Source organism: Lepidothrix coronata, unplaced genomic scaffold, assembly GCF_001604755.1.
Source record: "Lepidothrix coronata isolate B3197 unplaced genomic scaffold, Lepidothrix_coronata-1.0 Scaffold179, whole genome shotgun sequence".
NCBI classification, from domain to species: domain Eukaryota; kingdom Metazoa; phylum Chordata; class Aves; order Passeriformes; family Pipridae; genus Lepidothrix; species Lepidothrix coronata.
The window spans coordinates 1,214,119-1,358,297 of NW_016690359.1; the positions used below are offsets into that span (position 1 = coordinate 1,214,119).

General features: G+C 46.1%; 2 protein-coding genes and 1 long non-coding RNA gene across 3 annotated transcripts; 1 reads left to right on the plus strand and 2 right to left on the minus strand.

The window, feature by feature from the left end:
* Window positions 1–44,758: 44,758 nt before the first annotated feature.
* On the minus strand, window positions 44,759–49,565 carry SOX7 (SRY-box 7). The gene is made up of 2 exons (XM_017830441.1): window positions 49,302–49,565; window positions 44,759–47,019 (listed from the first exon to the last, which is right to left on the minus strand). Exons 1-2 carry the CDS (start codon window positions 49,525–49,527, stop codon window positions 46,118–46,120), a joined length of 1,128 nt encoding a protein of 375 aa, XP_017685930.1. The 5' UTR covers window positions 49,528–49,565; the 3' UTR covers window positions 44,759–46,117.
* Window positions 47,578–50,716, plus strand: LOC108504913. The gene is made up of 3 exons (XR_001877296.1): window positions 47,578–47,672; window positions 48,598–48,672; window positions 50,408–50,716. It is a non-coding gene; the product is annotated as an uncharacterized LOC108504913 (long non-coding RNA).
* A 3,377-nt stretch (window positions 50,717–54,093) lies between these two features.
* On the minus strand, window positions 54,094–119,453 carry PINX1 (PIN2/TERF1 interacting, telomerase inhibitor 1). The gene is made up of 7 exons (XM_017830488.1): window positions 119,408–119,453; window positions 113,951–114,060; window positions 112,023–112,115; window positions 111,608–111,686; window positions 107,910–108,002; window positions 105,286–105,362; window positions 54,094–58,475 (listed from the first exon to the last, which is right to left on the minus strand). Exons 1-7 carry the CDS (start codon window positions 119,424–119,426, stop codon window positions 57,879–57,881), a joined length of 1,068 nt encoding a protein of 355 aa, XP_017685977.1. The 5' UTR covers window positions 119,427–119,453; the 3' UTR covers window positions 54,094–57,878.
* Window positions 119,454–144,179: the final 24,726 nt, after the last annotated feature.

Here is a 144,179-nt window from a genome sequence, read left to right on the forward strand (position 1 = left end):
TGCAGCAGCTGAATAAAGTTCTAGTTTCAATAGTCATTCCACTCACAAATTATTCTTTGGAGGATCAGTTTGGTGCCCACTTTCATTAATGGGAATTTTGTCATTGATTCCAGAGGTACAGCATTCAAAAATATGTAAATGTTGATTTTCTCCATATTTTAGAACAAAACCTTTATATTCTCACTGTGCAACTTTGAAGTGAAATATTGGTGCATGTTGTACTACAGCAAATTCCCTCCTGTAATAAATGGAAGTTAAACCTTGGCTAGATGGGAAAATACATTAGGCAGCATTTGGAATACTATTATTTTGACAGATCCCTGCTTTTTTTTTTTTTTCTTTTATATCCATGGACACCAAAAAGATTTCAGCATGATTTATTTTTTCCATGCACATATTTCACCAAGCAATTATTCACTTATTTATTTCCCAGTTAAAGGTCAACCCATCACTCAAACTCATCACTTCCAGGGAAAAAATATCTCATTTCTCTAGTTTTCAACAGCTTTCAGAAAGGTGGGGTTAACTTTTTCTGCACAAGTCCCACATTAAAACTTTCAGACACCAACAGCATAATTTCCAAACAAACCCATAATCCAAATTGTAGTCACTGGACAAACTGATCCACAATATGTTGATAGAAATCTGCTTCCCAAGGATTTATTCTGCATTTTTCAAAGTGTTAAATCACATTGTAAGAAGTACCAAAAAAATAAATACAGGACAAATCATGGCATACTTTCCCAATAATAATTTTCATAATGATTCCACAGGATTGGGAAGGGATCAGCAATGTAAAGGAATATTATTACTTATGCTCTGGGTGATAGAGTTGGCTACCTACTCAGGGCTAGATGGTCTATCAGATCTGCATTTATCATGTCAATAAAGAGCCTTCCACAAAAACCTTGCAGGAAATATAAACAGTTCCCACACAGAGAAGTTTAGTATAATGTATCTGAAGTGTCAGAATTGAAAAAAGGATTCTACTGTTAATCAGCCAAGGCAACAAAAATGCCCATCTCGCCCAAATACATCTTTTAATAGACAAATAAGGGGAGTCTCAATGCATAATTTCGTACTTACATTGAAACACTTCATCCTTCTTGCTCAAGGTGGTTTTTTCTTACAGAATATCCAAGAGATTAAAACCAAATCAACATAATATTAATTAAAAAAAAAAAAAAGCGACACTCCCAACCAGGCACCTACAGGATCAAACCCACTGTACAAGGCAGGGGAAAGCGTGAGCAGGTTAATTAATTACCTGCTGCCAATCAAACTGTCCTCAAAATGACTGACCACGGCTCGGAGGGTTAATCAGGACTGTGTTGCTAAGGATAGAAAGAAAAGCTACCTAAGCTTCTGGAGGAGGTTCTCAAATCCATCAGAGATTTAGGCACAGTTTGTCCAATCCTTCCCTTGCTTGTGCCCATGTAACACAGGTATAAATCTGACTTGGTGCTGCTCCTCTCAAATCATACCTGTACAAGTGGAAATGCAATCCAGGACAGAGAGGTAATATTTTCCAGGCCTACAGAGACCTGGAAAATTTTCCTGATCCAACCCACTCATCAATACTTTGGAATCATATTTATGTTTCAGGTAACTCCAGGGAAATCAAGGGAGCTACAGTAAAGATGCTGGTAGCTCTGAAGGATTTCTGTGTGTCTGGTTGATAGTCCCTTACTCAGGGCATTGATGACTGAGATTCATATAAATTTCTTTTCCAGTGAAATATTATTTTAACCAAGGAAAATCTGTGAGTCCTAACCCAAATATTTTCAAGCTCGTGGCGGATGTCAAAGTCACAGGCACAGATGGATGCTCAGCAGCTGGATCATAGAGATTTGGGCATGAAATAAGGACAGACAAGCAACTTGTGAATGACAAATAATGGGAAATGACTTGGTCTTTCATAATTCACCTGTGAGAGCCTTCCTGCTTTCTCTCACACTTCCTCTTTGCAAAGAAAAGACACACACACATACAAAAATTCTATGAGTTGGATTTAGGTACAAAATCAGAGGCAAATCTCATTTCTGTGTGGACTGGAATTGTTGAAGGTTGGATCTGATGATGTTGAAGGTTGGACCTGATGATCCTGAAGGTCTTTTCCAACCCTGATGATTCTGTGATTCCATGATTCTACTACTTACAAAGCTCTTTTGCCTGTGCACCAGTATCACTCACAGCACTAAGTATCTTCTTTTTTAGAAACCAATTACTTGCAGAGAGATCAGGGACATAGAGGGCTTTAATTGGAAGGGAAGGGATTTGAGGATCCTGAAAGAATGTGTTCAGCAAGTTTCACATTTCAGGTCTTTAATATGAATCTTCTAAATGTAAGGTCAATGTATGAGCCATTATAGTCCTCTTCATACAGCATTGCTTTTCCACCTGTGGACATCACATCTTTCAGGTCCAGAGGCTGTTCCTGTGGTATCCTTGACCTGGAAGAGCAAGGTCATCCCTCTGTAGGTTTGCATTTAGTATAAGAGATCAGCAGCTCTACAGGAACATTTGCAGGAGTCCATCCATGGGAAAGACTGAACCCCACACAGATGTCATTCTACTCCATCTGGGCTGTGCCAGGGAGCCCGGCCCTGGTTTTTCAACTTTCATTACATTTCAAATTCACACCTCAAAAAGACTAAGCTAGAGCAGGCAGGCAAGTCCTGGCTTCTAAACCCCATCAAACCTCTGCTATTGGAATTTACACAGCTCTGTGGTCCTGTGTGTGAACACTTAGCCAAAATCCCATAGAATGGTTTGGGTTGGAAGGGACCTTAAAGCTCATCTTGTTCCACCCCCTGCCATGGGCAGGGACACCTTTCATAGACCACATTGCTCCAAGCCCTGTCCAACCTGGCCTTGGACACTCCCAGATGGAGCAGCCACAGCTTCTCTGGGCAACCTGTGCCAGGGCCTCATCACCCTCACAGCTAAGAATTCCTTCCCAAAGTCCCATCTAACCCTGCCCTCTGTCAGTTTGAAGCCATTCCTCCTTGTCCTGTCGCTCCCTGCCCTTGTCCAAAGTCCCTCTCCGGCTCTCTTGGAGTCCTCTTTACCTGCAGCATTAACATCTGTTCACATCAGCCTTCACCTTCTGTCCCTCACACTTGCCTGGTTATCTTGGAAGGGTTATTTTGCAGCCCTCTGTGTGTTGGGGATGTAGAAGAATGAGAAGAATCCAGGCATCACTGTAGAAGGTGCCTGAGCCAAGGCAGGAGATCTGTCAGAGAATGTGACTCAATTAATTCAGCACCAGGTCCATAACCACTGTTAGAGAGATGAGAAGGCCTTTATGAGAAGTTTCCAGACTTGACTTAAATACTTTAAATTATCAAGAATCCACCCTGCCCAGCAGTTCATTAATCCCACTCAGTACTAAACATCTCTGCCTTTTCTCTCTCCTAAATAGTCCTGGTGTCAATGTTTGTATGGTTTTTGTTGATTAATCAGTGTGCAGATATTTACTGGAAACTTCTTTTCCCATAAAAGTAATTGCAGCTTCTATTTTTGCAAAGTCATTATTTCCAGATAGAAGAAAAATTTACAGATCACCATCAACATTTGGAAATGCAGCTGGTTGAAAAATCCAGGTGTGTCTTCCAGGGAAATCATAAACAAAATTATTTCATTTGAAATTTTTCCCAGAAAAGGTGAATGTTTCTAGCAAGGAAGATGAATCATCATTTTGCAAGATCTAATCATGTTTCTCTAAAAAAGCTCATTTTAATTTGTTCTGTGTTGTTTTCGGTGAATAAAAATAGTTTTTAAATAACAAAGCAATCATAATTAACAAGGAGTATTTATGGTCTCATCAAGTCGAAGTATTTTATGGAAACCTGGACAATTTGAGACATTTGATTCATAAAAGGAGAAAAGGATTAGACAGGAAAGTCCATTTGCCTGTGAAAATATAAAAATTCTCTGAAAAAGACCCCAACAGATAGAATTTATATTTTCTCCTTGATTTATTTGTTACTTAAAATTACTGGAAAAGGATTATCAAATGGATTTTAAGTTTTTCATTGTTTGGAAAAGCCAACACTGTCCTTTTATTCCATGTTGTTCCATGGCTGAACAAGCTTAAAACAGTACTTTTCCTCAGCCAGGTCTTTGTTGGATCTGTTTTTAAATCACCTCTAGGTAGGAACAGTGTGTTGGAGGTTGCAGGCATTGCAACCATCCCTTGATCCTCACCATTGGAACAGAAGGCAGGCTGGAGAGGCAAACCTCTGTCTCCTGGATTTGATGACATCTACAGATTATTCGATTTTCACTGACCGTTTTCTGGGAGGGTTTGGATTAATTGCATCTAAGATCATTTATTTCTTTTCCTTCTCTTCTAGGATTCAGTTGAGAATTTACTGGCTGGCTGGATGGGTAAATGCTCCATCTCTGGAAACATTCCAGGTCAGATTGGAAAGGGCTTGGAGCAACCTGGTCTAATGGAAACTGTCCCTACCCTTGGCAGGGGGTGGAACTGGATGATTTTTAAGGTCCCTTCCAAACCAAATCATCCGTGATTCTGGGATTCACCACATGGATATTTCCTCTGTTAAGCTGTGTCCATGTCCTCTTCCTCACAGCTGAGGACAGTCAGGGTCCTAAGCAAAAAGAAGCCCAGTGACAGTTTCTCTCAAGTTCTCTCTCATTTTGGTGTCCATGCCTGTGAGTTGGATGTTTCATTACTCAAAGCAACAGGACAACAGGCAGGGGGGTCTTTGCAGAGCCCCAGGGCTGGAATGGCAGGGGAAGGGCAGCACTGCCCAGAAACCCTCATTAGTGACATGGAAGGTGACAAAGGGCACCCTCAGCGAGTTCCCCAGTGACACCAAACTGCTGTGAGCAGCTGATGTGCTGGAGGGTAGGACTGGCATTTGGAAGGACCCTTCCCCGGGATAGTCTGAGGAACTTGGCTGATGTGACCCCCCGGGACAGGAAAACACCAACCTGGTGTCAGGAACACTAAGCCTCCATGCAGCAGCTCTGCAGAAGGGGATGTGGGGCTGTCAGTGGACAAGAAGTTGAACAGGACTCAAGCTGAGCCCACGTGGCAAAGAACATCACCCACCTACTGCAATGTGTTGGCAAGAGTGTCCTGAACAGGCCAAGAGAAGCTGTAACTCCCTTCTGCTTGGATCTTCTGAGAGCACATCTGGACACTGTGTCCAGCTTTGTGCTTCACAGGACAAGAAAGATACTGGAATGATGGAGTGAGTCCAGCAATTCCACCAAGGTGATGGGACAAAACAGGAGGCCAAGGTTGGGCAGAGCTGGGAACAACCTGGTCTGTGGAAAGTGTCCCTGCCCGTAGCAGGGAGTTGGAATTTTAAAGGTCCCTTCTAGGATTGAAGGAATGCATGATGTGAAGGGGGAGGATGAAAGCACCAGAACTCCTGAACCTGGAGGCCTTGGAAACATCCATATCATTATCTGTAACTACCTAGGGCATCGTGTAGGTCTGGTGTAGAGAGAGCCAGACTTCCCAGAAATGCTTAGCAGAGCACTAAGACATGGCAGATACAAGTGGCAGCATGAAAAATGCCATTTTGGTATTAGAAAAAAAAAATATTCATGATGATGATGATGGGAGACTGGGGTGTTAGAGGTGGGGGAACAGCCAACCCTGAGGATATTCAAAATTCAGCCAAAAAATCTGATCTACTGAACCTGGCTGTGAGTGTGTGGTTGGACCAGGGAATCTCAAAAGTCCCTTCCAGCCTAGTTTATTTTGTGATTTAGCAAAGGCAGCTTCTCCAAATGTTCTTGCACTCTCCTTGGCTCAGGGTCATGTAGTATTTGAGATCCAGCTTAGTGCCAGTTTAATGTGATCCATCCTTTGCAGGCATTCAAACTGTTCCATCATCAGAGATGTTTCCTGGGATCTGGTAGAATTCTCCACCTCTAATTATTTTAACCTTATTAGCTCTTCCCTTTTGTGATCACTGGATTCTCTTCTAAGAAACTTAAATATTCATTGATACATGTGAGACAGGTCTTAATAAATATTTTTTTTTCTTGTTCTGGGGTTTTGGATCATTTTTGGTGGGATTTGGAGGGGGAGTAGTTTTCTATTAGTTTGTCGTGGGTTTTTTTGAAAGAATGGACTGCTTTTTCTTTATTTGGGTCCATATCCCTTTGAAACAAGTCATTCTTCAAAGCACAGCAATCTAAGTTGCATTTCCAGGGACAGCCTCCAATCCAAAGGATTACATTGCACTTAACCTGGGTAATAAAGAAGACCAGCTTTTTGGAGGATAAGAATTAGTCTCAGGGATAAGATTCACCTACGGCAGATCTCCCTGCTATTGCAGATATATTATCTAATTAATTTTTCAGCCATCAACAACAGGTGGGAGAAAAAATCTGCAGAAATTGCTAAAAAGTGGGGGTTTTTTTCAATGTTTCTTACTTTTAAAAGCATTTATTCTGTTGACAGTGGCTCTAGAGTGGATACATAGGTATCCATGGGTTTAAATTACGAACTTGGGTCCCTTCAACATGAGATAAAACACGGTTGAGAAACATTATTACTTTTCCAAGAGTCACACTCTTGGCAAATAGCAAATAACGGGTGCATTTATGAGGCTGAAGAGCAAAGCTCATGGCATCAGCAGAAGTTCAGAGAACAGGGTCTGAGCCATGAAGATCTGGTAGCAGGATCAGGATGTCAGACCGGACAGACCTTGCTGGGATTGGGTCCTCAGCTCCACACTTTGTTCAAACACCTGAGTGATGTCATTTGCTTTCTGTTTAGAAGGACAGTTGTACATGAGTTCAACATAATAAAACAAGATGATGGACAGCACGTGGAGCATCTCTCAGGTTCTCTTAGGCTGCCCAGGGAAGTGGTGGAATCACCATCCCTTGAAATTTTCAAGGGATGTGGCACCTGGGGACATGGTTTAGTGGTTGACTTGGCAGTGCTGGGTGAATGGTTGGACTCGATGATCTCAGAGGTCTTTTCCAACCTTAACAATTCTATGATCTTTGGTGAGCAGAGACAGGGACGTGGTGATGCCTGTTTTTTATCCCTTCCCTTACACACCCTGTTGTCTCCCATCAGTCAGTTCTCAGAGTTCCTCAGTATAATTGTACTGTGACAGCTCCCCTGGGATGCTGATAAACCCACTGTGACTATAAACCATCCACTCACTGCAGGGAGCAGAGAAGCCCAAAGGCAGAGTGTTGGTTTTCATTTCCTAAAGAAAGGTAGGATTTGTCTTTCCTAAAATGAAACCGAGGGCTTGAGAAACCAGAGGCAGAGAGGCCATTTCTGCCACACGCTGTTCAACACCCAGCTGTGGTCTATTGAGGCAACAACCCTGAATCACAGAATCATTTAGGTTGGAGAAGACCTCCAAGATCATCAGGTCCAACCTGTGACCCATACCCACCTTGTCACCCAGCCCAGAGAACTGAGTGCCACGCCCAGTCATTCCTTGGACACCTCCAGGGATGAGGACTCCACCACTTCCCTGGGCAGCCCCTTCCAGTGCTTAAAAACCTTTTCCATGAAAAAATTCAACAGCCACATCTGAGTGTTTCAGACTGTGCGTAGTTGAGCTCCAGAAACAGGTCAGAAACACCCCTAGAATCTGAGGACAAAGCTGTTGTTTCTGATGGTAGCCAGGCACTTCCCAATAATATTGTTATAAAGATCCTGGATTTTAGGTGATCAGCATTGCCCTTTACTCACATTTCTGGCAATATCAGGGAAAATAACCCTGAGTTTCCTTTTGAGGTGAAGCTTGAAGTTTTATGTCCAACCTAATCTGCTTGTTTGTGCCAGGAAACTGATAAACAGATGTGCTGTTTATCTTCTCTCTGATGACCAGTGATAGAACTTGAGGGAAGGGCATGAAGTTGTGTCAGGGGAGATTTAGGTTGGGTATCAGGAAAAAGTTCTTCCCCCAGAGGGTGGTTGGGCACTCAACAGGCTCCCCAGGGCAGTGGTCACGGCCCCAAGGCTGCCAGAGCTCAAGGAGTGTTTGGACAATGCTCTCAGGGACAGGGTGGGATTCTGGAGTTGTCTGTGCAGGGCCAACTTGATGATTCTAGTGGGTGCCTTTCAACTCAGGATAGTCTGTGATTCTATGATTCTGTTTCTCACATCAGACAGGGGAGAGAGCACAGCAAGACTGGTTTGCCAAACTCAAACCTAGAACTGACACAATTGATTACACAAAAGGAACATGATGACAGGAAGAGATGTGTATCACAGGGATTAGGCCCGGGTTGAGCAGATGTTAACAATCCTTTTGTCTCTTCATGAAGACTGTCTGGTATTTCTGTGCCTTGCTTACATGATCACAGCCACACAAGGTGACTCCTCCACCTCCCACATCTCATTCCAGGGCTGTTTCTATCTCCAAGGAGGAAACTCAGACACTCAAGTAGTTGAGTTGAGATTTCCTAGGCTGGCTAACTCATATGCATCCATTGTCCTGAACAACCCAAGCTTTGCTTCCACATCTTCCTCTCTGTGAAGGGGAACAGAGAAAGAGGCTGAGCAAAGCTCAGCATCCAGGAAGACAAACCAGCTGATTAGAGTGAGCAGCTGAAGAACTAGGAATATGCACAGAAATTAGGATCTGAGGCAAGACATGCCTAAAAACTGACACCCAAAGACCAATTGCTGAGAGATGAACCAAGAAAGACACCACGAGCTTTGAAGAGGTTTCAATGGGCAGTGGATGGATCTGGATTTGGCAGCTCAGAAGAACCTCACCACAGGTTCCAGCAACTGCAGGTGTTGGAATCTTTTTTTTTTTCCCAGTTTCCATGCAAACCCTTTTTCCTCAGGACACCACCCAACTCTGCAAACTTCAGGGCATGGACCTCCCGAGCTCTGTGTGTACAACGACATTTGCGTCCTAGTTTTCCATTCATTGGAAGGCACAAGTAAATTTCCTCTACACCACCATCATTTCCCTGTTTTACAGTTGTAATAAAACATTTACTTGAGATAATTAAACCCTTGATATGCAACATTTGCTTCTTCCCGCAGTACAGATCTCATTTTTCTGATGTTGTCAACATTTCTAGGCCCCTTTATACCATTTCTCTTTCCTTTCTGATGCCCTCAGCTCCTTCCAAATGATAACCAATTTTGATTTTCATTAATATGCCTTTTACAATCTTAAAATACAGTAAATCAAAACAGATTTCTCCACACTTCAACATGTATATTCTTTCTCACTTTTTCAGTGTTTATTACTGAATCTGTGGCCAGCACTTATTCAACCAACAATGTCTCTTTTTAAAATCATTTCAAATAATTTTCCAAGCCAAATTAAGCACTGTGTCAAATCTGATAACAGTAGAAATCAAGTTTCTCTGGCATCATGTGTTTCTTCGGCCTTTTCTCTACGATTCTCGTGCTATTCAGCTGTGCACTTATTGTGCCTTAACATTTGCTCCATTGTATTAGAAGACATAATGTCTCACCTGGAGTGATTCTCTCCTTCTGGCCTTGAGTTATCAGTGATATTATCCCAGTCCTTTCTGTTTTATTCATCCCAGTTATCATCTTTGGGAAGTGATACACTTGGTTTCTCAGTTCATTCTCTAACATCCGACTTGTCAACACTATCGGCAAAGCTGATCTCTGTTCTTTCCATTTTTTTTCCAAGGATTCCTTCATTTGTTCTTTACCCATTATGTTTTTTTTTTATACTGACTTCCTTCCTCACTTTAAATCCTGTCCAAACTACTCTTATAGTTTTCTTCTTTAGGATAGGTTATCTTGGTGGGGTTTTTTTAAAGGTGTTCAATAACTCGGCCAATTTTGAATTACTGTCCTCCTTTTAAAATTATTAATAATCCTGCTTTTTCCGCTACTTTTGCTCCATCCCCAAGATTTATATCCTTCCAACTTTTACTTGTTTTTGATTTAAGTTCATGTCAGCAGAACTCTGACCTCTCATCAAGGGCAGCACTGCTAATCCTGGTACCCCGACCAAAGTCTAAATGTGGTGTTTTCTGCAATTTTCGCTTGCCTACACTTTTCACACAATGAGCTGTTCTTTCTTTTCCCCATCTATTGAATCCCGGTGCCAGACTCTTGGATCAGATGAGCCAGCAGGACTCACAGGAGCTCCCAGGATCTCTTGGGATCAGCACTTGCCGAACACCTGCTCCGTTCGGGCACTGGGCAGGAGCATAAAGGACAATGCTTTCTCTCCTCCCCCAGCTGGGGGACAGTGGTGGGTATTTCCTACACACACCCTCCTTCCCAGATGTTTTGGGGCTGTTCTGGAAGAACAAAGTGTTCTGCTGGGGTAGTACAGTCAGATGGCCCCACAACTGCTCAACCCCCAACGGGGTTAGAGGGACCATGCGCAGCCAGGGAGGAGCGACGAGGATCAGCCAGTGCCTGGATATACCATGTGACACGTCAATCCTAGCTGGGCAGGATACTTCAGGCTGGTTGTGGATGTCTGTAATGTCTCTGCTTGAGACAGTCACTCAAGCCCTCCTTCAGAGGCACCAGAAAAATAAAGCTCATTTAAAGCACATTTCATTCCAACACCCTGCCATGGGCTGGGACAGCTTCCACTAGCCCAGGTTGATCCAAGCCCCATTCAGCCTGGCCTTGGACACTTCCAGGGATCCAGGGGCAGCCACAGCTTCCCTGGGCAACCCGTGCTAGGGCCTCCCCACCCTCACAGCCAAAATTCCTTCCCAATATCCCACTAACCCTGCCCTCTGGCAGTGGGAAGCCATTTCCCCTTACCCTGTCCCTCCATCCCTTGTTCAAAGTCCCTCTCCAGCTCTTTAGGAGCCCCTTTAGGCTCTGGAAAGGGCTCTCAGGTCTCCCTGGAGCCTTGTCTTCTCCAGGTGAACACCCCCAGTTATCCCAGCCTGGCTTCAGAGCAGAGGGGCTCCAGCGCTCGAAGCATCTCCGTGGCCTCCTCTGGACTCTCTCCAACAGCTCCACATTCTTAAACCTTAACTAGATGTCTCAAATGAACTCTATCTTAAAACTATTATTTCTTTTCTACTATCTTTTCCACGACCTATCAAGGTGATGAACACAGACAGTGACAATAAGGCTGATTCATCAGCTGTGTCTCATTCCCTGTGACCTGGCTCTAAATTACCAAAAATGAAGACTTCAAGGGGAATCTCCTTGCTGACCTTTCAAATAAAATTTTTAAAAACGTTTTTTAAAAACTTGTGTGGAAAAAAGTGCCGAAAATGAATATCTGAAATACGGAAAAGAGGGAAAACAAACAAACAAACAAAAACAAAACCAAAGTCAAAAAGAAAAAAAATAAAGGCACTGCATTTCTTCCTGGGCTGACCCTTCAAATAGCATTCCTTTGATAGTTTTGAGAGAGAGAAAGTAAAAAAAATTTAAATTAAATGAAAAATTTTGCTTCACCTTAACTACTCTTTCCAAGGCAGCTGAAAGAATTTGTGGAGTAAAAAAAAAAAAAAAAAAAGATATTTCATATTGAGACACTCAAAACTTCATGCACAGAATGGTTGATTTCCTTTAAAAGATTCCACATTTGAACTTGACATTTAAAAAACCCAACCAGATTAAAAAAGCCACCTCCTGCCCCTCCTCTACGTGAGCTGCAGTTGAGATCCAGCTCTCCTCCACAGCAATGGACACCACATTTTTTAGACTCATTTTGCTTTGCTGCCTTCTCCCCACACCTGATCTGAGTGTCCTGGTACTTCTTCCTCATCCTCGTCCTCTCTCCTGGTGACATCATTCTCTACACTCATGGTAGCAGCTGTTACTCTCCATTGCTGGGTGTCTCCTGTCCTTCCTGAGCTCTTTCCCAGCAGTTCTGACAACAGAATCACAGAATAGTTGGGGTTGGAAAGGACCTCTGACCATCATCCAGTCCAACCTCTCCGCCAGGGCAGGGTGACCTGGAACAGGTGACACAGGAAAGCATCCAGGTGGGTTTGGAATGTCCCCAGAGAGGGAGACTCCACGAAATCCCTGAGCAGCCTTTTCTCATGGCTAAAAGAACACCTCCTTATCTCCCACCACAAACTCCTCCTCTTGCTGTGAATGACCCACACTCACATGACACTCAAACTCACCAGCCTACATGTCCTTCACACCAAACACCCACATCTGGATTGCTGCCAGATCTTACAGATTCTTGACTGCAATTGCTCCAAACTCTCCTGCCATCCCTTCCTGCTAAAACACTTGTTTCTGTGTTAGCTTATCTCAGCCTTTATAAACTTTACCAGCTTTCACAATATTAGGCAAGGACTATTCAAAATCCTGTCTGTAAAATTCTTCGCTTCTGCAGTCACAGAATCACAGGATCATTTAGGTTGGAAAAGACCTCCAAGGTCATCAGGTCAAACCTGTGACCAATCCCCACCTTGTCACACAGCCCAGAGCATTGAGTGCCACATCCAGTCATTCCTTGGACACTTCCAGGGATGGGGACCCCACCACCCCCCTGGGCAGCACCTTCCAATACTTCACCTGCTTTTTTCCATGTTTTCACATTTGCCTTTACCAACCTCAACAGATCTGAAGATCTCTTTTCTTGCTCCTGCCTCTCCTGAAGATTAAAGGTTGGCCAGTCCAGCTAACACCTCTCAATCCATGGAGCAAAAAGTGTTTATATACTCTGGGAACAGGCAACAAGTGAAAGTTTAGGGAGAGATTCAGTCCTACTTGCTGCCTTCCCCGGTTTCACACCCACCCTAAAAACACCAGTTTCTGAAGCATGTAGGAGTTAATTCAAAGCTTATACAACACCACAGGGATCACTCGGCTCTTCACTACCACCACTTCCCAGCTTACATCTGATCCTGACCTGGATTCAACCGTGAACACTGTTCCATTTTGTCCTGTCTCTCACTCAAAGGCAGATGTGATAAGAAATAGTGAGATTATTTATTAAGGAGCTTTGCATGCCTTTGAGGAAGCTTAAAGTGATAGTGTGTTGAAATGGGTAAGTGAATCCCCAACAAAACTGGAATAGGTCTGGAAAAGTACTGCAAAATACACCTGGAATTATCTGCACTGATTTTTTTTTCCATGGATTGGCCAAGTGCCACATTTTTCTGACTTCAGTGTTCACTTTGCCTGAACTTTAATGGCAAGGGCATGTGCCAAACGTGCTTGTGGGCTTGCTGAGGTGTTCGTGGAGGACAAGTCAGAACTCCCTCCCTGAGAGGCCTCGTGGCCAGATCTCAGTGACATGAGGTTGGCTTGTGCAGCCAAGAAATGAGGATGACACCAGGTGACTAAGCCTGGTCAGCTAATGCAGAAAGAATGCAAAATGCAAAAAAACCCTGTGAGCAGTTTGTATGGGACAGTTCCAAATAAACTTTGAGGCAGCTCTGAATGTTCCCACAAGTAGGACCAAAACATTCCACCAAACTGGTGGAATTTATTGAGCCAAGTTACTCAGTGGCTCTCAGTTACAGCCTGTGTTTAGGATAGATCTCATTCTTAAGTGTACTTTTAGTACCAGAGGTTAAAGTAAATATGTTTCTTTCTAGTAAGTCTAGATCAAATATTCTACATTTATAATCACAGAAGCATTTACGTTGGAAAAGCCCTCTAAGATCACTGAGTCCAACCACCCCCCAGCACTGCCAAGGCCAGAACTCACTCATGTCCCCAAGTGCCACATCTACATGGCTTTTAAATCCCTCCTGGGATGGGGACTCCACCACTGCCCTGGGCAGCTGTGCCAGGGATAGAGAACCCTTTGAGGGAAGAAATAATTCACAACATCCAATCTAAACCTACTTGTTCCTCAGGAGAAGAGACCAACCTTCACATGGCTTCCCCCTCCTGTCAGGGAGTTGCAGAGAGTGAGAAGGTCCCCCCTGAGCCTCCTTTTCTCCAGGCTGAGCCCCCCCAGCTCCCTCAGCCACTCCTGGTGTTCCAGACCCTTCATCAACTTAGAACTCTGCAGGTTACTTTTATTACCTGCCAGAGCTCCATTGCTTTCTGGGCTCTGGGACTTTCTCTGCTCTTCTGCCACTCCCAGTGCTACCCAGTAGAGAAGCTGGAGGTTAACTGGCCCCTGTAGACATGATTCCATAAGGCATCAGAGCTCCACTGACAGCACCCGGCTAAAAGGTCTAAAAAATACATTTTTTTAAGGAGTTGAACTGGCATGACGTGGCTCTGGGACCTGCACCAGGTGTGTTGATCAAGCAGATATGATTTCTACAGATTTATTGCTCCTTTGGGTTCCAACAGTGCTGTGAGGCTGCTGTGAGGTGGCTGATGGTAAATGCACAGGTTGGGACATGGACAGCACCAGCCCAGACCTGCTGGCAGGAGCAGCCTCGCCCACCACCATGCTGGGATCAGGCAGGTGAGCACAGAGAGGTCACCTCTGCTCTCTGGGGGCTGTAATGTGAGCCAGTCTCTCTTAGCTGGGGAACATCCAGGTCAAAGAAACATAGAGTGGTTTTGGTTGGAAGTGACCTAAAAGATCATCTCAATCCACTCCCTGCCATGGGCAGGGACACCTTCACTAGCTTGAGTTGCTCCAAGGCCCATCCAACCCAGCCTTGGACACTTCCAGGGATGGGGCAGCCACAGCTTCTCTGGGCAACCTGTGCCAGTTCTTGACCATCACAGTTGAGAATTTATTCCTCATCTCCAGTCTAAATGTACCGTTCCTTATCTTAAAGCCATTCCCCCTTGTCCTGTCCCTCCAGGCCCTTGTCCAAAGTCCCTCTCTGCAGCTCTCTTGGAGCCCTTCTAGGCACTGAAAGGGGCCCTATGGTCTCCCCAAAGCCTTCACTTCTCCAGGCTATCCAAGCTATCCATTTTCCAGGCTATCCAAGCCTGTCTCCTTCAAAGCACCTTTTGGATGCTGAGTCCCAGCACATGACACAGAGAGTGGGTTCAGAGGAGGCAGCTTGGGGAGCCTTCAGAGCTTAGACTCTCTCCACCCCACAGTTGTGGAGGCACAAACCTAAGTGATAGTCACAGAATTACAGAATGGTTTGGGTTGGAAGGGACCTTAAAGACCATCCAGTTCCAACCCCTTGCCATGGGCAGGGACACCTTCCACCATCGCAGATTGCTCCAAACCCCATCCAACCTGGCCTTGAACACTTCCAGGGATGGGGCAGCCACAACTTCCCCAGTTTCCAGAGCATAAGAAAGAAGAGACAGACAAATCCCAAAAGGAAAACTGAGGTTCTGACAGATCAAGCGAGTTGCCTGGTACCGCTTATTTGGTCATTGGGACAGAGCCTTTGTCTCCTTGGTCCTGACACTGTGATTTACACTTGTTTATTAAAATAAAGAGAAAGGGACAAAGGCAAAGTCTGACACAAGTGCATTGTTTCTGGGTGAGCTGCTCCCAAACAGGCACGGGAGGATTTGCCATCTCCAGAGCCTACCTCTCCTGCTAAGCCCTTAAGTACAGGCAGGATCTTTCTCACGCAATCCAGGGCACCAACGTCAGCGGAAACACCCAAAAAAGTAAGGCAACAAACTCAACTCCCATGGCCTGCAGGAGGAGGGAGGCTGAGGGTAACTTTGGACAACCACAGGCCTGCAGGATGCCGACGATTCTGAGAGGTTTTGGAGACAAGGAGCAGGATGATTGAGCGGTTGGTGAGATGAAGGAGGGAGAAAACAAAATATTGAAAGCACTAAATACACATTGCTTGGCCAACCAATGCCCCAGGGAAAATAAAAGAGCTGGCAGGCAGGAGGGAGCCAAGAGCCAAGGAAAAAGTAGGATCTCCATTGTTAAGAACTCTCAGCCCTTGCAAATGAACAATGAGCAATGACTGTGTTCCACGAGCCAGGAGACAAATCAGGCTGAGGAGAAGCTGACGAGTGTGGGCACTATACAAAGAGATGAAATCCAGTCCTTTCTGAAATATTTCTGGCACCAGCTGCACCTGGGTCTTGATTTTTTCCTGTGTTTTTCATTCTCTACGTGATCAGAAATCTTAAGGTGCTAATTCTTCTTCTCAAGCGTGCAGAGGAACAGCTTAATGTAGAGCAAGGGGATAAAAATAGATGTGATGGGATAAAACTGATGAAAGGACAAGGGAGGTCATTTAGATTGGAATAATCTTCAAGTGAAGTAGCAAAGCCCCCTCCCACAGGTTACTTAAAACTAGGCTGGGTGGGAAAAAAAAAGGTTGTTTTTCTTTCTTTCTTTTTTTTTTTTTTTCTTTAAGAAAAAGTAGACTTTGGGGTAAAAGGATTGCACTGAGAAATGAAGAGATTAAGAGATCCACTGTTTATCTCTCCAAATGATTTTTAATATATTAAAGCCACCTAAGCCTTATAAATGTCATTTTACACTTAAACGTGCAGTTTGTCCCTCTTCTACATTAATGGGCAAAAATTAACAGTGACAATTGAGAGCAATAAAACTCATCTATTGGCCAATTATTCATGTTTCTCCAAAGCACAGTAAGAATACAGCCATGATTACGTGGAAATGAATTAAAAGAGATGAGAAAGAGACTTACTGGAGCTCCAAAGGAGAGCCAAGGGAGATCCAGTGAAGCAGGAGTAAAAAAAAACCCCACAAGTAAAAAACCAGCAAGGGATGGAAACATTATCTTGTGCCCTTGGTTGCTCTAAGGAGCAATTTGGGGGAGCAGAAGATAAATACCAATCAATCACCATCACAACCAGTAATTCATAGTGATTACAGACAGGCCAAGAACTTCCTGTATTTCAGATGTTCAAAAGCAAATACAAATCTTGATCCAAACCCTAGAAGAAGAGTCACAGGGATGCAGAAATTCCCAGATCAGGAGTATGGCCACCAGACAATATTTTTCCATACTAGACAGAAGGATAAGTGGGTTTTTAGCAGAGGCAACTGTATATTCCAGGCTCCTCTCTTCAAAGGCTCGGTGGGATGCTGCCCTGTGACCTCCTGGTGAATTTATATCAGTACTCCCTTTTCCTCCTGTATTAATTCAATTCCTACAGACATTTGGTCCTGACATGAGTTTCTTAACACGATGTATAAAGACCATAAATGAAAGAACAGGAGCTAGAGGATGAAATTCAATTCTATGTTGTATTCAAGGAGTCACATTTGATGATCTAAATGACCCTTATGTTATCAACTCTCTCTTCAGCCCAAGAAATGAATTCATTTTTTTATAGTAATTCACTGAAGAACTGTCACGGGTTAATGACCTGAGGGTTGTGCTGCCCAAAAAATACAATCTCCCTCTTCCAGCTTGTGCTTAGAGAGACTGAGGGGCTGCCAACAGAAGAAAAAGAAAGAGGAGGCGGGGGGGAGAGGCCTTGTGGTTATTCAGATCTTACAGAAAAAAATCGGAGCAGAAACACTGGGTTAGACTCCAGTTGGGATTGTGGTGACAGTCACAACTCTCCCATCAGGGACCAGTGTTGGAGCAAGCCTGAGACCAGCCTGGCTCCCTGCCTGCTTAAAACAGACAGGAGTCCCCTCTCCCTGCACAGGAACACATATCTGCTTATGGGATTGACCCACTCAATCTCCTGCTGGCCCTAAATAGAGCAGAGAATTTAAGTGGCCGCAGTAAGTTATATGAGGAAAGCTGGAATCCAGCTCTGCTCAGAAAGGAAACCTGTTTGCTTGGAAAATGCCTCAGTAGGGATGGACCCAGAGCCCACTGCAAAGCCTCCCAGGAAAACACAACCACAGCCCTTGGAAACCTTCCAGGGATAACATCTGCATTGCTCAACAGAGCAAAGTAGAGCCACCAGCTATGGCTTGTTCCCATCAGCAACCTTCCCCTACAAGCATAACTCCTATTTATCACAGGTACCTTTTTCTCCCACATGACCATTAACACCTCAATTTCTTAGTAAGAAATGAAGAAAAAAGGATGACAGAGCTACTGAAAAAACACAAGCAATGATTAGACTTCCTCCACACTCCAGTACCTCCCTTGTTACTCCTTTTCCCAGTATTGATTTAAAAAGTTTATAGAGGGACAGAGAGAAGCAGATTTCACTCACCACAGCAAAGGTAATCCAGGTACATCGCTTTGCCCAGGTCAATAATCCATCCCAGCTCAGGCCTTCCTTGAGCACTGACAGTGGAGATCAAAAGCCAAAAGCAGAGAAATATCCCTGGTTTATGTTCCTCACCCTACGAGGGAAGGATGGAACACTTCTGCTCACTCTCTGCTACACAGGGAGATGGGCCCCCACCTCCCTTCCTAAAACTTTACATCTCTCCCCTTCTTGCAGCTTTCCCCTCTGTAAGGTGCTCCCATGCTCCAACACTTCTCCAGGAAACAAAGCAAACAGGCTCCTCTGCCAAGGGGAGCTGCTTGGAACGGGATTAGGATGAGCAGAAAGGAGCTTAGAGCCGGGCAGCATCTGTGGTGACGATGATTAACTAATGAGGTTTTAAAGATTTTTTTTTTCCTCTTGTTCATCCTGCAGGTGTGATGATGGAGAATTTTGCATCAGTGTTTGCATCGTGGTCTCTGCTGCTTTCCCAGCCTGATCCAGTGCCTCCTGCTCCTCCTCTGTACATGTATTCCAGCCAGGAATGTATTCCACCAGGAACTGGAGCAAAGGAAGAAAGCTGGCTCCTGGTGGCAAAGGCTTTCTTGCTTTGTCTGATCACAAAGCCCATGTTTTAAGTCTTCAGCCCCTGCTATGCAGTAATTAAATTAGACTAAATGATTGAAAAACCTCCTCCAACCTGAAACAAAACCCCCTCATGGATAGCAAAAAGAAAAACTCAGAACCCTGAACAAAGTTTCACATATTCCATCAGAGGATCTTAAAGTGTACCTAGAAATTATAAGGAGTGATAAAAATCACAACCCCAGAGAGGTGAGGGGAAATGTTATTCCTCCTTTATTGGTTGGACAAGAGGCATCTTCAAATTCTGGTATTTTTTCCACAGTCAAACCAGGTACAGACCCCAAATGTCCTAATGCTGAGATCAACACCCTCACCCCAGATCAGGCCTCCTTGCCAAAAGACTCTCATGTTTTCTGATAGAAAAATGCTGCCAGACCTGCAAAATGTCCGTCCTCTGCAGTCCCTGTCAATGAGCATTCACCACCAAACTTTCAAGCTTAGGCTCCATCCCCATTTCCTCAGCCAGGCTTCCTTTGGGTTACACCAAGAACATGTGGGGATGAAGGTGCCTGGCCGATTGTCATCCCAAACTTGTGCTGGGGCACGGCATGGGTGGAAATATCTGACCAAATGTCGGGGTCTACACTACAGACCCTGTGTCAGCAGCCTACACTCCCTGCTCAGCATGTTCCTTGGGACACAGATCCTCACATCCTGTCGCTGACATCAGAAACAGGTCAGCTGATTCAACCTCAAAAGTGCCTTAGGCTCTCCAGGGAACAAGTGAAGTGTGAGATGTTAGCTCAGATGCTGACCTCAACCTCACAGACATCTGGAATTACACGAGAGGGTTGCCCACTCCTGTCACATATTGCGCATGAAGATAAGCGCTTCCAAAATCCTTCTGTATCCTAAAGTGAAAACTAACAGAATAACTATCATAGAATCCGAGAATGGTGTGGCTTGGAAGGGACCTTAAAGACCATCTTGTTCCAACCCCTTGCCATGGGGTAGACTAGACCAGGTCTCAGCCATCTAATAATTGCTACTATTACTTCGGTGTTGATGAGGAATCCTAATTGCAAATATGGCTTCTGTTATGTTTTGCCAACAAAAACTTTGGTGATGCCCACATTTTTCTCCTCAGTTAACAAGGTCAGATTCCTTCCCATCTCACCTTGGATGCAGATCAGCTTCAGCCCAGCAGAGTGAGAGGCAGCAAATCTCCAAGAGGGGTTCCATGCTCTGGGACAACTGAGCCTAAAGACACTCTGTGGAGACCTGGGAAATAACTTAGGTTTGTGCTGAAATTGTACTGCCCCCCTTGGAAGTACTTTTATTTTCTTTTAGGGAGGGAAAAAAATAGGAAATAAATTGGCAAATTTTGGAATCTCACCTGGGGGAAGACAAGCACCTCTGGGATCTTTGCTTTAGAATGAGCTGAACCATTTTCCAGGCTCTGATGACTGTGCCTCATCCAAGAGGAACAATATCATGTGCAAAACACAGTAGAGACATAAACAGTTTCATTTATTTGAGTTGCATCCTATCAGCCCACACGAGCTGTGGCCTTAAATAAGAACTCACAGAAATTATTACTTACTTTCAGGTGCTTCTGTGTCTTCTACATGAAGGAAAACAGGGACAGACCTCAATCAGCTCTGAAATATCCCTAAAGTAACTATTGCCCCATTGAGGACAGACCTGGGGCTGTTTGCAGTGTATTATTGAATGGTTATAACTGGAGAAAAATTTAATTCTGCGTGATTTGCCCAAAATAACACTCCAAAAGACAAGGCCACATGAAGAGTGCTGTAAAAAGATTTTTCCCTTTGTGGGTTGCCCTCCTTCCTCACCCCGTCCCATCCGAGACTTAAATCACGTCAGCAACCGAAAACGGGTCTGAGAATTCCCCATTCCAAGTGTGAGAATTCCCACACGTTTCAGGCTGTAACTTCAAGCAGGTGTCATGTTAAATCTCCCAAGGGATTGTTTGCTGTTTATCATCAGAACGGGGGAATCTCTCCAGCTTTACCTCATGCAGTGGCCTCAGCACTTAAAGCTGCACATGATCAGCTTGACCTCATGCTGCCGTTGTTGACTGGGGGTTTTTTTCCAAGAGAAGATTACACAGAGTTGCTCAGAGTGGGATTTCCAGCATTTTTCTCCTCCGAGGTAGTCTTAATAATTAATTGTTTATTATAATTAATAGCATTTTGGCAGCCTCCCTGGCCTATTTTACCTGTAAATCTCTGTGCAACTTCAAGGCATTAATGAAAATAAACTCACCTGCAAAGGTGACAGAGGATTTTTTGTTTTTATTAAGTGTTAAAGGAGAGTGACGGGGGGAAAAGGCATTTTGGAAAACGTGTCAGGCTTGGAAAAACTCCTGCTGGGAACATTATTCAGATTCAAGGCTGAAACCTAGTTAAATCTACAGGGGAGAGAACACACCTAGAGTGGAAAACTATTAACTCAGACTCAGGCCTTTTTAATAAATTAAAGCTGTAGGTCCTCACTCCACATCACAGAGGCTGTTCTGACTCTGTTTCATTCCCAAATAAAGAGTTCCATAAGGTCTTCAGCCCAAAAGCAGCAATGATCATCTGCATGGACAGTGAGAGAGAGGCAGATGGAACAGCACATTGAAGGTGACACTGCAGCAGCTCATGCAACAAACCCAGGGTCCCCTTTCCTAATCCCCTCCTCCATTAATAAACACCTATTGCCTCTCAGCGAGAAATTCAGCGGAAGACAGGAGAAATTTGCTGACTGACAGACAGGGAGAACCTTGGAGTATTATTAACACCTGTTTCTAGTCCATTATTTAAAGATTTTATGCTTAACAGCTGAAATTGCCAGGGGTGTCAGGTCTCACTCAGAAAATCTGAGTACAGCACAACTGGGGTTACTGTGGGCAAATCACTTACTCTCTCTTCACAAAGGAATAGAAGGGCAGCACCTCATTTCCAGGAGGTGCTTGGCCTCCCCCTATGTTTTCCCCTCCTGAATAGGAAGTTTTCTCTGTATAGAGATATTTTACATATAGTGAAAGGATCTCAACCCTGACCTCCCAGAGGTATTCAAGAGCTATTCATCAAGAGGTAATTGTGCTGCCCAAGAGAACAGAATGAGCATAGACCTCCCTGTCTCAGTTATCAGTTTCTCTCTCCCAAAATAATTCCCAGAACTAATGGTGCTCATCAACCCCAGTGTGTTTGGTGATATGTCAATACTGTACAATTTTAGCCAGACTGTACTTAAGGATGGTTTGCTCTGATGAGTCCAACAGTGGATGACCAACTTCTAGGACGACTATGAAGCCTGGGTGTTGTCAAGACTATCCTGAGCTGGGTGAAGACATCCCTACTCATTGCAGGGGTTGGTCTAGATGACCTTTAAAGGTCCCTTCCAACCCAAATCATTCCATGATCCTATAACCCAAATCATTCCATGATCCTATTCTATATATTCTCTATATAAGACTATATAAGGAGAGTCTAAAAACTTAGGAAATACAGGTGCAGGCAGATGTCTGTCCTAGGTACAGCACTGAGACTGAATTTATTTCTTGGCCAAATCTCCCTTCCTCACTGAACACACATCCCTCTTCAGCATTGCAGGATCACTTGAGAAAGCTCTCCATTTGCTCTGGAGTTTTGTAAAAACAGAAACACCTGAAAACCAAACAAGCCCGGAAACCCTGTCCTGTCCTGAAATTCAGCTGTAAAAATAAATGCATTAAAATTTAAGGATCAGTGAAAAAAGGGTGGTTGGGCACAGGCTCCCCAGGGAAGTGGTCACAGCCTCAGGGCTGCCAGAGCTCAAGGAGTGTTTGGACAATGCTCTCTGGCACATGGTGGGATTGTTGGGGTGTTCTGGGCAGGGCCAGGGGTTGGACTGGATGATCCTTGTGAGTCCCTTCCAACCCTAGGTGTTCTATGATTCTATGAAAATGAAGTTACTCAGTTGGCCTCTGCTCATTTTCCTACAATGGCTCTGGGTTCCCACTGCTGGGGGTGGTGGAGGAGTTTAGTGTTCAGCACCTGAAGGGACTGTCACTTTATCAATGCAGGACAGGGAGAGAAAAAAAAATTAAACTGTTAAAAAGGCAGAGGTGAAGTCAAGCACATTGCATTAAGTTTATTACGATGGTGTTGCTACTCCTAAGGTGGGAAACACCTTTCTGAAGTCAGGTCACAGGCAGTGGCTACGCTGCCCAACAGCACCAGAAAGACCAGACCCATCAAGGTGGAGAGTGGTGAGGCCAAAACCACAGGTCTCAAAACACCAACTGCTTTGGGGGTGTCTGACTGACAGGATGGTGAGATCCCCTTCCTTTGGTCTGTTACAGAGGTCAGAGGTGGCTGTGGGAGGCTCGAGCATCTCCCCAGACCTCACCTTCTGCCTCGGCCCCTCTTTAAGACCAACCCTGTGACCACAGCGGGAGGTCTGAGCAGGACCCTCCAGCAGCAGCAGCAGCTCTTCTGGGTGAACCAAAAGGAGAGTTGGAGCTCTGCCAGGCTTTGCTGTGCTTATCTCAGCTGGAAAGCAGCCTCTGACGTACCTTCAGAGGTTCATCTCGTGGTGCTGAGACACGACCAGCAGATGCACAGGGTGATAGCCAACCCCCCTGCCCTCACCACGCTCTCTGGGAGGTGGGCTCTGAGATTAGGATCTCATGTTGCTGTTGGGAGGCAGCTGAAGTACCACAAGCCTTGCTGGGCTGAAGGGAAGCTCTCTGGCCTTACAACAGTTGCACCTGCCGTGGTCAGGGTTTTCAGGACTGGGTTTTTTCACCTCTCGAGGATGCAGAAAGCAATGGGTGTGGTGCAGAACAAAAGTATAAGAGATGAGAGACCTTTTGGACTAATCCCCTTGTACCCAAAATCAGAGAGAACGAAATGCCTTAGATGCCAAGGCATTATTGTATTAGCACTAAGAGCATTAGGGACTTGATTAGTTCTGCAACCTCACCACCCACCACGTCACCGTGGCTTTAAAGGGCTCCATCCTGGCCAGGTCCTGGTGCCTTCCAGCAGTCATTTCTCACCTTGTAGAATCATAGAATCATGGAATGGTTTTGTTTGGAAGGGACCTTACAGATCATCTAGTTCCAAATCCCTGCCAGAGGCAGGGACACCTGCCACTAGCCCAGGTTGCTCCAAGCCCTGTGCAACCTGGCCTTGGACACTTGCAGGGATGGGGCAGCCACAGCTTCTCCTGGCAACCTGTGCCAGGACCTCCCCACCCTCCCAGGGAAGAATTTCTTCCCAATATCCCATCTCTCCCTGCCCTCTGGCAGTGGGAAGCCATTCCCCCTTGTCTTGTCCCTCCATCCCTTGTCCCAAGTCCTTCTCCATCTTTCCTGTAGGCTCCCTTCAAGTACTGGAAGGCCTCCATTAGGTCACCCCTAACCTGCAGATATACTAAAGTACAGCCCTGTGCCAGGAACAGGCTTGATGTCCCCTGTTCTCCTCAGGTGATACAATCTCTCAGCAGGAAACAGCTGCTTTGCAAGCAGTTTTTGGCTGATTCCTGTAGTCATACCACGATACTTCTACTCTTGAGATCTTGCCTTTAGCCCAGAAGTAGTTTCTGCAAAGCAGAGCTTTCCATGGCTAGTTTTTTTCCACATGTTCAGCTGCACTGGCTTGAATTCACTCAGCCAAGCTGAAGGTATTTGCAGAGTAAATGCAGATCTTCCTTAGGAAAGATATTTGCTGGGAAGAATTCAGGCCATGCAGACGGGGAGAAACTGAGGGGAAAACATCCCCTGTGGAAATCTCTGTATTCTTAGGAGTGATGAATCTTCCCTAAATCTGAACCTGAAGAGTTGACCCATCATATCAGCACCCCAGGAAATCTCTCCCCTTCATCCCAGGAGCTGTTTGTTACTTTGAACACTTTAAACTCCAAAACATGGTGAGGGAATTGATGAGGCTGAGTAGGACACCAAAACCTCCAGTGCTCTCCTGGCTGTGCCACATCCTCTGCAACTGGGAGATGGACTTTTATTCCACCTCACCTGGTTGGCAGCTATGGTTAAATCAGAGGATGTAGGAACTGAACATACCAGGCAGCCTTTGGGTGGTTGCTGGAGCATGTCCTGTCACACGAAAGGGATTGTCACACAAAAGACCACAGGAGCAGCTGTCCTGATGAACACAGGGGCTGGGAAGGGAGAGGCACAGAAAGGTAGGTGATAAGCTCAGACTTCAGACAAAACCACCACAGGTTGTTTGGTTTAGAGAGGAGGGGTGATGATAACCAGGATTTGCTCACTCCAACACTTTCATGCATCACTTTTTGGGAAGCAATGCAGGACTGGAAGGTGCTTTACCAGGAAACCAGTGCTTCTAGTGATTTTCTGGTCCTGAGGACAATTGTCAGGAAATGTCCACAGTATTAAAGTTCCTCCACAACAAGGTCAGTGCTTCCTAATTGTGTGTGGGACGAGGGATGGCCTTTGGTACCTGTTATCCCCCAGTCTGGGCCAGAATGGGACCGTGCTCTCTGTGTAACAGAGTGTACAGACCAGTTACCCCAGTGCCCGTGTCCCACTGCTCATTAATTTGTTCTTCTCAGCATAATCACTTTGTTGGATCCAGAGAGAAGAAAAAGCTGAAGACTTAAAGGGTGGAGAGGGCTGAACCTTGAGGAAGAGGAAATCTGGCTATGGCCAGGATCTCAAGTGCCAGAGGGGATGTGAATCAGGGCAGAGACGCTTCCCCAGGGAAATGACACTGCCTGTAAACTGGAGGTTCCTTGCCTACCCACCACCCAAGTTTGGTCTTCTCGGAAAAACTCTCAGGGGATGAGATTTAATCACAATTCTGAGACTTGGGACACTCGACGCCTCCAGGGAAAGTGGTCTGGATTTTTCCTGGCCTTGCTGAAAAGGGAAACGCCCCAAAATTCCCCAGCATTGCAGTGTGCACCATGTGTCCTTTCGGGATTCAAAATCCACCCTCTCAACTATTTCACTGAACTTCTGCTCTTCTCAGGCCCTCTTTCCTCTTTTTCTTGCATCCATTTTGCTTTCACCTTCAGGGATGAGTTTAATTTCTTTCTCCCTGGGAGCAGCCAACAGTGGGATCCAACAGTTTTCTAATGGGGCACCAGATCTTGGCTCTGGCTTCCCAAAAGCCTCTTGCAGAGCCTAAAGACCCCTCACAACCACAAAAGTAGCTATTGTAGAGGGATGGGGTGCCAGGTCTTCTGGGATATCCCAGGATGGAAGCCCTGCAAACAAATTTGAGATCTTTAGTGCTGTGCCCACCTGGATGACCTGGAAAACAGTGGTGAGGAAGATGGAGAAGTCTCTCGAGGAAATGGAGGACTGAGCTTGTGTGGTCCAGAATGAGCTGTTTGGCCACTGTGTCTCCCAAGGTGGGGAGAAGCAGGGAGAGGAGACCAACATCCCAAGACCAACAGGAGAAAAAATAACCCAGATGGTGAACTTTTGATGCACAGTTTTCATCTGAGCACTCATCTGAGATGTTACACCTACAGCATGATGGCTAATGGAGCACATCCAGACTGTGGGATGGCCTCAGCTCAGATCCCTTTTGGGCCCAGCACCAGCAGTCTCCTCTAGCCCATCATGAGCCCCAGACTTGGGCTCCCTACAACAGCATCATCTGATCTCTGCAGCCTTGTCATCCCCAGGTTCATCCCACATATACTTAAGACCTTCCCAAGGGCTCTAAGTAAGGCCTTTCACAACCTCTGGGTCTTCCCTGCCTATATATAAGCAAATTCATTTAATTAAAAATTATACATCACATTGTCCTCTCTGCATCTCCTCCAACAGTTGTTTCTTCACCTCATGAAAATCGAGCCACCATAAAAAAAAAATCTGAATTTTAAAAATTAAGTTTCCTCATCGTGATAGAAACTGACAATCAAAACAATTTGAGCAGTACATAGATATTTGTATGTAATTATCTTCTTGTCTTTGTAATAAATATGATCAGAGAAAACAAAGATTCAAAGTCTGGCATTTCTAGGTGGTTTCTGAGCAGCTGGTACTGAGAATTTGGAAGCCGAGCAAAGATGCTTTAAGTTGATAAACCAGAAAAATCTGGGTCCTACTTCTTCCAGAGCAAGGTAACTGTCCCAAAGAGATGAGGTTTAACTTGCATATTTTGAAACTTGCCATTCTTTCATTTGGAGTTTCATCTTACTCTGCTTGTTTAGACTGAAATTAATCTACTTCAACTGAGATCAAGCCCTTGTGCACAGAAAGGGAATGAGTCTGTACTTACCTGTCAACCTGACACAACCAATTACACAGGTGCATGCAAAATAAAGGAAAGGATGCCTCCAGAGGGGGTTTATGTTAAGAGTGTGGGATGGTTGGCTCAAAATCCAGGCCATGTTAGGTGGATGTCCATGGCAGGGGGGTTGGACTAGATGGTCTTCAAGGTTCCTTCCAACCCATACCATTCTGTGTTGTTTTAGAGAGGGAGTTCAATTTAAATCATGTGTAAACACAGTCAGAAGAGTCCATGGTGTACTGAGAGTTGCCCCAGGCTGGGAGAAGCCCAGGAGGGAAGGGTTTGTTGGAGCTGTGGTTGCTGGGGACACCGGGAGCAGTCATGCTCTGCTGTGTTCTGGGAGCGCAGCCTGGCAGAACGAGTCTGGTGGGGTTGCTGGTGTGACTGGTATGAAATCATGCCCTCACCCTGCCTCCCAGTGAGCTGCTGAAGAGCTTCCCTGTTTTGTAACAGAGATGACAACATCCTTCTGTCCCCTGCCAAGCAGGGATCCGAGTGCTGCAGGTAAACATACCTGTGGTCCCGAGGCCGGCAGGGAGGAGGGATCTGCCCACAGCTCCTGCTGACGTGGGGCGAGGTGCTGCTCACCTCTGTGGACCCGTGGTTTGCTGTAAGTGGCTCTACTGAACACATACACACTCAAGACATGGAGGTGTGTGAGGGTTTGCTCCTGTGTAAGCCTGGCCCAAAGGGAGACTGTTTAGCTCCGGCAACACGGCTTAGACCTCAGGTCCTGGGTTCTGCCCAGACCTTTCCCTTGTGCTGCCTTTGTCCCAGCCTTTCCAAGGTATATTTACACCACATCAGAAGCAAAAAGTTTAATAAAAAACCTGAGACTTTGGTTCTTTGTATGGCAGCAAAAAAATACTAGTACTGATTTTACTTGGATCTCATATTGCTTTGGGCTTATATATGTTCTTGGGCATCAGGTCTAGATAGAGATTCCTCACCGAAGTGGTATTAATCTAATCAGATTAAACTTGAGGGAGCTACTATGGCTTTACACCATTGGAATGAATTCAAAATTCAACCCCTCACTTGACTCTGATTATTCTATTCATGCTGGGCATGAAAATCTGGGCAGGAGTGAGAAATTGGCTCTACTGAACGGAGTTTGCAGAAACCTGGCTATGCCACTGCTGGAAACACCAATGCAGATGGATTCCTCCCAGTGAACAAGGGGAGCCTTTACATTTTTCCTCTTCTCCATTTGTTAAGCCTCCCCCTGCTGCAGTAGACATGTCAGCTCCTTGTCCAGCTCTGAGTCTTCACTGAAGTGACCCCAATTCTTTAATGAGAAGATTCTTAATGGAGCATTTCCCACCCACTTCCAGCAGTGGAGTCCCCTGAGGATCGTCAGGAACACACTGGTAAACATAAGGAATGAATCAAAGTGTGTCTGAGCCTGTGTATGGATAACCAGAGCACTCCCCTGAGCCACTGGGAACTTTGGCTGCTGCAAAAACCAGTGTCAAATCCCTGGCACGGTTTCAGCATGACCTTGCACCACTCTCAGGAACAAATCCCAGGTGTGGATCGGGAGCCAGCACAGGTCCACCCTATTTCGAAGGCTGAATTTGACACTACGGACACGTCCCAACCTCATCAGGTGAATGAAGTCGCAGAGAACGGACAAGGAAATGTTTAATTTATAGATATAGCAATAAACTTCTTTCATGTTGCCTCTGCTGGTTGTGGCTTTGTTGAATAATAATATCTTAGATACAGACAGACATGAGTACCTCGAGGGCTTCACCCTGCAAGATCCCCAATTTGCATTGTGTTAGTGGTTTCAGAGCAGGTAAAACCCATTCAGTCGTTCGGTACTTTGAAGTATCTGCATTGTTATGGCCATTTATAAACATCATCTTCAGTTGGTTTCTTTCTCTCCTGCACTTGCTGCCAAGGCATAAATCAGAGTTAATACTTCCCTTGTTTGCCTACGAGATAACTGTGGCTTCACACTGCTGGGTGTGCCCCTTTGTGTACCCAGCAGAGCTCTCCAGGGTGATGGGCAGCCTCCTCTGCCTGGGGAGCTTGGTGGGAACTTCCTTAAAGCTTCCCTTACCTCCAGTGTTGCCTCCAGAACACCTGAAGCTCGAGGCTTGTCCAGGTTCCTCACAGAATCAGGAAGTGAGGCAGTTCAGGAGGGACCTCAGGAGGTCTCTGATCCACCCTCCCCATTCAAAGTTAGATCCAAGTTCAAAGTTATGTTGCTCTGGGTCATACTCAGCAATGTTTTGAGTATCTCCAAGGAAAGACCCCAACGTCTCTGGGTACCCTCTCCAGATTTTTATTCTCTTTATGGTGGATTTCCCCTGTCCCCGGTCCCCTGATGTCTGACTGGGATTTCTATTCTTCCAATTAAAGTCAATTGTCTCTTTATCTTTCACTTGGAGCACCCAGGGAGATTCTGACTCCACCTTCTCTATACCCTCCCATTAGCCGAAGGCAGCAATAAGATACCCCTTAGGCATCCCAGATCCCTCACCCTCTGCTTCTAAATCCTGTCCTTTATCTCCCCAAACACATTGGTGACTTTCTGCCCGACTGTCTCCAGTTTGTCAACCTTCTCCTTGTGGAAAAGCTCAAAACTGAGAAGCCCCAAACCAGATACAGTATTCTGGATGTGTCTCACATGTAGCAAAGCCTTCCACAAAAAGAAAGAAAAGTTTTTTATTACACTATTGCACTGTTCCATTACACTCTATTGCACTTCAGAAGGTGTAATAAGGATTCTTCTCCTCTTGGAGTATTTTACATCCATCTCCTTGGGATTTTGAAATTCTTTCTTATTTCAATTGATGCATGTAAGGCAGGAATCAGATCTAAGATAAGAGGGAGGCGAGGATGATCCTTTTCTCCTTCATGTTTTCATGGAGAATGAGAAGAACAAAGCAAGTGATGAGAGAAGCCAGCAGCAAAGCCCCATCAACCCAGTTCAGCAGGAGATGTCCACAAAACAGCTGGGTGAAAAAACATCTCCTGCACTGGATGGAAAGGGAAGAGGGAATGGTATTACAGCACCAGGATATTTTGCACGATATGCTTTTGGCTTCACATCTCACTCAGCTTTTGGAGGTGGGAGATAAAGGTTTGTGCTGATGATGGAGTAAACTTGTGCCCACCGGGATTTTTAGGATACCTCTGAAACAAAGTTAAGATGCCACTGATTTATAACTTGAGACAACTGGTGCTTGTATCTAAAAAAGTGCTTGGATCCTCTACCCCATCAAACCATCAGACTGAAGGTGCAGAGAAGAGCTGAAGAGAATGTCCCAGACTGGATCAGCCCCTGCACAGGGAAACCAGAGAGATTAGATATTTTGGTGCTTACAAAGCTGTTTAATCATGAGATAACACACAGCCTATTCACACAAATTAGGGTGGGTCCCGTTTGCATAATGTTGATTTCAGAGTCGAATTAATCTCACAGACAACTTGTTTCTGCTGCAGGTTTTATCCATTCAGCACATTCGATATGGGATCAGGTCTCAGGCTGATGAAACTGTCACAGGGTGAATTCTGAGAGGGAAGAAAGAGGAAAAGGGAAGAACAACCAGAAAGGTAGATGTGCTTTACTGTCATAATTGCTCCTTGATTGCTGGGTTAAGGTAGAATTTAACCAAGGCTTTATAACTTTAAGGGGATCTTTGCTTCTTGATGACCTTCCTAATCAGATGATGCTTAATAATCATTCATCCCTTATTTGTTTTGCAAATAATACCACCTCAGTCATGGATCAAACATCCCCCCCCAACCTTCCTGTGCTTCTTGCCCCCCTGATCTCACAATCCATACAAAAATGTGTCCATTCAGTACTTTCCCAACACTACACTGGAGCAGGGCACCGATTTTCAAGCATTCCCTTTGAAATAAAAATCTATTCAGGACATCCACTGCTTCTTGACAAATTAATTAAATTTTAATTAAACATCACTAAGAAGCTAAATTTCCCTTTGCAGTCAGCTGGGTCAGGAAGGGCCATGGGGCATTCTGACAGAGTTTCAGCTTTTCTCAGCTTTCCAAGGGGAGGGATCTGTGCTGATTCATTCACAATCAGCCCACTGAATAATTCATGACATGCTAATGACAGTCCAAAGTCCTGAGAAGGAGGCAGAATGTACTTCTAAAACTCCTTGCTTCTTGAGAGGAGGTGGGGAGAGGGGAATAATAAAAAAAAAAAATCATTCAGTTTAGGAAGACAGGATGGAAATCATGGAAAACACAGCCTTGAGGACTTTGTGATTTCCTGACAAATATCTGGAGGCACTTTTTTTTTTTGGATGTTTCAGAAAGTGCCTTCTGGGCTCTCACTCTGTTACTACATTTTCTCCCATCTCTCCCTGTGGCAGAAGTCCTAATACTTGAAAATAAATCCTGAGGCAGCTTTTGCTGTCACACATTCCCCCAAAAACACAGGGACCAGTCAGGGATGCAATTGGAGATGCGGGTTACTGAGAGAGAGAGAGAGCAGAACCTCTGAGGGATCAGGAGCGAGGAAAATTGGGGTTGGAGGGTTCTGACAGGACTTGTTCTTATATTACCTTTACAAGCCTAGAAATTGTCCCTGATCAGAAAGGTTTTTTAACAGAAACCCTGAGGTTAGTGGCTGTAGCCACAGTGTATGGCTTTGGAATTTTAAGCCATCCTAAATTATTTCATATTCAGAGAGCAGGAAGGCTCCTCCTGCCCTGTCCCAGTGCAGGACATCTCCAGTGAGGAGACGGAGGAGCAGTTAGGTGAAGCACAAGAAGCACTGAGCTTTCCAGTAGCCAATGTCTGAACTGGGATGAAAAAGCAAATGACTGAGTAGTGGAAACACAGTTTTCTGGTTCCTTCCCTAATCTGTATTGTCTGAATACAGATCCTTCCTGATCTTTCAGTCTGAAAGAAAAGGCAGAATGAATTGTCTCTGGGATGGAGCTCATTGAGCTGTGTCTAGTTCTGGGGTCTTCAGCACAGGAAAGACATGGAGCTGCTGGAGCGAGTCCAGAGGAGACCACGGAGATGCTCCCAGGGCTGGAGCCCCTCTGCTCTGGAGCCAGGCTGGGAGAGCTGGGGGTGTTCACCTGGAGAAGAGAAGGTTCCAGGGAGACCTGAGAGCCCCTTCCAGTGCCTAAAGGGGCTCCAGGAGAGCTGGAGAGGGACTTTGAACAAGGGATGGAGGGACAGGATAAGGGGAAATGGCTTCCCACTGCCAGAGGACAGGGTTAGACGGGATATTGGGAAGGAATTGTTGGCTGTGGGGGTGGTGAGGCCCTGGCACAGGTTGCCCAGAGAAGCTGTGGCTGCCCCTGGATCCCTGGGAGTGTCGAAGGCCAAGTTGGACAGGGCTTGGAGCCACCTGGGCTAGTGGAAGGTGTCCCTGCCCATGGCAGGGGGTGGGGAGAGATGATCTTTACTGTCCGTTCCAACCCAAACCATGCTGGGATTCCGTGATTCTGTGATAGGGCCTCACTCCAACCACATCCTGCTTTCATTGAGTGCAGTTGTTAACTCGGTATTTCAGCTTCCTGGATCCCCTCTTTTTGAAGGGCTTGGGGTGAAGGACTTTTGAGAACAGTCTGATGGGGAGTGGCTGAGGGAGCTGGGGGGGACTCAGCCTGGAGAAAAGGAGGCTCAGGGGGAACCTTCTCACTTTCCACAACTCCCTGAGAGGAGAGTGGAGCCAGGTGGGGGTCAATCTCTGCTCCCAGGGAACAAGGGACAGGACGAGAGGAAACAGCCCCAAGTTGCACCAGGGGAGATTTGGTTGGATATTGGGAAAAATGTCTTCACAGAAAGGGTTGTCCAGCCCTGGCTCAGGCTGTCATGCTCTTCATGTGTTGTTGGGATTCACTGAACTGTAGAAAACACTCTAGAGCCAGCTAAACCCAAACTCACTGTTCTTTCTTCCCTTTATACCTTCTGGAGAATGCAATTCAAGAATGGAAATACAATTCCAGAATGGAGTAGAAATGAAAGAAAACTCTTACAAAGGACAAGTTCTCTTATTTTAAAATGCAGGAATAAATTACTCTGACCACATCTGGAGGTTCTCAGTCCTCCTCTTTGTCTAGAAGAAACTTAAATTAACTCAGTCTTGGATTTTTAGGCTATGCTTCTTCCAGAAAACTATGGAATTCCAAGGTACCAGTGTTAGGGCATTGTTGTCCACTCTGACAGACAGAAAAAGGCACTGGAATGGGTTTTTCTTGGCCAACCAGCACTGACCCGGGTGATCCCTGTGCACATTTTGAGAGTTTGCACTGATTAGGGTGATTCCCAATAAGCACTGTAGGTGTACCATGCTAAAAAGATTAATATTATGGTTATTTGGGCAGGGAATGAGCATAGTAATATCATAGAATCATGGAATCATAGACTCATAGAATCATAGAATGCTTTGGGTTGGAAGGGCCTTATAGATCATGCAATTGCCACTCCCCTGCTATGGACAGGGATATACGAGAATATTTAGATAACTAATGGAGATAAAACTCAGAGTGCTTTAATTTAGTTGGATAAACAGCACCCTACATTTTATTGTGTGATCACAGAATCCATAGAATATGAAGGCTGGAAAAGACCTCTAAGATCGAGTCCAACCATGATCCTAAGATGGATGCTGAGGTTTATCCTACCATTTTCACTACAAGGGCATTCACCACTGCTGTGCATAAATTAGAAGCAGTGAGTGGATCTCTGGCCTTCAAACACTCATGAATAATATCACTCCTTGTCTACTGAGGAATGTGTGCAAAGCTGCAGGATTTGAGGACTTACATATTGCCAGTTTTTCCCTGTATAATTGCACAAAGGCTGCAAACTCCACTTTCACGTATGAACCTATAATTGCAAAAGGCTGGAGAGTGGTAGTCAGGCACTTTGCACAATAATAACCTGTTCCTCTTCATCTCACAGGATCCCTGAAAGATTTTTCATGCCTAGGCAGGACGAGGCGTACACAGTCAGCTCCTGGTCTCACCCCCTATCCCCATTCCCAAGCCATGACTCATTTTTGGACATCCAGCCTGAAGAAAGTCCGGGAGATGTGGCTCCAAGTGAAATCAGTGGGCATCAAGCTCCACATCCTCATGTAATTAAGCTCTGCCAGATATTCCCCATCAAAAAGTCATCAAGGGAATGTTGTGCTTAATCACCACATCAGTTTATCCAACACTGTTTCTCCTCAGTTCCCCAACGGGCTTGGCTGTGCTTTTGCCATGTGTTTGCATGGATCTTCCCTGCTAGCCAGATAATTCCATGCTAACAGGTTTGTGTCCCAAGGCTCAGCCTATTGCTACAGGCACTTCTCCCTGAAGACACCAAGCTCTCTCCAACTCATTAATGTCACCTTGGAGGAAACTAAAACCAGCGTGTGATCACCAGCTCTTTAGGAATTTGCGGAGAATAAGGATATTTCCAGATCCCGTAAGAGAGGAATTATCATCCTGGTACTGCTGACAGGTTACACAGAGCTCACTGAGGCGAAGGGACGCCCACACCTGATTTTTAGGAATATTCCCTAATTCTGTAGATGTCATTTTGCAGCTTGGCTGAAAGGGACAGGTAAAACCAGCATCTGAATTGTTCTCTCAGTTTATGTTTTCATCATTCTTTCCTCAACAAAACATTGCCTTTCTGAAAACAAATAATTTCTTATAAAAATCCTAATTCTTTAGAGGGAAAATTTGCTTTCTTTGTTTAGGTTTATCTTTGTTTAACTGAGAATAGTAATCTATCAATCTTAAATATTTTACTTTTAGTCAATAAATATTAAATATTTATTTGTATTTAGATTAATAAATTTACTTCCATTTACTTACATTAATAAATATTAAATATTTTACTTATAGTCAATTAAAGGCATTCACCTGAATATATTTAATGTTGAAGTCGAGGGGGTTTAAATTACAAAATCACAGAATCATTTGGGTTGAAAAGGATCTTCAAAGATCATCCAGTCCAACCACTAAAATTAGTAGGTTTTCAAACTGTTAGAATTTGATGATGATGCTGAAGCTTAACTTGACTAAGAAGGTGTTAACAGAAAAGGAAATGGAATAAATACAAAGTACAGCAAACGGAAAGAAAGAAATACAGAACATGAAAAAAAATCTTGAATCTCCTATTTTCTATGGATATTTTGGGGGAATCTGGGTATTGCTATGAAAAACACTATTTAAAAAAGAATATGTGTTGTTGTCATTTAAATAAATCAAACAATCTCACTCTTACTGGTCAGTCCTCACTTTTATTTTTCCTTCATTGAATGAAGGGCCATTAAAGAGGAGAGAAAGTTAAAAAGTTGCATAAAATGCCTTTTCTTTTTAAGGGAAACGAAGCTAAACCCAGAGTTCTCTTTGAGTTAATTTTTTTTTTCCCTTAGAAGGATGTTTTCTGCAAGGAAATCATCAATGGAAAATGTTTGACCAGCTGTACTCTTATCTTTCCATCTGGAAACACAGGCAATACATGGAAATCCCCACCTCACTCGAAGTTTCAAGGGGGTGACTGGTTTTTGTGCTCGTGCTTCTTTCGATATGAGTAAGTGCTTCAGCATTTGCTTTTGTTTGCCATCCATCCACTCCAAGTCCAAGGAAAAATACAGGGAAGTTTCACCTTGTGCCATTCCAGGGCACGATCACGGCACAGGGACCTGCGGAGTCGGTGCCGGGTCAGTTTTGTGCAGTGCCCTGAGCAAGGCTTTGGTCTTGGCTCCTTCTGGAGTCTTCAGGGAATTTTAATCTGGAGATTGACTTCCAGCTTGCAGGAAATAACAGAGACAACCTGGATATATCTCAGTATGGGCTGGACATGGGTCATTTGCACTGTTGGCTTGGATTTGGCTCGAGTTTGCTGGCGTGAACCCAAATGATCCCCAGTCGCGGGTCAGGAGTCAGCAGAGTCCACGGGCCACACTTGGTGGGTTGTTTAGATGCAACCCCCTTGTTCTGGAGAGAGTTTAAGTGGATGGACTTTACCAGACCAAGCCCACAGAGATGGGCACAGGTTCTGGTTCATCTAAGAAGCTGTGTCTGTCCCATCCCTGAAAGTGTTCAAGGCCAGGAAGGATGGGGCTTGGAGCAACCTGGGATAGTGGAAGGTGTCCCTGCCCATGGCAGGGGGTTGGAATTGAATGATCTTTAAGGTACTTTCCAACCCAAACCATTCTATGATTCCATGATTCTAAGACTTGTCTTTGATATAAAGAGATCTAATTTTGTCTGCCATCCAGTCCTATCGAGTTTGGAATTCCTTTGTCCCTCTGTTTTGTTTTTTTTTTTTTTTTGCCAAGCTTTGAATGTGGGAACTGATCTATCACTGTTTCTCCTGTCTGTGTTTTACAAGGTGACTGTAGATCAAAATCCTGCTAGTCTTCCAGGAGAACAGCAGAGAGAGTTAAAGTTGTTCAGCCTGGAAAAGAGAAGGGTCTGGAGAGTCTCATTCCAGGAGAACAGCAGGGATAGTTAAGCTTGTTCAGCCTGGGGAACAGAAGGCACTGGAGAGTCTTATTCCAGGAGAGCAACGCTGTTAGCAGGAGTGGTGGGTGCAGAAAGGCTGTAAAATTTGGCTTTTCTTCCTGCAGTCTGGTCTGATTTGCCACCTCTGGTTTTACTTTGTATCCCAGCCATGAAGTGTTGATAACACTTGAGAAAAAAAAAAAGAAACCCCAAAAGGACAGACATACACACACACACACAGAGACACACACACGAAGACCTGCCCCAGCTTGCCTTACAGGTTCTCCGCCCGGGAGCAAATCACTTGGGAAATTTAATTAAACTTTAATGAGGCACTTTGATTGCTGGGCCGTGCGCCGAGTGGAATTAATGTACAGTGAAGGGGCGTCTCGTCATGCTGCTGGCAATGGCTGGCAGGTTCATGTAGAGCAGAGCATGTCATCCTAAATCACCTTTTGAACTCGGGAAGGCAGCAGGGAAGAACAACCGGGAAGCTCTAATGGGTCATTTAGTACGGCAGGTCCTTTCCGTGCGAATCCCGCATCTCGGAGGAATTCCCTCTGAGTCACTTCTGGGACTTTTCAGGAGGTTGGGGGGTGGATGGCAGGCAGGGTGGGGGTGCTGGTGGTTTGGGTTGTGGGTTCCCTTCTCTTTCCCATGAGTAGGCAGGGCTGGAGGGAGCACTGGCATGGGAGATCCTGGGAGAGCTGGGTGATGAGCAGGGACTTCCATGGATCCCCCATGGGACTGTGGTACAGAGAAAGGTACTCTTTTGTTGCTAGTGGAGATGTGGGTTCTGTTTCAAGTGAAGGGCCTCCAGGCCACCAGGGAAAGGCATTTTGTAATGCAATCCTTGTTTGGAGAGGGACATTCAGCCTCAGGAGAATCCCACCTCCTTCTGCCTCAAAGCTGGGCCTCCATCTAGGAAAAGATCTATCATAGATCCCATACAGGATCTCCAGACGTCCCTTAGAACATTTCTATGAGAAGCTGCTGCACCAGGCCAGGTTTGACTGTCACCCACATTTGGCTTAGGGGATCCCAAAGGAATTAGGATATTGTGCATTCACCCAGGTCCCTTATGGAAAGGATCCCTTTATTTTTAGGGACACCCCTCTCCAGGCATCCAGGAAGGTGAGTGCCACATACTGGGAGTGAAGAGAGGACAAACATCAGGAAGGCACTGCCACCCAGATCCTCTGCTTTTTCAGCAGGACATGGAGAGCAAGCAGAAAATGAGGCCCAGAGCTGGGCATGGTGTGGAGAAGGAACGAATCCAGCAATTTCTCATAAATCCAGCAATTTCTCATAAATTCAGCAATTTCTCATGACCAAGGGGTTGTGCTGGAGGTTCAGCCAGTTAAATGATGCCTCTGCTGTGGTGTTCCAGCTGAGAGTTCTGCTACCCTGGGATCAGAGTGGAGTCAGCTGGGCACGCCTGGGAAGCAAATCCCACTTTAAATCATCGATCAGACTTGCCCAGTGCAGTCACTGAAAGAGACCTGGCAGGCCCTGGTAAAATTAAATGTTGAGTGGATGCATCCAAATCTGTCTGTGAGCTGAGACCGTGGTCCAAGGGGGAAGGGGGAAAGTTCATCTGTAATCCTGTAATCACACAATCAGTGCCTTCCAAAGCGCTGTCACATCACAGGATCCCCTGTAACTCCAGCTCTCCTGCACACTCTGGCATCTGGAAGGAGGTTGCACAAACATGCTCCAGCCTGGCATTTCCTAATCCTGAAGTATTTGACTCTGCAACTGCAACATGTCCTCCATCTCCCTGTGCACAGGGGAGGGAAGTGGGAATGTCTTCTAAGCTTGTAAAAGCCCAACAGGCAAATCCATGCTCCAGAATTACCCAGAAGCCTCGATCTGCATTTATATTTATCAAGGAATAGGACCAGGATCAGGGGCACAGACACCTGTGCAATGACCTTGCAGCTGCTTGGTGTGATTGTGGCCCAGGTCGAGTGGCAAGGATGCAACCAGTGCCCAGGGTAAGGGGCAAGGTGAGCAAAGGCCAGGGGTCATTTACAGGAGGCTGTTTGGGTTCTGTCATATCCTCTTTTGGAAGGCTGGGAGGGATTAGTAGGATGGATGGACCACTTGGGCCCAGAGCTAATCTCTTCATTTTTTTCTGTATAGAGGCATCCATGAGAGCCATCAGAGCCTCTGGAAGCATCAGACCACCAAGGCATAGTAGGAGGCTGTCACCACTCCCAGACCAGCACTGAAGAGAATCAGAATCACAAAATCATGGAATCATGGAATCACAGAATATCCTGAGTTGGAAGGGACCCACAAGGATCATCCAGTCCAACTCCTGGCCCTGCACAGGACAGCCCAACAATGCCACAATGTCCCTGAGAGCGTTGTCCAAACATTCCTTGAGCTCTGGCAGCCTTGGTGCTGTGACCACTGCCCTGGGGAGCCTGTTCAGTGCCCCTCCTCCCTCTGGGAGAAGAACCTTTTCCTGATATCCAACCTAAAAGGACACCTGGGACACGCACTCTGCTGAGACTTTCACCAGTCAGTGCTGACAGTTGTGGAATAGGAGACCCCAGGATGTATGTGTGCATATATATATATATAAAATATCACAGAATCATAGAATGGTTTGGATTGGAAAAGACCATAAAGCTCATCTTATTCCAACCCCCTGCCATGAGCAGGGACATCTTCCTCTATCCCAGGTTGCTCCAAGCCCCCTCCAACCTGGCCTTGGACACTTCCAGGGATGGGGCAGCCACAGCTTCTCTGGGCAACCTGTGCCAGGGCCTCAACACCCTCATCACAAAAAGTTTCATCCTGATACCAAGTCTAAATCTACCCTGGTTTAGTTTAAAACCATCACCTTTTTGCTATTGTGACAGGCTCTGCTAAAAAGTTTGAACCCGTATTTCACACACACACACATATATATATATACACACACACACACATATATATACACACACACACATATATACACATATATATATACATGTATGTGTCATATCTCCTGTATGTGTGCATTTATATTACAGATATCTATCTATCTATATCTACCTATCTATCTATTTATCTATATGTATATTTTGTATCTCCAGTAAATAAAAGTGGTAGATTTGGGAATACCAACTACTTCAGAGCAGAGCTCATGGTGTTCCTGGGTTTAGAGACAAATTAAACCTCAGGCCTTTTCTACTCTGGGGGCTCAGAGTGGTGACAATCACAACCTTGTGATGCTCAGGACAAGAAGTGTGGCCCTGAGAGGACAAAATCAAACAGCTGGTCCCAGGTCAGGGGTGCTGAGTTTTAAACTAAGGTTTTTGGCATCCTCCCTGAATTTTGGCTGAGGCCCAAAAGGGCAGTGTGGAGACTCTTCACTCGCCAGGGAAGCAGATCCAGCCCTTTCCACTCAAAACTTCATGAAAAAAAAAAAACACCTGAAAGCAGTGTTTTGTTTATCAAAACAAGAAAACAGGGTGGTGGTTGTGGACGAGGATTTTTGGTGCCCCAGCTGGTCAGGGATCAGTGGGACCTGCCATCCCTTGACAGCCGATCCCTGCTCCCTGGGATGCCAGGAGGGAGCAGCGGGATTGTGACTCAGCCCCCACGTGAGCTGGTTTCCTTCCTGCACCGCCAGCCTGGCCTTCTGATGTTTTGTTTGCCACTGAAGCTCTGGGGGCCAAGTGGGAGCTCCTGGAAATCAAAGGGAAAGAACAAAATCTTGGGCTTGGCAAGGCGGGTCCCGCCTGGCTGGGGCGGGGGGGCACTCGGGGTGCTGAGGAAAAGGGCTGGGAGAGACTGGCAGGAGGGCACAGGTCAGGCCTCCAGCACGAGCCTTGTTATACCTAAACTCTCCCTGCATTCAGCAGTGCTCCTTGGATGTCCTTCAGCTGCTGGTAGAACCCTCATGGGCTCCTCAAGCTCTGAGGAGGAGGAAGGAAAGGGGTTCCCCGTCTCTCCTTTCTTCTCTGAGTGTCTTCCAGTCCTCTCTCTGACCCACCGGGTGGGAAATGGGACCCTCAGCAGTTCCTTCTGGATTGAAATGGGAGTGGGAGGCAGCTCAAAGATAAACCTAAATAGCTCTTTAGTTAATCACCCTGGGCAGGAGATTCCCAGATTTTCTCTGTTTTCAGACTTCACTCTGTTGACGCCAAAGTCAAAACCCTCAATCAAAAGTTGGTCAATGTTTGGCTCTGATGCCCCTTGGGTTGGTTTGGCCACATCCAAACCTGATGGACACATCCAAATCTTCACCTGGAATGTTTTCACTACCCCTGTGCCGGGGTTGGGGCAGGATTTGCTGGCCTGGGCACTGCTGTGCTGGGCACTGGAGGAATTTCAGTGTGGATGGCAGTGCTTGAGGGCTGGGGATTTTCTCTGTCCTGGTTTCTTGAGCAGTCTGAGTTTAGTGCAGGTCTCTCCATGTCCCTTCCAGCATCCAAAGATGACCCTGAACATGCACCAGCCCTCAGACAGCGCAGAGGTTTTGGCTTGAGCCTTGTGGATCATCCCAGAAGGGTGTTAGGAGTGCACAAACTGCATTTGAAAGAGAAGGGTCTGGCCAGCACTGGATTTTACTTATTTATTCAAAAATATGGAGAAAATCCATTTTATCTCATTCCCTCCAAACCCACTGCACAACCCCTCCGTCCTCCCCAGCCAGCTAGGCACTGCTGGGCTGTTGGACCCAATTCCCCCCCCATCCACCCATTTTCAACATCTCTGTTTCCCTGGATAACAGAGATGGGCAGGAGCTCACCCTGGACCTGCAGCTGGTGTGGGTGGTCTTGGCTCCTGCCCTGAAGGGGCTCATCTGAGCAAGCCCTAACTGGGGGCTGGGTCTCCTCCAGGTGGGACATGCTGGGTTTGGCCAAGGTGACTCTGGATTGATGCTGAGCCTGATCCCACAGTGTTGATCCTGCACTGTCCAGCCCCAGGCTCTTCTCCCTGTTTCCCCCTGCCTTTTGCCTTGGCTCCCTCCTGCCCCATCCCAGCGGGCAGGAGAGACCCCAACCTTGCCCATATCCCTCCTCCCCCATCACCCACCTCCATCCCCTCGCCTCTGTTTTCCCATTCCCAGCATTTACCCTCCCGCACGTAGCCCTGGGGGAGCCAGAAGATTGTACACAGAGAAGAGAAGTTATTTTTCCTTGACATAAACATCCAAGCCTTTCCTCGGCCCCTTCTCTTGAAACGTGGAGGTAGGACCTGGACTCATAACATCCGGCAGGAGGGGCTGGCCTTATCTGCCAGGAAACACTCAGCTCCGGATACATCCTCCCCTGCTCCCGGCACCCCGAGCAGCTCCCATTGGCAGTGCCGGGCAGGAAACCACTCAGCAGCTTGTCTCATTCCCTCCTCTGGAGAGACGGGAGGGAGGGCCCGGTCCAGCCCTCCCTGCATGGCTCCCTGCGGGATTTGGAGTTAGGGTGGGATGGGGGGAAAAAAAGGGTTGGAGGGGGGAAGGTGTTTACTCGTGAGCAGAGAGGGGTTGATGGGGGCGAAAGGGGATTTGGGGATTTGCTACTCAGCCAAGTCGCCTCATCCCCCTCTCAGCCTCTGCTTCCCTCCCCTGGTTCCACTTTGAAAAGCAGGGAAAAACATCGTCTTTCAGCTGATTTTGTTGTAGGATTCGTGTCCCTCGCATGGGGTAGGGACCCCTCTGCTAAGGGCAGCACAAGCATTTGGATCTGTTCAAACTCTTGGGAGGAGACAGGTCGTGTCCCGACACTGGTCAGAGAAAGATGGAAGGGAAGGAAGTTTTATCTCTGTTTTACAAACAGGGAAACTGAGGCATGGAGCAGCCACGTGGCTGCTTGTCCTCGGGGTCCACCCCTGCCCAGTGGCCCTGGGACAAGCAGACATGGACAGAGAGGACAGAGAGGAGCCACCACCTGCTCAATGGATGCAAAGGAAATCACCCAGGGCATGACACACACCAGAGCTCCAAGCCAGCCCAAATCCCAGCGCTATCCGGGAAGGTGACCTCATCCCTGCTCCTAGTGCCTGGCACTGTGACCTGCACAGCCACAGGGGCCAAGGACTGGCCAGGGCAACCGGACACCGGGGACAGAGGGCTCCCACCCTGGTCACCTCCCGGCAAGGAGACACCCTTGTCCTGGCCCAACCCAGCACCCCCAAGCAGGAGCCCAAATGTGGTGTGAGGCCGTTTTATCCCTTCCTGCAGCCCTGATTTGGTTTTCCTGCTGGTTCCCAGCCCATCCCAGCCTGGAGAAAGCAGGCCACAAACCACAAGGCTCCTTGGCATGCGTGGAGACAGCCTTGGGCTCCTGGGTTTGGAATGGGGACGGAGGAGAAACATGCCCCAGACTGATGCAGAATGCGTCCTGCTTGGGGTGGAGACCCCCACAACATCCATAAACCACCATGGCCATCAGTCTTCTGCTCAGAAGTCGTCTTTCCAAGAAAAAAGGCTCCTTCTCACCTCTGTCAGCTGCTTATTTTCCGGCTGGTCCCTGTGGCAATGCCCTGCATCCCAAAAAGCTGCTGTGGGGAGTGGGTTGACCTGTAGCATTGCATTTTCCATCCCACCGGAGAAGGGGTGGATGGTTTTACTCCTGAATTCCATCCCAGTTGCCAGTGTCCTGGAGGTGGGAGCCGGCTGCTCCCGGCGCTGGGCGTGTGCCCGGATCCGGCCTCGGAGCCCTGGCTCCCAGGGAGCCGCACCTCGCCTTGGCTGCGGCTCCCAACGCCCTCGGGGGGCCCCGGCTCCCAGTTGGGGCCTGTAGCTGTTCCTGGCGTGCCGAGAGCACAGGGACACGCTCCCACCTCTCCTCACGTGGCTCCAGGTTGAGCAAGTGGGGACAGGCTCGGCTGGAGGGACTCTCCGTTTATCCCAGGCTCCTCAGGGCTGGGATGCATGGAGAAACTCCTTTTCCTGGGGAAATCAGGCTCTGGGCACTGCTGGGAGGTCCTGGTGGGAGCTTTACCTCTGCCAACCATGAATGTAGTAAAGGGAAGAAAGGAGAGGGCTCATGGGGTGTTGCAGTTGATCCCATTGTTGCTGGGGGAATGGGAATAAAGGGAAGGACAAGTGGGACCAGCCAATGTCCCAGAAGAGGGTCCCACTGGGGGGATGATGCAACAACCTAAATCAAGCTGGTGGCAATGCCCAGAGCTGTTTTTCTTGGGGGGCCAGGATGGCTGAGCCTCCTTCCCCAGGCAGTTTAAAACTCATTACACTGTTCTCAGCTGCCTCTTGAGGCTGGGGCACCTCAGGGATCACAGGTAGAGGTGGAGGAGGGAGAAACAGGACTTCTCCAGCCCCTCTCCTGCTCCTGGCACGGTCCCATGTGAGTCATTGCTGCTGGGCAGAGAGGCCAGACAGACTCACGGCACCTCCCTCCTTCCAGCCCCATCAGGCTGGCTTACAAATCCTCTTGGAAAAGTCACATTTGGGGTGAGCCACCCCAGCCAGGGAGCCACCACAGTGCCTGGGGCCAGCAGGACACCCAAAGGTATCCACTTCATTCCCCCTGAAAGGGAAACCATGTGGCCAAGGGTGAGTTTGGATGCCTGAGTGATGGACAAAGGAAGAGGCTGCGTGTGATGGGAGAGCTGGATCCAGGGGACACTAGTGGGGACAAAGGAGCACCATAAGCACAGGACAGGGACGTATTGGTGTCACCCCAAATACACAGACTCCCACCTTCTGGGCCCACGGGCTCCCTGGGGCAGAGATAAGTCATTTATGGGAGGCAAACCAGCCCAGGTGGTTGGGTTGGGTTGGGGTGGGTGAGTGAGCTCTGGAGATCCCTTCCAGCCAACACAGAGATGGGCATCACAAAGTGTGCCAGAAAATTTGCTCCTCCAGTTTTTGGGGCCAAGCAGGAGGACACGGCCTGGGAGGACACTGCTTTGGGAGGTGTTTCCCCAGCCTTGGAAGGGAGGTTGGAATAGATGATATCCAGAGGTCCCTTCCAACCCTAACAATTCTGTGCACATGGTTTCATCTCAAGGTCTGGCAGGAGCAGGCTGGGATGTTTGTCCATAGACAACAAAACAGATGAAGCTTTTCTCTTTGCTGGCCAGGCCCGAAGGCCATCAATCAACATCCACCTTGACACAGATCCCCAAATTTGACCCACACATTTCTCAGGTCTCATCACCTTGATCAGCATCTGCACCAAGGACCCTTTATGTGACCCCTCACACCATGGAGCACCTTAAATGGTGCATCAGCACAAACTGTGCAAGACAGACTTAAATGGGAATAAAAGCCACGTTCCAGGCACCAGCACTTGCTCCATAAATTGGCAATTGTGCTCACCAAGACACCAAAGGCAAACCTCTGCCTTAACTTCACTGTAATATTGACACAGGACCTGGTGTTAAAAGGTCGTATTTGAGAGATGGCAAAAGCAGGATCAAGACCACCCCAAAACACACTCATGAAAAGCGAAGGTAGGAACTCACTGTTCCTCGAGTCATTTTCTTAGAAAGCAATCCACAATTTGTAAAGATAACCACAGATCTTTGTTTTATTTAAAAAAAAAAATGGAAGTAGAAAAACTTGGCTGAAAATACCAACAACAACAACAACATAATAATAAAAAAATAGCACTCACATGGGAAATGTTTCTGTTTTGAAAACTTTTGTCAATAGCGACAGCAATTTAAATCATCGAACAATCATCGTATAAAAACATATTTATTTAAATTAAATATTTTATGCAAACTCGTATCTACACTCATTCAAAATGCATAGAGTCACACAAAAGAGATGGAATGTATTAGCTTAAAAACTGGTGGAGTTGTGGTTGTTTTTTTTTTTTTTAAAGTATTATTTGCAATTATTATTAATACATTTTGGGGACTGAAACCAGGAAATCATAACCACGCTACTAACTAATCATTACCAAGTGCCATACAGTAAACACTAAGATTAATCATGTCATATAACTGATTTAAAATAAAGCTTCATCTTTATGAAAAGGAAGAGAACTCGAGCAATACAAAAATCCGAGGGGGGGGGAATAATGGAAGGAATAAATCAATGTACAGCTTTATTACAAGCAATAATACGCCAGAGTTAGGACAGGAATTGGGCACTGTGGCTCCAAACGTGGAGCCTGAGCCTTCAAAGGATCTTTGCTAAAAAAAAGTGTCTGCTACATCATCACCTCTTGGCCAAAATGTTTATCCCAGGACCCGTTCTCAGGGGTGGGTGCTGGGTGGATCCTGCCTTTCCAAGCCCTGATCTTACCCTTCTCCAGAATGTGCTGAGCACCCTCAGGGCTGGCTGCCCCCTTCCTGGCTGGTGTCCCATCCCCTCTGGGGTTTCCTGAGGGATGAAGCCCCCAGTCCATGATCTGGGGGCAGTGGGAAGGGGGGTTTAATCCCCGCTAATGTGGTTGGGCAGGTCAGGGCGGCTGCAGCAACACCAACACTGGAACCCAGGAACAGCTCACAGACCGTGCACCCCTTCCCTAAAACCTTCCCTTTTCCTCCCATCCCTGCCTTCTCCCCTTCCAGGAGGACTTCAAACCTGACATTTCTGGGATGCTGCCACACTTCTGGCTCCAAAACAGAGCTGGGGACGCCTCGAAACGAGGGGCAGCCTTCCTGTGCTCCCATGAGCATCTCTGCTTTGGAAGAGGGACTTGGCCAAAGGGCTTTGGCTTTGGAAGTGCCCCCCGGCCCCGTTCAGAGGCTTTGCACCAGTGGTGACCCAACAACCAAAATCCTTTACCTACGGCACCGAGGAGCCTCCATGGCCCTGGCGGTTCAGACTCGGTCACCCTGAGGGGTGGCGAGCGACGGCCCTGGGGGACAACGCCCCGTAACACTGTGTGGGTCCTTCCAGGTGGCCCCAGCCCGGGCTCTTAGGACACGCTGTAGTTGTTGTAGTAGGTGGCCGTGGCGTCGGCCAGGACGGAGATGAGGCTGTTCTCAGAGGTGTGGGAGCTGCCGGACGCTGGGACTTGCCCGTTGACCAAGACCCCGCTGTGGTGGTCGCCGTGGTGGCCGGGGTTGTTGAGATACTGGTCGAACTCGTTGCGGTCCATCTCCCCCAGCAGCTCCGCCTGGCTCAGCTGGTCCAAGGTGTCGAAGCCGTGGTGGTCGGGCGGTGGGGAGAGCTGGCCCAGGTGGGCATGGAGGCTGGGGGCAGGCAGGGAGGGGAAGGCAGGTGTGTAGTAGCTGGGAGGAGGAGGAGGAGGAGGAAGGGCAGGGCAGCTGGAGGACGGGGAGATCATGCAGGTGGCCGGCTGCGACATGGGGCTGAGCGGGTGGTGGTTGCACGGGAGGGAGTTTCCGTACTCCGGGGAGTAGGTGGCTCCGGCGAGGTGGGAGCGGTGGTGCTCGTCGGGGCAGGGCGAGGAGAAGAAGCTCTGCTCGGGGTCTATGGCATCCAGCGGGGACATCTCCGGGGGGGTGGGAAGCCCATAGGGATAGGTGTCCACGCTGGCGCTGCTCCCGCTGCCCGGAGCCTCCCGGTAGCCCCGGACCGCCGGGAGCCCTGGGCGAGGCGGGTACTCACCCGGCCCCTCTTTGTCCCCCCCAGCCCTGCTGCAGGTCCTCTTCTCCGGCACCGTGTTCTGGTCCCGTGCCAGGCTGCCCAGCAAAAACCCCGGGTCCACCCTCTTGCCGATGCGCTTGACCTGCTTCTTCCTCCGGGGCCGGTATTTGTAGTTGGGATAGTCTTGCATGTGCTTCACCCGCAGCCGCTCGGCCTCCTCCACGTAGGGACGCTTCTGAGAGAGGCTCAGTGCCTTCCAGGACTTCCCTGAAATGGAGAACACATTCCCTTAGCACCCAGAGCTGCTCCTCAAAGCTTGCAGTTGCTCAATCCAAGGGCAAGGCGTGGGGTCCCAATATCCGAGCTGGCACACGTGGGGGACACATCCCACAAACCCCACAGGGGGATAAAACAGCAATGGAGAAGGGGGGATTGAAGCCAGTGTAGGTTCTCCAACTCCCTCCATCCCAAGTCCTGAGCCAAGTGGGCTCAGGGTTAGTAAACAGTAAATAGTAAATAAATCCAGGCAGTTAAACTCTCCCGGTTCCATGGCCTGTGGAGCAGGGACAGCCAAAGCCATGCCTGGCTGAGCAGGGGGGTCAGGACATGATGTCCTTTAATGTGCCCCAGCCTGTGCCCTGCCAGGACTTGCACCAGGGCGTCAGAAAACCTGGGCACTATGACACCTGGTCTGAACAACCTGGTCTAGTGGAAGGTGTCCTTGCCTGTGGCAGGGGGGTTGGAATGAGCTGATCTTTAAGGTCTCTTCCCACCCAAACCATTCCATGACTCTGTGATTCTGTGACCTCGCTGCTCCCTGTTTGAGATACACAAAACGTCACCAAAACACAGGAGAGAGAAGCAGCGCTGGGATGGGGGGTCGTATTCCAAGAAGAGGCTGTCCCAGGCTGCTCCTCAGGGTAAGGGGGAGAAATGAGGATACAGATCAAAGCCTTTGATGCCTTCCCATGGCCTGAGACAGCAGAAATTACACTAACAAGCTGAGATGCTGCCTGGCAAAGCAGCGAGGAGAAAACCCAAACCACCAAAGAAAACACCACAGAACTGTCCAGGGAAACACAAACTTTGGATAAGAGGTTGGGCAGCAAAAAGCTGTGTTGCAATTCGGGCAGCACTTTCTCAGGCTGTCTGGGCTGGTTATTTTGGTTTGCCCTCTTGGTTTCACATCAAAATTGGGGATTGGGAGAAGGGAAAAATGGAGGATGGGGAGTGGGAAACAAATGTGTGCTCAAAATGGGATTTGATCCCCCAGTGAAACAGCAGAAATTCAAAATACACACACACACACACAGCCTGGCTGTGCAACACTGGGTGGGTGAGTGAGGTGGGGACAAAGTGGGACAGCAGAGACAGGCCAGGAAAATTTGGGGGTCCCTCCTGGCACGGCAAGGCAGCACCTGCAGGGTTTGTACCCGAGGGGTGGCAGGGTGTGCACAGGGGTGTCTGTCCCCTGGGGTGCAGGACGCCATCAGGTTTTACACTCTCCAAGCATCCCAGAGGATATTGTCCCAGGACGCTGGACCTGGGCTGGCTTTGCACCCACAGCAGGGCCAGGTGGGTGCAGGGGTGCCCACCTGCTGTGTGCCAGACCAGGTCCCCGTCTGGGCAGGGTTTGGACACCCAGGGATGGCCGATGGAGCACAGGGTTCCCAGTCCGGGGTACTGGACCTGAATAGGATTTGCACCCCTGAGAATGAGCAGGTGGGTGCCTGGGTTCCTACCCCAGGGCACTGGATTTGGATGGGATTTGCACCCCAGGGATAGCGGGTGGGTGCCTGTGTGCCCACCCCAAGGTACTGAATCCGGACGGGGCTTTCATTCCAGGGAGGGCTGGGTGGGTGCCCGAGTGTCCACCTGGGATACTGAATCCAGACAGGGTTTTCACTCCAGGGATGGCCGGTGAGTGCCTAAGTGCCCATCCCGGGGCACTGGATCCGGGCAGGATTTGCAGCCTGGGAATGCCCTGGTGGGCACACGGGTGCCCACTTTAAGGTGCTGAATCCAGGCAGGATTTGCACCCCAGGGATCGCCGGTGGGTGCCTGGAGGCGCCCCGGGGCACTGAGTCCCGAGAGGGTTTGCACCTCGGTGGGTGCCTGAGTGCCCACCCCGGGGTAGTGAATCCGAACGGGATTTGGACTCCATGGGATGCCTGGGAGGGTGCCCACCCCCGGCCACAGGATCTGGGCAGGGTGTGCACCCCATGGAGTGCCTGGGAGGGTGCCTACCCCCGGCCACAGGATCCAGGCAGGTTTTGTATCCCATGGGATGCCTGGTTGGGTGCCCACCCCGGGGCACTGGATCCGGAAGGGATTTACACCCCATGGGATGCCTGGGTGGGTACCCAGCCCGGCGCACTGAATCCAAACGGGATTTGCACCCCATGGAATGCCTGGGTGGATGCCCACCCCGGGGCACCGGATCCGGGCAGCGTTTGCCCCCCGGGGGATACCCGGGTGGGTACCCACCCTCCCACTCCCTCCTCTCCCCCAGCCCCCCCCAAAAAACCCGCGCAGCCCCCGCTGCTCACCGAGCATCTTGCTGAGCTCCGCGTTGTGCAGGTCGGGGTTCTGCACCGCCAGCCGCTTCCTCTCGTCCTTCGCCCACACCATGAAGGCGTTCATGGGCCGGCGGATGCGGCTCTCGGAGCCCTTCTCTCCCTGCGGGGCTCGGGGGGGCGGCCCCGGGGACAGCCCCTCGCCCGCGTCCCCCTCCAGCCGCTCCGGCCAGGGGTACGTGCTGAGCAGCGCAGCCATGGCCCCCCCCGGGCCCCCCCAGCCCCCGCTGCGCTGCCCTCGGGGTCCCCGCGCAGTCCCAGCCTCCCGCCCGGCCTCTCCCGTATTTATGAGCTCCTTGGAAAAAGCCTCCTCCAATGACACCGAAGGGACTCCGCTGCTCCTCCTTGTTTGCAAACTCCTCAGCCCCGGCCGGGATGGTGCGGGGAGGAAAAAGTTCTCCCCACCCCTCCGCCCGGCACCCCCCCCGGGGGAGGGGAGCACACCCCCAAGACCCCCCCTTCTCCTTCCCGTCCACCCTCTCCCCTTTATTATTGTTATTTTTCCTTATTTTGCCCGCTGAAAGGAGTAAGGAGGGAGCTGGAAATGTCCCTGTCCCCCCCGCCCCAACAGCCTCGCTGCCCGCGACACCTCAGAGACCCTCAAACTTTAAAGGCTCGAGGGTAACGCAGAGACAGCAGACGAGGGCACTGAAAACTTGGGAATGAAAGGAAAATGGCCCCAAAAGAAGGTTCCCACAGGGGTGAAAAATGTCCCCCCCAGAGCCCTCCCCAGGATTTGGGAGCTGCAGGGTCCCTCTTTGCCTGGGGAAATCCCACAGTCCCACAGGCAGGGACGTTTTTCCCCACTCCAGCTTTAACCACCAGTCCAGGCTGTGCTTTGCCACCCCATGTGGGTTTCACCCCAAATTTCCAAGTCCCCTCCTGCGGGATGGAAACTGGGATGCAGTGAACCTGCTGGTGGGCGCTCGTTCAGCCTGGTCGGGCTCCTGAGAGAGCTTTTCAGGGGCAAACCAGGCAGGGATGGGGCTGGATACAGCCCAGAGAGGCTCCAGCATATCCCAGTCAGTCTCACTTGCCCACCCCTGGACACTGGGAGACAAAGGATCTTTTCCTTTCAGCTGCATTTTATGGAGTGCTGCCCCATCCTGCAAAGCCGCACCAGCCTGGATGGGATGGAAGCCCCAAAGCCACGCAGTGGCATTTCCCACTAACCCCAGTTTGGTGCTCATGAGGGTGGGAAAGTCCTCCAAGCAGCTTTCCCCTCACTAGGACAAAGGATCTCCAGGAAGGCGATGGGACCGAAAATCCCCAGCTGGCTGCCCTTTCCCGGCTCATCCCTGCAAACCTGCCCTGAGGAATATATTTAGTCGCTGGATTCCTTTATGATTCTGACCCCCTGACATGGGCTGCAGGGCTGCAGCGGCTCCACTGTGACTGATGGTGGATTTCCTCTCCCTGCTGCCAGAAAACCAGTGGGACGGGGTGCGGGATGGGAAGGCGTTTCCTCGGGCTGGGTGCCGCTGCCCCATCCAACCCCAAAGAGGGGGGAAAACCCCGACGCTGATCCCAAGCCGGGATGTTTGTGCAGCTTTCCCACGTGCCTGGGTGTTCCTATTGACTCTTGTGAGATTAGGAATGATGGAGAGAGCGGAGTGTAAATGTGAGCAGGATCCGCCTGGGCTTCCTGGTCTCTCCCTTCCCTTTGCACAGGAGCGGGATGGCTCCGGTTTCTCATGGATTACAGTGATTTTGGGGTCTGGAGAGCTGGGGTCTGCCAACTTCCCTTGAAGTAGAAGCAGCAACTGCCCTTTCTGAGCTTTTCCCCGGGACCCAATCAAAACCCTGCGGAAGCAACAACATTTTCCAGAGGAACTGATTAAATCTATTAAGCTATTTACAAGTGGGCTCCATCAGAGCTGTGTTATCTGGGAATACAACAGGAAGGCAACTTCTCTTAAATCTAAAAGGCGCAGGAGATTTCCTGGTCTTGGGACAGATTTATAAACCCTTTACACACACACACACAAGGCCTGCACAGAGCAGCTGCCTTTTATCTGGGATTTGGAGCTGGGCACGCTCCTGGGGACAGCTTGTCCTGTCCCAGCAGCTCCAGTTCTCTCCCAAAGTCCTGTCTCACGCCTGGAAGTGCTGGGATGGGGCAGGGAGGGAGGATGCCAAAGCCTCCATCCTACCCTGAACAGGTCTTCTGGGTGTATTTTGCAACTGGGATTTGCTGCAGAGCTTGGCAATGAGAAGTGGGGAAAAAAACCCTGTAACATCCCTAATCCTTTTGACTTCCCTTAGCTGGGGTTGAAGTGCCCTGAAAAAGAGGCTGCCTGGGGTTGCAAGGTTTTATTATGAATAGGGTGGTATTTTGGATATGGTGAATACGGTGCATGGCTCAGCCTTATTTATGAACCCTCAGGATGCTCCGGGCCTGGATATCATTAATATAAAACCAGCACCTCTGTTGAGGCCCCAGAGGCCAGAAATTTTTAGTAGAACACCTCCCCTCTAGGGAAAAGGATAGGAATGGATGAATTCCACTCAATCCCTTTTACAGGACTGCCTCCTCCCTGCCCCGTGTTTCCACATTTTGCAGGATGGGAGGAAAGGTTTAGGGGGGAGGATAAAACCCTGAGCAAGGACAGGACCTGCATCCACCTCCTGCCTCTGCTGCCCAAGCCTGGAGGCTCTCGGAGCACCTCACTGGGTGTTCCTGGTCCTCACCATTCCCTCCACATCCTAGGGGTGACATTTGATCTCCCACAGGTATTATAAGGGTTAACTTAAGGCTTTTCAAAATTCCCTGAGACACAAACTGGGACTTCTGTGGGGTCAGAGCACAAGGAAATCCAGCAAAATATTCATTGTTTGGATTTTCTCCTTTCCCAGGGCCCCCCTCCAAAATTTTAAGTGCAAACACTACTACTACTACTACTACTAATCACCTTTTTTTCCCCTTCTCCCCCTCTCCCACAGCACCTGGCATTCTGATGGCATTAGTAAGAAGGGTTTCATTCTGCACCCTGCCTAAAATGCTGGTTAAACCTGTCCTGGAGGAAGCTCCTGTGTTACATAAAGGGGTGAAAATGCCACCTCTTCATTGCCACCGTATCTGGGTAATTACCACCAGGCTGGAAAAACTCAGCGTTACCTTTTCCACGCTCACCTTCCCTGCTCTGGTGAGAGGCTTCACCTGTATCTGGGGCACAGGAAGCAGCAGAGCTCTCCCAGGGCTTTGGGAACAGGGAAATTACGGCTAAAAGCTAAAATAGACGGAGCAGACAAAGGGGGGAAGAAAGCTTTGTTCTCCCCATTTTCACGGCTGGGGAACAGTGGCAGCAACTCCCCTGGGTCAGGCAGAGAATTAGTGGCTGAACCCAGTGTGGAATGAGCATCCTCACCCTTTAAAAATATCCCCCTTTTTTTTGGGTGGATCCCACATCTGGCTTTTTACTTGGCTTGCAAAGTGCAGGTTTATTTTCACCACTTCCCCTCCCCCCCCAAAATTCAGGGACATAAAAATGTGTGAGAAAGTGCAAATCCTAAATTAGCTCAATATTCACATGTTCCTTAATTATTGATGAAACTCTCAGGCTCCCAAGGGGAGTTTTTGCACAGACAGCTGGGGGTTCCCAGCAGAAGAGCTGCAGTTCCCAACCCTGCCCACTGCCCATCCTCCCTGATTCCACCAGGTTTTCCCCAGGGATCGCTACCTGCACCATTTATTTTCTAGGAAAAAGAACCAGAGCTTTCCCATTATACAAAAAAATGCAGACAAAAACCTCAAAGATGCTAAAATTTTCAGGAAGCACACATGGTGCTGAAAATTTCTATTTTTAAAATGCAGCTTTAAGTTTAAAAAATATATATATTTTAGTGCCTTTAGGTCAAAAGGAACCATCAGGAGTTTCCCTCTTACAGTTTAAAATTTATAAAAATGGATTAAGATATGAATAAAAAAAAAAACAACTTTGAGTGACTCAGAAGCGAATTTTAAGTTCTGACTTGCTGAGAAATGGAGCTTCAATTTGTTTTTGTAACAATATTCCCGCTTCTGCCACCACAAAAATGTATATTTTTCCTCTATTTCCCAGTCTCACATCACTAAAAGTTTGCTGATCCAAGAAAAAGTTGGTTTATCCCTGGATGGGACAGGTACAGAGACAAAAGCCTTGGTTGCTGTCCCAAGTTCTCTGAGCTCTGATCCTCCCTGGAGGTTCCTGCCCAGGAATGAGGAATTAAGCAAAGGATGGCTTTGGATGTCCACCTTATGCTGCTCGAGGATACACAATTCCAAGATCTTTTTTTCCAGCTAGGCGTGATGCTGGGCAGTGCTTCCAAGAGACTTTGTGTGGTTTTCCTCTCTTCTTGGAGCTTCCTTCCTCCTCTTAGTGTTGGCAGGTTTGGAGGTTTCGTGACGTAAATGGTGCTTTTTGAAGGTGGATCCTGCAAGAACTTCAGTCCCGTGTGTTTAAACAGGACAAACTCGGTTCATTCCATCGGAGCAAGAGGCTCATTTTTGTTGCTGAGCTGATGATGTGAAGGCAGTGAGAACCAGGGCTGCTTGAAGGGGAATTGCACCAAGGAACATGATGCTGAGCTGTTCCCAAAATCATTTAAGTTGGAAAAGCCCTCAAAGATCACCGAGTACAACCATTCCCCAGCACTGCCAAGGCCACCACTGACTCATGTCCCCAAGTGCCACATCCACACGGCTTTCAAACCCCTCCAGGGATGGGGACTCCACCCCCGCCCTGGGCAGCTGTGCCAGGGCTGGAAAACCCTTTTGGTGAAGAAACTGTTCCCAATATCCAACCTGACCCTCCCCTGGCACAGCTTGATGCCATTTCCTCTCATCCTGTCCCTTGTTCCCTGGGAGCAGAGCCTGACACCCCCTGACTCTCCCCTCCTGTCAGAGAGGCACAGAGTGAGAAGGTCCCCCCTGAGCCTCCTTTTCTCCAGGCTGAGCCTCCCAGCTGCTCCTGGTGCCCCATCCCCAGCTCCATGCCCTTCCCTGGACACGCTCCAGCCCCTTCAATTCACAATTTCCAGCAGCATCTTGGATACCATCAAATGGACTCAAATTCACTTAAACCCAAGGGTAAGTGGCTCTGAAATCTTTAAAAGTGTCTTGCATTTATGTTTTAAACTCACACCCTGGTTTCTACTACAGGGCACCTGAGGACATGGCTCAGTGGTAGCCTTGGCAGTGCAGGGGGAACACTTGGACTCGATGATCTCAGAGGGCTTTTCCAACCTTAAGGATTCCATGATTCTGATTTACACTGGCTGTGTGTAAAGCACTAGAGCTAGAATATCTTGGAAGGAAATTCCAGGAATGGTGCCTGTTCCACAGATGGGGGTTGTCACAGAGTGCACCAGTGTGGAATCCCATCTGTGGCTCCAAGGAAAGCTCCACACTCAGACACACCAAGATCAAAACTCCTAAAGCCCATAAAGCTCACGCAGACTTTGGTCTAATGCTGGTACCAGGACTACTTTTCCATGGCCTCTGTTTCCCAGGATAGTTCAGTGCTTGCAGGATTTCCAAGCACCTTTGCTACTGCTGCTCTAACATTTCACTTGCAAACCACGTCAGCGGCCGTGGAGCCCACAGGGAATTCCGAGGATCAAAGCAAAGAACAACCCCTAAACCTGCAAAGAATGGAATAACTCATGAGAATCCATCATGTTGGAATGTTGCCAGTGCAAAAAGGAAAATCTTCTTCTCTGTCACTGGTGACCTGGGGTTACCAAAACCGAACACGTTTCAATATCTGTGCTGCGTGTGCATCGTCCTCCGCTTGGGCGTGAAAGCAGAGCCCCGTTTTGCTCAGTTTCTAGGTAATTCCACTTGGAGGAACATCATTTTGTGCTGCAATGTGGGAGTACAACGGATAAATTAGGGACAATGGAGAAATGTGTAACAAAAGGCCCCGTTAGTTTAAAAGTACGATTTTCGCGGAAATGAAACCAAGTCGTTCCTTTTGTGCTCACATTCTGCTAATTCCACCACTTGGGCAGTGATGTCATTCTTTTTCTTATGCTTTCTAAAAAAGACCTTCTTGCCAAACCGGGGTTTGCTTAAAACTGAACTCACAACCCACTACAAACAAAAAAAATTAAATATAATTTATTACTTTGAAACGTGTTCCTGTTGTTCCAATTTCACTGGGCAGTATCTTGTAAGAAGAGCCTTTCATTTGAATAACACAGCGAGGGCTGACCACTAACACAGAGCAGGGCACTTAAACGAATTGCTTGTGTCAAATACAAGCAATTTATGATTTATGATTATTTATTTATTTATTTATTAGGATTTTTTCCCCCCTACAACCACACGCAGAGCTTGAGGCACATTACAATCCCACATTTCCTGGGATAAAGTGCCATGTATTTCTTGTAGAAAGAGAGAATCTTCCATTTGTAGCTCATACTTCCATCTGAGCCAGATTTAAATTCCTGGGTATACTGCACTTAACTGCAGTGACACCATAAATTTAAAGATTTATTCCCGGTTTTACTCTTTCTGTAACTGGTACTGGAATGTGGCCAAACACCCATAAGAATTAGCACACAGAAACTGGAAGATTAATAGAGGGAACAAACAAACAAGTCCAGCAGGATTTGGAGAAGGAAACCTTATTCCTTGACTAGCACCTTTTGCAATTGAAATCCCAGAGAGGATGTGAAGTTCAGCTGCATAAGAGTTAAAAAAAAAAAGAAATTAATTAGAAACAATCAGACTTTTGGATTCTAATAAACAAAAATTCAAACTGTGAAGTTCAGCTGCTTGAGAGTTAAAAAAATTTGAAAACATTCAGACTTTTGCATTCTACTAATAAACAAAAATTCAAAGAGGTAACATAAAGATTATTTTTTCACCTCAGTCATGGAGTTTACTCCCAACTTCAATGCAACCTGATGGCATTAAGTGGTTGTTCATTTAAGGAAGCAAGGAATAAGCAGGATTATATTGGACAATAATTGTATTTCTCCTGAAAAGGAGATGCTTTAAGGGTTAAAAACCACTGGCATGTGACATGAAACACAAAGAAAGGCATCTTGTTCTCCCATACAATAAGTAAAACTACAGTAATTTTGCAGCAATGAATGAGCATGTCCTGAGGGCAAAAAAAAAAAAGGTGCACTGGAAACCAAGAGATCTTAAAAAAAGGAAGAGTTCAGCTGCAACTCAAACACCCAAAGCCATGTGGTCTGTGCTGCAGATGAAGTTCCTTCCACTGGACAATAAAGGCAGCTGAAGGAAATTTTTTTCATATTAACATCTGCATCTTGACAATGTTTCTCAAACCCTGTTAAGCAACTCCACTGAGCTAAGACAATATAAAAATGTACCCATTTTATTCAGCAGAGCAGCCAATGGGGTGTTTTAGATTTACACTGATGAGACACAGCCAGGCCTTAATGAAACAAGCAGCTAATGGATTTGAATTCTGGATTAGGCCAGGACAACTGGCTGGTTTTCAGGGATGTGCTGTCCATTTGCTGTGGCCGAAGGAATATCAGAGCAGGACACCAGGATGGTGAATCCTTCTTCCCATTCCACCACTTCCAAGCTCACCCATCTCTCCTGACAGCTCTTAACTGAGAGATATTAACACATCAAAATTCATGCTGACCGTTCAAGATCTCACACAAAACCTCTCCTGGCAGTGCTAAGTTCCAGCATTACTTATTTCCAGGCTCACAATTAGGAACAAGCTCTAATTTGGTTATAAATCTAAACTGCAAGTTTTCAACGTGGAAGTGGCAATACTAACGCATCTGACTGCTTTGAAAATCTACTGGTCTCTTAATTTCAGAAAAAAACTTGGTCTATCCAACTTCCTGAATGCCAGATGCATCACTGAAGAGACCCTGAATATTGCCTGAGAATGACAGATTTAGATATGGTTAATAAATGATATGGTTAATGCACATCTAAATAAGAATATACGGTTAATACACAGTTCCTTTAGCTTTGGTGCAAATTTACAGCTGTTTCACAACAGTTAAACAACTGGTCTGAAAACACAGGGAGGCATTTTTATTTCATCCTCTAGTACTGAAACTCGGCTGTAAACCTTTAATCAGGGTAAGTATTTTGGGAAGAAACAACATTCATTTTAGTTGTAAGAGGAGATCAATGAAAAAATCAGACACCACTTTGCAAAAATCAGTGAAAAAACACAAACAGCTTTGCAAACCCCCTCCTGTTTCCAGAAGCAGAGCTGGGCTCTCACAAATGAAAACAACTTTAATAAAAAAGGCAGTAGTTTGGTGCCTTTTTTTGCTATTTTTTCCTAGATTGGGAAAAACACAGTCAGTGTGAAGCAGCAGAAAGTAGTTCCCTGCCTTTCACAGTCTGAACCATGTGCTGGGTCCCTTTTTAATGTGGCACTGAAGCTCATGTTGGCCCATCACCACGTTCTCCTTTGGAAGAGACACTTGAACCCAGGCCGTGGTCCCAGCTGGAGGTGGAGCACCGTGTTCTATCCTGGGACACGACGTGTTTGCTGCTGAGCTTACACAGAGTCCTCCTCTAATTCACCTCAGAGCCCCAGCATGACTCTGAAATGGTCAAATGTGCTTGCAGTGCTTCTTTTTCTTCCTGGGGGCTCCTTCCACACACTCCTCCACCTCCTCCTTTTGCCTTTTGTGTTTCTTCTTATGGCGTTTCTTCTGCTTTTCCTCCTGGTCCCTTACACCGAGATCCTCCTCATCAGCTATTCCCACATAAATTTCTCCATAGCCCATATTTTCATCACAACTGGTGTTTTCTCCTTCGTGCTGCTCTTTATGTTTCCTCTTCTTTTTCCCTCTGTGACATTCATTTAATGGAGTATCCAGTTCCTCCCCATCCACACCACCAGTTTCAGGCTGTTTCTCGCAATGCTCTGTCCTTTCTGCCTCCTCATCTCTCTTCTGCTTCTTCTTTTTCTTCTTCACTTTGGTTTCCAGCTCTTCCACAGGATCCAAAGCTTCATCAGCCGTTGGGCTGGAATTATCCACCTTTGTTTCTGGTTCCTTCTGAGATCCCTTCAGCTTTGCCATGCGCTTGGCAAAATATTCCTGCACAGTGAGAACGCTCTTCACTGTATTGGAACCATCTGCAGGGTCAGAGGGCCAGTCCTTCTTCTCCCTGTCTTCCTGAGACTCAGGATCAGTAATATCCTCCTGCAAGTGAACAAAGAGAAGCTGGAGTGAGAGTCAGGAATAATGGCTTTAAATATAATTTGATTTTCGCACACTAAGAAGAAAAATATTGAAATGTGGTGCTTTGAAAATTAACTGCAAAAGTTTAGACTTGGGTGGAAGTTAAGCAGCCCTTATGTAAAAGATGCTGTAGGTTTAGAGGTGGAAGGATGAAAGGCAGCGAGAGAATACAAAAGAAGACAATTTTCAGTTGACTTCAATTCCTTATTTAACCTACTCCTGTGCAACTCACTGCAGATTGAGTTTACTACCTCCATACTCAGTGCATTACACTCCCTTTACAAAAGCACATGTCTCTATAAGACATAAACCAACATGAAAAATAATCCAGCACAATCCCTTAGCCCGTGGCACAAAGGAAATCCCATGCCTGGAATCCCTCTCCAGCATAGGGCTCCTGATCCAGGGAGCAATCCAGCACTGAGGCACCTCTTCCATCTTCTCTGATCTTCAGAAATGTTTGTTTCGTAGCTGCTTCACTGTCATTGTGTCCCAGATGTTGTTATTTAAACAGGCTCCATTTGATCACAAGTTATCAGATGGCAAAAACAACATCACAGGTTACATCTTACAAGGCTTCTGCAGACGTGAAATGAAGAGCTGCTCAGCGCTGGTTGCAGGTGAGGAGTTATTAAAAGAGCCTTGTATCTAGAAAGTAAATACACAACTAAAAGCAAAGTATACCTATGGAGTGGATGTTTTGCATGGCACAAACAGAACTGACTCTGAAAAAGCAACAAATGCAACAAGTTGAAAATATATAATTTGCTAAATTGTCTGTGATTTGCAAAATAAACAAGCCAAACAGGCAGCTGAAATTAAGGCTTGTTCACATACATAGCAAAGCACCCAAAAAAAAAGCCTCTGTGGCTTTTGCTGGGCAAAAGTAATAAATGACTCTTGGAAATGTCCCAGATTTTCAAAGAATCACAGGATCATTAAGGGTGGAAAAGACCTCCAAGATCATCAGGTTCAACCTGTGACTGATCCCCACCTTGTCCCCCAGCCCAGAGCACTGAGTGCCACATCCAGTCATTCCTTGGACACCTCCAGGGATGGGGACTCCACCACCTCCCTGGACAGCCCCTTCCAATGCTTGACAACCCTTTCCACAAAGAAATTCCTCCTGATGTCCAACCTGAACCTCTTCTGGCACAGCTTGGGGCTGTTTCCTCTTGTCCTGTCCCTTGTTCTCTGCCTGACCCCCTCTGGCTCCCCCCTCCTGTCAGGGAGTTGTGGAGAGCAAAAAGCTCCCTCCTGAGCCTCCTTTTCTCCAGGCTGAGCCCCCCCAGCTCCCTCAGGTCATTAATTTATTTTAAAACCTTGTTCATACTGCAGGTAACCAAACACCCCCCTCTGGATGGGAAAAGCTGAGCCGGTCAGGATGGAGAAGAATCCTCACCAACATCTGGCCTACAACCTGTTCTTGAAAGAGAGCTAAACCACAGCTATTGCAGCCAAATATGGTGAGTATGACTGAGATAATTCCCTGTTTTTCCATTCATAAATGCACTGAGAGATAAGAGCATCCACTCTGTCCATGCAGCCTGAATGTGAACTGAAGGGACTATAAAACACCACCAAATCAGGGCAGTAATATTTCACAGCCACTTTTACTGCCATAAACTGATACCCAGGGAAGGCCAGCAGAGAACTGGGAGATATAAACCCACTTATCTCCACACTTTACAGTTATTGCATGATGGTGGAGATAAGTGATCTGGTTCTCTTTGGAGCATCGTTAAACTTGCTGCCTGAAGTGGGGTTTATCAGGGTTTGTGAGGAAGGTTTTCCAGGTCTGACTCCTCTGCATCCATAACCTTTGCTCACATGAGCAGGAATGCAAAAATTGGTGTCATTAGTGATGCATTACGAGTGGATTTCCTCACACATCTGCTTTCAGGAGAGCTGTTCCAGTGGAACGAAAGTAAGGCTGCACTTGAGATTCCAGGAATGTTTGTGTGGGCACTTACCAAAATCAGGTACTTTTCTTGTAGGAATATGTTGTAGTGTTCCTGCAGGTATATGGAGTAACTGAAACTATTTGACTTCTGGCAGAGAAGCCTGCAAAGAGGTTGTTGAACATGGGGAAAAACAGGATGTGTCCACACACATCCACATACAGGTGACATTTGAAAGGGGAGCTGCAGCAGAAGTTTGACAAGGCAAAATTTCCAGGATAAATGGATTGAGCTACGTTTACAGTAACGCTGTTTTTAATAAGACCTACCTCCTAATCCAGCAAGCACAGAATCCCAGTGCATAACTGAATCACTTAGGCTGGAAAAGACCTCCAAGATCATAGAGTCCAACCTGTGATTGATCCCCACCTTGTCCCCCAGCCCAGAGCACTGAGTGCCACGTCCAGTCGTTCCTTGGACACCTCCAGGGGTGGGGACTCCACCACCTCCCTGGACAGCCCCTTCCAAAGCCTGACAATCCTTTCCAAGAAGAAATTCCTCCTGATGTCCAACCTGAACCTCCCCTGGCTCCCCCCTCCTGTCAGGGAGTTGCAGAGCCAGAAGGTTCCCCCCTGAGCTTCTTTTTCTCCAGGCTGAGCCCCCCCAGCTCCCTCAGCCTCTCCTGGTGCTCCAGCCCCTTCCCCAGCTCCATTCCCTTCCCTGGACATGCTCCAGCCCCTCCATGTCTCTCTTGTCTGAGGGGCCCAGAGCTGCCCCCAGCACTGGAGGTGCCCCAGCAGTGCCAACAGAGGGACGGGCACTGCCCTGGACCTTTGGCCACACCAGGGCTGGTCCAAGCCAGGTGCCATTGGCCTCCTTGGCCAGCTGGGCACACCCTGTCTTGTCTTCAGCTGCTGTCAACCAGGACCCCCAAGTCCTTTTCCAGCTTTCCAGCCACTCTGCCCCAGCCTGGAGCTGCAGGGGGTTGTTTGTGACCAAGTGCAGGACCCGGCACTTGGCCCTGTTGACCCTCCCACCATTGGCCTCAGCCCACGGATCCAGCAGATCCAAACCTGCTGCCCTGCAGCAGCTCAGTGAAACTGGGCATTTTCCCTCTACCCACAGCAGGATTTTGACACCCTGGATTGCAAAAGGACAAACAGTCTCCCAGGTTTGCAGCCAGAACAGTTTCCCTCCCCACCCCAAGATGTAAAACGCACTTGGGACCAGAACACCAGTCACCCCCTGGCCAACCAGGAAAGGATTTTCTTATTCCCTTGGTGATTTCAAGTCCTGACAACTTAATTACTGTAATTGAAGGCAAATATTACTTGAACTCTACACGTTTCTTTTTATAAAATACATTAGGCATAAAAACAAATGTTCCTTTGGTTAAGCAGAGGAGTTCAGAAGGTTTGCACGAGCCCAGAAAATAAGAACCTTGCTCAGAAACTCCTCTATTGATAAGAATTTTAATAACCACGGGCCACTGAGCACAGAACTAACAGGGCATGGAGACAAGCAAAAAGGTGCCAACCCTAGAAAACCTCTGGGTTTAGGAAAAGCTTATGTAAAACCATAAATCACCTGGAAGGGCTGTTAAATGCCAAAGTGTTCCCGCTTCCGTGATGTACCTGTCCTAGTAGCCATGGGAACACTGCTGAACTCCAAACTCTCTCAGTTTATGCAATTCCTCCCCTCCTTGACCCGACACACACATAGAAAAAATTCAAACAAAAATAAGAAATGCATCCTTAAATGTGTATTGTGCTGCTGCAACTTCTGAAAAGCAATTTTTCACCAGATTAAAGACACTCCTACTCCTAAAAAATGATGATCGTGTAAAAGGGAAAGAGCAATTGTGCTGTAAGTGGTGGAAAACCTGAATATTGGGCTTTGGAGTTCCATGAGTTCCAAAATTGCCAATGAAATCATTCTGGGAGGATGAATTAAAAGGAACTGGGAATCCTGGTCTCCGGAGAATTGGTAGGATGGTCCCGAGCAAGAGAAAACAACTGCCTGAAACTCGGTGTTAAATGTGGAATGATTAAGAGGAAACAATAGGAAAATTCAAGGAGAGGTTGGGAAGGGCACAGGAAAAGATGAAGGTCAATCACAGCCAGAAGTCCCCTGTAAATATCATCTGTTTATGCAATTAAATGTATGGAAAATAATCTGAAGGACATAAAGCACTTTATGTACTGCCGTGTTTTCTTCACTTGCTGATTAAATCATTAAGTTAGGACACTAATCTTATAGAGGGAAATCCTGGTTCCCTTGAATCCTGCAGGATCAGGATTGCATCTCTAAGGCATCACACTCTGAAACTACCTTCCAGCCACAGTTACTTAGTGAAAGAAAAAACAGAGGATTATGGCTAATTACCAAAGCAATTCACATCACATCATGAAAACACTCTGGCAAGAGCAGAAGCCTGAAGTGGAAAGGATTTAGACATCTCATGAAACCCAACCTGGTCTAGTGGAAGGTTCCCTGCTCATGGCAGGGGGTTGAAATTAGATGATCTTTAAGGTCCCTTCCAACCCAAAGCATTCTGTGATTCAATGATAATTAATATTCAAAAAGTAAAACTGCACCTGCACATTACTCTGTGAGGAAAAGTGAGATATAACCAACCAGCAAAGCAAAGGGTGTCGGTACATGAGCAACAGAAGCAGCTTGGATTAATTCAGAGACTCTTCAGAGTGCAAGGATGTCTTTTTTAGCACTTAAAAGCTTAGAATAGGGGAATAAAAAAATCTCCTATACAGTCTCAGATCTGCCACATATGAACTACTGTTATTTAAGCTTTTGCTTCCTCATTTGGAAAGGAGGGGGTACTAATTCACACCAGTTTTGTGAGCTCCAATTCACAAAAATGACACAAAAGGCAAAGGCAGAATAAATCTAAACTCTAATTTCAGTAGATTCTCACTTAAGTGGTTTGGATGAAGAACATGGAGCCTGAGTTACATGGAAAACACATCATCATTCATAGCTTTAAAATGCAACCACCCCTTCCTGGCTGAACCACGGCCATCACCTACTTTCTGGTTGAGAAAGTGTAACAATAAGATTAAGACAATCCAGTTCTGTTCCTGCTGCTTCAGATCCTCACCTAGAGGTGCTTTGGGATGACCCCCATGCAGTGCAAAAGACCAAACAGAACTGAGGGCATCCCTGTATCCTTCTAACCCAGAATGGCTGCAGATTATTCCTGGAGAGCCACTCTGGAGCTCTGCAGACATCAGTGAGGACAGAGCCTTGCTTGAAGGAGCTGACAACTTCAAGTATGAGCATAAACGTTTGGATTGGGATCAAACAGGCAAGAGAGTGAACAAAGACTTGTAGCACGATGAGTTTAAGCAGGATTAAAATAAATACATGCATAAATAAGGCCACATACCATCAGTTCTGAACTCAATGCTGGCTCCAGAGCAGGTACTCAGGAGGCTCTGATGTTTTTAACTTACCTGCAGACAGCATTTTATGAAGAACTAATGATAACAGGCTTCCAGTATAGGAAGAGCTGATGCAAAGGGAAAATGGGACAATCTTCCTGGTGCTCATGAGGAAAAGGACAAACAGCAGCAGATGTAAATCACCCACACGGAACTTCAGTAGGAGAGATCAGCACATATGTGAAGCCTCAACAACCACTGGGAGTCTCAGCCTTTGAAAACAACTAGAAACAACTCCCAGGAAAGCATTAGGTGGAGTTAATCCTTGCTTGGAATGGAAAATGGAGGATCCCCAGAAGCATCTCCCAGCCCTGTAATGCTTTAAAAACTTAAACAGGGATCCAGTTTGACCTCCAGCTAATCACAGAATTGTCGAGGTTGGAAAAGTCCTCTAGCTGAAACATTCCCCTGAACTGCCAAGGCCACCACTAACCCATGTCCTCAAGTGCCACATCTTTTAAACCCCTCTTAGATGGGGACTCGACCACTTCCATGGGCAGCCTGTTATAATAAATGAGGGTTTAATGAAAGAGATGAGAAGCAGGAATACTCAACCTGGGAAAAAAAAAAAAAAAAAAGTAAAAATTCAGTCCACTTGCAATTTCTGCTTCTTGTTGACTGGTATTTTAACCACCAGGGCACCTCACAGAGCCATAGCAAGGTGTCCTTTCACTGCTATTTATCCTGAGTGCCAATAAAGCAATGAATCCACGCAGGGGAAATGGAATGAAAATCCTGAGTGTCTAATGCCTGTATGACATGAAACACTTTTAAAAAGGACAAGTTCCAATTACTACAGAGAGGCACTTTCCTGACTCCATTACAGTAAGATCTGTGTGAGAATACACTGAAAAATCAGCTGCTGTCTTGCAGTTGATAGCAACTGCTACACTCCACAGGAACTATCAGCTCTGTCTCCAACCCAGCAAGGACAAGGAGAGAGGTTAGGAAGTAATTAATGGAAAAGGGACAAGGAAAAACTTCTTTAAAAAATCCAACTGTTCTTCAATGGAATTAAGAAGATCCATTTTTGCTACACCTGCAGCTCCAAAAGATAGAAAAAATAGGTTTTTCCTCTTGCAATTAAAAAGCAAAGGAATTTTATTATAGCAAATCTTTGCATAGAATAATTTTGGGGTTATTAATAGAATCCTTGACCTCTGGAGGTCTCCAGGAGAGAGAGAGGCTGGAGCAGGACTATTGTCAGCACTAGACCAGGTCAGTTTTTGTAGTGGAATCATGGAAATCTCCAAAGACAGAGGTCCCACCATCCTTCAGGACACCCAAATTCTGATCATGGAACTGCAGAATGGTTTGGATTGGAAGGGACCCTAAAGTTTATCTCATTCCAACCCCCTGCCAGGGGCAGGGACACCTTCCACTATCCCAGGTTGTTCCAACCTGGCCTTGGATGTGGCACCATATCCTAGTGAGGAGGTTTTATTGCCACATTACAGCACCCATTTCATTCCACTGTATAAATCTATAGGTGCTTGGTTTCTAAGTACATTTACATTGTACTTGCTGATTCCATTTTTAATTTCAGTTTTAAAGTCTGTGGTGATGAGTTTCTTTTAGAACTACATTCAAATTCTCCCCAGGTTGTCTTGTAATTCTATTTTACATTTTTGCCAAAAGCTCATCCTGTACCTCAGAAAGTGGCCAATTTTAGCATTTTCCTTCATTCTTATAATTCACCCAATAGAAAGCCAGCATCTCTCTTGCTGAATGCAATCTCTTGATATCCAAAATGCCATTTGTTTGTCATCTAAACAACACATTTTTAGTGTTTTAGGATGTGTTGGATCCCAGCCTGTTCCCATCAATGAAACAGGAGCTGTAACACTCAGCCAGGTTTTGCCTTCAGCCTGCAAACAACAGGGGAACAGGAAACAACAGGGTTGCAAAAGTGCAAGGGATTAAATTTTGGCCAGAGCCTTGATTACAACGACAGCCATGGGGATTCATTCCAGCTGTCATTAGCAGATCCTGGGCAGTCCACAGCACCTGTACTTCCAGTGGCAGCTTGGGAACCCTGTGTTGCACAGACTTCCTTCTACTGTTCTTCCACTTTTCAGGAAAAAAAAAAAAAGCATTTATTGAAGTTTTAGCACAACAAAGTCCAGGAGCTGAGGAGAAGGGGGAACACACACCGTGAGGCACCAAGAGGTGCATAAGGCTGAAGGAACGTGGGGAGAGAGTCAAAAGCTCAGCACAGGGCAGAGAAAATCCTTTTCGTATCTTGAGAGCCCCTCAGATATCCTTGTGTGCCATCTCATGTCCCTGCACCACACTGCTGAGCCCAGCAAAACCTCCGTTCCTCCACATTTCCTCGCAAATTACATCTGTGCCTTCCACCGAGCATAAACAAACCTAAAGGAAGAGATTTCCCCAAGGATCTCTCTATTGGCACAGCACAGAGATCCAAACACAGTGACTTCATCTTCCCAGAAGCACCTAAATCAGTTCTAACCGTCCTGTTCTCACCTTGAATAACAGAGGAAGTAAGTCCAGCAAAGCGAGCACGGGACTGGGAAGGTCACGTTTCCCAAGTTCTCTTCCCGGCTGGTGGGAAAGCCTGGAGAAGTTATTCCCTCCAGCTCTGGCACAGGTTATCAAAGCACAGAACATGCCTGATCAACTGGATGAAACTTGCAGCAGAGCTCAAGAGTTTCATTAAGTGCTTGGGAAGTGCTTTGAGATCCTTCAGAGAGGGATCCCAGATGGATTCCAAAGGCACCGGGCAAGGATGGAATAACCCTGTTGTTCCTCTCATATGGCTCTGCCACGGGGCTGGGACACCCAACAGAGAACACACACAGCACCACTCTTCTGTTCTGTGATCTACCTGTATAGAATCAAATCATCAAGAGACTCTCAAATATAGTATTTCAAAGGGTTGGGCAGGAGTCTAATCATGGAATCAAAGAATGGTTTGGGTTGGAAGGGATCTTCAGGATCGTCTTGTTCCAACCTCCTGCCATGAACAGGGACACCTTCCACTAGCCCAGGTTGCTCCAAGTCCCAACCAACCTGGCCTTGGACACTTCCAGGGATCCAGGGGCAGCCACAGCTTTTCTGGGCAACCTGTGCCAGGGCCTCACCACCCTCACAGCCAACAATTCCTTCCCAACCTCCCATCTAACCCTGCCCTCTGGCAGTGGGAAGCCATTCCCCCTTGTGCTGTCCCTCCATCCCTTGTCCAAAGTCCTTCTTAAGCTCTCCTGGAGCTCCTTTAGGCACTGGAAGGGGCTTTAAGGTCTCCCTGAATCCATCTCTTCTCCAGGTGAACCCCCCCAGCTCTCCCAGCCTGGCTCCAGAGCAGAGGGGCTCCAGCCCTCGGAGCATCTCGGTGGCCTCCTCTGGACTCACTCCAGCAGCTCCACGTCCTTGTGCTGTTGTTCCCCAGGGCTGGAGGCAGCTCTGCAGGTGGGGTCTCACCTGAGGGGGCAGAGGGGCAGAATGCCCCCCTCCCCTGCTGCCCATGCTGTGGGATGAGCCCACAGCTGTGGGATGAATCCAGGATGTAAATCAGTGCAGAGGGGTCTTTTTATCCGGTAGGCAGCTGCTAATCAGGATTTGGAAGACAAAACCCTCCTTGATTCTTGAGTTGGGGATTTTTAACTGCTCCACAGATACAAATAAACTGAATGAACCACAAGAGAACTTGGGCAGCCAAACTGTGAATACAAGCAAAGGGCTCTGAAGATTTCAGATGCCAAGATAAGCCAAGAGAAAGGATGCAATAAAAACCACTGGAAGTAACCAGAGGAGAGAAAGGAGTTCTGGTATCAATTCCAAGAGCAAGCACAGGAGAATCCCAGCCTGGCTTCTGGCAGAGGAAACCACAAGTGCTTTGAAATCTGAAAATAACACCTGCCCATGCAAAACTCCTCTTCCAGCTCTTTTCTAATAATAAATGTAGAAAAGCAGATTTGTGTATAAATAAAGTACTTCTAGGAGCATTCAAGCAGATAATTTAAACCAAACCTTCCCCTTCCCCTTAGAAGATGCTTCTCAAAAGGAAAATACACACTTGAAACTCTTTTGTTTCTCTGCTCTGAGAGGGTGAAATGCTGCAGAGCTGATCCAAGTATCAAAACCAACTCAGAGCTCTGGGCAAGGGGACAGACATTTCCTGTTTTTCAGCCCCAGCAGTGGCTGAGGAGCTGCTGAGAAATACCTTGTGTCACTTTTTATCCCTTTTTAGTGTGCCTTGGTTCCTTTTCTCTGAGCAGGTGTGAAGGGGCATTCATAGCACAGGAAAATGAATCAGAAGATCACAATTTGGAGCAGCACAGACCACAAATACCAGCAGGCCCCTCCTGTGCAGACTAAAGGACAGATGCAGAAACACAAGACAAACAGCAAGAGGGAGAATTAGATTCGAAATACAACAGCATGGATGTGTATACACATTTTTTACTTCTCTCCCATCTATAAGGGTATGAAAAAAGCAGTTTGTGTGAGGAAAGGGTTTTATTTTTCAAGGAATATCGCTCCTGCAGTGCACCTACAGTTCATATGGATCTCATCCTTGTTTTCAAGGATTCACACAGTACAGCCCCTATGTGACTATAACCCAGCCAGGTACAATCTCCCTGCAGCCTTTTTTTCATAAATTCGTGCATTTCTTCTTCATTTCTGCCTTTAGTTTTGGTGCTTCCTTAAACAACTACTCTGACAGGTCAGATCCTCAGATCAACTCCAATTAGGACTCATCCTCTCCCCCAAAACCAGCCCAGCTCTTCTCCTCCAAGCTTCCTAATGCTGCTCCTGTGTTTCACTAACCACGTTCCCCGTGTCCTACCTTACCCTCTTCCCATCTGAGATGTGTAACATCCTGCCCTTGTTCTGTCCATCATTCCATTGGAAGCTCTCTGGGGAAGCAATTAGCCCACTTGTGAGCACTCTATAACATAATTAACAAATAATAACCACTGAGAAATGTAGGCCAAAAAAGCAAAGCTATCACAGCACCATTTCTGCAGAGACTTGTATTGTTCTGTGCTCACTTGCAGCTTCCAAGTTCCTGGAGGCAAATTTTCAACTCCCAAGCAGCACAAAAGCAAAAGGTGAACACTGTGCTTTAAAGAAGACATAAAGTGTTCTGACTTTATTTGGATTTACAGGCTTTGCTGCTTTTCCACACTCATTAACACCACGAGCTCCAAGTATTTACACAGAACACTACAATAAATTTCAGAACTGGAGGTGAAAGGCTCATAATTTGAGTCTAAATTAACTTTGGCAAGGAGAGTATCAAAGGAAGGAAAGACAGGATGACTGCAGCCATGAGCAAGATGCAACACAAACGCTGTAATGACATCATTTAGAGTGAAAAAACTACTCAAGGAGGCATAGACAGAACCTCCCTGTTGGGTATTCATCCACACACTCCACAACACCCAGTAAGGAATGGCAACAGTTGTCAGGGAAAGCCTAAAAACTCCCTCTTATTTCAGCAGGAAACAAAATATTTCCAATTCCTGAGGCTTCCTACTGCAAAACAGCTCTTCCAGCCTCTTGCACACTTGCTAGAAAGTGTAACGAGTCCTGGGTATCCCTTTAATGCTGCCTCTGTCCCCTTGATACTGAAAAACAACTCTGGTTGTTAAGGTGCCAAAGCAATTAGATAAAGGTTTCTAATACAGCTGAAGTAGAATTCCCACTTCATGGGGAGCTGGGGAGCTAAAGGAGGATGAAAAAAGAGGAGAAAAGGATAGACTGGTGTGGTTACTGGATGAAGAAAGGTGGCACTTGGAATGTACAGAGGAAGAATAATGTGATTACATCTCCACATTTCTCATCCTTGAATATGTCAGCAACAGTGACCTTACTCTGAAACACTGATTTTAGATCCAGCCATCACTGATCCTCTCCTGAAACTCGACATTAAGGTGGTCCCTGCTGAGAGCAGGATAATGAACAGAACATTTGGGCCACAGAGCAGGTGGAAAATCTGTCATGGAGCAGTTGGCACTAATTTTTGGGCAATCCCTGGAGACTACAAGTGCCAGCACAACTTTGTAGCCTGAGCAAGATGGGGCACGTTTGCTGTGACTTGTGACAAGGACTTTTGATGGTCAGTTTGTGAAATCTGCAATTTCTGGCAGAACTTTGGCTCTGTCAACCTGTGGAACAACTCACCTGGTTTAACCCAAGCAAGCAGGTCATTTGAGGAGAGAACAGCTCAGATCAGCATGTGCAGTGCCTACATTTCCAAGCCTGTTCTGATTGCAAAGAATGTCTTAATTATCCAAGAGAAGACAGGTCTTGTCCTTCAAAAGTGATGGCAGAGGGGTGGTAGCTAGACAATCTTTAAGGTCCCTTCCAACCCAAACTATTCTGTGCTTTGATGATCCATTAACACTGAGACAGTTTGTAGCCTCACAGTCCGTTTCTTAGCTCAGCTTTTCTGCTCATGGGCAATCCAGCCCTGATCTCCCAAGCATTAGAGGTGGAAACATTTGGTTTATTTGTCTTTCACATCCATATCTGTCCAGACTGCTCTGGAGTTTACATCAATTTCCTCCCCTGGGAGTAAAGAGCCTGATTTTCCACCTTCAAACCCATCCTTGGACTGTATTTCCTTTGGCTTTCTTTTCAAGCCCAACCTTTATGTTTCTGCTCTGCTTTTAACAGAATCATGGAATGGTTTGGGTTAGAAGGGACCTTAAAGCTCAGCTCATTCCAACCCCCTGCCATGGGAAGGGACACCTCTCACTATCCCAGGTTGCTCCAAGCCCTGTCCAACCTGGCCTTGAACACTTCCAGGGATGGGGCAGGGATGCTTCCCTTCTTTCTTCCCTCCCTTTCCTTTTTTTTTTTTTTTAATTTTGGCGATGACTGCTTTTATAATTTTGACCTGGGTGAGTTTTAAAGACACATCTTTCATTACAATAAGTATTATCTTTGTGCTACTGCATAAAGATTTAGCAGCAACTCAAAAAAAAAATGGCAATGAGAAAATCCCCGTGCCTGTAATTCCAAATAGATTTCCTAGGATTTTATTATTAACACTTTCCTTAATGCCTTAAGGGGAGAGAAGTGCTCTGTGGTTGCCCAGTGAACCACACAAAGCACACAACCTGTGCCCCAAGGGACTTACAGGTTAAAGCCCTGAGTGGGTACAAAACAACCCAAATAATTGCCAGGAAGGCAATCCCACAGGCAGCCTGGGTGTTCCAAGCTGGAACGTCTCCTGGCACAGGAGCTTTGAAAAAGGAGTGGGAATGGGATGCTTATCCCAGCTTAACAGCAAAGTGCTCCAGGAATAGGCAGGAAAATAAAGACTCAAGAGGAAGTGTCAGATTAAAGGAAAGACCAATTTGTTCCCAATGTCTCGCTTGCTCCTGTTGCTCTGTGGTTTACAGGGAAGCAAAGGCAGAGAAACACGGAATCATTAAGGTTGGAAAAGCCCTCTAGGATCATCAAATCCAACCATTCCCCCAGCACTGCCAAGGCCACCACTAACTCATGTCCCCAAGTGCCACATCCACACGGCTTTTAAATCCCTCCAGGGATGGGGACTCCACCCCTACCCTGGGCAGCTGTGCCAGGGCTGGACAATCCTTTTGGTGAAGAAATTGTTCCCAATATCCAACCTAAACCTTCCCTGCAACTTGAGGCCATTTCCTCTGCTCCTGTCACTTGTTAGATGGGAGAAAAGTCTGACCCCCACCTGACTCCACCCTCCTGTCAGGGACTGTAACAGCCTCACACAGCTGCCATCTCCAGTCCTTCAGCCATGTCATGGGAAGCTGTTCTGTGGAGAGGCATGTGGTGTTGGTTGGGATCTCAAATCCTTAGTGGAAAGGCTTGGAGTAGTTCACTGAGATGTCCTAAGTCTACTGAAGCAGAGAGGAAACACAGCAAAGAAATTCTTGCTTAAAGCTGAGCATTAAAAGGGTGTAGAGAAAAGAGGAGAAAAGAACCACAGAATGGTTAAAGGACCTTAAAAAACACCCAGTTCCAACCCTCTACCATGGGTAGGGACACCTTCCTCTAGACCAGGTTGCTCAGAGCCCCATCCAAGCTGGTCTTGGACACCTCCAGGGATGGGGAGTGTCCCCTCATTGAACAGGCCCAGCTTTTAGCAAGAGCACAGAAGCTTTAAGACATGATGTTTAGCCCAAATTAGACTCCACAATCCACCTTAAAATCTGCTTTCCACCTTTTCTTTACCTCCTTTCAGTTAATCTTCCTCTACCCTGCTCTTTCATGAGGTGAGCCCTCTGCTAATCCCCCCTGCTGCCTCCAAAGCTGGGTGGTCCCTCCACCTGGAGCTGAGCTCCACCACCAAGTCAAATCCCTGCAGTGACTCAGCAGTGCCAGCTCAGGTTTAGTTCTTCCCTTCATTACCCCACACTTAATGCCCTAAGAAAAGCAGGAGGGTGGAGCCAGGGAAGTTCTTAAAGATGTCATTCCAAGGACACGTGAAGGTCGTGGATCTCCAAGGTGTGAGCTGTGATTTTCATTCAAAAAAGGACAGTTGTAGTAACTCCAAGCAAAGGAACTTGACTTCCTGTGGCTTTGCATCTCGTGGCTGGATGACCCTCTACCTGTTTGGTGCAAGTTCTGACAGAAGCTGTTCCTGTGGTCACAGGGTTTGTAACGACTTTGCTCTGTGTGGACTCTCTGATGTCTAATTATACAGTTGGGCCCAGCTGGGAAAACAATTTGTCTTTCCTTTTCATGACACCATTTATTTTCACAAAGAGTAGGAACTTCGTATCTGTAAGGCTTCTGTCTGCCTGTGTAATGTGGTGGAAATCAGTGAGAGGGGATGGAATAGATAAAATGAAATAGTGGAATCGTTAAGGTTGGAAAAGACCTTTAAGATCAAGTCCAGCACCACCACGTTCACCGCTAAACCATGTGCTCAAGTGCCACAACCACGTGTCTTCTGAACACCTTCAGGGATGGTGAGTGCTCAAAAATAAAAAATAATCATTTATGCTTTAATTGACCTGGAAACCAGGCTAAAAATGAAACAATCCTTTACGTAGTTGAAGTACTAATAAAATTAATTCAGTGTTGACAAATACAAAGAAATTCAGTTGAAGAATAGAACCTAACATTAAATAGAACAAAAATTAGGAAGTCAGGACATACTTCAGCAGTTCATCCTGTTACTGGATGCCAGTGATGGTTCTGCATGTCTAAAATATCAAATACATTAGCAGCTGGACAACTTACAAAGCAGCATAACACACAGATAGAGGTTAAGAAGAAATTCAGGTAATAATAATTACTCCAAAGTCAAGTGTGCCAGAACTACTCACTGTTAATCCATATTGCCCTTATTGTGCTTTCTCAGATACATCTCATCCCCTCCATGAGAACATGATTTGTGCTAAAAGTAGGTGTTCATTTAAGGTGGAAATGAGGCTCAATGAGAAACAGGCAAACAACGACAGTAAAAACGACCACTAAAGACCACTTGGAGTAATATTTTGTGCTGAAGCAGAGGAGAAGCAGCCACAGAGCCCATTCCAGAGAGCAAATCACCTCTGGAAAAGCGGCAATAACATAAAAGTGGAAGCAGTGAGGGGAAGGTGCAGATGGCAACCATTAACACGACTATTTTCGCAGCAATCAACACCTCTTGAAGGAAGGAGAAAGAATCCATGCTAAGTCATAGGTGGGAAGAAGCCAACACATCAGCGAAGAGGAGGAATTCTCCAATTATTATTCTGCAAAAGGCACTGACATCCATGTTACAACCTGTTATCAACCACAGCATGTCGAAGGGATTAAAAGCTAATGACAAACCACAATTCCTCCTGAAATCCTGCGCCAGGCCAGGGTCTCCCACTTTCTCAGCCTAAATATCCACAGTTGCAACATCAGAGCAATGTTGTTTTGTTCCCAAGGAAGGAGGTGATTCACTTTCTTCCACCTTAAAATGTTGATTAAAGCGGGAACCCGCCCCCAAAATTTAAAGCAGAGGGAAAAAGAATACAAAGTGAGGCGTAAAAGGAGATGGGAGTCGAGGGGAAAATCAAAGCAGGGAATTCACCAGGAGGTAGAGATTTTATCAAAGTGATTGGTTCATTAGGCAGAAGATTTGACTGTGCATTAACACGGTACAATTGTGTTTTTTGTTAGCGAGCTCTTCAGGGCAGACACCTTTGTCTTTCTTCTTGTAAAACACCAATTAGTACCTTGGGCAGACTACAAACAAATCAACATTAAAACAAAGCAGAGAAATAGAACCATTTGTATCTCCTGTTCTGCCTGGAGTCACTAGGACAGACTCAACTCTCTGGAGAGAGACCACATTCTTTATTCTCTAATAGTCTGTAGGAGTTAAAAAGCACAAACTTGGATTTCTCTCTCTGCTTTGGTTCAGAGGGAGTTCGCCACAGGATGCTGCTCTGGGAATTCTTCTTACACATTCCATATATATGTACTGAAGGTGGTTTTAAATTAGTAACAGTATAATTGTTGCAAAGCCCACCCAACGTTGCACAAGCCAGGCTTTCCCAGCATGGAAGCACCTGTTACACATCCTCTGAAGGGTCATTTTTGGGAATTAAAAGACTGCTGGAATGGTACTGGAAGACTACACAGAGTGGAAGGAGCCAGACTTGGTTCAGTCTTGTCCACATGGCTGGACTGGGAAGGGTTCCTGGCACCATCTCCAGAAGTTCAAAGGGGGTTTGTCTTGGAGAGAAGCAGCTCATTCACCTCGAAGCAGAGTTTGGGAGGGAATTTACTTCCAGTATCCAGGAGGGAAAAGGAGGACCATGTTCTATCAGCAAAGGTATACACAGTAAACCAAGAGAACTTAATCCAAAGCCACCACCAGCTTCCCTTTCATGGAATCACAGAATCGTTAAGGTCGGAAAAGACTTTTAAGATCAAGTCTGACCATCAACTCAGCACTGGCACCGTGTTCAACACTAAACCATGTCCTCAAGTGCCACATCCACACATTTTTGAACACTTCCACGAATGGTGATTCCACCACTGCCCTGGGCAGCTTGTTCCAGGGCTGGACAACCCTTTCAGTGAAGGAATTGTTCTCAATATCCAACCTAAACCTCCCCTGGTGCAACTTGAGGCCGTTTCCCCTCATCCTGTCCCTTGTTCCCTGGGAGCAGAGCCTGACCCCCCCCGACTCCCCCCTCCTGTCAGGGAGTTGTGGAGAGTGAGAAGGTCCCCTCTGAGCCTCCTTTTCCCCAGGCTGAGCACCCCCCCAGCTCCCTCAGCTGCTCCTGGTGCTCCAGACTCTTCACCTTTCAACCTGCCCTACCCAACCAGCATCATCCCCCACTTCCCACGCACACTTTTTAAACAATATTAAATGTCTTTTCTGGTTTATCTCCCTAAGATATGTTCAGAGGAAAGGTCAGACACAGCAGAAATCTGTTGGTTTGGGGTCACAGTAATGGTTAAGATGTCAAACCACAAATCCAGAGTCTGAGCCTTCCATGACTCACACCAAGGGCTGATCAGGTTGTACTTGCTCTAAGTAGAAAAATAATAATTTATCCTTGATTGAAAAAACCTGAAAATCTGCCAGTCACATCTCTGCCTAACATATCAGAAAGCACTAAAACCCTAACCAAGGCTACAGTAAGGAATGAATAATTTGGAGTTTATGATTCCTAGAGCAACACTGATGTCAAAGGTTGGGAGAAAACAAGGGTCTTCTGCTCTCTATGGAAAAGAAATAATGATCTTAAACAGCAGTGACAGACATCCATTTTTTAAGAGCTGGAAAAGCCTTTCCATGTTTAATCAAGCCCACAACAGGCTGTGCAGACTTTGTGGGGTTCATGTAAGAGAGAACTCAGTGTTTTTTAAACACATCTGTCAAGACTCACGCGAGCAGAGCAAAGGTGATGGATCTGATGAGCACTTCAGTTCCTTTATTAACTTACCTCCTATGAAAAGAAACCTGGAGAGCAGCTTGGAAACAGAAAAGGGTGAGATTTAGAGATCTCGTGAAAGGGTTAAACATTCAAACAGGTTAATATCTGAATTTTGAAAGAATTTGGCCACCAGAGCTCCTTCCCTGCAACAGTTCCGAGAAGCCGCTGCCAACGTTAACATCGGGAGGCAGATACCGACAGGACTTTTTTGCCCAGTCAGATGCTGGTATTGACACTCATTCAGACAAGCCAGTACAAACAGGAATAAAAGGCCACCTTTCTATGGCAACGCTCCTCAAGGAACGGAGGAATTCACCGAGAGCCATGAAATCTCTGGCAGGCGCTGGGGTTCACTTCCCAAATGTCCCGGGGCACGGAAAAGCTGACGCGCCTCACGTAACAACGGTTCCTACCACACCGAGATCTAGAGATGAGTGACAGCCCCTGCAATATCCAGCAGGAATTCAGACAGTGGCCAAGGATGGGGGATAAATCCCAGCTGCAGGTCAGGCTCCTCCTGGGAGGACAGAAATTCTTGCAGAACCAAGAGCTACTTGAAGTTTTCTTCAGGCTCGAAAGCAAATGGCAAGTTTCTCACACAAATGTCACTGGCCAGGCTGGACAGGGCTTGGAGCAACCTGGGATAGTGGAAGGTGTCCTTGCCCATGGCAGGGGGTTGGGATTAGATCATCTTTAAGGTTCCTTCCAACCCAAACCACCTATAATTCTAATTACCATCCAAATTTCTGCCTCTGCATTTTATACCCCAGTTCACACTAACTAGACAACTCGGTGCTGGTGCTGAAGGTAGAACTGATTCAGAGGGAGGAAGCTGAGCTCATTTTCCCAAGTCCAGGGGAAGGGTGAGCTGTGCTCGAGGCACAGAATGTTCCCTCACAGCCTGGGATCTTCACATCCAGTGCTCAGACCAGATTCCAGTTTTCCTGCCTTGAAGACAAGGGGATGTGGGTGTAAGCCTGGCACTCCCAGATCCAGCTGCTCTGCTTCTCAGAAAAACTGCCATCAGCATCCCTATACTTGGGTTTTGAATCCAAAATTTAGGCCTTTAGTCCATCACTAGTTTTAAGGCTGCAGAAAAACCTCGATCTCAACAAATTTAATCTGGTCTCAGCAGCACTTCAGGAGAAGGTTTGGCACCTTTTCCCAGCAGTTGTGCTTTGTTTTTAAAGCCAAGCTGACAATAATATGGATGGATCTTGGAGAGCTGAGAGCCATGGACAAACAATGTAAAGGTTTCAAGGTGATTTTTGGAATACCAGAAGGCCTGGATGGGTAGCTGAGAGCCTGCTATTGATGACAGATCAGCCAATTTGCATCTGATTCACAGAGACTGGAAGAGAACTGGGAAATTGAGATTACAATGGGATTAATCACACGACTCCAGGGATCCCATTCGACTCCAGGGATCCCATTCGTCCCACTCCTGATGGGTTCTAAAGCTGCTCTGTGCTGTCTGAGCTGCATTTAGGAAGTTATTTGGGGTTTGCTGGGACAGGGGTATCAGATTAGAAGGAGGGAAGAGATAAAGATTAGCTGGTTTTCCACTCAAAGCTGTATCAAAGTTACGTGACCACGAGCCAAGATTAAGGACTGTACTAAACCTCAAATTCCAGACTGGAGCTGAAAACCTTTTGAGATTTAATGCTGCTAATTCCTACAGCTCTCACATGTACTAGGAGTGACTGTTAAAAAAAAAAATAAAACAAATCAATCATTGTGGAGGAACTGTTCTGCATCCTGAAACAAAGGGAAAGGATGAGATCATACCTATTTCTTCAGCCCTGCCGAGGTCTCAAAGTTAACATATGAAGCAGATGAGGAGACTTGCCTCAGCAAGGCCTGCCAATGTCAGAGCAATAAATAAATGCTCAAATAATAAGGCTGCACCTTCAGCTGATGTGGCAGCACTGCTGTCAAATCCAGGCAACCTGTGGAATCTCGGGATCTCTGGGTAATCGGAGATCCGGCGCCTCGTTTACCTGAAGGGAGACTCCGGAGCACAGCCACCATGGAAAGGATTGGGCTGCCAGGCAGGCAGTTAATTAGGTGGGAAACACTTCCACAGTCTCTTTCCCACTGTGATCTTGTGTGTTGAACTTGGCATTCCCATGGAGTTCTTGGGCTGTGCTACCAACAGGGACACCAAGGCCCAGGGAGCAGTGAAGCAGTTTGTCCTGAACTGTTCAGCATCAATGTTTGATGTGGGACTCCTGGTTTTGCTCCTGGATTTCTCTTCCTGAGCTTTGGCCACTGAGATATATTTCCAGAAAAGTTGCAAGCTGGACCTTCTTGTGGCAGAAATCAGGAATAAACTCTAAGTATTATCAAATGCAACAAATGAGCTGGTCAAACCAATTCATCGCTGTGTTTATATTTTTCCAAGAATTGGTTCCTAACTCAGAGTCACAGCCCAGACCCTGGCACAGCTCCTGAGGTCCAGGCATTCCTGGTGAAAGGTTCTCTTTGCTCCAATTCCCATTCCCTTTGCCTTAGACCCTTCATTTCTAGGTCACATGAAGACAATACATAAAAGAAAACCTCTGATGTTCGTCTGTAACGACACTCGCTGTCCAAATAACCCCTTCTTTGAGGCCAGTTTTTGTCTGACCTTTGTTCTGAATCCGATAGCAAAACTCTGATTTTTATAAAACTCCCTTCGGAAAAACCAGTTAAATCTTTTTTTTTTTTTTCCCTTTCTTTTTTTAAACTTAATTCACCTTCTGGGAAAAGTCTAAACAATTTGGAGTCATGATGAATTTATGTCCTTTTGGGAAAAAACCCTCCAGAAAACACTCCAATATCTACAGAGATGCCTATTGACCCAGCAGTTATCAGCAATGTGGTGAGTTTTTTTTTTTTGCTTTCTGGCACAAAAACAGCTTTCTAAACACCAGTGACCCACTTTCACCTAGCTGGCCTCTGAAGTTGAGAGAAGATTCATACCCTGTAGACGTTGGAGGCTCTGTTTGAAGTCACTGCTGTCAGGAGATGGTCAGTTTACGTCTCCTGTCCTAGGACAGGAAAAGGATGCACTCTCAGCTCCATGTGTTGCAGGGAGATAAGCACAAAGATTTCTGTCCTATGCCCTTATCAGCTTTTCCTGCTACTCTCCAGAACAGACACCACCAAGACTGGCAGTAAAAATTAAACTTAAGCAAAAGGAAAAAAAAAAAAAAAGTCAAAAAAAGAGACCCAAGTATTTCTCAGAAGTGTAATTCAAAAGGTTGAAGTTTTGGGGAAAAAAAAATTTGTGCTGGGATTTTTTAATATTGAAAACGACCTAAAATCTTGTGTATACTCAGTGTGAACTGATCTCCTTCTCTGACAGAGCCAGGGTGATTTAGGGTTCAAAATATTGAAACAGTCACCTTGCAAATAAAACCAATTAGCTGGTAAAAGGACATTCCTTGTATATGGAAAATCATCAGAATCACAGCATGGATTGGGTTGGAAGGGACCTTAAAGATCAGCTTGTTCCAACCCCCTGCCAGGGGCAGGGACACCTTCCACTAGACCAGTTGCTCATTCTAGATATTAATATTTTTATTTCATGGTTTCCTTTGCTTTTGATTCTCTCTTTGCTGCTCCCTCCTTCTCTTTATGTTACTTCAGCCCTTCCACCTCACTGTCTTAGTGTGCAGAGGACAGGCCAGACAGAGCAGAGTCTCCAAGGGTTTTGGTTTATCTCCCATCTTTCCCTCTCCTGCCCACACAGGATTTAATTTATGGGTTCTTCAGCCTCCACCCTCTATAAAACTGGTGTTACTTCTTGTTAAAACATTGTCCTCCACAAGTGAGATGGACTCAACATCATTTCAGGAGGCATCTTCAAGTAAGACTTGAACACAGAGGTGATAAATAAACATTCCAGATGGAAACCAATGTATAAAAACCCAAAAACCACTTAGCATAACCCCACATATATTGGAAACCTCAGTAATTGCTCTTCTGCTCCTCCTCAGCCCTCAATATATTAAAATTACAACTCCTGACCATCTCCTGCTGCCTTTCTGAAGCACCAAAACCAACAGAAAAGAAATAAATCAGCGTGAATAATTTATAAATGGAAACAATTTTAGAAAGTACCCCCCATATAATTGCAGCAGCTATTAAATACATCATAGAAGTCACAGGGTGCCAAAAAAATGGGGGGGGGGAACTTTATGGATCCTTAAGGTATCACTGAAGGGCCACAGGAAAGTTCTTGAGTAGATCAAGACTCCTGACTTTTAGACTCACTTCTGCTCCTATTTTCTTCCAGGATAAGGTATTTTGGGTAAAATTTAAAAGAACAGTCCAATGTCATTTTTAAAAGCACACAAAATCCTGAAATATATTAACTTTCCAGGTGACTGAAAGACCTACCTACGTATCTACACAGAAGAACATCTGTAGACCCAAAATGAACCTATAATCCATGCACTGTTTTTTTAGGCAAAGCAGAACTTCCCTTTTAGAAGTTCCTGTTCTTCCTCCTCCTTAAAAGAAGCTTCTAAAATTTTGCTTTTAAAATTAATGTGTTCCTGATATGTTTTACCCTTAAACCTGACTAACCTCATTAAAGCAAAAAACCACTTCCCTGCATCCATGGAATACCAAAACTTTAGTTTGATATTCTTACTGTTATTGAGTATTCAAAAGGAAAACCACGATATATCAGCATTTCTCCAAGTCATTCTGCCATTTCTCTTTAAGTTCTACTACAATAAAGATAAATTTACTCCCTCAAATCCCCTGCAATAATAAGAAAACATGGAAATGACGATGAAATGCTGCTTGGGCAAGACAAGAACTATGGTGACGGCATCAAAACCGTCAAATATTCCTTCAAATTGGAATAAAACAAGTATTTTAAGACCAAGATCACACGAAAGAACAAGAGCATTAAGCCCAGCATTCTGGATAAAACAGTCTGTGTGTGGATGTGTCTGGGTGTGTTTATCCCTAGATATCAGACAGGACAGGAAAGGAAGAGTTGAAACACTTGTCCAGAAAATGCTCAAAAAGAAAACACAGCCAGGACAAATTTAGAAGCTGCACCGAGCTGGGATATCAAAGGCAGAGCTGACTGGAAAAGCAGCCACCTCTCAAGAATGGCAAAATAAACTTCCACGAGTCTCGGGAGGAAAACACGGATCAGAGGCTGGATATTGTTCCCTGCTCGTGTTTTGGTTAAGCGAGGTCCTTTTTGACACAGCTCAGATAGTCTTGTCAAAGAACAACAAAAATGAAAAGCAAAAAAAAAAAAAATAAAAAAAAAGGAGAGAAAAAGACACCAGGCAGTTCAGGGGGAACCTGTTTGGCAAAGGGGCTTTGAGGTGGTGTCTGAAGGAACAAAACGCAGAATGAACTTCCTAAAATATTTCCTTTTTTATTTTTTTTCTTTTGGTCTCCTTCGGAAAAGCAAATTTCAATGGGCTGATTGGCAACTCATTTCCTGATCAAAGCTAAAGTCTGAAACACATCTGAAATAGATTTTCTGTAAAAAAGCAGGAAAAAAAAAAAAGCATTTCAAGCTCAATTCAGAAGAAAGTTTCCCAAGCAGAAAGTAGGCTATTTGAATTTGATTTTTTTTTTTTTTAGAAAAAGGAAGTTTCCATCAACTAAAATGAGACAAAAGTGACATATTTTAATACCTTCTGTCTTAAAGACACACAGACCTATTACCTGGATATGACACCAGTGGATATGACACCATCAGGGTTTGAAACTGTGACTTCCTATACAGTGTTGATTAACTTGCTGATATTACACAGAAGAGGATTTACTTCAGGCTTAGAAAAACATCTGGATTCTTCTCTTATAATCACCGTTTTATGCTCAGAGATTTTTTAGTCACCATAATTTTTTATTCACCCTAATCACAATGTTACGCTCAGAAATAGTGTGTTTTTAGATGGGAGGGTGGCATCACTGCTAAAAAAAAAGAAGGAAAAGGAAAAAAAAAAAGAAAAACCTGAACTTTTCCAACTGCTGCCTCTTCATCTGGGGAAGTCTTGCTGGAGGATTTAGTGAAGCAAATGTGTCAACATGATCTATACCATCCAATGGATAAAACTGGCTGCAGAATTCACCTTCCAAGTGCCAAACTCCTTGATATTCCCAAATTGAAGTGATGTCAAGCAATTTCCCTTGGCTTTAAGTCCTGCCAGCAGACAGACACTCTGACGCCGGGAGAGGATGATGGGGAGATAGGGAGTCCCTCTCATTTGCACAAGAACTCCAGGGAACTGCTCCCATATCTTGTGAAGAATTAATCAAGATAAGTTAATGTGTGATAACATGTATCTGAGGAGCTCAGAAAGGGAGAAAACCTGGGCAGCTTCTGGCTCTCCAGGATTAACTTGAACAGCTCTCCAAGAAACACAAAGCTTTCCTTTTCGGCCCTGATCCAGTCCAAAAGCAGAGTTCAGGCTGGAGAGTGGGAAATGAGGATGAGAAGATAAGGGATTTCACAGGAATGTGACATGATGGAGAAGAATCTCATAATATTGACATATTATCGATGCTTTTACACCCTGGCACAAGAAGCTTTTACCTGACCTGCAAATACTCCTCCTGTTGCTATTCTTAAAATACTCCACAGTAATAAAACATAAATGATTTCTCCATCCACAAACATGGACATTTTGAGGTATTTCAGTGAGGTCCAAGCTCTGTTTTGTTGCTACATTACCATTGTGACAAGTTTTATATGAAATGAAAACATCAGAAGCTATTGGGATATTTGAATTGTGGGGAAGGTGGGAAACTGGAAAAAGGTTTTGGTTTGACAACCATGTAAACTGGAGTGTAAAGGGACCACTGTGCAAACACTCACATGCATTTTTCTCTCTAACCCAAGTGCACCAGTCAAACTGCTTGTTGTCTTCTCAGCCAGTCCTGCCTTTCAAATCATACAATCATGGAATCATGGAATGCTTTGGGTTAGAAGGGACCTTAAAGATCATCTAGTTCCAACCCTCTGCCATGGCCAGGGACACCTTCCACTAGCCCAGGTTGCTCCAAGCCCTGTCCAGCCTGGCCTTGGACACTTCCAGGGATCCAGGGGCAGCCAAGTTTCTCTGGGCAATCTGTGCCAAGGCCTCACCACCCTCACAGTCAAGAATTTTTTCCTAATATCCAATCTAAACCTACTCTCTGTCAGCTCCAAGTCATTCCCCCTTGTCCTGTCACTCCAGGCCCTTGTAAATAGTCTCTCTCCACCTTTCTTGTAGGTCCCTTCAGGTCCTGGAAGGCCACAATTAGGTTACTCTGAAGCTTCCCTTCTCCAGGCTGAACAATCCCAATTCTCTCAGCCTTTCCTCACAGCAGAGCTGCTCCATCCCTCTGGTCACCTTGGTGTCTCCTCTGGACTCTCTCCAACAGCTCCAAGTCCTTCCTGTGCTGGGGACCCCAGAGCTGAAGGCAGTGCTGGAGTCTCACCAGAGCAGAGCAGAGCAGAGGGGCAGAATCCCCCCTTCAATGTGCTGCCCACAAAATTATATTCCTTTTGATTCTTCAAAGAGCTCTTCTCATGAAAACAGAATGAGCTTGACTTCTGCAAGTGTCCAAGGCCAGGCTGGACAGGGCTTGGAGCAAACTGGTCTAAGGGAAGGTGTCCCTGCCCATGGCAGGGGCTTGGAATGAGATGGTTTTTAAGACCCCTTCCAACCCAAACCACTCTGTGATGCTGATTTGTGGGCCATGGGATGATTGCAAACCCCTCCATAAAATCAGTCCACCCTCAGTTGATGGGGATGAGCCACCTTGTGCAGGCAGACACAGACAAGAACCAATTCCCCACCGTATCCAATTAAAAAGCCAACAGAAACATTAAAATGAGGGTTTTGTAGGATAATACATTTTTGCTTATTTCAATATAAACTACTTTGGTCCCTCTCTCCCCCCCAGCTGCCAAACCTTTGGAGGTGGGACAGTGTGCAGGATGCTGCTCTCCGAGGGGCCGTGGGCCTTTGATGAAGAGCTGGAGCTGCTCCGTCCTCCCCAGTGGAACACAGCAATTAACACAGTTCTCCACCAGCTCTCAGGGTCTAAACACTCTCTGAGTACCTTGATCCATCCCAAATGAGGTATTTTGCAGACTCAAAGTCTTCCAGCCACATGACAGCAGGGAACGCACCAGGAATCACACGCCAGCAAGCAAATCTCTGCATGGAGCGCTTTGAAGTGTTCACAGGGAATTCCCAATGAGTGCAATCAATTAGGTCTAATTAATAAACCATGCCAGCAAGACAGGGGCTGCCTGTTTGTGCTCACTGTCACTTCCAGGCACATCCAGGCACACAGACATGTGTACGTTATACACAGGGACAGCACATATAGAGCCAGGCAGCCAAAGGATATAAAAATATCTAAAAATATCACGTGGGATTTTTACAGAAAACACTGTTTGAATGGAAAGCTCTCGTGCTCCATTTTCTCACCTGCACTGCTCACAAGGTGACATATATAAGCACATCCCTGATGGCATGGATTAATAGAGCAACTCCAGAGGCTCAGTTCCCAGCCAGGTATTTATATCCCCTCCCATTGTGAGCTGACTCTACTTATATAAGAAACTGTAACCCAAAAAAAAAGAGGCAGAAGTGTCAATACATCAAAAAAATTAAATTCAACAGGAAAAAAAAGCTCCAAATTTGTCTGTTTTGTTTGCTGACATGTTGGATATGGAATAGCCTTTTAAATGAAAGGTGATGTGACCTGCATATTTCCCTGAGGCATAATTTGCCTCTCTAATAAAGCAATAACTTCCCACTGTGCTGTCATGAATAATATCACCTAAAATAATGCTTATTTCTTTAATCCAGGAGTATATGGAAGAATGAGAAAAGCACTCCCATGTATAACAAATGAACACCAAAGCAGCAGGGTTGACATCAAAAACTGCCTCTTCTTCAGTACTTCTGAGTTATCTAATAGTGAAGAACCAAAATCTTCCAGCTCCAGATGTGTGAACCTGAGTTCAAACTCAATCATCTGAAGCAAAATAAAAACAAAAAGAGCTGAGGTCTTGGGTATCTCAACCTGCAAACCCCAAATCAGTAGATATCTATAGTGCCTTGTACAAAATGGGGCAGCTGCACCCAAATTACTTCCTAAGAAGAGATCCTGGTATGTGCTAATTTCCTGAAACAGGGCAGGGTATTGTATGGAACCATCATTTGGCCAGGGACTGTGTTTCTAGTGTAACAGCATGGAGACTCATAAGCCAGTCAACTTCTAAATTTACTATTAAAAAATACAGCTTTTGAGCCTTGTTGTCCATCAGAAGGTTGGGATTGTGTCCTCTCCATCTCACAGCAACTTTATGAGGACTGGAATAGGCAAGGGAGGAACTCTCCTTGCTTAGAAGACTCCAGATTTTAACTTGCTATTGAGGACCCAATAAATTGTCCCCTACAAGTACCTGATCCCTTCCCCAGACCATACAGGAAACACAGAAAAGAAGGGATGTGAATACTACTGCAGCAAACAACACAGAAAGCCAGCAAGAAAATTCACAGCTCTGTCTTCAGAGCAGCATTTGAATTGTATGTAGTAAATAAAGACTAAAGACCAAGGACACACCCTAAATAAAAACAAAATACTGAATAGCTGTTCATTATGTGAGTGCCATTTCCAGAGAAATGAGCAGTACATAATTATGCAATTAACAATGATGATTGTCTAAATAATCTCATTGTAGGACTGGAGTGAGTCGAGTTACATGATCAATCTCAGATTCTGCATTTCTAGTTTTTGCAGCCCTTACACAAACTGGTATTTGAACTGGGTTCAGTATAATATACTCTGTATTGACAAATGTTATTATATAGTGCAGGAAAAGGAGGAAATAAACTCCTGACTGTACAAGAAGTGCATTATATAAAGGTCTGTAGGAGACACTGCCTGAACCACTTCAACCAACTACAGCCACATCCACACTCAGCAGCCAACCCCAAATCTCTGTTAGAACATGCAATCCCAATGTAAGTACAAGCCTTAAATTCTCATGACAGCTTAAACATTCCTTGTGTGAAATCCTCATGAGTCCTATGGAGAGAAACCCCCCCCAAAAAATTCATAGATTTTTTTTTTATTGATGTTCAAGGCCCGATGGATGAGGTTCTGAGCAACCTGGGCCAGTGGAAGGTGTCCCAGCCCACGGCAGGGGGTGGAATGAGATGAGCTTTAAGGTCCCTTCCAACCCAAACCATTCCATGATTCTATGATTCTATTTATTCAGGTATTTTCAAGACAGCCTAAAGGACTAGATGTAAACTTTTTTAGGATTAGATGTAAACTTTTTTTAAGACATGAGAGAAAACTCTTTCAAAACCTTGCATTAAAAACCCAAGGGCAACACCCTCTCCCTCAAACAAATAATTTTCAAATACAGTGCTTATGACACCAGGCAGTAACTGTGAAACATTTGAGAATTTTGAGTTCCACCATAACTCAAACATACATTTTACTAAAGACTAATGGGAAAAAAGTTACATTGGAATGTTTGAGTCTTTCCACTGTGAAGCTCACTTACTTCAAATACACAGAGGGTAAGAGAAGAAGTTCAAATACAGAGAAGGTAAGATGGTAAATACCCACAATATTTCAGCCTGCACTGAAATTTAGGAAGCCATCCTATATATGCTGTGGTTTAGATTAGATATTAGGTTTAGGCTAGCTATTAGGAAGGAATTCTTCCCTGTGAGGGTGGTGAGGTCCTGGTACAGGTTGCCCAGAGAAGCTGTGGCTGCCCCATCCCTGGAGGTGTCCAAGAACAGGTTGGATGGGACTTGGAGCAACCTGGGCTAGTGGAAGGTGTCCCTGCCCATGGCAGGAGGGTGGAACTGGATGATCTTTAAGCTCCCTTCCAACCCAAACCATTCAGTGACTCTAATATTTTATGTTAAAGCAATAATGATTTTTACAAGGAACTATTTCACTGTTTGCCTCACAAATGGATTCATCAAATGCCCCTTTAAGAATTTTCTGAAGGCAATAAAATTTTTATTCTCGTGGTTTCCACTGTGGAGTGGACAACCCCCAACTTTTCCTTCGGATAAAGCTCCAGCTATTCCTCCAGGTGCTGACATTCCCTCTGAACCAACCAGCCAGGAGCTGAAATCAGTGTTGCAGGGCTTGCAAAACAGAAAGTCACTTCCCACTCAGATGGTTCAAACCTGTCTGTGGCCTGTTGGACTCCCGGGAGCAACTGGATGCTCCAATAGTTTTGGTAATGCATGTTCCCATTTTCTCTGGGGTTGGCCAGAACAAGATCAGACCACATTCCTGTTGGCCAGCAGGTAAGCTGTGCTTCTGTAAGCTCAGGTACAAAGGCAGAAGTTTCTCTCCGTGTCTGAGTGCAGCCAGCTCGCTCTGCAGAACCACCCGCAGTGAAAACAACAGCTCAAGAACAGATCTCCAAAAAATAGCAGCTCCCTGAGACAAGGTCTTTATTACAATAAGATCCTGGGAATGGAATCCATCCACCCAGGAAAACACAATTGCATGCAGTTCCCAAAAAATCACTTGCACCTTCCACCAGCTCAGTGGTCTGTTTGCCCATCACCAGGTGAAACAGGTACAGCAAGAGAGTAAGTTATTCCTTCTCATTTAATGAGGAAGAAGAATTAAAACTGCGTTTAAAAGCTTTTAAAGTGTTTAAGAATGGTTTTAACAAGAATTAGGGGGGCCCTCCAGCTTTTGGAAGTTGATTTGTCCTCCATCCAGCAAACAGGTGCTGGGAGGTATCAACCCAACCCCAGTAATCTTGGGGATAGAAAGTTAACCAATAATAAAATCAATGGCTTGGGTTGGAAGGGACCTTCAAGACCACCTTGTCCCACACCCTGCCATGGGCAGGGACATCTTCCACTATCCCAGGTTGCTCCAAGCCCCATCCAACCTGGCCTTGGACACTTCCAGGGGCAGCCACAGCTTCTCTGGGCCTCACCATCCTCTCAGTGATATTATTAGATAATATTGAATAAGATAATAATATTAGAATAAGATGTAGCAAATCCTATTAGTGCTTTTTAATGTGCCTTTTTGCTCATGTATATGAAAGCTGACTGAACAGCCTGGGTCCTTCCCAGCTGGCTACAGGGGAGGGGTACAATATTCAACATCAAACTTTCTCCCCACCAATTACAAAAACAATAAGGAAAGGATATTTTTGTTCTAATTAAAGCCAGAATGTCCATCTTGCTAAACAATTACTTTAGAGATGTTGTTCTTGGTTTAGAAGCCACAATCTCATGTTATGAGCTTTGAATCACTCTCACATCTCTTCTCTCAAACGTCTGCCATTCAGATCAGCCTTGGGAATCCCATGGGAATTAAACCAGTGTGTCTCAGCTTCCCAGAACAGAGAACCAGCAAGTGTATTACAGGGCTATAAAGAGTTAATTAGGTAGTGCTTTGTGCATCACAGCTTCACTGTTTCAGCAAGTCTCTGGTAACACCTAATTAACAAATCTCTGATGAGCTGTTTCTTAGAGAGCTCAGCATTGGTGTTCCATGGAAATCTTTACCAGGCCAGCCCTGTTGCCACTCTGCCCCTCAGTGAGGGTATATCCTGATCCTTCTGGCTGGATTTAAGCTGTCACTCATGCCCCCCTCTCAATAAAAGTTTATTTACTAAACTTTGGAGCATTTCATACAAAGCAAAAAACAGCCAGCTACATCAAAGCCTCCCTATTATCACTCCCTAGTGAACTGTGAAAATATAAATTCAAAGCTGACAAGCTAGTTAGACTTTTAACTAAAATCTGAGGGCAATTAACTTTAACCATGCCACTCTCTACTGTACTGCTGGCACCAACTTTGAGAAGTGGCCCAAATTCTTCTGAGGAACAGAAAGACCATTTATCTCCTGTATTTATTCAGGGCAAACCTCCTCCTCTGTGTCAAGCTGGGAATGCAGCATTGCTGACTGTGACTGGCAGTGATAAAGGAGCTGGTATGATTTTCAAATGAGTAGCATGTCCTGCTTTCCCAAATGTTGGAGCAAAGTGAATAATATGCCCACCTAAATAAGAGCCAGGTACTGATTCCAAGCTGCTCACTGGGGAAAAAGTGCCTATATATTCCTGAGCATATAAAGCCACTGCCTTAGGAAGGATTTCTGCTTGGATCTCCTATATAAAGGTGTTTTTATTTGCAGAAGTTGATACAGGAAAGTGATCAGAAGGGATAGAGGGCATATTTATCTATGGAAAAGTTACAAAGTGGCATTAATTTGCAGAATGAATTGTATTCATGTGGTCCCTTCCAAGACTCTTGAGGTCCTTTCTGTGTACCAAATGAACCCTTTTAGTAGCACCAAAAATGGGTGTCCCTGCCCATGGCAGGAGGGTAGGAACTAGAGGATATTTAAGGTCCCTTCCAACCCAAACCATTCTGTGATTCTATCCTATGAAAAATATAAGGCAGAAACTGTCAAACCCATAATGCCTTATTTAAGCATCCATATGGAAAGAAAAATAATATAAAGCTTTCATATATCTGCAATATATGCATGTAGACCAAGAGCTTTGTACCTAAAGCTCAAACCAAATATTTATATTTAGTGGAAGCTTTAAATTTGCAGTCCCAAACCATCATATTCAATGGAGAGAGGTGACTCTGAAATGCACAGGTCACACCTTAAGCAGGTTAAATGGCCCTTCACTTGGGCTTTTCTCTTCCTCTGCTCCTGAGATGTTACATCACTATATTTAACCTTTCAGCCAGGATTAATCTCCCTCTGCTTTAGGCATTAAGCTTAACTCTGAAACAACTGGAGAATATTGCCTTGAATCCATCAGAATCAGCAGATCTCCACAGCAACAAGATATCCTGAAGGACAGAACAAGAAAGATAAGTGGGCACCTCTTGGATGACACTCTGAAGATGATTGTGTGTCAGGGCCCCAAAATGGTGTTAAACCCCATGACTGTCCCTTGAGTGCAATCTCAAGTTTTCTTTCAAGGACTTCAGACCCAGGAAAACAGGGAATTCTCCTACCAGCCCGACAGTTACAGGTACCACAGAAATTGGTCACTAATTAGGACAAAAGAGTTTTGCAGCTTTCCGTTCAAAACTTTTAACCATAAAAGTTTCTTGGAAAAATAGGAACAAAACGTCATGGCAAAATTCTAATGTTTTGTGGCCTGGTATCAACTTGAGGTACCTTTTCCTAGTTCCCAACCCTGCAGGTTTCCTCTGAGAGTGTGACCAGCTCCCACCCTTCAGCCATTCCGTGCTCAGGTGAAGAGTACTTTGCTCTGCTAATACAGGGAAGAAAGAAGCTTCAAGATTAAATGACCTTTAATTCTGTGACTGGAACAGTATCTGCCACAGCCCTGCAAGGCTTTAGGTGTGATCACACCTGTGGAGGCCCAGAAGGAGCAGAAGGACCCTACAAACCACGCTGTGAGTGGGTTAAAGCTGAGGGGCAGCATCTCCACTCCACTGGAAGATTCCCAGAAAGCAAGCACAAGGACTGGGCACGGAGCCCTTTATTGTTATCAGTGTTTTTGTAAAGCCAGTTGCCAGGAGTGACAAACCTCTGTGTTCTAGTAGCAAGTGTTAAAATCAGAACAGCCAGGCTCCTGTTGCTGAAGAGCGAGGGCTCTGCCGACGGGCGTCTCTTGGAGACGCCCATTTCCCTACGACAACGCAGGAAAAAGGAACAGGCCACATTTCGTGCCTTTGGATGGGATCCATCCCAGTTGCTACACAGAGCATTCCTTTGCCATTTGGTAACCGACAAACACTGGGCTTATTAAAAAAAAAAACAACAAAACCCGACCAACCCCAAAGTGCTCCGGTTGGTAAGGCCTGGACAGGGAGGTCTGGAATGAAGGGATGTCACGGAATCAGCAGCCCAAATGATACATTAAGTCCTGGCTGTCAAAACAAGGGCTGCTGCTCCACTTGACCACTTACACAAACACTCCTGCAGGTAAAGACACTTCTTCACTTCTTGCTTGACCTCTCCTTCTCAAGATCCACAAATCTTCAGGGCTCCCCATCCCCACCCTCGGCCGTGCCCTCAGGTGATGCTCTGGAGCACATCCCCCCCATCCAGATTTTATGTAAACAGCTTTGCTTTTCCAAGGATTTCAGGAAAGCTGGAGACAGTCACGCTCCAGGAATCTCTGAAAGTTTAATTAAGTTACAATGTCTTAAAACCACAACATAGGCACCACGGCTGAGAAGTTCAAAAGGTAAAAGAGGGAAGCACATATAGAACATTTCAAGCAGCTTTTCCAGCTCTCCAGAAATAACAATCAGGAGAAACTAAACCAGTGTGAGGCACTTTGCACTTCAAAATTCTCAATTATCACCTAAATATTTCAGTGCACTTCAGGAATGACTACATATTTAACATAAATTAGGCTGATACCACTTACAGGGGGTGAATCATACCCATCAATCCCCAGATTTAATGACTGGGAAATTGGGATGCAGGGAAGTAACTTGACTCAAGGCTGCTCAGTACGTGGTGAAAGGGAACCGAAGAGCCTTGACTCCAGACTGGCTGTGCCTCACCTGAGCCACATTCCTGGGATTCACTGCAGGGTGATGTCCTCCACAAATAAATCACATGCTCAAATCCAGAGTTTGAGTTTAAAAGCAGTGATTAATTGAAGGCTTAACAAGGCAGAAGTTAAAATAGGGACATTGTGCCTCCTCAGTGTGCAAGTTCCAACAAAAAACTTCCTCTTCCAGTCGCTTGCTGACGTGTAGGATTACACAATCCTCTCTCATCACCTCCAAGGCTGGCCCAGCATTCTCACTGCTTTTAAGATGAAATGTAAATGAATGCCTAAGCTCCCATCCAGCACAGTCACAGGTATCAAAAGGCTGAATTCAGGTCACTTTGGCCAACGCTGAATCGCTCCCCACAGAACGTTCATCCTTCAATTCATGAGGAAAAACCTTTTTTAGGTAGAAGCAAATTCGAGAACTGGATAACCCCCGAGTCACGTGTTTCATTATATCACTGCCCCAGATTCAGGCTGAGTGGCCCCAAAAGGTTTATATAAGCAACTGTTCTGGTGGTCTTCATGGAACAATCTGAGTTTTGAACTGGTGCCATCACTGGACAGATTCGAGTCCACGGAAAAGGAAGACATTTAGAGAACTTAGTGACCCACTGGGCAAAATGTGTTGTTTACAAACTGATTAAGGACCTGACACTGGGATAGCTGAGCCAGGCAAGTGAATAAAGATTTGGAGCTCTAAAATAATTTGGGAATTGTTGGGAGGAAGCAGCTTTTGTTTGGATGCAGGGACACAGAGAATCAGTAGCCCCTGAAATGCTGTGCATCAAACCAGAATTCAGGACGTTGTCTCTGATACCTTTCACACCAAATTTCTTAGTGTCTTAACACAGTAGTAGCTGCAGAGAAATTCCACATCCACTGATACCCAGGGGGCTTTACAGCCATTTTCCTAAGCCTAGGAAGTGTTCCAGGCACTTTGGAGTGCTTGGTAGAGACTAAGGTGTTCCTTTAATATAGTTAAGAGTTAAAGGAATAAACAAAAACCTTCTGCATAATTACTTAACATTGTTCCCCTTTTTCTCCACTAAATATAAAAGCCATATTGATATTATGAGGCATCAAACAAATATATTATCTGAAATAATAAATAAAATTGCTTGATTTTTTTTCTCATCTAAGACTGTTTACTCCATTATGAGACATAGTGGTTTAATGAATAAAAATAATAAAAAAGCACCTGCAAGCTTGCACTTGACCACAGCAAGATGTTTGCAGCAATTACTATTTTTCTAACAGCAAACATTCACTGCAAAATATAAAGTTGAGTATTTGAAATGAAAATTTAATTTTTTTAGAAATTAAAGAAAAATTGATGGTATTTTCTGTGAACTAGAAAACATTTCCTAATTAGCATTAGCCTTTGACTACCTTGTACTCCAGTAACTTTCTTCTACTCCCAAGATCAGATATTTCTTTGTAAAAAAAAAAGTATTGAGAATAAATAATTTTCTTTCAAGTATTGAAGCACTGAGTGACATTTAAATTCTTCAATATTCTGGAAAACAGGATTTTAGGGCAGACAATATTTTTGATCTTCTCTTCATTTGTTAAAAAAACAACCTGTAACACACAGGTGATCAAGTCAGCCTAAGCTGGGTTGGATTCTGCTGTCAAAAACACATCCCAGCACTTGGGAAAAGTTGGCTCTTGGTGAGAACATCTAAAATAAATCCCAGTAAACCAGAAATAATAAGAAAGAATTAAATCAGGACTGTTGAATGCTGTGGACAGACACACTTCTCGTCCTCTGTCCACTCCACTGTCCATGGTCAAATCATTCCTGGTCCTGCCCTTTTCATGGGAGCTTAAAGTTCATCCAACAAAGTGTTAGTGCTTAACTTCAGCTGAGGTAGCTCCAGGCTGGTCACCAAACAGCCCTGGTCATTCTGGATCCTGAGGGGCAAACCCATCAAGGTAGAACCCCCTGGAGGTCCATCAGAGACTGCAACAAACTTCCACAGGAATTAATTATCTTAGACAGCATCAACTTCTGCTCCAAAGCCAGACCACACTTCAGGTTGGGTTCACTGACACCCCCTGGGTTTGTGTCACTGAGACTCTGCCAAAGCCAAACACCTGAAAGCAAAACCAATTTCCCCTGAGGAGAGAAAGAACAAACTGAGCACCACAAACAGATGTCACATTCCTCATTTCAGAGCTCACTGTCACATGCATGGAAATTTGGGAATCTGCTCAGTTCAATCTGAATCAGTTCAATCTGTTCAAATCAAACTCTTTTCCCACGCAGCAAAACTCAGGTTTGCTTGACCTCCCCTTCACTGCCATTTCTGTTGCTTATTTCAGCTGCTGTCATAGAATGGTTTGGGTTGGAAGGGACCTTGAAGATTATCGTGTTCCACTATCCCAGGTTGCCCCAAGCCCCATCCAACTTGGCCTTGGACACTTCCAGAGATAGGGCAGCCACAGCTTCTCTGGGACACCTGTGCCAGGGCCTCCCCACCCTCACAGGGAAGAATTCCTTCCCAATATTCCATCTAACTCTGCCCTCTGGCAGTGGGAAGCCGTTCCCTTCTCAAGCCTGTCACTCGAGGCCCTTGTCCCTCTCCAGCTCTCCTGGAGCACTGGAAGGGCTGTAAGGTGTACCTGGATCTTTCTCTTCTCCAGGTGAACACCTCCAGCTCTCCCAGCCTGTCTCCAGAGCAGAGGGGCTCCAGCCCTTGGAGCATCTTCATGGCCCTCCTCTGGTCCCATTCTAACAGGTCCACAGGTCCTTGCTTCCTTGCTCTCTCCTCTCAACAAATCCAAACTGGCCAATATTCATCCTTAACACTAAATCTTTCCAGAAAGTATTCCGTGAGGGGGAACAATAAACCATCATCGTCAAGATAATTTAAACTGACACATCATTTTAAAGATGATGCTAAAGCCAAGACAGCACAGAAGGTACCAACTATCCCACTGCATGACCATCTTCCCCATCGTACTCCTCCTCTTTTCTCAGCTGAGGGACCATCTTGGACACTGATGGGGCAGTTCACCACTAAGTCACACTCCAGCCCTGATTTCTCCTGCTTGGAGAGGACAAGAAGCAAACGGTCCCAGCTGAAGAACGATCAAGCAGAGAAGCTGAAAGACTGGAATGGGAGTGGAAAAGCTCGTTTCTTTGATTTTAAGCACTTTCTCAGGCTGAATCATTTCTTTTGCTCCAGCTTTCTGGTTTGCTTCACCCACCTGAACCAACCAGCAGTTTCATAACCAGTGGGATGAGCCAGAAATCCGAAATCACCCTTGGAGAAAGGTTAGACACTGTTTAATAACACCAAGTCAGCAAAAATCCAACTGTGCTGTGAACACCCAGGGCTTCTGCAGGGAGTGGATTCAGCAGCCACCTCAGAGGGTAATAACATATATTCTGTTCCCTGATTTCTGAGAGACAACACATGGTGCTATTTCCCTCCTATTCCCACAGCAGTATTATCCCTACAAGATGTCAATCCCAAATAGCACCTTATCCAGACAGAGGAATAATCTCCTCTGGGCACAGGACCATCCCCTTGGCTCTGAGGTCCAGCAGCAGAAGCACATTCCTGCAGCAGGGAAATCAGGGCAGGTACAAGCCTGAGACATCAACTCCTCATCAAGAACTTGCCCACCTGGCTTTCAAATCAACAGGAAACCACCTGCTTAGTTCACACTTCCATATAAAAATCCTGTTATGATAGGATCAAAAAAAAAAAAAGCACTTTTCCTTGTTTTGAACTGCTTCTGCGCTGGAATTTTTTTCTTTTTTTTTTTTTTTTTTTTTTAAAAAAAAAAAAAAAAGCAAGCTCTTTGATCAGACAAATATTTTTAAAAGGAAAAACAAACCAAGGCTGGTCTCTAAAGCACAGACCCATGGCAGGGGCTGCTTGGGAGGAAGGGATTCCACATGACAAAAATAAGGTGAAGTTTATTCCCCAGTAGCCAAACCCACATTCTTAGGTACTGGTGCGTTATTTTCTCCCAGTATACACAGTTTAAAAAAGACCAAAAAAAAGAAAAAAACAAGAAAATGAAAAAAAAAAAGTTAGAAAAAAGTAAGAAAAAAAAACAACAAAAAAAAGGCAAGAAAAAAGCAAAAAAGGCAAGAAAAAAATTAAGAAAAGGCAAGAAATAAGCAGGAAAAAAAGCAAGAAAAAGCAAGAAAAAAGAAACAAGAAAAAAGCAAGAAAAAGAGCAAGGAAAAAGCAAGAAAAGGCAAAGAAAAAGCAAGGAGAAGGCAGGGAAAAGGCAGAGAAAAGGCATGGAAAAGGCAAGGAAAAAGCAAGGGAAAAAAACAAGGAAAAAGCAACAAAAAAGCAAGGAAAAAAGTAGGAAAAAAAAGAAAAAAGTCAAGAAAAAAGGCAAGGAAAAAGCAAGAAAAAAAGCAGGGGAAAAGTAAGAAAAAGAGCAAAGAAAAAGCACAATTGGGATTTGAGTTGAGCACCCAGTTAAGCTGCTATGCCAAACATCATTGTTTTGTGGTTCCTTCCATGATTATTCTGCTTTAGCCTCATTTACCCCATGTTTAAGAGTGTTTCTAGATCAAATTTTTATGCAATTTAATTTAGAGTGGGATTTCCTCCCTTTTTAATTTTATTTCATTTTATTTTTTTTTATTTAATTTTATTTCCCCCCCTCTTCTTTTCTTTACCTCTCGGTGAAGATCCCACAGTGGAACCATCTGTGCTGGATAAGGTATTATAAAATATCCAGCTGAAGAGGTCCAGCATATGGATGCCAAAAGCTACTAAATCAGGTGAGTTAAAGCCTTTTACCACACAAACCTGCATCTTCCTCCATACATTCTCCCCAATTATTTCATTTATGGATGTCAGCCTTGTCCATGCAGTGCCTGACGTCTGGATATGACCCACTGAGCAGCCTCAGGATATTTAAAGGACAAAAAGCTGATTACAGACCCACTCCATCTCAACACAAAGCCATCGTTTCCCTCTCTTTGTGAGGAACAAAAATCCTCGAGGGTTTTTTTTCCACTTCTGGAAACAGAATTGGAATTGTAACAAAGTTCTGATTGGCCTCTTCCTCTCGAAAACTTTAAAAGCTCCCACAATGCAAAAAAAAGCAAAGGCAGCAAAAATCCACCTCCAAAAACGCAGCACAGCTTTCACACCAAGTGGAGTTAAAAAATGACTAAGTTTTCTTGATATATGAATTTGTGGGTAAACCATTTATCAATGACCTGTTTACCTGTGCAGCAGAGTCCCTCAAGCCGAGGGCCATGTCATTCCCCTTTGACTGATTAATTAGCCAATCAAGGGGTATTTTTCACTGTGAGGAATGATGGTTTATTCCAGCTAATTCCTGGTCTCTAATGGTAACACATTAAAGCCAACTCGGCTCTTTAAGCCTCTGGAAGTGACCAAAAGGGAAGGAGAGAAGATAAATCAAAAAAGCTCCCCCCAGTTTCGTTTCTGTTCCTAACAACCCCCCCAAGGAACAAGACTCTTCTCCAATGAAGAGAGAAGAAAAAAGCAGCATTTCTTCCAAACTGGGAGATGTCTCCTCCTCTCCCTCTCTGCTGATACCTGAGCAGCAATAATTTATCCTCCAGTTGATTAACAAGGTGCTTATGGAACAGGCAACAAAACATCAATACCTGGCTCTTCCTCCTTTTATCAAAAGGACACCATGCTGGGGAAACGAATTTTCCCAGCGTTCCTGAAACAACCTCATCTGCATGGAGAAATATTAGAAATATGGTCCAAATTAACACCTTGAGCCTAATTAATTTTCTGACTCGCTATATATGGCTTTACATCCACTTGACACTGGTCTGTGTTGCCAGGTTTGCTCTGTGCAAACTTCACTTGTGCACACTGAAGATGCAGGGGGTTGGAACCAGATGAGCTTTAAGGTCCCTTCCAGCCCAAACTGTTCTGTGATTCCATGATTTAGCCCTTCAGCTGCCTTGTCATGTCCTCCTTGTGAGTTTGTGTCACCAGCCTGTCCTGGTTGCTCCTCAGGCAAAGGCCTTGTCCTGTTAATTGCTGGCAGAATCTGGTTTTGAGGGGTTTTTTTCCCTCCTTTTTCTTCTGGGAATCATCCCTCTAGTTGTTCACAGCCCATGGCTGCAGAGCAAAACTGGAGAGGAAAAAGTGCCTGCAGTATTAAGAGATGTTGTAAAAAGCCTTTGCTAATTAATATAGAATTATGGAATTGTTTGGGTTGGAAGGGACCTTAAGGCTCATCCAGTTCCACTCCCCTGCCATTGGCAGGGACACCTTCCACTAGCCCAGGTTGCTCCAAGCCCTGTCCAGCCTGGCCTTGGACATTTCCAGGGATGGGGCAGCCACAGCTTCTCTGGGCAACCTGTGCCAGGGCCTCACCACCCTCACAGGGAAGAATTTCTTCCCAGTATCCAATCTAAACCCATAGTCCCTACTCTCAAGATCATTCTCCCTTGTCCTATCACTCCATGCCCTTGTGAAAAGTCTCTCTCCAATAATAATTCTCCCAAGGGGAACTAAGCCACCGTAACCTGAGTGTTATAACTTCCACAAGTCTAAAAATCCATACTGAGTATGACACTCAGGTCAAAGTAGCAGTGAACCAGAGGCTGAGAGAAATCTCTCTACTCAGGAGCAAGTTGGGAACACAAAATGTGTAAATGCACCATTAGATTGTCTTGCAGGCTCTGCCTTAGGTCACCAGCCTCTTCCCACTAAGCAAAAGTAAGAACAATTTTAAAAATGCAGCTTTCCCAGGAACAGAATAGGCCAAGAGAGCTGAGGATAATCAAGTGCTTACAAGACCATGGTGAGCTTTTGCACTGTAAGAGAATATGTTCAGAATAGAACTTCTTGGATAGGATTCACCTGACTGTTGGATGTCCTCTGTGATCAGTGAAGAGGCACTAACCTCCAGGAAGGGTTTGGTTTCATGTGGAATCACAGAATCATTAAGGGTGGAAAAGACCTCCAAGATCATCAAGTCCAACCTGTGACCCATCCCCACCTTGTCACCCAGCCCAGAGCACTGAGTGCCACATCCAGTCATTCCCTGGACACCTCCAGGGATGGGGACTCCACCACCTCCCTGGGCAGCCCCTTCCAATGCCTGACCACCCTTTCCATGAAGAAATTCTTCCTGATGTCTAATCTGAGCCTCCCCTTTCCCATCTCTGGAGACAGCTGATGCACCTCTTTGGGCACCTGTGTCTCATCACTATGAGGGGAGCTTGGAGAAGATGTCTAGATCTTCTACCAAATCCCACCTTTTTGACACCTATGTTCTCCTTTGCCTTGATTCTTGGAAAACACTATATTCCCTCTTCCAATGAAACGTGCTAAAATGGTCAAGTCACATATAGGAATGAGCAGCTCTAAATTTTAACCCCAAATCTGACAAACTTTGAGCCTGGGGATAATTATAAAACCCAGCATAAGATAATTCCTCTAAAAATGCAATTATTCTCTTTCTGACGTTAAGTGTATAATTTAAAAAGAAGGGCTATGTTAATGGACTATCTCAGTGTTTCCCTACTGTCTTCCTCTGGAACACACTGACAGCAGTCACATTTTTACTTGGATTTCTTAAGGAAGCAAATTTTCCATGTCTGCCTTGACATTTGTTTACATCACACACCCCTTTCTCTCCAGCAACTTTTTAATCCAACCCAGCAGAATCTTAAGATACTAATATTCTAAAATATTCCATGGAAACAGGCAGCTGGATGGGGAAGGCCAACACATCCACGTGCACATGGACAGGGATCCACCTCCTTCAGCCACAGAGAATCCAAGCACGACACAACCACAGGGAAGCAACCTGCAGCAGTGGAGCCCTCAGGGAATGACTTGGTGGGAGACCTTTTATTACCCCACTTTATCTCTGCCTTCTCCAGCGGGGCTAAAAGTGTTAAATTCATGGTTTTTTTCTTGGCATCACTTACTGAGGAGCTGGGATTTCCCTCAGGAGACTCCTCCAGTGCCCTGCTGACATCACTGCAAGGAAGCCTGCGAGGAGTGAGTTTGTGTCTTCCTCTTTCTAATTGAAGTTCTCACCCCCTAGAACCATTCCTGGCTTTTGCCTGCTCTGATTACTGTCCCTTCCCTTCCTCTGCTCCTCCCTCCCTGCGACCCCCAGATATTTATAGGCAGAGAGGTCACCTTTTTCTGCCTCTTTTCTGAGATCAACGTATCCAGTTCCTCCACTCTCTCCTTCTAGGACATGCCCTCTAACCCTGTCACCCATTTTACTAAATCCTTTTGGACTCTCTCCAGGTTTTTGATGTCCTTTTTTTTTCTGTTCTGCCTCTCAGTCCCAAATACCTTATGCTGGCTGTGGTTTCCAAAGCAGAACAGTGAAAAATCTATGTTAATTTGTAACTCATTTTTATTCTTCTGCAGTTTTTTTTCTTCCCTGAAAAAAAAGGACAGCAAAATAATTTATGTGTGACTCCTGCAACAGAAACTTTGGTCACAGGTACAAAAACCCCTAAGATTAAAGTTGTAACTTGCCTAAAAATCACAACTGTGATCAATCTAAATATCAATATAAAAACTGGCATTTTGCAGAGAGAAAGTCGAAGTGTCAGGAATGTTTAGTTCACCCATAACTTCAGGGAGCCCATGGCAGAGCCAGATTTTAATGGATTTTCAGTAGTTCCTTAAGGTTTGCCAACATGCTTTTCTGATAAGTGCTGGGAAATATAAGTCAGTTGAGGAAGTTCTGCAAAATGTGTCAGAAGACAATTTCCTGATTAAAAAAAAGAAAAGTGAAAAAGCAAAGGGGTGTATCACTCCATTTTTTAATGACTAACAAGGAAGAGATCACTGGAAACCCGAGACTTTCAGGCTACTTGGATTTGGTAGTTTAAGGGAACTTACGCAGGTTTTACATCCAAGTTACACAAATTTGGAGGAAGCAGATTACTCATGGAATGGCCTGAGACATGGATGTGAGGTGGATGCAAAACATTCAGGTTTTTATGCACCTTAAACAGAGTTGGAGCAAATCAGAGCTACTCCCCCAGCCCCCAGAGCGAAATCAGTGCCAGAATCATGTTGTTCAGCAACCAAGTTGGGACTGTCTGTAACTCATTCCCAAATCCTCAGTCTCACTCAGGAGCATTTTCTCCAGTGATAAGGCTTCATCAGGAAACACAGCTGGATGGAGGAAGGAAATTCTGAGAAGCAAAAAAAAAAATAAAAAAATAGTGGGGGTTCCAGGAAGTTCAACCAGATAGGAACTAATGGAATTTGTTTTTCTGTCTCCCCAGCTCCCAGTGTTCCTGAGCGAGTGAGAAAATCAGAGGGAAAGTGGGGGGCAAAAAACAGCGTGGCAAGATCCTACCCTGCAAAACAGGTCCTCTCTGCAGGTCTCCAGAGAGCATCATAATTACAATTCAATATTTTCGATCACTTGCTGCTCTCCCTGGGAAAAAGTGCAGATGTTTTCAATTTAGGTCCACTCTGAAGCCCAGCCATTGTTTTCTTCCCCTCTCGTTTTTTTGACTTGTATTTTTTTTCTTTTTTAAACAAAGGTCCCTGTATAGTTTATTAAGGAGGTTTGAGTTGGGCACATGATTTATCAAAAATAATTAAAAAAAAAGACTGCTGTGTTTGACATTCAGAATTAAGGGTTGCAAGTGCCTCTGATTAGTAACACATATCCCAGAACCATCAAAACAACAGCTTCAACTTGTATCTTGGTTTTATTACTTCTAGAGAAACTCCTTTTGACCCTCAGGGGCAAACAGCATTTCCTTCCATACCCTTTGCAATTCTACTCTTTTGCAATCTTTACAATCCTCCAGCCAACTCCCTCTTCCTTTGATAAGGTAGATAATCCAAGTTTCAACATTCCCCACTTACTGCAGCAGTGCTGGTGTGAAACAAGAGAAAGGATCCATCACTCAGATCACTCCTTGGCCTCTGAGTGAAAAACTGAGTCCGAGACCAGCTCTACAGTTAAGGCAGCTCAGATTAAGCTCATACAAAACATCTCCTGCCAAAGGCTACTCCACAGGTCAAGATCATAAAATGACTGCTAATGACCACGCTGGAAAAGCCTGGGCAGGGCTAATTGGAACAGTGGCTTTGTGACACATCTGATGTGCTGGGACACTTTATCACAGCACCAGTTCAGAGGTGACTATTTTTGACAAGCACTTCAGAAGACTCAGATTATCTTGCTTGTCCAGAGATCGTGTCACTGAGCCTTGAGTCCTTCCACTAATTTCCCTTTGACCACAGATGGAATTCCCCGGGTTTTGCTTTTTTCCTCCTTTTTCCTAATCTTCAAGTCTGGTGTGATCCAATCAACCAGCCAGACTTAGGACGACACCGGGGAGGTTTAGACTGGATATTGGGAACAATTTCTTCATGGAAGGTGTTGTCAAGCACTGTCACAGGCTGCTCAGGGAAGCAATGGAGTCACCATCCCTGGAAGTGTTCACAAAAGTGTGGATACGGACATGGTTTAGTGATGAACATGGTGGTGGTGCTGGATGACGTTTGGATTTCATGATCTTAAAGGCCTTTTCCGACCTTAATGACTCTATGATCTTCTGCTCCTTAAGGGATCTCTTCCATCCATCCACTGAATTTTGTCACAGGCTTAAACTGGAGGCTTTAAGGAAGGCTGACAATCAAAACTCAGCTGGACAAACTCCTGAATATCTTGCCAGAGCTGACCCTACTTTGAGCAGAGTGACTGAACCAGAAACCTTCAAGACTCCTCCAATCTCAGCAATTCTGTCACTGTGAAAAGCAGTTCCTGCATCTTTCCATGAAGTTACACCCAAGATTGTTCTGATCCCGGATTGAAACAACTAGAAATATGGGAAAAAGAATTATGCTGAATGTCTTTGTCAAAAGATCAAGAGTGGAATGACAACTGTTGTGAGCTGAGGATTGGTCATTCAGTCCAAATCAAATCTGTGCTGGAGGCTTCTCAAAGTGCACCTCTGAACAAAGAGGAGGGATCTGATACCTTGGAAAGAGCCTTAAAGACAGGACTTCAAGCTATAGAATCATGGAATGGTTTGGATGGAAGGGACCTTTAAGGCCATCCAGTTCCACCCCCTGCCATGAGCAGGGACACCTGCCATTATCCCAGGTTGCTCCAAGCCCTGTCCAACCTGGCCTTGGACACTTCCAGGGATGGGGCAGCCACAGCTGCTCTGGGCAACCTGTGCCAGGGCCTCACCACCCTCACAGGGAAGAATTCCTTCCCAATATCCCATCCCACCCTGCCCTCTGTCAGTGGGAAGCCATTCCCACTTGTCCTGTCCCTCCAAGCCCTTGCAAATTGTCTCTCTCCATCTTTCCTGTAGGCCCTACCCAGGGCTCTGCTGGACACCAGGACTCTTCCTACATTATCTGCACACAGGAACAGGCAGGAACAACTCACTTCCAGGAGAATGACAGCACTTTCCTGCTCCTGTAGTGAGCTCTCTGCCACGCCAGGGAAGTGCCCAGAGCTCAGGGATTTCAAACCAGAAAGCAAACAGAGAACTCCTGCAAATCCTCACAGTTCCATTTGTGCCACCTTAAGGACCAGGCCCTGGAACATGATGGAAAGGGATCATGAGAGTTCATGGGTGCAGTGAAATGAAATTGCTCAGAGCTGGAGGGCCTGAGCAGTGCATTTTTTGTTGTGTGCAAACTCCACAGATCTCTGACCCATGAAGAAAAGGAGAAGGGGAGGCTGGGGGAAGCAATTGTGCTGCCTCTGGCTCTCCCTCCCTGTGGCTGCTCAGCAGCAGACAGTAGCCAGAGGATGACAATGCAGCTCCAAATGACATTATCTCCTGCCTGGATTTGCCTGTGGAAATCTGGGTGCTTAAGAGGGAACAGCCTGTGACTTTTTTTGCCAGAAGCTTGAATCCTTTCAGCGAGGGGAAAAAGGAAATCTGCACAGGAGCCACCAGTCAACCACTGGGATTAGCAAAAACATGCACAGAGTTATACACCCTTCATAAGCAGCCTCAAATCCACGTCATATGCAGTGTCTATCCATGAAAAAGTAAGTGTTCTCCAGGATAAAGCCCCAGAAGCAGCACTTTCCAAACCTGAGTTCCAACAGATATGGAACATGTGGAGAAAACAAGACCAGCTATTTTGGACGACTCATGGGTGGGCAAAACCCCCTCCCTTAACCACAGCACTGCTGAGTTGCTTTGAATCCCAGACTGTCCTGCTTCATCTTGCTCTGACAGCAAGGGAGCCAAGCAGCAGATCCATGGCATATTTAGGGGATCAGAAGTGTTAACCAACAGGGGTCCAGGGGAAAAAGAAAATGGAAGAGAATCCAAACATGGATCCATCTGGAGCTGGGCCAGCCCAGGGTGAGGTGGGGAGCACAGCAGAGCATCCTGTGCCCCAAGAGCCCGCTCAGGAAACACTTGAGCACCAAGTGACAAGCAGGCCTGAGACCTCCTGCAAACCAGAGGAGGATTCTTGTGTGTGGGAATCAACTCCCTTAACCACAGCCCTGTGGAGTTGCTTCAAATCCCAGATTGTCCCGCTTCATCTTGCTCTGACAGCAAGGGAGCCAAGCAGTGGATCCATGGCATATTCACAAGTGTTAACCAACAGGGCTCCCCTTGGTGCAAGTTCATCCACAGCATTTGAGAGCTCCAACAGCTCTCAGGGATTTGAAGTCCCCAAATTCTTATTTCAAGACAGTAATAAGCTAAGATGGGTTCTGTGGTGGCTGATGGCCTGGTCCCAAGCTCTTACCTTTCAAAACCACGTGACTTGTAACAAAGGTTCCCACTGGTTTTTGCAGTGGCAGACAAGACAGGGCAGTTCTTAGTTTGTTTAACTTTCTTCCAGCCTCCTGGTTTAATTAGCTGTCAGTGTATTTTACAGAGAACTCAGGAACAGACTTGACATCTTTCTCTGTCACCAATGAACTTACCAACCACTTCAAAATCTACAGCAGATTCACAGGAAATATAACACTATATGTGACAATGGCACAAATCCTTCAAACTGTTCAAGTGAAGATACACCACTGAAGTATTCTTTATTTTACAGAGGTTTTTCCAGGGAACAATCCCCAGTGGATCACTATTCCTTCTTCACCAGCTCCCCTGTCATTCTACAGGTAAGAAACCTTGTATTATTTCCACTACTATCCCAGACCTCTCAGCACATTCTCCCCTTATTCCTCTCCTCCCAAAGCTCCCAGAGGCCTGATGTGAAGTTCCAGAACAATTTCCAAGAGTACTGCACGAGAAGCAAGGTGTCAAACACATACAGGGTATTCCAGGAACTTCCACTTAATTTCAAGCCCCTTCTTTCCCTCTAAACAAGAGACTTCAGACAACTCGGAACCAATTCTTGCAACACATTCACTTGTGCTTTTCCAGGTGTTGTTTTTTCCACAGGATTTTTCTGGATTTTTCATGTTACAGTGTCTGTTATTTTATACACCGATACAGCAGGTCTGTTCTCTGCAAGTGCAAAATGCTAATGAGCACATAAATAAAATAAAAACCAGTCCACAGCTTGCTCTCATTACACAAAGTCAGGGGAAAGGTCTTCTCATTAAATATTTATCAGTGTTCAAGCCACCTTTGAATCCTTTGCAGCTGCTCAGCCTTTCCCAATTTTTGTGAGAATGAGGGCAGTTTGTTGAGATTGCCCAGTTGCTACTGAATATCCAATTTTGTTTTGGATATTTATGGATCTTTCATGGAATCATTTAGGTTGGAAAAGACCTCTTAGATCATCGAGTCCAACCTCTGACCTTTCAGATGAAGCAAAATTCTCCTTGGTGATGTGCATTTCCTAACAACTGTGAAATAAAAATACTGGAGTTTCCTAACTCCAAAGAAGTTACATCACAATAATTCACAAAATATGGATTAAATTCACTCTTATTTCCTCACAGTTCAAGCACAGCCTTTCTAGTAGAAACAACACATTAGCAGCAAAACATTGAAATACTGTTTTGTTATGAGGGATAATAAGCAAGGAAACAAGAGAAAGGTGAAGCTTCTTGTTTACCTGTGTCTTCCCACTCTTCTGTCTCCTCCCAAATATGCAGGACAGATCATGTTCACTGCAGGATGAGAGGTCCTTACCTGGAAGGGGTAAAGAGAGGGAAAAAAATCCCAAACCTTCACATCTGGTGATGACAGGGACATTTTGGTAACACAAACTGACCCACAGAGATGGAGGAATTGCTTTTGGAGGCGAACAACAATCAGGAGATGAATAAAAATCAGGAACTCCAGGCTGGACAGGGCTTGGAGCAACCTGGTCTAGTGGAAGGTGTCCCTGCCCATGGTAGGGGGTTGGAACTAATGATCATTAAGGTCCTTCCAACCCACACCATTCTGTGATTCTGTGATGAAGACACTAAATGAAGGTACTCATGAGGAAATGTGTGTATGTGTAGGATCTTTGGATTCTCAGGAGGATTCTTTGTCTCTGACAGAATTAGGGAGTTGTAGGTCCTCCATACAATGAAAAAAAAAAATCCATCTTTACTCCATGGGGACTTTCCTTTGATTCCTGATGTTGCTTCTGAAAAACAAAACCTCCATCTCTGCAATACACTGGATTATTCCAACTCAAAACAATTTTGAGGGTGAAGCAAAGATTCCCAGCAGGACCATTATTCCCATCTGGTTGTTGTGTGGCTAACTGGACATCAAATATGGAGCAGGGAGGGGGAAGCAGAAGGGTGTAATGTGATATTCAGAGTTTCAAGCAAAAGTTTTGCCAATTCCACAGTGCAGGAACCTTTATATTGGGTTTTCCACAGCTTCTCTCAGAAAAACCTCTTAAAAAAGCTCAGCAAAAGTTAAAGATTTAAACAAAATTAGTCCGGACAGCTCAACTAATTAGGAGTCTGCTGGGGTCTTAATCACTTGATTTTCTGATTCCAAAATCAGTGACCTCAAAATGAATCTTGTAGTGGACAAAAAAACCCAAACAACCCAAAATCTGACTATTTAACCTGTTTGTTTTCGTCGGGATCCTGAACTGCCCACAGAGGGCAAACACACACATCAACCTAGAGGAGAAAGTGTGACCCAGCTTCCTGGTGCCTCACTGCACAGCCTCTAAATGTCCTTACCCAAGCAAGCTGGATGAGACTGGTGGTTGTTTTCAGCTTTATCTTGGCCAAGGCTTGGAAAATGACACCTAAAATCCTCCTGCTCCTCCTCTTACCCTACACTGTCTGCCCGTGCCTTCCCCTGCTCCTCTCTCTCTAACAGAAAACCAACTCAGCTGACATTCATAACCTCCAGCAGCATCCCAGTGGAACAGCTGCTGGAAAAGCAGCTGCAGACAGTGTTTTAATCTCAGACTGGTGTGTATTCCCAGACCCAAGGGTTGTGTGTGCTCCCTGTGTCTCTCCAGCCCCGCAAACGGAAGCTGCATTTTGTGCCGTCGCTGTTCCCTTCTCCAGCTTTTGTGTGAGCTTGTCTTGTTTAGTCTGAAAGGAAGCAGGATCAGGCTTGAACAACAAGGGCCACAACAACACCAGCCCTTCTCAAATAACTTTTCCTCTTTCCCTGAAAAAGGACAATTTCCCTGGTTTAGACCACAGAGGGTGCAAGCAAACAAGGGGCTGCCTTGTGGAAACACGACCAAACAAATAAGGGGTATTGTGAATATGAAAGCCTTGATCTGTATTTTACATGCTCAAAAGACACTTCTTTTTTCCTCTATATTTAGCAAAAGGTTAAATCCAAATCAAAATAAATCCTCTTTGCCACTCCCTCAAACAGGCCATGGCCTCTGCAAGCCCTGAACCAATTTAATTGTTTAATGTCATAAAGTGGCAGGGTCGAGTTAACAGGTTTGACTTCAAGGCCAATTTATTTAATCAAAAATCCCAAACCCCAACATAAAAAAATTTGGCCTCCATTCAGACATCAATTAGCTCTGTTTCAGCAGAGGCATTTGCTGTCCAAAAACATTGCACAGAGCTTTCAGTTTAATACATCAGCCATTAGTGGAACTGATCCTATCCATACCCTGAAACAGGTACACACACCATGTGCATGTGGGTGTGTGAAAGGGGAGCAAAGGAACAGAGAAAGGATTCCAGAATTGTCAGGAGCCAAACCCAGGGATGACTGAAATAATGTAATTGCTCTAAGGAAGAAAGAAATTACTAAACTCCATGAGTTTTTGATAGTTTTTCTGGCCACCAACCACTGTCCTAATTTATCCCATAAAGTATCTGGTGGACGTAAGAGGGCTTTCCTGCCTTCCTTCAGGTTTAATCTGATCCCTGATCCCATCCTCATGATCTCTGAGCAGGGTTACTGGAGATCTCAGGGGATAGTGCCACGCAGATCCTAAGTCATAAGTCACTCCATCATCATCTTTCCCCCCTCCCATCCCCTGCTCACGCACCCACAACTTGGAATATTCGCTGTTCCTTTACCCAGCTGGTGGCTCCTTCAGGTAGGAACTGTTTTATTCAACTAATCGGCCTAAAGCCATCCAAAATTACCCAAAATAAAGAGAGATAGCACATTATAGCTCTAAGCACGTTGCTGCAGGGGGTATTCCTAAACCAAGATTTAACTTCAGAAGGCAACAGATCACCCTGAAAGGGTTTGTTCTAAGCTTGGCCAGAGCTTACGAAACAACAAAACCCCTCTTACCTTTGGCAAACTTCATATAATGGACACGTTTCTTGGAAGATTTGGATTTTTCTTCGAGGCTGAATGTCTTTTTCTGATTTTTCACTGAGGGCTCTAAAAAAAAAAAAATCCAAGGAAACAGGTTCCAACCCTGTTAGAGGCACTTTAACCACCCCATTCAAACACCAGTGTATTTAACTTTCTCTCTCAAAACCCAGTCTCAACAAAATATCACAATATATTAGTGAAGGAAGCATGGCAAGTTTTGTCTGAGACATGTCACTGCTTGATTTTTTTTTGCCACATCCCTTTCCCTTCCCGTTTCCAATCCAATGTAGTTTGAAAAGGCAGATACAGGCACTCCAGGTCTAAGGCAGATCCATCTCTGTGGTTAGAAAAGAGTAACAGGTCAGGGTTTATTGTGCTGTTTGTTACAAAATATCCCCAGTGCCAAAGTCTGAGAAAGATGTAAGAAATAGTGCAAAATAAAATACTTAACCCGCTTGGGTAGAAAAAGGGGGGAAAATGACAGGATTTCCACTTCTAACCCTATACAAAATACCTTTATTTGGACATAAGCTGATCCATCTGTGTAAGGAAACTGAATGGTGGCAAAACTTTTCTGTCCCTCAGGCCAGCTAGAACAAACTGCCACATCCACGTTATTTCATTTTCCTAGTTTCCAGGAGAGGGATTGCATCTAAACTGTCCAGTGGGAATGGCCTCTGGGCTTGGCTGAGTTCCAAATTCACTCAGAAGTTTGGGAGATTGGCAGCAGCTTAAAGCCACATGAAGGATTAGTCCCATTATTTAACAGTAGAGACATCACGTTCCTGAGCTGTGGCAGGTTATTTTAGGGGTACAAACCTTCTCTTTGCACCCACAGAGCCTGTTAATTTTCCCCCCAGAAAAATCTCAGAAGGAGTGAATCAACCTGCTGCACAGTTAATAAGTACTTTATTAGTTTTGTCCTGAAAATAGGCACCACAGGATTCTCTGCTCTGTAACTCCACGAAAAGGTTACTCTGATGAGATGTTTTTTTCCTTCCAGTGGCAACTGGGAATGGGTAAGGAAATGAACCCATGCCCTGAGGGCCAAGTTGAGTCATCTTTTTTACATGATCCCACCCTGGAAAGCTTTTCAGCCCAAGCTTTTCTGACACTGGAATTCCAGCACTTCCCTGTTTGTTAGGTAGTGCCACCTGATGATGGAATCACTGACCTAAACCTGTAATCCTCAGCCTGCAGTGGGAGAGCTGAGTGCCAAAAAGCTGAGATCCACTCTCCCACACTAAGCCCTAATGGGAAGAGAGGACCAGCAAACCCAGTTTTTAACAGAAATTCCCCAATAAAAACGTTCTGTGGGGAAAACAAGCATCACAACTTAAATATCCTGACCAGAGACACGACACTTCAAGCCTATTCTCCAAGCTACTTGTACCAAAAGGAGCATTACACAGCAAAGGGTTCCCACAGCGCTTCCTTTTCCACATTATATCTTCCAGGGAAAGGCGCAGCAGCACCGCCTTGTGCCTGCAGGGAGGAATTTCACTCCCAAAACGTGCTGGCACTTGCAATTGGGCAGGGAAGTGCATCCCTATGTCTGCCAGGGATTGGAAAAAAAATCCTCTGACAAACTGAGTGAGCACTGCAGGAATATTATTGTGCTTTTTAAAGCCATTTAGTCCAGGCAAGAAAGTCATATGTTATTTCTACAGATGGATATTCCAAGGCACATCACAGACACAGCCAGGATGTTGTTTCAGCATCTTAAGATGGGAAAGGGACACAGATTTCATCACTGAGTATCCCAGCAAAAGAGCCAGGAATCAGAGGATGGTTTGGGTGGGAAAGACCATGTAGTTCCAACCCTGTTCCACTATCCCAGGTTGCTCCAAGCCCTGTCCAACCTGGCCTTGAACACTCCCAGGGATGGGGCAGCCACAGCTTCTCTGGACAACCTGTGCCAGGGCCTCATCACCCTCACAATAAATAATTTCTTCCTAACATCTAATTTAATTAAACCTGCCCTCACTGGGTGCTCACCTAGAAAAAAAGGAAAAGAAAGGTAAAACTACACAGAGGGTATTTGAATGTTGGCAAATCAACCCCCACTGGGCCTTTCCCTTCCGACCTCTAATTGCAACCCAGCCCTGGCAACTCCAGCAGCTCTTTAAGAACAATGAAGTTTTTCAGCTGACTTTTAATGCAGTTTGAAACTGGCTGATGGCCAGTAATGTAACATTTGATCCTGCAGCACAGCTGCAGGCAGAGTTTGCCGGATGAGTTTTGCCAGCTTAAGCAAACTGCCAAAAAAACAAGTTTCAGAGCTTTGTGCTCCCACGGGTCACAAGGGGATTGTGACCAGGAATTTTCAATGTGCACCCAAATTTGTTCTCAGTGACTGAAAACTTAAAATAACTGAGTAAAGCAGGGAGAAATGCAGCTTTCATGGAGCATTTTGCATCAGTGACCCAGGCAACAGCTTTAGGAACAAGACAGCCTTGCTCAATGAACCTGCCTCTGTGCTGACTCACTGTGTCCCTGGGCAAGTCACTTCAACTCTCTGCCCAGCACTTTGCAGGTTTTCCCACCAGCTACACCTTCCTCATCTTCCCATGGCTCAAGTTGGAACTTGGGTAGGATTTAGTTACAAAGGCAGAAAGGAACTTTTGGAATTTCCCTGTGATATGCTCTTCTACCTCTTGAGGACTTGAAGGACAGCACCAAGTGCTCTGTGGCCTCAGACCATGATCAGGGCTCCAGGGCACAAGGAGAACTTACACAGCAGTTTAAAAAAGGTGTTTTTAAATATCAGGTTCAAAATTTTAACCTCAGCTGTCTAGGATTAGAAAACCTTCTTGCTAACTGATTTTCCTCCTCACCTTTCTGCATTTCCTCTCCTAGAAAACCTTCAGTGCTCAAAGGTTAAGAATAAATGAATGAAGAGTTGCTAAATTCACTAAGCTCCAGAGAGTTGTTCAGATGTATGATCTGACTTAAACCTGAGACTAACTAAAGGAGAGGTGATAAACCATTGGATAAACCCATTCTTTCTGTAAGCTCACACCCACCACAACTTCATTTTTACAAACCAAAGTCAAGCTGTACGAAGCTTTTCAAAAAGTAAAAAGCCTTTATAAATAGCCCTTTTGGGAAAGTTGTGGTTTCCCCACTTGTGTGCTCAACACCAGGGCTACAAAAATCACATTACAGCACCCTCAAAGCAGAGATGCATAACTCTGAGTCAAAAGCTATGGAGCAACTCTCCAAGGACAGGAAAAGGAGGTATTTAAGAAACCAGTGGAACATGGAAGCCAGGAGTGACAATTCACCATTAAAAGGAAGACAGAACGTTGCAACTGTGAGTGATTGTTGTGAGGCTTCAGACAGACTGGATAAAGAAACAATTGTTGCTGTAGTACAGCCCAGGAAAAGGTCCCACATATTGTGATCCTGGATAAAATAAACAAGAAAAAGCCTTTATTTGAGTCCTGAGAGCAAAACTGATCCACTGAGATATCTACATATCCAGGCAGAGAAACTTCAGCATGGTCATGGACGGCAACACATCCTTTGGCTCTCACTGATTTTGGGGGAGAAGGAGGAGTTGTCAACCTCAGCAAGGAGCCCAAATTGGGCCTCAGCTCATCTTTTAAGACACAGAATGGAAACTCTGCTAAGTTTCCAGCATCTGATTGAGCAAAGCATGAACCTACCTGTTTCACCCTGTCCATGGCAACTATTCAGTTCAGCCAGGAGCTGGTTGAAGTCATCCTGATGAGCAATCCAGTTGTCCTGTAAACATCACCCACATGAATACAAGGCAAAAGTCTTCAGAACTAACACAAATTCTGCTAAAACAGATATTAAGTAATAACTTAATTGGGTATATTCAATCCTTGTTGGTGGGAGGGACCCTGGGAAGCTCCACAGGGGGATAACACCACCAACAGCTCACACAGTCACTCCAAAGTGAGATAAAATTATAACGGTTGAGTTTGTAAGTCATAAACAATCCTGTTTGGTACATTCTACCACCAGATGTGACAACAGATTTCACTAATATTCTATTTAAAAATTTGTGTTTTAGATGAAACAGGAGCCATTCCCTCACCTGGGTCTAGTTCTCACCTCGTTGTTGATGTTTGCTCCTAATCCCAGCGTGTTGTTTTTCACCTTCACCCTGATGTGTTCTGGATTTCCTTGTTCCTGAGCCCCAAGACCCTAAGGAGGATTTAAAGGTAAAAAGTAAGGATTTTACAGCAGTGACTGAGCAATCAGAGCTTTTGTACTTTAAGACTTTGCAATGAAATACAACAAGAAATCACAACTTACTATTTATTTTCCTGCCTGAACTGAATTCATTCACAGGCTTTAGCACACGAGATACTCAGTTTTTAAAATTTACTACTTAAGCCTCCAGCAAAGTATTATAAACACTAAAATAGCAACAACATTAAGCAGTTGGGTGATTAATCAGGAAGTCACCTGACATTCCTAAGCAAGCCCAGAGTGTTTACTGTTTTAAACCAAGACACTACATATACAGAAGAGGCCCCTCCCCTAAAATACCTCTGTCACTGGGAAGGCAGATCCACATGGACAGTATAATCCAGAACAAGTTTATAAGGGAGGGAAACAGAGGAGGGGTAGGGGAGAATCAGGACATTAACAACTTTTTCTACCTCGTTCACACTCATAATTTGATGGAAATATTGGAGCAAACAACTATGGGAATTCTCTATCCTAAAACCCACAGTCATTCAAATCCGAGAAGCAATTCTCAGGTCCAGTGTTATCTTTCTTAACTGTGTGATCAGGGTTAAAAAAAATAAAAGACAAAGCATTTGGTTTATAACTTTATTCCTGGTATTCACCTACTTTTTGCCTAGTTTGTCACCAGTAACAAACTACCAGCCAAGTGTGTTGGCTTTAATGAACATGGATGTGGAGCAGCAATGGGGAAAAGCCCTGTGGAGAGATCCTGGGATATCTAATATTTAAAGGAATGAGACATATTGAAAAAAGGCTGTTGCTATTACAAATCCACTTGAGTTCATCTGGTCCCTGGGGTGGAAAATTTGCCTTGAAACTCCTGCTACCCAAAAAAAAGTGTGGGAGCAAACAGGCCACTCAGCCACACATCCTGCCCTGACCCAATTCCAATACAACTGATGACAGGACTAGTGTAAGCAGCTTAATTGCACTGCAGAGATGGGCTTTTGCCCATTAATTTGGTCAAGGTGAGGTTGCATTTGTTTGAGTTTGTAGTGGAATGGAGAGAGAAATCCTTCTTGCACAGCTGTAACCATTGGAAAGGAAGATCCAGCAGCTCAAGTGGGAAACTTGTGAAGCAACTGAAGCAACAGCAGCTACACTGAGAATTGTGAGAACAGGCTTTAAAGCATTCACAGGATGGAGAATGATCCTAATTTTATTTCTGTTAAAGAAAGTCTGGGTGAGAAAATATAGGAGGAGAATTAAATAAAGGTAGTGGGGGTTTTGTGGGCATTCTTAGCACTAAACACGCTGATGGGCAGGCCCAGATCTCAGCTTTGCTGAGGTATCTCTGTGGAATTAAAAGTGGTTTTAGGGGGCAGCTGAGCAGTTGGCAGGATAACCCAGAGTCTATTCTTAGTGCCAGAAACCAGTGCCCTCACCCACAGGTACTGGCTGGAGCTGGGAAGGGATTCAGCTCCCAGAATGCTGCATTTTGGGGGTTCGAGGAACAGATCGGAACACTTAAAAACGGGTGAAAGATTAAAGCAGGTCCTGGAGTTGCTTTAAATCAAAAGTAGGGAGAAAACTGAGAGCATAAGAGCAACTTAAAAGACTTTAACCATCACCTAATTTAATGTGCCAACTCTTGCTCCTATTTGGGGACATTAACTTGCCAAAGAAGGGAGAAAAACTGTAAAGCAGGAGAGTCAAAACCAGGCCTTTGCAACAAAGCGTAGAAACCCAACATTGCTCAAATTCTCTGTGCACTTAAGAGAATAAATCAGAGCTCCCTGGCAGTTTTAGACCCTTCAGATACAGAACTCTCCTTTGGATCCTACCTTTCCTTTGGACCAGCCCATCTTTTCCAGCATCTTCTGGCCGAATTTAGAGTCATCTTTACTCCAAGCGCTGTTCCGTGGATCCACGGACCACTTCTGCTTTCTCCGGGCTGGGACAGGGAGGAAAAATTCAAACAGGCTCTAATGACATTTCCACAGTATTGAATCAGTTCAACTCCAGCTCTTCATTGCCAAAAAAAACCCCCAGAACTTACGCCAGGCGGAATATATTTGGGGGTTAAGTTTACTTAACAGAAAACCCAACGATAACAAAAAAAGGGTGGTGAAATTATTATTTATTAATGTGAAGAATGCCAAAGGAAAATTGATATCACAGAACCACAGAATGGTTTGGGTTGGAAGGGGACCTTGAAGATCACTACAAACATCAAAGTTGGAAGCTGTTGTCCCTAGGGATAAGCTGCAATTCAGGGAAGGCTTCAAGGATTACCATGTAAGTGTACAGGCCTAAAATCCATATTTGCTCCAATTTTGGAAATCTGCGGGGGAGGTGATTACAGCTTTCCCAGTTCTGGACAAAATCCATTATCCAGTCTCCCTTTTAACCACAACACAGAAGTTTTAATACTTGCCTTCACAAAAAAAAAAAAAACAAATCAAAAATGAAATACAAATACCCAGAGATGACAGAACACAAAGCAGTGAGATTTCAGCTTCTGGATTTGCCAAGAATGGTTTACTAGGAAACTTATTGGGAAATTTATTGAGAAAAGCCACCAGAAACTATTGCAGGAGTTAAGAGATCCAAAGGAGAATCAAAGCTCCTTTGTCCTATGCAGATTCCTAAAGAAACTCCAGTCCCCCAGGCCCACGTGCATGTTCTTGCCTCTCCCACCAGGAACAGCTTCCTGGAAATCAAGGAGGAAAAGCCAGCTCAGTTAACAAGGCACTTCAAGTGTGCACCTAAGCACAGGCAGGAAGAGAACCTAAATAAACAAGACAAACAAAGGATGGGAGACAGGAAGATCACAAACTTCATTAACCACCATGGGAAACGGGGGATCAAAAATGACCCGTTCACCCAAGGCCACACAAAGTCAGGGAGAAGCCAAACTCACTGAGGTGTTTTCAACGTAATCAGGAAATCATCGTTCCCTAAAACACCAGATTTGGGATCTGGGCCAGAGGGACTGAATACTACGGGGATGTTTGACTCATTTTGTGCCCTGTTTAGTTTTGCTCTTAAAGAACCAGCACTGTCAGATGCACAGTGGGGGCTTTTTTTAACAAACTTCCAAAGCTTTGAAGCTCAAAAAGATCCATAAAAAGATTTTACAGCGGATTAAATGAACAAGAGCTGTGAGAGGAGTTAACAAGGCCTTTGCTTCGTTCACTTCTGCACAGGAAACAACTTATTAACCTTAAAGGCTGTGGCTGCCCCATCCCTGGAAGTGTTCAAGGCCAGGCTGGACAGGGCTTGGAGCAACCTGGGGTAGTGGAAGGTGTCCCTGCCCATGGCAGGGGGTTGGAACGAGATCATCTTTAAGGTCCTTTCAACCAAACCATTCTGGGATTCTATGATTATTCCCACCAGGCAGCCTTCAGAGCAGCATCTACTCCAAGTCCTGCCTGTGCTGCCAACAAAAGGTGGGGAAGCAACAAATGAAGCAACTCCACAGGCTTGGAGCAGCCCTGGTGTGGCAGGAGGGCCAAGGAAGTGCTTGTCCCTGTGCTGGCACTGCTGGGGCACCTCCAGTGCTGGGGGCAGCTCTGGGACCCTCAGACAAGAGAGACATTGAGGGGCTGGAGTGTGTCCAGGGAAGGGAACAGAGCTGGGGAAGGGGCTGGAGCAGCAGGAGCAGCTGAGGGAGCTGGGGGGGCTCAGCCAGGAGGAAAGGAGGCTCAGGGGGGACCTTCTGGCTCTGCAAATCCCTGACAGGAGGGGGAAGCCAGGGGGGCAGGTTGGGTCGGGCTCTGCTCCCAGGGAACAAGGGGCAGGACCAGAGGAAACAGCCTCAAGTTGTGGCAGGGGAGGTTCAGTTTGGATATTAAGGAAAAACATCTTCATGGAAAGGATTTTCCAGCCCTGGCAAAGCTGCCCAGGGCATTGGTGGAGTCCCCATCCCTGAAGGGATTTCAAAGCCATGTGGATGTGGCACTTGGGGACATGGGTCACTGGTGGCCTTGGCAGTGCTGGGGAATGGCTGGACTTGATGATCTTAGAGCTCTTTTCCATTCTTAATGACTCTGATTCCAGGATTCTACCAGAGGTCATGCTGCCCAGCTGAGCAGCTGCCCTCCTTTCCAATCATATTTCTTCATCTCTACCTCTAAAATCTCTCAGTTAACATCAACTTTCCCTCACTCAGCCATCAAAAACTATTCAATGCCTTTTTTTAATTTTAACAACATTTTAAGGATGGCCATACTCTCTTACACTCTCTGTTACCAGCTCCCTGGGTGGTGACTTTGCAGATCCCAACTCCTGCAGTTGTCAAACCACTGCATCTTTCTAATGATTTGTCTGCACAGTGAAGTGACCCATGACAACTGAATGGTTGAATTTAAATTAACTTCCAAATCGAGTTGTTTGAGGTAGTCCAACTAATCCACTTTAAAATTCACTTTCTATTATTTTTCCTGAATATTTCCCTGTGCAGAAACCCCTGAGATGTTTCACTCTCAAGACATTTGTAACAAAAAACACAAGGGCACCTGTAATAAATATTTCTTAAGCTTGAAATTAAGAGACCTTCCCTTTCCCAGCACTTGCAATCCATGTATTTCAAACTTCTTAACTACCACTGTGGGATTAATCGTCACATTTCTACAAGGTTGACATACTCTTATTTTTACACAGGATAAGACAAATGCAGGAAAAACCCCCAAACAAACTTGCTTACACCTTTAGAGAAGAATTTAAGGAAGTTGGAAATAGCTCCATGCCACCTACAGGAACCATAAAATCATCCTCCCTTTCCAAGAAAACAACAAAAAACACTGTTTAGTCAATAATTTATCAGAAATGTTTGTTCACCGATGTCTTGAGAGCAAGAAAGGAAACAAGGTACTGACTTCCAGCTAAAAGATTCAGCTCATAATTTAACACCAACCTTCTGGGCTGCTTGTACAGTGATGCAACTCTGGGCGAGCAGCACCATCCAGTGGAGAAAACTGTCATTTCTTTATAGAACCACAGAATCATTCAGGCTGGAAAAACCCTCTGAGATCGTCGAGTCCAACCATTCCCCAGCACTGCCAAGGCCACCACTAACCCACACCCCCAAGTGCCACATCCACATGGCTTTTAAATCCCTCCAGAGATGGGGACTCCACCACTGCCCTGGGCAGCTGCGCCAGGGCTGGACAACTCAACCCCTTCACTCAGATATCCTACAATTTGAAAAAGATCCATTATTAAACCCTTTTACCAAGACTAATTGTGGGCCTGGAGCGTGGTTTTAACTATAATTTCTGAAAGTTCCCACCCAAACCCCTGCTGTGTGCCCATGGATGGTCAGGGCTCACAGGAAAGACAAGGCTCTGGAGACAGGCTGGGAGAGCTGGGGGTGTTCACCTGAAGAAGGATCCCAGGAGACCTCAGAGCCCCTTCCAGAGCCTAAAGAGGCTCCAAGAGAGCTGGAGAGGGACTTGGGATAAGGGCCTGGAGGAACAGGACAACGAGAATGGCTTCCCACTGAGAGAGGGCAGGGTTAGATGGGATACAGGGAAGGAGTCCTTCCCTGTGAGAGTGGTGAGCCCCTGGCACAAGTTGCCCAGAGCAGCTGTGGCTGCCCCATCCCTGAAGTGTCCAAGACCAGGTTGGACAGGGCTTGGAGCAACCTGGAATAGTGGAAGGTGTCCCTGCCCATGGCAGGGGGTGGATTGAGATGAGCTTTAAATGTCCCTTTCACCCCACATTACTCTATGATTACTGACATGTGCAGTGTCCAATTAAAATAATGAACAAATCCTGAAAAAATGGCACCAAAGTTTACACCTAAAATAACCAGAAAATCACATATGCAAACGTAATTTTGTTTTCCTCACTTCACACCCGTATTTTCCAGTGGAAACCATAATTTTTAACTCCTCATTATAGTCCCTATTTCCTGCCGTCAAGCAAACAAATTCACCAGACTCTGTGCTCTCATTTTAAGGGTGTTTTGACAGCAGTAATTTTACTGAAAGCACCTAAGAATCTTAACAATACTCAGAGATGAGAATATTAGTCCCGTTACATAAAAATCCAGTTGAGTCGTGTTTTTACTCATACAGTTTTACATTTAACAGAAAAGACTACTTGGAATGCACCTTTAACTTGGCAGCAAACATTTGTAGTTCCTACTCTGGACAGCCCTGAGAGATTCTGTTTCCTGAACTTCAGAGACAGAGTTATCTTTATATTCTTTCTCTTTCTCTCTATACCTGGGAGCTACCAGACAGGATATTCATCCAATATTTCCTTCACCCTGGGAGCCCCTGGACCCCATTCCTGGCTTTTGCAGCCCCTTGACCTGCTGTTCTTCAACACGGGAGACCCCCTGAACCCTGTCCTGGCCATGCCAGGTCTCCCAGACCCCAAACTCTCCTTTCCCTGATGCTGGGAATGCCTGGACCCCCATTCCTGCCTTTCCCAGACCCTAGACCCCCTGAACCCCATTCCCAACCACTTTGGGTCTCCCAGACCCCAAGCATCCAATCATCCATTTCCTTGATCCTGGGACCCCTACATCCTCATTCCTGCCTTTCCCAGACCCCAGAGCTTCTTTTTCCTTAAGACTGGGACCACTTGGACCCTCATTCCTGCCTTTCCCAGACCCCAGAGCTTCTTTTTCCTTAAGACTGGGACCACTCGGACCCTCATTCCCACCTTTCCCAAACCCCAGACAACAGGTTTTTCAACACCAGGGACCCCCCGAGCCCCCTTCTCGTCCAGCCCGGGCTCTCCCCACCCCATGACCCTCCTTTCCCCAACACAGGGACCCTCTGCACTCCCATTCCCGCCTTTCCCAGCCTCCAGACCCCCGTTCTTCAATACCAAGGGCCTCCTGAATCCCCTTCCCAGCCATCCCGAGTCTCCCAGACCCTAACCCTACACTTCCTTGATTCTAAGACTCCCTGGACCCCCATTCCTGCCTTTTCCACCCTCCAGGCCCCCCGTTCTTCAACACCGAGGACCCCCTGAAGCCCTTTCCCCACTATCCCGGATCTCTCCGCCCCATGACCCGCCTTTCCCCAACACTGCGGACCCCGAGACCCCATTTCCCGGGCACAGGGACCCCCCATCCCGCCTCTCCCAGCCCCTGCACCTCCTTCCCTTGACTCTGGGACCCCCCTGAGCCCCCTTATCCGGCACCGCGACCCCCCCGCACCCCTCGGGAGGGGCAGCGCAACCCGGGCCCCTCAGCGAGGGCTGTGGGGAGGGTCGGGAGCCGCTCCCCGTCCCCACTCCCGGGACATTCCCGGGACATTCCCGCCGGGATCGCCACTCACGCTCCGCCAGCATCGCCATCTTGGGGGCCTTCCTCCCCCCACAGGGACTTTTGTCATCTCCGGCGCGCAAAAAGGGCGTCTCATTAGAGAGCTTTTTAAAACAGGCGAGCGCAGCGGGCACCAAAATGAAAACAAGAGGGCGTAAACTTGCTAAAATTTTAATAAATGCGTTAAAACACGGCTCAGTTGCGTGTCGGGTGTTCCCGCGGCCAGGGGGAGGGGATGAGCGGCGCTCGGTGCGTGGTCGAAAATATGGGACACGGACAGTCTGAATATTCCAGGGGATTGAGGGTGTGAATGTCCCTGAATTTCCCCAAATCTTCCTGTCGTGGGAGGGAATGTGAAAGGGGACACACGCACACCGAGGGCGCCCTGTGCAGCATCCTCTGCCCGCCCTGCTGTGATAAAGCTCAACTTGTCATCACTGAGCTCCTGGTACAAAACTCCTTAAAGCTGTCAAAGAGCAGCAACTTCACAAAGTCATGGAATGGTTTGGGTTGGAAGGGACATTAAAGATCACCCAGATCCGCCCCCTGCCATGGGCAAGGGCACCTTCCACTATCTCAGCTTGCTCCAAGTCCCATCCAATCTGGCCTTGGACACTTCTAGGGATGGGACAGCCACAGCTTCTCTGGGAATTCCATCCCAGCCCCTCATCACCCTCACAGGGAACAATTTCTCACCAATATCCCATCTAACCCTGCTCTCTGGCAGTTTTAAGCTATTCCCCCTCGTCCTGTCGCTCCAGGCCCTTGTAAAAGTCCCTCTCCAAACTGAAGTATCCTCAGGCAAATTACATATTTTGTCTCATTTTCAAAGTGTTTAAAGATCCTGTTATGAACACAGATATTCCCTCCTACAATATCGCCTCAGTGCTTCTTGTCTTACCCACCTCTGATGTGGAAAAAGAGGATTTTTTCCTTTCTGCAACAAATTGTATTTGAAGACTGAACCAACCCCTCTTTGATTACTCACTAAACCAAACCACTGCTATTCAGCAATCTTTTCATGCAGATCTTATTTTTGAGCCCTTTGTCATTCACATTTTCTGGTTTTTAGCTACTCCTCAATTCGTTTTATTAGAAGAACAGCACCCAAAACCTGCCACGCACTGCTGAGTTCTCCAGAGCACTTAACTGGAGTTGTAGGCAGATTCCTGTGTTTTCTCTTTGGCTACATTTTGTATCCAAGTGTAATATTTTGTTCTTTAATATCCCTTTCAGAGAAGGGGTAGTTTATATTCCATTCCTATTAAACTGGCTGCTCTGGCTGCCCCACTCCCTTCTTTAAAGAAGGGTATCAATCTGGTGCTTTCATGCTCTTCTAAGGCCACATCCAGCTGTCAGGAATCCTCACAGTGTTTGTTCTCCCCGCCGTTTATTGCCAGTTCTCTGCACTTTCAGGTCAGATTCATCAGGCTTGACTGATGTGAAAACAAATAAATACCTCCTGGTCCTTCATGGCCTGAGAGACAAGTCTTCTCCCTTTCAAGTTTCACTTAATGTTTTCCACCAGGAGGAAATCCCTGGAGATCAGAATCAACCATGGAAGAGCCGCCTTTGGTTTCTTTTTGTCCTGTCCTGACAAAATTCACATCCAGCAGAGACCTGCTTGGGCACTCTAGGACAGGGTTCACTCTACCTCCCTTATTTGCTTTGTAACCTGAATTCCCGGTGCCCATCTTCTAGCCCAGAGGGGGTTTTGGAGTCCAGCTGATCCTCTGGATACCTCTAGTGGAATCCCATCAGCCTTGCTGCCTTCCTAAGGGATGAACTCTCATCTCACCACCAGCTCTGTGTCACCTTGTCCTCTTTCTAGTGCTCACAGGTCACTCACAGGGATCTTCACAGACTTATTAAGGTTGGAAAACCCCTCTGAGATCATCCCTCAGCACTCTAAGGCCATCACTGACCCATGTCCCCAAGTGCCACACGTGGCTTTTGAATCCCTCCAGGGATGGGGACTCCACCACTGCCCTGGGCAGCTGTGCCAGGGCTGGACAATCCTTTCAGTGAAGAAATTTTCCCTAATATCCAATCTAACTCTCTCTTGGCACAACTTGAGGCAGTTTCCTTGTGCCCTATCACTTGTTCCCTGGGAGCAAATCCTGACCTCCACCTGGTTCCAAACTCCTGTCAGGGAGTTATAGGGAGTCTCCTCCTCCCCCTCCATCACCACCCAGGGATTCTCAGCAGTGGCCATTCTTTGCTGTCATCTGTATCTGAAACAGGAGGTGATGGATCCTCCCCTCCCTCATCCTTCTACCTGTATTCCCCAATCAAATTGCCCCTCCTGGCATTAACATCCATTTCCATGAATTTCATTTTCATTTTTCCTCCAGGGTATCTTTTACATCGACTAAATTGTATTGTCACCCATCCATCGAGTGTTTGAATGGTCACTTGTGTGAGCCACTTCACATCAGCCAAATTCTGCTCCATTTTTTTATTTTGGAGAGGTTTAAGTCTTCTAGCTGAGAGTTGAGTGTTATATTTGATCATTCCAATAGGTAGCAGCATTCCACACGTTTGGATCAGCTTTGCTGTTCTATAAAGACATCACTGGAGGTGGAAAATCTGAAGTAATTTCTGTTAAAGGATGCCCTGAGGTTCAGATTCATGTCTTGTTTGGTTTTGAAACTTAATATTCAACTGCATCAGAGCACTTCTAGTTCCAAAGCTCTTACTTCTGTCTTGCAAAGAACCACAACTCAAAACACAAAGGAGATTGTACCTGCTTCAATTATAATTTAATATTTGCTTAACAGGAGGCTTGAGGTCAAGGTCCAAATTGTTTTACACAGAGGCAAACACAGTTCTTGCAAATTAATAGTTTAAAACACATTTAAGTCCATGCATATGCACAGGGGCAGTGAAATTAGGCAATGTGTGTAAAGGGAAAGGTTCCATCCAGGGGCAATTGTTGTGTTTCCTAATTACACTCCTGAGTAAAAGCTGGTGTCACAGGAAAGAAAAATATATGGATGAATATATATATGTTTGTTTATGTATTTTCTTCCAAGAGAAATAACAGCTGCTATGGGTGAGTACAACCATCTGAGAAAATGGCCTGAAATCCTGTTTCCAGTGCGCTTGGAGAGGTTGAAATATAGCTCCTCTCTGAAAAAAATAAAGAGATAAAGATGCCTGGTGGGCATTTCATTCAGAGCTCTCCGGAGATTCCTCCCAAGGGTCTTACTTGAAAAGAAGTGTTTCCCGACAGCCAGCCCTGCAAAGATCACTCAGGGCTCAGGGCATTTTCCTCCTGGCACGTCACTATCGATCCCTGCTCTGTCAGCATCAGCTCCAGAGTCCCCACAGGCTTTGGGGAATTCCTTTGATGCCACTCGCAGGTTGAAGTGTCGGGATCTCAGGGAAAGATCCAGTTGGGATGAACAGAGCCAACAACACAGGGGAATTGAAACAGCAGGTAATTGGAGGAGGGTTGGAAGCACATCTGAGCCTGATACTCACCTTGACAACCCCATTCCACCTGGAGGAGACCCGTGGAAGGAAGGCAGAAGGGACAGAACTGTTTCCCAGCTGACAGGCAGCTCCCGTGCCACCAGCAGTCGGCCAGTGCCACCAAAAGCTCTACACCAGTCTCTGGCTACCTGAGGACACTGGTGTGGGATCCATGGACATATTATAATTCCTTTGGAGTTGTTGGGAAGACAGGCACTGGGAGGTGGGGCTCAGGTCTGCTAAGACTAGAGCCTGCAAGAGGTGTCTGGACCAGAGTGCACCGCCCCGAGTTCAAATGAGGAGCAAACAGCACCAATCAAAACGCATTTTCTTCTCTCTGTGCCCCATTCAAATGCCCCATCAACCAGGGGGATGTGAGGATGTCACATCCTCAGGGATGGGACAGGCAGGAGGCAGAGGAGGGGAGACCAGGAAAAGAGAAGTGGGGAGGAAAAAGGAGGAGAAAAACAAGTAAAGAAATAAGATGTGAATCTTGGCCCTGCAACAAGTCATTTGTGAGGCAAATCAGCCTCTGTTGTGTGATAAATGGCCTGAGGCCAGGCTAAAAATTCTTATTGAGGGAGTCCTGGGAGAGGTGTGATGGAAGCACTAGGGACAAGGACTGCCTGGAGAACTTAAAAGGAAAAGACAGGTTTGATTTAGGACGCTGATTCGAGGGAGCACTCGGATTAGAGGTGAGCTCCGGTATGAGGCTGTGAGAGCCGAGCAGAGGAGCCGCCCATCATGTGCCAGGCAGGGAGTGAGAGATTAACAACGTCTGACCCACGGAGCAAAGGATGTCAGAACGAGAGCCCGCAGCCAGGAGACGAGGGGTTCAGAGAACAGCCACTGGGGCAGGCGAGGAGCACAACCAGGCTCCAGGCGAGGGGCTGCTGCTCCTGGAAATGCTGCCAGCGAGGGGCTCGGCGGTGCTGTGCAGTGGCTGGCAGGCAACGCTGGAGGGAGTGTGGGCAAAGGAGGCAGCAGATGGAAATTCAGATAATTTTCCTTCTATTCCACTATGAGTGCAGTGTGTTTTCATTATTATTGTTGCTCTCGTTGTCGTTATTTCATCAGCCTGGGCTCTGTGGGATCAGAGAGCCACGGAATCATAGAATGGTTTGTGGTGGAAGGACCTTAAAGACCATCTCCTTCCAACCCCCTACCACGGGCAGGGACACGTTCCACTATTCCAGATTGCTCCAAGCCCTGTCCAGTCCCGCCTTGAACACTTCCAGGGATGTGACACTGAAGTCCTGTTGTAAGCAGTTTGTTATCCAAACAGAGAAAGGAGGTAGGAAGGAGATGGAAGAGCAGCAATGGTTTATAGAATTACAGAATTCCAGAATGGTTTGGATTGGAAGGGACCTTAAAGCTCATCTCATTCCACCCCCTGCCATGGGCAGGGACACCTTCCACTATCCCAAGTCGCTCCAAACCCCGTCCAACCTGGCCTTGAACGCTTCCAGGGATGGGGCAGCCACAGCTTCTCTGGTCACCAAGAGAGGCAAAATGAGGCACAGACATGATGTGAAAGTCAAGGCACTAACAGCTTGTGTTTCTCGTGAAGATATTTTCAGATATTAAGGAGTGCTGAAGAGTTGAGTGCTACTGAGAGACTCGACATCAGTGGGCACAGTGTGGATGTTTTCTTTGCTGTGACTGGTGTGTTGGTGATCAGATTTCCTGGCTGGGCTAGGTGGAAATTGGGTTGGAATCATTGCTCTGAGCTTTTGTCATGGCCAGGCACCAGTGGATCCCAGACAGACCAGTACAAAGGTCAGGAAGCCAAAGAGTGGGAGCTAGCAGGTGTGAAAGGTAACCCAGGGTGTAATTCTCAGGTGGGGTGAAGATGAGGATTCCAAGGACATGGACAGCAGCTCAGGGCTTGGCAACAGCCTTGGGCAGGTTCATTTAAGAGACAGTGGAGGCAGGCTTAGAAATCCTTAAGGATCAGTCTATCCTGAGAGGAGATGAGACTGGGGAAGGGACTGGAAACCAAGACATGGAGCAGAACTGCAAAATCTATAAACTGGCCAAGAGTCTTTGCACAGATGAAGATGAAATCCATCAAAGAGTGCAACTGCCAGCAAACAGAGGTTCTGTAAATACTTTACAGGAGAGGTAAGAGGAAAGTGGGACAGTCTTGGCCAGTTCTGAATCATAGAATTACTGAATGGTTTAGGTTGGAAGATCATCTCATTCCACCCCCTGCCATGGGCAGGGACACCTTCCACTATCCCAGGTTGCTCCAAGCCCCATCCAGCCTGGCCTTGATCTCACCTTGATGTAGGTGAGGTGGTAACAAGCCCATAAGAAGCACTGTCAGGACACCAAAGGATTTGCATGTTTCTTCAATCTTACCCCAAATCCTGATCGAATATTCAGCTCCATGTAACGGTACAGGTTCGGGGGTAGGAAGAGGGGGCTGACGTGTCCACTTTGTAACTTGGGAAAAGCTCAGCCTGGAAATTTTGTGAAATGTCATGAAACAGCCCTTGAATCACTAATGAATATTGTGGGAGAGAGAGGAGAGTGGTGGAGTCAGGGAATCATGGATGAGTTACCTTGCCTCCAGTCCCTGAGAAAACCCTGCAGAAGTTTTTACATAACTGGTTCAATATTTGGCCACTGGAGGACAACAGAGTGATGAAAACCCACCTAAATGACTCACTGGGAACAATTCTCCACAAACCAACCCAGTTTTTGTCTCTGCTCATGAAGTTGGCTTTGGTGACTAAGGGAGCAAGACTTTTCATCCAGCCAACAGCTGCGAGGGGAAAGTGGGAATGACCAGAAGGCACCAACACTGAGGAGTAAATAAAACAGGAGGAAGGAATAAAGCTAGAAAATAACAATTGAAATGAGAACCTATAGTAAAAATACGGTTCAAAAGGACAAATTTCTTTCTGGACCACATTACCTGTGATGGAAGAGGATAATTTCTTCCAGCCTGGAGATGGAAAAGCCATGTGTGTAATTCCATGTCCATATCTGGCACTGCACTTAAGGAAATCAGGGATGAACCAGATATGGAGTAGAGTGGAGAGGAAGGGACACAGCCAGATGATTAGGAGACGGTCTGAGGAAGAGTTTGGAGGAACTGGTCTTGGTTGGTCCAGAAATGAAAAGCCTACAGGAACTCCAGTGCAGGCTCCTAGGGATGGGGGCAAGCAATTGGTTTCCTTGTCCACTGCCAGAGGGAAAAGCAGAAATCAACATAATTTCCTGGAAAAGCAGAAATCAACATAATTTAGCTTGTTGGAGAACATGCAGGGTACCAGAACACCTGGGACTGGCTGATGGGTGGTGGGATTGTCTGTTTTGATGGTCAAATTTGTCATAGATGGACAGTTTGACCTGACCACAGCATGGGGAAAGGAGATAGGTGGCTTCCCAAAGGTTCTTCCAGTTCGTCCACTTCTTCATGTCTTATCACTTTATGGATCAATTTAGGAAGCCCTCTGAGAAGGCATCTTCCCTCAGGTCTGATGCAGTGACAACCACAGAACCAACCCTGTGGTTTCTCTTCTGGAAAGTTCAGTTCACTCTGCAAATTAAAGTGTCCCATTTAATCCCATGAAACATTCACTTGCTTTGGTCAAATTGGGATGGGAAAGGAAAAAAAAAAAGAAAAGGGTTTCCTGCAGGTGCTGGTTCAGATTTAAAAATTAATCCCCTCCACCATAGTTGTGTTCTTTTTCTGAGAAGCAGCTGGGCAGCAAATTTCATGGACACAAGATATTTGTTGCTGGGCAGGTTTAAGTGTTATTTACCACACACGTGAGATAAGAAGAAAATGGTACTTTTGGAGATACAGGAATCACTCCTCTGGTCACAAAGCAAGAAAAGAAGTAGCTGAGCAGCACAAATGGCTCGGCTCAACAGGACCCACAAAAAATTTCAGGAAGAAACTGATATTGAACAAAACATTCCTGCCCCAGATACCAAATATTTTTGGATTTGTGAATGGTTGCAAGGAAAGTTCATCGCTCTCCACAAGGAGGAAATGCCAGGCTCAGTGGAGCATGTTTGATATATTATTCATAAGAAATTATATGCTGAAGACTCATCGGAATCAACAGCAGCAAACACAGGTCAGCAGTGAAAAAAGCAAATAAACCTGCAATGGGTTTGAAACTGTTTTAATGCATCCAGTTTAGAGCCCAGTTTATTCATTAGCCCTGGTTGTCTGGGACATTCTTGTGGCAGGATCGAGGTTACTTCTGAAGATTTCAAACCAACATTGCTCATGGTCTCAGCAGGGTTCAGCTTTGTAAACACAGCAAATTAGATTTAGGGCTTTTGAACAGAAATAAAAAGGGAAACCCACAAGGACATTGCTCACTTTTCAAAGTGTAGCTGCACTTTCAAGGCTGACCCAGTACTGTCATTTCGGGGCTGTTTGAGCAACCACTGGAAAATAAAAGAGCACTAAAAATAGCCAGCACGGGCTCATTAGCTCTTTAATTACACATCGGTTTTCCTTTCTCTCATCTGCACTTGCAACTTTGTCCTGTGATCCCTCCACTGACATTGACTGGGGAATGCCAGGAGCTGCTTTGGGCTGGGGAACACTCCTGTGATTCACTGCCGGTCCATCTTCCCATCCTTTCCTTTTCCAGGGATTGGAAGAACAAGAATCCCCCACGAAGCCCATGGTAAGACAAGAATCAAGGAAAGACCAGCTGAGAGATTTTGGACTGTTCAGCCTGGAGAAGAGAAGGCTCCAGGGAGACCTTAGAGCCCCTTCCAGTGCCTAAAGGAGCTCCAGGAGAGCTGGAGAGGGACTTTGGACAAGGACCTGAAGGGACAGGACAAGGGGGAAAGGCTTCAAACTGACAGAGGGCAGGGTTATATAGGATATTAGGGAGAAATCCTTCCCTGTGAGGTCTTGAAGCACTGGCAGGGGTTGCCTGGAGAAGCCATGGCTGCCCCATCCCTGGAAGTGTCCAAGGCCAGGTTGGACAGGGCTTGGAGCAACCTGAGATAGTGGAAGGTGTCCTGCCCATGGCAGGGGGGTTGGAACTAGATAAGCTTTAAGGTCCCTTACAACCCAAACTGTTCTATGATTCTTTGATTCTGTGAATGGAAAATGCAGGGAAAACAGAATGGGAGGTGACAGTAACAGCCTCTGAAGTGCTCAGAGCCTGTGAGGCACATGAAATCCAGGTGCACCTTCAATAGAAGGCCTGTGATAAAGAAAAAAACATGGGTCCAGCTAAAGAGACATCAATGATTCATCAGTGTGCCCAGGTGGCCAAGAAGACCAGTGGCATCCCAGCTTGTATCAGCAATAGTGTGGCCAGGACCATCCCCTGTGCTGGCACTGCTGGGGCACCTCCAGTCCTGGAGGCAGTTCTGGGCCCCTCAGGACAAGAAAGACATTGAGGGAGCTGGGGAGGCTCAGCCTGGAGAAAAGGAGGCTCAGGGGAGACCTTCTCACTCTCTGCAACTCCCTGAGAGGAAGGGGGAGCCGGGGGGCCGTTGGGCTCTGCTCCCAGGGAACAAGGACCAGAGGAAGCAGACACTGTCTCAAGATGTGCCAGGGGAGGTTCAGGTTGGACATCAGGATTTCCTCATGGAAAGGGTTGTCAGGCATTGGTAGGGGCTGCCCAAGGAGGTGGTGAAGTCACAATCCCTGGAGGTGTTCAAGGAACTACAGGACGTGGCACTCAGTGCTCTGGGCTGGGGGACAAGGTGGGGATCGGGCACAGGTTGGACTCGATGTTTGGAGGTGTCATGGTTTGAGATAGCCCCAAAATCCAATCCCCTAGTCTAAGCCCCCCTCCCACATCTCAACCTAATGCGGGATGGGTTTTTCCAGACAAAACACACTGTGAAGAGTTGTGATATGTTGACATTTTCGCAGGAGCGAGGGGTGGAGTGTTGTGGTGGTTTGGACCTTGGTTTTTCCCCCAGAGGCTGAAAAAGTGGTAGACCCCAAGGGGTGGAAACCCCTGGATGTTTTGAAGTTTTGCCCAATGGGCGCTCCTGAGAAAATGTAAACATATCACAAGCTCACCGGAAGAGATGAGTTGTAGTTTTGGGTGGTGGTAGGAGGTGGCCATGTTGTAGAGCCACGAGGTAGGGGCTCTGAGCCCCTTGGGGCCTCTGGCCCCCTCCCAGCCCCCGGCTGGGGGAATTGCAGAGACTTGGAACAGTCTTGGACTGGGCTAAGTGTCTGTAGTTATGCTGGGAGATGTTTTTCTCCATGGGCACAGAGCAGCAGCCGGCACTGACCAGAGAAACAGTGGCACAGAGCCAGGACAGATAAGACCTGAACCGGAGAAGCAACAGAGACATGCAGCATCGCAGAAAGGACTCCTGGAAGGAGAGAGAGAGAGAGAGCCAGCAGCAGAGCTACAGAGTTTGGGGTAAGACTGAATACCAGACCCCAAAACTCCCTTGAGACCCCTCTTAGAGAAGAGGGACATGGACTCCTATTTTGGAGAGAGAGTTTTAGACATGCAGCACCGGAGAGAGAGAGGAGCTAAGAAGCTCAAAGATGTCCTGGAGCTGGACCGGGACGGCCAGACGGAATGCAGAGGGGGTGACCTTGGCTCCCCCCTCGCACTGCTGCCACGGTGGCAGCCTGAGAACAGGGCACAGAGGCCCTGCAGGAGCTTGAATCTCCTGGAGATACCAGACCGTCACGAAGACCCCCCTGTGTCTCGTGATATGACCGTGGTGAAACGACCTTGTCTGGGGTGACGAAGCCCACGGAAAACCCCTCAGTTGTGAGGCGATGGGGCCGAGAGAGAGGCTTGGATACCTCCCTCGTGGATGCTGGCAGAAAGCCAGCCACAGCTGCTGCATGCATGAGAAGAAGAAACCTGCTGCTGCTGCTTCTATCATCCTGGCGAGCTGAGACAGAGCAGAAGAGCTTTGGTAAGACTGAACTGAAAGCTGCCTTCAATGTTCTAACCCAAGAGGAGTGAAGATCTACAAGGAAATCCCCCGAAGGCTCGGGCTCGGGGTTGGAATTTCCACAAAGTAAGAACAAAAATCCTGACTGCCATACTTAAATCTGCTGCCTTGGAAGATGCTCCTGCTGTTCAGAGACTGGAAGGGATCTGTCCTTCTTTCCCTCCTGGACTTTTATTTGGAGGGGAGAAGAGATCTGGTCCATTGTAAATACTATATGTCATGGTAGAGATATTGTGATCGTGTGTATAATGTGATATGGTATTTATCTGTACAGTCATTGTAATATATTCCCTTTCCCCCATTCGGAGTCTGGTGTGTTTTGTCTGGAAAAAACCCATCTCACATTAGATTGAGATGTGGGAGGGGGCTTAGACTAGGGGATTGGATTCTGAGGCTATCTCAAACCATGACAGGAGGTCTTTTCCAACCTCAGTGATTCTGATTCTGTAAGACTTCTGTCAACCTCCCAGTTCCTTTCTCTTTACAGGACCTGTTTTCCACCATTCCCTGCCACATCACAACTCCTCTTACAGTTGGACTTGATGATCTTAAAGGTCTTTTCTAACCTAAAAGAGTCTGTGATTCACAGAGTCGTTTCTCTATGCTCCATCGTGGTGCTCCTTGCTGCAGAATGCTGTGGAAAGATGCAGGAGCTGGAAGGAGATCCAACATATGGCTGAAGGGTGACATTAAACACAATGGTCCAGCTCAGGAAGTCCTAAAGGACATGATTATAGCAGGTGTGTAAAATAGAAAGGTCACTCCAGACTCACCATGTCTCTTTTCCTGCACATCAGCTCTTGGCCACTGTCTCAGGCCATGTGCTGTGCTAGGTACACCTTCAATTTAATTTAACATGGTCCTTCTTCTTTTCAAATGTTACTGAATGGAGGTTAATGGTGCTTTTTGTGGAGTTCAGAGACAACAAACCAGTTGGTTTTCACAGCATATTTGGCTGCTCGGGTCCACGACAGTTCACTCCACACACAAATGCTCTGCCACTGCTCTGTGCCTCAGTGGGGTGGCAAAGGGGGATGAACAGCATCTCTGAGCTGCAACAGCTCAAAAAACCCAAATGATCGACTCATCTCATGTTCTTGTGCCTTCTGAGCAGTCAGAAAACACTCAGTTACACCACGTTGTTCCAGGTATGTTTTGAACACTGGAAAGTTTTGGATTTCCAGATGCTCCTTGTAAGGCAGGAGCTGAGCTGGAGCTTTTGTTCCCTCGTTGTGGAGTCAATGAGCCAGGGAATGTATCGTGGCCACTTATCCCACAGACACCTTTAAATCCACAGCTAAAGCAGCAGCAGCACTAATAGTGCTTGTAAATACCATTGTTTGCTTCATGTTCTCTGAAGCACTTGGGAAAGTGCTCGGCTTGGAAAGCAAATCTCTTTAATGCAGCATCCAGGTCCCGATTTGTTCTAGGGAGAGAGAGAGAGATTTACAAACAGGTAAAATGCACATGCACACATGGCCAGATGGTTTGTTAAGCTTTAGGCAAGGAATTGTAAAAGTCAGTTTAATCTATTGAAGTGTAGCTCTAACAAACCCCGGAGTAGTGTCCACCTTCCCAGTGGTACTTGGAAAGTGGGGGTTCCCAGAGGTGCTTGGAAAGTGGCTGTCCCCAGAGGGCAGGGCAGCATCAGTACTGCCCAAACCAGTCCTGCTAAATCATGTCTAACCCTTTCTTCATCTCCACTTGGGAATGCCCAGCTCCCATCCAGGTAACCCACTCAGTGTCCACTTATCCTACCAGCAGGAAGTTGCTCCTGGTGTCTCACCTCATGCTCCTTTTCAGCCCAAAGTCCATTTCCTCACTTTTTCCTTGCTAGTTTGCTTTCTAGTCCCAACATGCAGTTTGGGGGTGGCCATGTTGACCCTCTCCATGGGCCTTCCTACAGAACCAGAGATTGGGAAAGTCTCCACAAAATTCCCATTGAATATCTGGTCTAGGTGGAGGCAACCACTACCTACCTTGTGCTGTAAGGTGACAGGAGTTCCCTCTGCAGGTGAGGAACAGCACAAAAAGCAGTCAGGTTGAAGACTGAGCTGAAGTTTTCCTCTCCAGAAGTTGTTCGTTGGTAGCAAACCAGGGAAGAGTATGAAGGAAAGTGTTAAAAGGGAACTTGGCAGATTGATGAAAGGGAATAGGGAGCCTGTTTTGTCACAAGGATGTTCTGGAATGGGTATTAGGAGGAAAAAAATAATTGCTGTGTAAGCAATTCCTTCACTTGTTTTTTCCCCACCCTGATAGATAAAAGGTGGTCTCTTCAGGATTGCTGCTCTAGCCCTGGTGTGGGTAAAAATCCCTTGGAATTCTTCCCTTAGCATTTATTTCTGCCTCACTTTCCACCCTCAAAGGTGTCCTGGCTGTTTTTTGGTTCCCTTGGATTCCTTCTCAGCTTCTCCCACTGTCCTGAGATCTCTGCAGCCTCATCCCAGTATCCTGCTCCTTTTCTCTCCCTTTCTCTCCACATCCCAGCCCCAAAGGCACATTGCTAAAGCATTTGCCTGGTGCTTGTGACCCAGATTTGCCATTATATGTGGAAAAGTGCAGGAATCTCATTGCTCCTGACACATCTGGGGAGTCAGGAGAGGGGCGAGAATTTTGCTTCTCAGGGCTGATTCCTCAAGCCTAAGAGAGCAGTTTGGTAGCTCCCAACCCACACTACAGTCTCATGGTGCACCAAGGCCATCATCCCTTTGATCCTGGGGTAAGGAAGGAATGGTCCATCCCCCTTCTGCAGAAGTGTCTTTCTGCCCCTGGTAGAACAGGTGATGCTGCAGCGAGTGAGGCAGAGTACAGTGGTCAGGAGGGTAAAGGTGTTCACATGAACTCAGGGCAGTGGTGGAAAAGGTTGTCATGGATGCCATTCCAAGTCCTCCTGTGCTGAAAATCCCACCTCCCTCTTGGTGGGAGGCAGAGGAAGGTGCCCCACAATAGCCAGAGGATGCTGTGCTGAGTTCCATCCACCCGAGGGGAAACAGCCTCCCTGTAAGAGGAGGTCTCCCTAGATCTCTCCTAGAAGTCAGCTTCTCCTGGGGAAATCCTCTCTGGCCATGACCTATCTCCTCTGACTCTAAAGGACTCCAGCACACCTGGCAACCCCCTTTTGGGAGAGCAATCTGTACAACTCCTTCTTCTGTCTTAGAGTCATGAAGAGGGTGGACTCCAACTGAGCAACCTGGTCCAGTGGAAGGTGTCCCTGCTCACTCCAAGGGGATTGCAGTAGATGACCTTTGAAGGTCCCTTCCAACCCAACCCACTCCATGATTATAGGGCTGCCCTCAGCTCATGCCATCTTTCCAAGTGGAAATTTCTCTATTCTTTAGGGAGAAGTGGATGTAAAATAGAAAGGGCTTGTCCCTGACTGGTTCACAGAGACATATGAATTACATAATCACAGGATCACTGAGGTTGGAAAAGGCCTTCAAGATCATTGAGTCCAATCTGTTACCAATCCCCACCTTGTTACCCAGCCCAGAGCACTGAGTGCCATGTCCAGTCATTCCTCGGACACCTACAGGGGTGGGGACTGCACCACCTCCCTGGGCAGCCCCTTCCAAAGACTGAACATCCTGTTCTTAAAGAAATTCTTCCTGATGTTCAACCTAAACCTCCCCTGGTGCAGCTTAAGATTATGTCCTCTTGTCCTGTCCCTTGTTCCCTGGGAGCAGAGCTCGACCCCCATCTGGTTCCCCCCTCCTGTCAGGGAGTTGCAGAGCCAGAAGATTCCCCCTGAGCCTCCTTTTCTCCAGGCTGAGCCCCCCCAGCTTCCTCAGCTGCTTCTGGTGCTCCAGCCCCTTCCCCACCTCTGTTCCCTTCCTTGGACACGCTCCAGCCCCTCAATGTCTCTTGTCTGAAGGGCCCAGAACTGCCCCCAGGATTTGAGGTGCCCCAGCAGTGCTGAGTACAGAAGAACAATCACTTCCCTGGTCCTGCTGCCACACTGTTCCTGGTGCAGGCCAGGTGCCCTTGGCCTTCTTGCCCATCTGGGCACATCTGGCTCATGTTCAGCTGCTCTTGACCAGCACCCTCAGGTCCTTTTCCAGCTTTTCCACTGTGCCCCAGCCTGGAGCTGCAGAGAGTTGTTGTGACAACCTCAGGGAGAGTAAGTGGAATCAGAATAAAGCACACTGTCTGTGGGTGCCCACAGTCATCTGGATTTCTTCCCAATCCCTCTCCATAACCCACGTGCTCTCTTCTCTGCTGTCCCTTAGGTGTGATACTGAGGCTGCACAGCCTCCCACCTGCTTCTCTTTCCTTTCCCATTCAGTGTCTCCCAGACCTGCCTTCCAGTCAAACTTTGGCAGTCTCCTGAAATCCAGATCCTGTCCAGAGCATTTGGGAGGCACAAGAATGCTTGGTTTGAGCTCCTGCCCTGTATGAGCCACCTCTTTTCCTACTCTTTCCTCTTCGATATGCAGTGTAATGCTGGACCTTCACAGCTGTGTAGGGCTCCCTTTGGGGTCCTGCCTGCAGCAAACGGGGACAGATCTGGCCCAAAAAGTTACTGTCCTTGTGTTGTAGGGAGTTTCTTAAGATGAAGCTGAAAACTTCTAGAGGAAACCACCAAGATTTTGGGACACTGCTGTACCAGAAGTCCACTTTCACCATCACCTCCCAAGGGTGAAGTATTTGACAACAGAATTGGTACCAAACTGGCAAATTTGAAGAGGAACCTTTCTGGAGTCTGTCTGTACTGAGTGCTCAATCTGCTTTTAAATATGGGAGTGGAGAAATTGCAGATTCAGATTCCCACTCATAAAAACCTTCTCCAGAGGGAAGAGAACAGCAGTTTCTTGAGGGGAACAGCTCTGTATGTCAGTCATGGGGAATATTATCTGCTTTTCCTGATAATACCCAGAGGCTGTCACCAGAAATCAGCACCCAGAGGGTCTCTGCAATGAGTGTCCCTTGTTGTGAGTGTGCTTTGCAATCCAGCAGGTCGGCATGGTGGCCCTCACTGTTATATCTGTAGCAATAAACAACTCCTGGAGAGGTTTACAAGCACACTCCTGAGTATAATTTTGGACTAGGTCAGCTGGAAATGTCTCCAGTATCCCTTGGACTTGCCTCAGGAGTTAGAACAGACCATTCCCAAATGTTGGTTTGGATTTAACCCCCCCCTCCTCTGCAATTTGGTAGCATGGACTTGGCCAGATGGTGCCTTAGAGCCCAGGATGGAATCAGCATTTCAGGCACTAACTGAGGCCCGAAAACCAGAGCAGAGATTCCCAGGATCATAGAAGGGTTTGGGTTGGAAGGGACCTTTAAGACCATCTAATCCCACCCCCCTGCCATGGGCAGGGACACCCTGCACTACCCCAGGTTGCTCCAAGCCCCATCCAATCTGGCCTTGCACACTTCCAGGGATGCAGCAGCCACAGCTTCTCTGGGCAACCTGTGCCAGGGCTTCCCCACCCTTAGAGGGAAGAATTTCTTCCTAACATCTAACCTAATTCTCCCATCTTTTAGTTTAAAACTGTTCCCCCTTGTCCTGTCACTATCTGCCTGTGTAAAAAGTCTCTCTTTCTCTTTTTTATAAGCCCTCTTTAAGTACTGGAAGGGCACAGTGAAGTCTCTCCAGAGTGTTCTCCAGGTGAACACCCTCAGCTCTCCCAGCCTGGCTCCAGAGCAGAGGGGCTCCAGCCCTTGGAGCATCTCCGTGGCCTCCTCTGGACTCGTTCCAGCAGCTCCACATCCTTCTGCTGTTGGACCCCAGGGCTGGAGGCAGTTCTGCAGGTGGGGTCTCACCTGAGGGGTCAGAGGGACAGAATTCCCCCCTCCCCTGCTGCCCACGCTGTGGGATGAGCCCAGGACACGGGGGGTTTCTGGGCTGGGAGTGCCCACGGATGGGGCATGTCCAGCCTCTCACCCACAAGAACCCAAAGTCCTTCTCCCCAGGGCTGCCTTCAATGAGTTCTTCTCCCAGGCCATTCTCATGTTTGTGGTTGCCCCAACACAGCACAAAGCAGAGAAGCCAAAACACAGCTCAGCAGCAGCAGCTGAGACGTGTCCCTTCATGAGTGTGAGAGGTTTATCCACCACCCTGGGCAGGGATGTGGAGGAGCAGAGGGTGACAAAGAAGGTGAATGAAAAAAATCCGGAATTGGAGTTGAATTTGATGGGGAGGAGAGTCAATCCTTACTTAGGGATTGAGTGAGTGGGGAGAGGACAGGTGTCAGACAGTCCCTGTGGGAGCTGCTCACCTGAGAGTCTCAGTTCAGGGCCCCTACCCTGAACTGAGGGTTGCCAGAGGATGCAAACTGCTTCCCTTGGAGTGGGAGACGTGGGGTGGTTGTGCCATTCCCTATCTGGGGGCTCCACAGGGGGTCACATCACCCAGAGTCAGCAGCAGGCAGTTGGATTTCCAGCTGTGTAGTGGTTTCCTCTGAGCTTGGACCATCCTTACCCCCAGATCCTCTGCTCTCCCAGGCTACCTCATCCCATTGTTTGACCCAGTGCCCCTTTGTTTTTCCTGGAGCATCCTGCTAAAGACACACTCTTGCTGTGGTTTAAAAGAAACTCAGGATTGCCAGGATCTGAAAGATTTCAGATCTGCTTTTGGTTTCATAGGATTAGTGTCCAGTGTGGAGTAGAAAGGGAAGAATAAAAAGACACAGCACACTGCAGACATGTTATTAAAATGAACTGTTTATATTATCTCAGTTGAGTCAATACATTATAATGTATTAAAATGGAAAGGTACAAAATTGAAATAAATACTTTCTGATTCATGTATAAATCTTTTGTCAAGATGACATTTTGTTTGTTTTTTTTCTTTTTTTTTTCATCAGTACATGTTTCAATAAAACATTTAAAATGACAAAGCATCGTTTAAAATGACAAAGCATCGTTTAAAATATGGTTCATGGAAGAAAACGGTTGAAATCAAACAACTTTTGGCTTGTTTTGGCATGAGATCTTGACACAATCTGGGTTCCCCAAAACCACGTAAATGGTGGTAAAATATAAATGCTCAAACTTATTTAAAAAAATAAACAGGCTTTACAAAACCCTCTGATCCTTGACTTAGCCACTTTTCTGTATAGTCTGCACTTACGATATATACATTCATTATTGTCCAAGGGAAGACAGCCACTGACGTTCATTTAAAGAGCTTGGTGGAGAGGCTTAACGAACATTAATTAATTAATGCAGCCGACGACAAGTAACACCCTGAAAAAAAACTCCTGACAGTGCAAAAAAGAAAACAGCTCAGAAACCGAATGGGACAAGGAAGAGGCGAGTGCACAAGCCCAGATCTGATGCAAAGCTCTAGGCCAGGTCTAACAAAACAGCTGTGGCCAGGATAAGCTTCTTCTCCCAAGGGGTGCCAGCGCACACCCGACGCTGATGACACGGGGCATCGCCCTGCAGCTCCCAGGGGTATTCCTGCTCCCGGGAAAATCACCCCTTGGCAAACGGAAACCTTCTGCAGAGTCTCCTTCCTCGCTGGTGGTGAAGGCAAGAGCTGAGCTGAGTGGGATATCCTGGTGTAAGCCTGGCCTGGGGTGGGCAGGGGGGTGAAGTCCAGACCAGAAATCGTGGAGCGGGAGGGGAGGAGGAGGAGTGAGTGTGAATGTGGGTTTGGGATCTTTGAGGAGAGGCAGTGGGGAATTCCCTGCTGGGCAGTGGGTTTTATCAGGATCGTGGAGCAGGCTGGTTCGTGTGCTTTAATCTCAACGCTGTGCTTATTTCTTTGTCACTGTAGCCTTGGGCTGTCGTGGTCCCTCGAACCTCTACCATGTGCTTATCGTTCCGGGGCAATGGGCAGGGGCTGCTTGGGGCAGGATGAGAGAGAATGGGCTTCCCTGGTGGATAATGGAGACTTCTTCCAAATTTCAGTATTCCAGGAACTTTTACAGTTTCACTCAAAAGGGGAAAAGAAACACATTTACCTTAAAAATAGTATTAAAGAGAATCTTCCTGTGGGTTGTGTTGCTGCCAGCAAGTTAAACTACACAAACCAAGGAGGGCATTTTCTTTGTTTGGTTGGTTTTAAGGCAGTAGAAGACTTTACCACCTCAGAAAGGAAGGACAGGCCCATCCTGGCTCAGTGGAAGGGCAGGCAGGACTTGAGGTGGTGCTGCCTCATTCCTGGTGCTCCACAGGCTGATGGGGACTAAATCCTCTTGGACACCTGGTTGTTCCCATCCTGTGAGGAAGGACCTCGTGGCATGAACTGTTTGCAACGCTCTGGATGTTGCTACAGGCTCAGGGCTCACATACCAAAGGGAATCCCATTGCAAAGTGAGCCCTGTAAGATGGGCTAGAGGGTCAGGGGTTGGGAAGGGTACGCCCTGGGAAAATTGTTTTCTCTCCCTCCACAAAAAGCCAGAGAGTCACAGTTAAAACTTCTTGGGAAATGGCAGCTTCAGGCCTTTTCCTGTTGAAAAATACCACATCTTTTGGGAAAGGAATGACTTGATTTGAAGCCCTTGGATGTCTTCTTGGACATTTTCCTTCAGTTGCCTTTTTTTTTTTTTTTTTTTTGGTCATTTCAGAAACAGCTTTTATTTCAAAATGCAGGATAATTTATATTAAAAAAAAAAAAGAGGATGCAAACAGGGAAAGATCAAAACAATCTCCCTCTAAGAAACCCAAACTGTTTTTGTTGGCATATGCATTGTTTTGCATATTTTTGTTTCATGTTTGCTGGTAGCCTTGAGGTTTCCATGTGGGTTGGAAAAATAAATTCACAAAAATTCTTAAGGGATGGAACAGTTCTTTCCTACCCAACTCCCCTGTGCAGAAAACTCAATTCACCTTAACTAAAGCTCTCCCCTCCTCTGTTCCTGAATTTGTGACTCAGTTTTCAGAGGCAAACAGCGCAGAAGTTCTCTGAGTGCTGCTTTCCAGTGAGAGGGACCCACTGGAAGCTGCTCCAAGAATTTCCATGTACCGGTGAGGGTGAAAGGAGGTCATTTCTCCTGCTGTTTTCCCTTAAACAAATTCACATGGTGAACAAGAAGGGTTTTTATGGGCTCCTTTTCCACCTTTACTAGGATATTTTTCTCTTTTTTTCTTTGATTTTTTTTTACCATTTTATGTCCTAATCCAATTTTCTTGCAGCTTTCTAAAGCCCTCCTCAATGGAGCTCCTTAGATATCTGGCTTTCCTGAAGGAAGTGGCAGAAATTCCAAGCAGAAATTCCTGCACTGGGACAGAATGGTTTCCATCCTGCTAGCCATTCATTCCAAAAAAGAAAAAACTTGGGATAAACCAGCATCCTTCACTGACTATGGGGTAGGATGGGATTGTGACAAACTTTTCCTCTCCTCCAGCACCAGTTGCTGGGATTCCTGTCCTAAATCCTGTCTGCTAGAGCCCAAATCCATTGACTGAGGTTTGTACAGTCAAGGAGAGTCTGGCTGGGGGTGCTAAACTCCTATCAAAGCTGAGAAATTATTTTACAATCACTTTCCCCTGCACATCCTTTCAAAGAGCAACCAGCAAACATTTCCTGGGATGTTCCTGTGGTGCCGTAGGGCAGCCTGGAGCGTGGCACAGGAAGCACTGGCATCTCCCATGCAGCCAAATTGTGCACTTTTGATTCTTCAGTGAGATTTTTCAATCCAAAGACTGAGTGTTCATGGAAGCAAAGAGATGGATTAGGTGGCTGGTGGTGGCTTGGGACAGTGGGACAACCCCCCGTTGTGCACAGTTGTGTCTCGGGAATAAGAGCAGAAATTCCTGTACCTGATCTCCTCCACATTTCATATCCAGCCTTGCCTTTGATGGAAATGCCCCAAACCATCTACCAGATGAAAGGAGTGAATAAAACTCAGAACAGTGTTGAGCTTCTGCCAAGAAAGACTGTCAAGATGTGTCAAGAAAGAGCTGGTGTTGGGGACGTCGATGAGCTGAACGATGACTGCTGGGTGTTTCTACCCCGCCTTCCAGACAAGGGTCTCAGGAATGAGAATGAGCCTCACAACCCCCCTGAGGTAGATTTTATTGTACCTGGGTGGGCAAACGGAGTCACACATAAAGGAAAAGCTACAACAAGGATCCAGGGATCCTTGGTACCTCTTGCTCTGAGCAGTATTTTCCTTTCCGAAGAAGAAGACGGGTGGCTGCTGGAAGGTGGGAGAGACACCAAATGAGCTCCTGGGACAACAGGTCAACATTCATTTTCCTGTTTGAAGTCCAGGGTTCAGCTTGTTAAAGGTGACAAAAGGACACTGGGCAAAACACCAGTGAAAGAGAGAACCCGAAAGAGGTAAGAAACGAAACTGGGATGGGGACACAAACTACAAAAGGTAAGATCCAAATGGGCATTTGTGAGGTATTCACAAGAACACCTTCAACTGAACATTGAAACTATGATGGACAGACCAAATCCAGTGGCTTCCAGTGAACTTTCTACCTCCTTATCTCACAAGAAGGAAAGAGGGAAGGGAGAAAGGCAAAGATAATGAGGGAGAGAGAGACTGGAGAAGGAAGAGATTTATTAAAAGAAAAAGGAAGAAAAATAAGAGAAAGAAGGAAAGAAGGGAGAGAAATTGAGAGAAAAGAGAGAAGAGAGATAAAGGAGAAAAAGAGAGAGGAGAAGAGAAAGAGAGAAAGAGAAAGGGATGAAAGAGAGAGAGAAAGTGAGAGAGAAAGAAAGAGAGAAAGAAAGAAAGGAGAAAGAATGGCCTTAAGATAGAGAAAAGGAAGAAAAAAGGAAGAGTAAAGGAAGAGAGAAAGAAAAAGAAAGAAAAACCACATGTAAAGCCACATAGTTTTCCCCATTTGGAACCTGCCCCTGCTGGGACAGAGGCAAAGGGGGGATTTTCCCTTCCAACATTTGGCAAAGTGCTGCTTGGTGGAGAAAATACAGGGAGACTGTCCCATGCAGAAGGTTTTGGGAGATAGCACCTGGCAGAAGGTTTGCTACAATAAGTTGGTTATTCTTTATTGCGTTGGAAATACAACAGTCATGGAAAGTCCTGCATTAATCCACAGCCATTGCCTGCAAAATCTCCACCTCACCTTGACTTTGCTGAATATTTTCAGGGTTTAGGGCTTGAGAGGGTTTTTATCTTTTTTTTTTTTTTTGGTTTTAAGGGTGGAAATTAAAGCTGGTCATGGGATTTGTTCTTCTTAGGGGCAGAAAGGGGAAATTGTCTACACAGAGGTTCTTCGGATGGGTTGTGGTGAGGATGAGGTTAAAGGGTGAGCAAAACATGATGCTCAGATTGGAAACCAATGTAATATTTTTGAAGAGAACTTTTATCTAACCCTAGAACATGGTCCTGTTGAGGAAATCAAAGCTTGGTAGACAGCTGGAAGATTAGCATCTTTCTGGCAGCTGGTAAAGAGCTGTGCCATGAGGTATTTCTGTGGGATTCTGGTAATTTCTATCAGGTGTCTGGTTAATTCCTCAAATGGAAACATTTTCATGAGATGAGGGAGGAGGATGGACCATTGGAGACTGATTTTGCAGGAGGCTGCTCTAAAAGCCAACTTCCTCTTGATGTGTATAGGGCCGTGAGGAGGCAGATGGACCAAGGGCAAGGAGACACTACATGTCCATAAATCCAGATTGCATCTCTCAAGGAATAAACTCTTTCCTAACAGGGCACAGCTCCTTCTCCCAGACGTGTTGGAGACACAGAAGGCCAGCTCTGCAGAAACAAAACTAACAGGAAAAGCTCTGGTAAGGAATTGAGTACTGATGTCCTCCATCTGAGGGTGCTCCACAACCCTGAGGGGTCTGAAGTCACTGATCCCACAGCCTTTGAAATTAAAAATTTTCCAAATAAAGACCTTGGACTCAGGATTGACTGAATCCATCTTAAAGAAAGATCCACTGAGCACCACGCCATGAACCATCAGCCAGGTGATCTCCTCTCACCAGAGAGCCGGTGTTTGGGCATTTCCACTGTTTTACTGGATCTGGAACAAAGTAAGGATAAAGCTTACCAAGCTGGGGAGACGACCACCACGAGCAGCTTTTCAGAGATGCAGCCAATCCTACAACAAATCACAGGATTTGGAGTCAGCATCAAGGCCACAAGCCGGGATCCATCAAACTGTACGATCTGGCCCCAGGACAGTGCCAGTGCATATATCTGCATCCCAGGCAAGGATTCCTGCCAGTGCCTAATGCCAGGCTGTTTGTTTCTGTCCAGATTAAAATCAGTTAGAACATCAAGCAGCAAAATCAGAGTGTAACTCATTTGTGGAGATCAGGGAAGACTGGAAGTTAATTGGTCAATGACTAGAAGGAGAGAGGCATGGAGTTCTCTTGCTTCTGGAGCTGAGAAGGAAAGATTCGTTCCCTATCCTCCTGTGTGAAAAGAGTATTTTAAAAGCTTTCGGGAAAGAAAAAGCTGATGAAAGCAAACTGGAAAAGTTTAGGTTACTTGGACAGCTCAATGCCCAGCATGGAGTGAGGAGAGGAACAAAGAGGGGAACTGCCCTGAAAAGGGAAATTAAATGAATCAACCTGCCTTCTCTGGTCTTGGTGTGGACTCAGCTGGGATTTGTGCATGTTATACCTTTGCTAGGCTCCCACACCTCTTGCATAGAGTTGCCGTGAGCTGGACGGGTTCACCCCAGAGGCGGTGGCGGGTTGGTAACAGTGCTCTGCCACTTTACAGGCTGCACGAACGAGATTGTGTTAATTATGCTGGAAAAGCCCTTTGAAACCCTCTGGGATGAAGATCACGAAGAAGTTGGATAGCTCTATGTATCTAAGTCTAGCTCTGTCTGATTTTTGGGAAAGGCCACTGGAGATTTTTTCAGGCATCGAGAGACAAGACTGCATGCATCCGCATTGACCAGCACAGGGAGAGCAATCCCAGGAGCCGTTGATGGTCAGTAAAAGCAGCAAATTTAGATGGTGTTGGTGCAGTTCCTTCTGGAGGCTTGGAAATGTCCCCATCCTGGTGTTTCAGCAGAAGCAAAGCCTGAAGAAAACTGGGAAGAGGTGTGGTGGGGGCAGGAGATGTGAAAATGGTCATTGCTCATGTGACTGCCTCTTGGATGTTTGGTCCTGGCTCTCATGACATCCATCAGCCAGGCTCAGCTCTGCAGGACACAGAGCCAGCTCCTCTGGAACATGGAAAGTTTGTGCTTCTGGAAGGGAGCGTGGAGCTTATTGCGAGTGCTGAAGGTTCATCATGTTTCTCATGGTGGCAAGGGCTGGTCGTCCGTGTTATTTCAGCAGTGTGGGATGGCTGCCCCAAAAAGCCAAATTCATCCACTAGAGAGCTGGGAGAAACCCCAGGGGATGCCTGCTGTGATCCTGATAAAACACATGCTGCCAAGAGGAAAAACCCAGCCTTTTTTCCCCGGGGGAAGGACCAAATCCTGCCCTCATAAAACCCCTCCGTCGTCAGAGACCACCAGGCCTGGCGCTGGTGTCTGACTGGAGCAAGACACTGGGGTCCCCCTGGTCCCAGTGGTAGCCACAGCCTGGCCTGGAGGTAAGATCCCAAAGGAAAGTCAAACCTGGACTTCACAGCAAATTAAATGGAACGCAACTGAACCACGACTGTGATGCAAAACATCATTTTGCCGGACGAAACGCAGTTTCCACAACCTGGTTTTAAGGAACAGTTTTACACAGAGATAGATACACTATGCTAGATCTTGAGAAATTAAAAAAAAAAAAAGAGAAATCAATATGCTAAATAAACTAAGACACAGTATAGGGGATATTCTGATCAACAAACCAATCACCATTAGAATCAAAAAGTAAACCAGCCTTTCACTTAGGACCCTAACAACATTTCTCAATGCACTAAGTACATTTTAAACCATGCAAGTTTACACAAACATCTTAACTAGGTTTTTTTTTTTTTTTTACTTTTTAAAACACCAACATTATGCATTTCTTTGTTAATTATATTGGTTAAAGTTGCAGCCGTTCACTGCCAAATATCAGATACATCATATACATATTTTTATACAGAATCTGGACAACACAACATTACACAGCCTAAATAGAGAAAAAAAGATTATTTGTTCCTTTGTTTGTTTGTTTTTTTCAGTTTTGTAAAAAACATGAAATGGTGATAGGAAGGAGGGAGAAGGTGTGGGAAATCTTCTACCAAATTAAAGGATTATATCAAAATAATTCCCAAATCACAGTACAACAAGGAAAAAATAATGGTTCAAACTCAGCTCCACATTTAAGATTCTCTTAGCTAAGAAACAAGACTTTACACACAGAATGTATCAGTATTTAAAAATAGAAAGAATTGCAACACCATGCTGTCTGATTCCAAATACATCTTAGTTAAAAAAAAAAATGTTTTAAAAGGGGAAGAAAACAAAATAACAATTACTCAACAAACTTAGTGATTGCAAAGTTATCTCGTTGGTTTGGATTTCCTACCTACTCGTGATGCATTGCTGGGTGGTGGAGCTGG

Coding starts and splice junctions, on each gene's coding strand:
- SOX7 (XM_017830441.1), bottom strand. CDS start 49,527: ATGGCTGCGCTGCTCAGCACGTACCCCTGGCCGGAGCGGCTGGAGGGG. Junction 47,020..49,301: donor GGAGCTCAGCAAGATGCTCG/GTGAGCAGCGGG, acceptor TCTCCATTTCAG/GGAAGTCCTGGAAGGCACTG.
- PINX1 (XM_017830488.1), bottom strand. Junction 112,116..113,950: donor TGGGCTGGTCCAAAGGAAAG/GTAGGATCCAAA, acceptor AATCCTCCTTAG/GGTCTTGGGGCTCAGGAACA. Junction 58,476..105,285: donor AGAAGAGTGGGAAGACACAG/GTAAACAAGAAG, acceptor GTTCACTTGCAG/GAGGATATTACTGATCCTGA.